Genomic DNA, 144,179 nt, shown 5'->3' with positions numbered 1-144,179 from the left:
AGGTCTCATCTTCCATCAGGCTTAGTATCAAGTGCTGTTACCTGCTGAGTCACCCTCTAGTCCGATGCTCTCAGTTTTGCATTTGATTTAGCATTTGGTTTGCTGTTGTACATTGTCATGTTAGTTTTCAAAATATATAAGCAATATTTGTCTTCTGTAAATTTTGCTTGTGTAAAAACTACTTTGTGCTCTCTTTACTTGTGACATAAAACTGTGGTTTCTGTAAAATCCTTTACTTTCAATCTTTCTCTTGAAAGTTTATGATTATTAAATATTGCTTGACTCATTATCATCCTGCACACATTCATTAGTGATCAGATTGTCAACATAGCTCTTAACCTGTTATTAATTGGCTGCTTCTGATGGCCTCACTGCTTCTGAAATGGAGTCATACTCTACTAGAATTGCTCAGGCATGCCTGAGAAGTTTCCTTGCAAGTCTTGTCTCAACATAGAAAACTCTCTCACTGGCCAACAGTAGCCCAGAATGTTTTTATCAAGTGCATCTGGGATTAGAGCTCTGGACAATGTTCTTGTCTGTTCCTCAGAGTATGTGGTTTTGAGATTGGCTTTCTCTTTTGACATCTCCTATTTATGATCTTTGTCTGCACCTGTTTTTTTTTTACTGTGCCCTTTGCTTTGTATTCTAAGAAAGCTACTCATTATTCACATTCACATTCTACTTTGGTAGGATTAAATCTTCTTTTACAGTATCCCATGTGAGTTCTGATCCAGATAATGAAATTTTTGTCCCCGAAATCCCCTTTTATTCTGTGAATCTCCTTTTCTATTTTACCCTCTTATCAATTCGGCAGCTACATCTCTCTGCCCCCTCTCCTCTCTGAAATCCAGTCCTTGGGCATTATATCAGATGCCATCATTTATTTCATAAAGTAGTATTCTTAGGACTACCTTCCCTCAATATTTCATAGTCACCATGATGAATTCTTGTCCAGGATGTGAACTCTTGTTGATATAGGCATTTGGTAAATGAATAAATTTATTTGACCTCTTGCCCTCAATCAATCTCTACAGTGAATAATCTACAGTGCTGTAGCTAGTAAATATGCCCTTAGCTCCACTCTAAATAACTAGTAGCTTTTAACCCACAAGTTTCCTCTGCACTCAAAAGAGACCTTCTACTATCACCTTCTCTCTGGCTCTTCAGTACATTTTTTTTATGCTGGAGCCGGGAAAAATGGAAGCCACAGAAAATCCTGATACCCTCAACTCTGGGAATCTCTATGCTCTTCAAGTGAGTGCCATAGTTTCCACATTTCATCGTGCCACTACCAATAAATAGACCACCATTCTCCTTCGACCTGATATCCTCCCAAATGCTATAACTTCTGTTCTCTCTCTCTCTCCTCCTCCTCCTCCTCCTTCTTCCTCTTTCTCTCTCTCTCTCTCTCTCTCTCTCTCTCTCTCTCTCTCTCTCTCTCTCTCTCTCTCTCCCCTCTCTCTCTCTCCTCCCTCCCCCTCTCCTCCTCCCTCTCTCTATCCCCTCTCTCTCCTCTGTGTGTGTGTGTGTGTGTGTGTGTGTGTGTGTGTGTACATACACCCACTTCACAGCAGGTGTTAAGGAGAAAATGTCAAAACAGCGCCCCGGTTTGCCCCACGTGGCTGTTAGTTAAGTCTCTCTGGGTTGTGCATGTCTGCAGGGTAAGGGCGACAGGGGGACCTGACATAGAAAGAAAACCATTTCTCTGTTCCTTTCAAGCACATAAAATAGCATAAGGTTAGGGGTCTATTTCCTATGCTTAGAAGCTCTTCCCATGGTCCTTTGAGGTAAGGATAATTCCTCTCAGATTTTAGCACCAGGTTAAATGTCGGCCTTGTATTGTGACAATTCCCCCTTCTTTGTCTGTTCGTATGAACAGAGAAGCCAGCAGAGGCTGCAGTGAACACTGGTTGGAGACCTTTTAGGCAAGAATCCACTAGATCAATCAAGGCTACGTGGCTGACATGGTGAAAGCGCTCCTGAAATTGAATGTAAAATACTTTTCACTTCACTTCGTGATTTCTGAGGTCTTTGAAGTTCAACAGAATAACAACTCACACTGCTTTTGATCTCTGGTGCTGCTGCACAGTGACTCTGAACACGCTGGGTGAGACACTTTGCATATCAGCCTAAATAGCTCCAAATATTCACATAGCACTTTGAGGGCTGTGCAGGAACAGGAACGCTGTCATCCAGTTCAGATCTGTGCTCGGTTTTGGCACCTCTGTTGAGTCACCTCATATGTAATTGGGTTATCTGAAAATCTTAGCAACAGGATTTGGTTCCCCTGGTGTTTTTAATAGGACAGTCAAATCGAACTACCCTCTGTATTAAAACACATTTCCCCTGTCACTATCAAGTTTGATCAAGTAAGATCAAAGCACTATGGACAAAGTCGTCCTATGCAGGCTGCTGCAGTCTTTATTTGCATTTATTTATATTAGTAGGAGAGGCATTGTCGTGACATTTCCATCGCCGCCATGACAAACCAAGCATTTGCATTAGCAATGTTACACATTTGGATTCAAAAACAAATCTCCTCCTGGGCTGTCATAATTGGAGGTTCAGTACTATAAACTACTGTTATTTACTTGACAATCTTACCTGCATCTGCAGGACTGTGTTTCTAATGGTTCTTTAACAGAAACTCCTCCTAAGAATCACATTCAGGCATGTGACTTTGAATGGCAAGGCACACTATTTAAAGACCTGTAATTCCCAAATCCATTGACATGTGAGATCCCCACACAAGGACAAGGCATGACATTGTCTCCCACTTACATTTTTGTGAACATTAAATTTCAATTAAATGCTTTGCCAGTGCCCCAGTCAATAACATGACGTATATCCATGGAAGAAAAAAAAAAAAAAAAAGAACTTAACTATCTTTTCTCTTAATTACACTGATTGGTACAAAGGAAAAAAAGAAAAGGGGTACCAGAAAGGCACTGATGCATTGTGGTCAGCAAAGCAGTGATCTTTCTTATGAACAAGCAGAGTAAAAAGTCAAATTTCTTTTGTAATGTATTTATTTACTGAAGGTCTTTTGTAAGTGAAATTATTGTGAACATTATAAGTTCTGGATTTTTCTAGCTACACTTTAGAAAACTGACAAGTTTTGTTTGTATAGTACGACACTAAACAGCCCAAGAGACTGAATAAATAAATTTTAAGCAGCATAGATGTTGTGGTTGTCTTTGAGTTTAGTTCAAAAACTTATTTGTTTCCAGCACTTCTCTGACTGTATCTCTAGCTGATAAGTCTCGTGATGTTTTATTTAGGAAAACTGAAAGACACAAGTAATGTCAAAATGCAAAATAAAGTCATTGAAGAGAGATAGCTTATACAAACTAGGAATTAATTAGGAAGAGTAAGACAATAAAAACAGCTCTCATTACATTAATGCCACCATTTCTCTTATTCGCACATTTTACTTTAATTATGAATATATACCGTTGGATCTGCGTAAAAAATTTACATCTTCCATTTGTCTTTTTAAAAAATATGTTTTAACACTCAGGAAAGCAGGTCCTGCACCCCAACTTAGCAGCACAATAGAGCCAAACCTATTGGCAAAGACGTGGGTGAACCAGCCCTGAAATTGTCTCCACTCCTTGTTTGTCATGCCAGGATGTGAGTGAGGGAGAGATGCACCCCCTTACCGCAAGCTGACACCCCCTCTTACCAGCTGCACCACTCAAGAAATTTGACCCTGCACCTCACCTGGGCAGCACAGTAGAGCTGACCTTGTTGGTGGAAGTGTGAGCAAGACAGCCCTGAAGTTGTGAGCATGGGAGAGCTGTCCCCATGACTCATCTGTCATGTGGGAGCCTAGGCAGGGGAGAGATGCACCCCCATCAATGTCTGAGGCAGGTGGAAGAGCTGACCCTGAGATCATAAAAGCAGAACTATCCCTGCCCCTCGTTAGTTTGCACCACTCGGGAAGAGTGGCCTGTACACTTCTCCTGGGCTACACAGTAGAGCTGGCCCTGAAGGTGTAGGTGTGGAAGAACCACCCCTGAGGATGTGAAAGCAGGAGAAACGGCCCCGCCCCCTTCCTCATTTCTGAAAGGAGTGAACTAGTCAGGGCGATACTGAACAGCTCACCCTGGTGGTGAAGACAGGGGAGAGCTTGGTAGGCTGACCAACCCTGCAACTACCCAGGCCCAGAACCAGGGTTATGTGTTGGCACACCCTAACATCCACCCCATCTGTGATCTGCTGGAGCACGGGGGGTGGGGGATGATGGGGTCAGTTCTGTGGACTCAGGACTGCAGGATCTCCATGACACAGGGCAGCAACAGGATGTCCAGGGAGAGTCCCAGTGAGAGCCCAGCTTTGATGGTGTAGCAAGACCAGGGGCCTTGAACCAGACCAATAATTCTTGTTGATGAACACCTGCACGCAAAAATGTACGGATAACGGGGTTTACTGCACAATTAACTGTGCCACACTGCAGCTTCCATGATGAGATTTTCCCTTTCTCCATTTTTTTTCTTTTTTCTCTTAAATTTTATTTTGTTTTATTTGGGGAAAGAGGGAGATAGGTGGGATCAGGATGCATGATGTGAAAGACACAAAGAATAAATATGAAGAAAGTTAAAAAATGTTTTAAAGTCTGTGGAGATGAAATGGAAGACATTTGTAACTTTCAGACAAACTTCCTCATCCTGTATGACCAGCTGCTGCCCAGCTGGTGGGTACTTAAGGAATAAAAGCTCACCTTGGAAAAACATCCTAGGGAGAAGAGAACTGCCAGGAAAATCACAATGTGCGTTCAACGCATTTTTGAATTGTGTACTGCTATTTTGAATTATACATTGTGGTTTGGGCAGAATATATATTATTCATATTATGAAACAGCTGTTGCATTATCAAGAGTCAGGCATAATATTTTGTGCTTAAGTGGTTCATTTTATCAGCAAATCAGGGGTATTTCCCCTACTAGACAATAAAAGAGAAGATATTTTACAGTTTGTCAAAGTCTCATCAAAACATTACAAACATCATTTTCCCAGTATGACATGCATGTTATCTAGAATGTGTCTGAACTTTATATTTGGCCTTTATGTTGTGAACTAACTTGTGTACTGTTCATACATATTGTATAAAAATGTTGGCAAAAGTACAAGAGTAATGAATTTTGTAATCATGGCTTTTTAATTTTCTGAGTTCCCAATAATTGGACCTGTGAGGTCGTGCTGACACCAGAAGAGCAATCGACTCACCAGACACGATCCTTGCATAGTTTCAGTGAACAGTCCCACCCCCAGCTGCCTCCTTCAGGTGGGCTTTCATCAGTTGGTTCTCTTCCACGTGTTGAAGCACCCAGACACCCGTAACTAGATCTATCCTTGACACTTCGGAGCTCAGGGAACGTGTGTGTGCACATTGGCACTTCTAAGCCAGCTTGCTCTGCCTTACCTGTTCTTTCCCAAACAGAGAACAAAAGAAGTTACTTCCTTCATATTCCCCTCATGCTAGCTTCCTTGCTAGCCCTGGCACCCTCTTCTTGTAGGAACTGTGAGTGATAAACAGTCATTTTGATGCCAACTAGCATCCAATCTGGGGTCTTCGTCACACTTGAGTAGTAATAAAATTATCATTTTAAAACATAATTCACCCAAGCACAATAAATTGTTGTTTGCAAAAATTCCCTTGTTGCTAAGAAGTATACAACATGAAGTTAGTAAAAGAATTTTAAGGAATCAAGCATTTCCCTGCTTATTCCACTACCACCCAAAAACCTCTGCCTTCACTGTCTGTCAAAATGAGGACGACTCTGCAGAGAGAGACTTGTGTGCCCCTGATGATTCAGATCTGTAGGCTGGAGTCCACAATTAACTTCAACAAATGGGCTGTGGTCGGAGCACACAATAGACACCTCTGCCAGTTCATGCCCTACAGAAGGGATGCTCTGGCCAGGACCTCTGTGCTGCAAAGGACTTCCTGAACCCATTGTTCTTTCTGTACAAACACTACTTTCTCAAAGTACTTTTGAGTGTCTTGAAAACAGCAAGAGCATTATGTTAATAATTCTTCATGTGTTTAGACTAAGCTCACCCCTCCCAAGTGATCCCAGAAATACATGACATGCAAGTGGACCCCAGAAGTTCCAGAACATTTCATGTTTTCAGTTTAATTCTTGACCTACAATGATGGTTACTTACCAAAACAAGAGCTCCACTAAATTTTCATATTTGACTTAAAGTTTCTCAAGATGTCTTTTCACATTCAACATAAATTGAAACTGATTGTCACAGCCCAAAGTGCCTTTTATGACACCCCTCCTGTGTGTCTTTTCCAGTGTCTACCAGCAGGTCTCAGCATCTATCCCTTAACTGACTCCGACTTTCCGTCATCCCAGGCTGCACCACAGTCAAGGATCTGTTTGTCTGGATCCTTTGGTTGGTGCTGCACATTATTGAATATCCTGTGCCCGCAAGTATCACTACACACACTCTCTTGCAAACCCAGTCCCACGTGCTATTCTGTACATTTTCTCACATCTTCATATTCCTAGGGAAGTTGGCTCACCCTTTTCTATGACCCTAGAGAAGCAGACACAAGCTGTACTGAAGAATCAGTTGATTGATCTGCGGTTGCCAGGGAAGGCAGATTGCTTCTGTGCAGCCTGGAGATCTGCAGGTGTCCTTCACTCTTTCTTCCTTCTTTTGGTTTTTGTCAAGGTTCTTGGCAAGCAATGGGTGCTCTCTCTTCCTATTTATCACCTACTTCCCTCCGTTCATTCAATGACTGTTCTTCCTGCGCTCTTCCCCTCTAACCCTCTCAGCTCCCATTTCTTTTCATTCTCCTGCTCTCCTCCTGCCCCTGCCATTTGCTATTCCTGTAGGTAAGTGGCTCCACACTGCCTTCCCATTCCTTTCCTAGAACAGCCACATGGAAGACGGGAGGCTTCTCCTCTACTTAAATTAGAAAGATATGATCCAGGAGGCTCCTGGGAGTCCTGGGTAAAACTGCAGCAATGATAGTTTATGGGGCTGAAGAGGTCGGTGGTGAAGCTTGTATGCACAGTCACAAGACCCTGGGTTCAAGTCACAATAACCCATAAAAATGACAGTTTTAGAAGATGGACCATTGTGGCTAAAGAAGAGGAGTCTCTCGTGGCACTCTAGATGCTGGTTGGGTTAGGCCAGTGCTATGGACAAACCCATTCTTGCTTAAGGTAACTCAAGTTAGAGTTCCGTCACTACCCAAATTTGCTTAATAGAGAAAGAAAGCAACCTATGAAAACAAAAACAAAGAAAACTCAAAACATTGAATGGCTCAGGAAATCCTTTATTTAAAAATTTTTATTAGCAAATATCAATTACACACAGTGAGTTGCCTTGTGACGTTTATGTCCATGTATATAATGTGTATTGACCATACCTATGTCTTTACTCTTCTTGTCCCTCGTCTCACTCCTGATCTCCTCTTCCCAATGATCTCCTCTTCTATACTCATTATCCTATATGACCCATGATTTTCATTAGGGCTGATTGCAGGAACATGGGTGAGAGCTTGTTTACAAGACCAGGGGCAACTTACCAGCGGCTGCAACACGGAAGAAAATGTCTCTCTTTCTTCCATCAGCCAATGGCTACATACAAATCCTCCAAGAGTAGTGGGGCTCTGTGAGTGCCTTCCACACAGTGACAAGATGCTGTGGAGCACACTCTTGTGCAGGTAACCTTGTTCTCTGAGTCCCAGGGGGAAACAGCCACAGCAGGCCCTGGAATCATCAGTATGGTCGAGCATTCTAGTCACTTTTTCTCAGCACTTGGGCCAGAGTTTCTGCAGTTACTATAGTATAAGGTATAGTAGGCCAGTATAAAGAAGCAGCTCAGGCCAAAGCTGACTGCAGCACTCATCTATGGCTATAAACATAGTTATCTAGAAGACAATTTAACCAGCACATCACGTCCCTTTAGCAAAACAATACAGGTAGCCTCCCCACAAGACCTCCCCAGCCATGGGCCTTTGGCCAGGTTTACAGTACAAGATGTGAATTCCCTCCTGTAAAGTCAGCCTCCAAACCCATCCTGAAAGCATTTGGTTACCCTCGCAGCATACCAACCATTGTTGCAACAGTGACCACATCCTGCCTGACCAGTCAGTATCCATGCACTGACTATTGCCATTGATGACAATTTCTCTTGCAGTCTGCCTAGCACCTCCTGGCACCATGAGAGCTAGCCAGTAGGCAGGAAGCTGCACTGCCATCTTGATTTCTCTATGTCCTGAGACCAGAGGACCTTACCAACTTGTTCTGGTGGACAGCCAACAGCAGTGCTAGCTGCCTGTAGGGTCTTAGGATCTCAATTCATAAGGTGATTGCCCACTCCTAGCATTGGGATTATTATAATAAACTGTACCATCTGTGAGCAGATTTATCTAGTACATAGAGTCCCTCTGCTAAAACTGGCTTTTTTATTAGCTTACCCAGTATCAGATTTTCTACTGTTTTTTTTTTTTCATTTGTTGTTAGTTTGGGTTGACTCTCTCCTTGCCCCCTCCTCTCCTCCATCCTGCCTTCCAGCTAAAATGTTTTTAGCCCCACTCTTCTCCCTTCTAACTTAGATCTTATGCCCTTAAGACTCTTTTCAGAAGGAACACCCTTTTAACACCACTAAACTTACGCAAGCACTCAGAACTTCAGAGATTTCTAATGAGACAATCCAATCGGTGTTAGCTGTCAGTGATTTCTAATGAGACGATCCAATCGGTGTTAGCTGTCAATCATGTGTCAGGGTTGCAGAATCACATTCAATTAAAAAAAATGCTTTGTCATGAGCACAAGGTTTTGCAATGTAAAACACAAAATAATAATTGGTAGATAATTTAAGGCTTCTTAGAAAAATAATCTCAAGATACACTATTAATAATTCTAGTCTTTTAGAACTTGAAAGAAAAGAAAGAAAAAGAAAGAAGCTGTGTTGACTTGGTCATTGCCTTCCAAAAAGTCTGTGAGAAGACAAGAAAATCAAGGAAAATTCAAATTTGGCTCTGAACTGACCAACAACTTAAATGGTAGAATGCTGATGTTAAAAAAAAAAAAAACTTAGAACCTAAGGATAATTGGCAATTCTGAAATCAATAACTAGTCTATATTGATTTTTGAAATTTTAAAGTCTAGCAAGTCCTGTCTAGATTTTTTCAAATCTATACAAGGAGTGAAAGTTGTCTGAAACTTGTGTTTTAAATTTGCATTCTTTACATGTTGCTCTTTCACGTTGACATCCCATTGCATATTTTTTTTCATTATGTAATGTGATCTAAGAGCCACAGACTAGGTGCTGCCTGGAAGCTGCAGATCCTATGTAATTTTTCAAATGGAAATTAATTCAGCAGTCTAGGGAAATACTATTGCAAACAATGCCCTCCTGAATCTCATTAAATCAATTTGGAAAGGCATATGGGCGGGGAGGTAAAAATAAATCAATAAGATTAAAAAGGAAGTATATTGCTTTACAGAGAATGGGGGGTTAGTTATAGTACATGGTTGCTAAGTGATGGGTTTTAAGCAGAAATTCTCTGTCTTCCTTGTAAGAGAAAGCAGCTTTGAGGACTGGAACTAAATGGTGTTTGCATATGGTTCAATTTTATACAAACTATATTTCCCCCAGCAAGACCTCACTCCATCTTTAAAGAGAGAGATGAGCTTTTGCAGAGGAGCCGTTGCCTAGCAACAAGATGCTAAGAAGGCTAGCAGCAAGCTGAGTCTTCTCTAGAAACAGCTCCCCCTCTCCCCACCGTGCTGCATGCCGCAATGACCTCCAGCACGCACAGATGCCCTTGAGAGAATCACCTTAACAACCAGAAAGCCTCGACTGAAGAGTTCTGCTAAGATCCCTGCAAGGTCTAGGTTGCATTTGTTTTGCAACAGATAACGCTGTGCTCACGCCCTGTACACTTAGCACTATACAAAACAGTTTCAACGTGCTTTTCTGTGTTTTAAGCCTCTGGCTCGAATCAGTTTTGAGTCCCATTGCTGACCCCCCCTACTAACCACAGACCCAAAATCTACCAGTCTTACCCAAGTCTCTGAGATGTGATATGTGTCCTAAGAGATCATCTTTGCTTTGATCTCAAATGTTTAACTCCCACCCCACCCTAAAACAGTCAAAGGGTAGCAAATCCTTTAACCTCTTCACAGGTTAAAAAAATAATAATAATAAATTATTTCCCTAATTCCTACTCTTTCACTTTGATAAAGATTCTAAGTACCAATTCTTTGTGTGTTATTTGGGTCTTTACTGAGTAGGTAGTATGAGGTGCTGCAGATAAAATCAGGAGCATCACTTCCGTAGAAGCCTAAAGAGAACTATGGCAGTAAATAAAAGAGTCGTGGAATGGCCAGAAAAACCTACAAGCATTGGGGAAGCCAGTGTGGAGGTGCTTCATCCAGTCAGAGATCAAGAATGGTTTCAGATATTCCTCATGCAAAACAGTAGATGTGGCTGCAAAGTGAGCAGGAGGCTGATGGGGAAAAGACTTGGGAGAGAGAGGCAGAACAAAAGGCCCCTCCAGAGACAGGAATGCCTGCAGCCTGAGAAACACATAGTCTCCAGCCTTTGCAGACCCATAATACATTGTGTTCACAATGTTCAAATTAACTCGGTAATTTTGATTACATCCTAAGATATAGCCAAAGACTGTTCACAAATGTAATGCAGAATTGAATGTTATTTCACCAATCTTTTATTCAAATTATGTTGAAGAAAAGCTTGATTCCTTCCTATGGATCAAATCTGAGCATGGTTACTTGGACTATGCCGGAAGTAATTGTTTTTAAGGCGCTAGGAAACGTGATAGAGTGATTCCTACGTTATCATTTGTCAAACTGTGACCTCAGAAGGAAAATCAGGAAACATGATCAGCCCAAAGCAGACAGCCCTGGCGGACTCCGTGTTGAAACGCATTTACCTATTCTTAGGTGTAGGTCTGGGCTTTCTTTTGAAGTACAATAGGCAAATGAACTGACCGGGCTTATTTTAAAAGGATACAATGTGATTTGATTTTCGAAGGGTGTTTTTGAAAACACAACGCCCAAAATTAAAGCTTTAGGCTCCTCTGATCTGCTTCTCGGGTCCTTCTCTGCCTCTCTGCTGCCCTCTTGTGCAAAGAGGGAGTATAACAGAGTATCACACCGCAGAAAATCCTGTCTGCTAACCCATTGAAAATGGAGGGGTAACGATGAGCTCTAGTCTTTCCTACAGATTCTGAATCCGGCTGTGCTGTGATTCAATCACCATGCAGACGAGTTTCCATTAAATAACATTTTCACGTCTTGTTACAAATAGAGGAGAGCTTGTTCAACCTCCAAAGACAGCTCAGGAATATTTTTAGAAATGAAAAAGACAAGGAAGCAAAATTTAATTGGCTAATTAAGGTTCCAAGTTGGATAGTTTAGAGAGCAGTAATTGCTCAGGCAAGGACGGAACCTTACAGTGGGCACTTGTCTTTCCATGTTAGCTGTGTTGACCATTCTTCACCTGTGGCATTGTGGGTATCAGGAACCCCTTCCTCCTACACAGGAACAACGTATGAATTGAAGAAATAAGTTCCTTTCCTCTCCAAGTTGTATAACATACAAAACGTGAAAGAAAATTTTTGGTTCAGAGACAGCTCTCCCAGTGTGCCCTTCGAATATGCTAATCTTTACTTTCCTATTTTGTTTTTTCTTTTTCATTCTATCCTGTGACTTGGGGCTTTTAGGTGGTCTCCTCCTCGTTCTGAGATCACACTTCTGCCAATGATTTACCCGTGGTTAGCCAGCTGTCTCCCACGTGAGGCACTGGCCTTTGAACAACCTAGCATAATCTCAGAGTAAGAAAGATTGCCCTCTGCCTGCAAACTTCCCTCCACCCTGACCTTTCCATCATGGACGATGGTCCCATCATTGTCTCTGACTTAGTACCCAAATAATTATTTTTCACCTCTTTCCTCCTGTCCTTGCATCCATTAGCCAGCTAGTTCATTTTAGAAACTAGGGAGTTATGAGCTGTTGGAGCTTCCTGGGGAAAAGCTGGTGCTTGATGAACATTTAACGGAATGGGAGAAGTGACGAACGGGTGGGTAGAAAGGGTAGGCATGCTGATGGAGAGGAAAGGATCTATACCGGACAATCAAGAAGATGAACAAGAGCTAAGTGGATACATGTGCCTTAGCAGGGAATAGAATCTACGTATGGCACGGGAACAGGTGGCAATCAGGTCAAAAAGCAAAAGCATGTTAGACACAGGGAATGTCTGCTCCTAACCCTGTGTAGGAAGAAGCTATGCATTTTCAGGAAGCCATTGCATGAGCAGGGAAGAGGGGGGGGGCGCAGAACCACAAAGAGAAGAAGTGGAGCAGTCTCAATCCCTCCTTCCTGTTTCCATATTTATGAAGTTTCCATATTATGAAGTATGAAGTATGTTTCATCTGTTTAAAGGTTGCAATTTTTTGTTTTCGTGTGTGTGTGCGTGTGTGTGTGTGTGTGTGTGTGTGTGTGTGTGTCTGTGTGTGTGTGTGTGTGTACCATGTGCTTGTGGAAGCCAAGGGAGGGCATCGGATCGCCTGGTGTTGGGGTTATAGGTAACTATTGAGTTGCCCAGTTTGGGTGCTGGGAACTGAACTCAGGTCCTCTGGAAAAGGAGCTCCTGTGCTTAGCCTGGGAACCACTTCTTTGCCTTTCAGAAGAAATACAAATGTCCCAAGCCACACAAAACGCTGCAGACCTTTGACCAAGTGGATTGATTATGCATTCAGGCCAACTGCCTGTTCTTCTAGGGTTTTGAGATTGGAACTGCATTTTACAGCCAACCTGATTAGAAATTGTATCCCAAGAGCAATAACAGTAGGAGGGTTCAACCAGTGGAGTGAGAGACACACGTACATATGTGTTTAGAACACACAGTAAAACTTTTTCATATCACAGTCTGGTCCAAAAGTTTCATTGTCATTATGTAGCATTTTGAACTAATGATGTTAACGAAGTCACCGGATAGACCTGCTGGGGCAGCAGGCTGTGAGCCATGTTGTGTTATCTTGAAGAGCTAGCCAACTCCTGTAAGTGGGGTCTAGGGTGTAGCTTCAGTCTAGCACTGCCCATCAGCAGTTATCCACAGGCCATTCTTGCACAGCAGGATGGTTCTGAGCACTGTAAGATCTCAAGAGGTGTGTTTTGGCTATCATTGAGGAACACTGGACTGGAGAACACGGTGGAAGAACTTAATCTTGCCCATCTGGACAGAGAAAGGAGTTACCGTAATTTGCCCATTTTGGGTCCCTTTAACAAAAGAACTTTAGCTTACTCCCACTTAAGATCAGAGGCCAACTGGAGAAGAGCAACCAATCCCAAATCATGTTATAGCTGAATCTCCTAATTACTGATGGTGTTCGTGCTATTAGGGTGGCACCCCAGCTGTCAGGTGGGAAATAGACTGTGGGTGGAAGATGCTGTTCAGATATTAGATCAGGAGGAAGGAGCTACTGCAATAATAGCTCAAATGAGAGAATAAGGTCACAGCAGCAGACAGGAAGGAGAGCAGGGGGATTGAAGGCAGGAAGAAAATCAGCTTCATCCAGTGATTGATGAGGTGACAGGAATACAGCAGGAAAGCACCAAAGAACAGGTGCTTAATGGGAAAAAATGGCCATCTGATGCCTCAGTTTGTTGAAATGCCTGAGAGGAAGCAGTTTTTGAGGAAAAGAACACGTTTAGTTTAAATGCATAGCGTTTGAAAGCCTATGAGACATGGGCATAGACTTGCCCAGAGCTAAAGCAAAGTGAACTAGCTGTAGGTTCAACTCCTGGAACCTCTGCCTATAGAGATGGCCAAGTGGGAGCTCAAGAAGAAGCTAACTTTAAAGTCTAAGAAAACAGTGGAATAAGAAGAAAGGGGGGATTGGGACTTACGAGTGAGGAGAATATGGTATGTAGACACCAAAGCTGTGCTGGAGTTTGTTTATAGCGCAAACCATTCAGGGTAAACAGTCATATGACTCACAGACCTGAGGAGCACGGAACCTCAGCAAAAATGAACGATGAGGAACAAGAAGAAGCGCACCCCACACCAGAATCACTGCTCGCCTTCTTTAAATAGCTAACCTTGTATCCTTGAAGAAATGTAAACAGAAATCCTAGATTCCTCTCTCAAAATGTCTATCAGTAAAGGCAAAAGGGGACTGGCCACTTATGCAGAGGAAATGTTGTTGCTTGAGATGGCCCAAAAGAGAGACGGAGGGATGAGAGAAGGCAGTGCATATGTAAAGTTCTTGAGAAACTGAGAAATGATGCCATTGAGAGAACACAGGAGAGGTTGGTGTTGATGGGGGGGGGGCTTCTGTTGTGAGAGGTGGGGAAGGCTCAGAAGCTGGGAGTTTCAGCTTTTGTGGCTCAGAGCACCCTGGTGAAATGGCTTGTGTTGACTACGCATTAAGTCTTTCCTCTCACTACTTCCAGCGTTCTGGGATTAGACAATTGTCTTCCCTCCTGTCTGGTCTCTGCCTCTGGACCACTGTCCTACTCTGTGACATCAGCACACTGATCTCATCCAGAAAGGCTTCAGAAACATGCATTACCGCTCTATGTGAGCATCCGAAGTCACTACAAAGAGGAACACCGAAGAAGTGAGAGAAGGAAGACATGAGTCAGAAGCCGGGCGTGGTGGCCCATGCCAGAAGAGAACAGTGAAGAGATTGGAACAGAATTTTCTCCGTTCAAGACCATCCTTGGCTACAGAGCAGGACACAAGTCTGTCTCACAAACAAGAGGAGAAGGAGGAGGAAATAAAAATAAGAGTTAGAAGGTGCGAACTCTAATCTCATGGTTGCTTATCAGTACTCAGGAGGTTGTGGCAGACGGACTGGCACCAGTCTGAGACAGGAGGCTAGGCTGGGCTACATATGAGCTTCATGTCAGCCTGTACTACGGGTCAAGACCCCTTCTCAAAAATCCAAAAAAGGAAGGAAGGAAGGGAGGGAGGAAGGAAGGAAGGAAGGAAGGAAGGAAGGAAGGAAGGAAGGAAAGAAGGAAGAAAGGATATGAGCTAGAAACAGGCAGAAATGGAGGCCCTGGCAGTGCATTCAACCAAATATCCTCACCCTCCTTCCCTGCCCAGCTAAACTTTATCACACATCCTGGGTTCTCCAAACTGTTGTCTCTATGTCATGGCATAGAATGTATAATCAAGATTCAGTTAGTGTCTTAGTTTCTTGTTGAGTTCCACTTATGACTCTTTGTGCATAGGGTAGCCCTGGAAGTCCCACCTGTCTCTTTCCAAACAGCAGCTCATACTTGAACTTCCCATTGCTTTAGCCAAAAGTTCAGATGACAGTCATCATGTTTTTACATGCTGTCACAGCTGGGTACCTTTTATAAAATACACACATGAGAATATATAGACTGTGTCCTAACAGTGATAGAGAAAAAGGGGAAAAGAAATCTTGAAGACATTCCTTGGACAAAGGCATTGTGCTGAGACGGTCCCTTTTCTGTAAGAAGTTCCACAGAATTCTCTTTAAACTCTTCAAACATCTTTAAGAATGATTGTGGATGATGGGCATTTTGTGGAAATGATTACCAGTGGATTATGATCTTGGAACACATAGTCTTTTCCTTACATTTACTCTAGAAGTAAGAGGAAAATATTCTAAAAGGACCTTTCATTGTCCACCTCCCTTGGGCCACCCTGTCTTTTTTGAGGAAAGCCCATGGTCCCCTTTATAATACTGAACACAAAGTGGTTTATTGAGGCCGGACCTCACTGTGTATCCCAGGCTGTCCTCAAACTCAGGACCCTGCTCCCTCCAAGTATGTGACAACAGGGTCCAGCTTGGTATTTAATCTTCCTACCCTTGAGTTGTCTTATCCACCTGATTCAGAAAGCAGAACCTGAACTTACAAAATGATCAATATTGCAAATCATTATAGTACTGTGAAGGCAAATGGTCTAAAGTTTTCCTTTAGTATGACAGGCTGCCAAGCAAGCATTCCCTCATTTGGGAAAGTTAGTCTGCACAGTAATAAATAAAAGACAGTAAGTGTCATTCCAAAGATTGTCATTTCTAGTCTTTTCTCTCTGACATAGGACTGTACTAAAGACACTTCGGAAAAAGTATTTCAAAACAAGCAATGTTCGAAGAGGTAAATATAACTTCAGAAAAGCTTTCATGTGCTTCTTAAAAGTAATCCTCAAAGCAGCTGGTATTAAAAGTTGCTACTTTCTGCCATCCAAGAGTGTTATTTCATAATCATTAATAATTAATCATAGGTCTCTGATTCACTCTTGAGCACTCTAAAAATAGGGTGCCATGAATAGGCTTAGATCCTTAGCAACAGAATATTGAATATCCCCAGCCTAACCTGGGCATCTCTTCACAGTCTGAAAACAGATCCATCTCAAGACTGTGAAACTGGAGCCAGACATGGTTCTCCTGTTTGCAGTTATTCAAAGAGGTCTCACTAAAAGCCTCAGTGGTGGCAGAAGACAAAAAAAAAAAAAAAAAAAAAAAAAAATCTGTGCAATCATAGCAAGGCCCCTGAGACAGACACCCTCAGGTATGAGACCAACAGGTCAGCAACAGCCTGGTTAACAGTTTGATGGGCCTCTCTGCTGTCCATCATTGGATAGGTATTTAAATGCATTCTGTGTGAGAAAGTGGCATTGATGCTGGTATTAACAGGGAGTTTTTAAACTCTTAATTTTCATTTAACATATCAACAGACAGCACAAAGCACTGTGGCGTGCACTGGGTAAACATGAGGTCATTTAAACTTTATAACAACACTAATTGGAAACTAATCTACAAGTATCTACCCACGAGTTCCACACCCGGTAAGTGGAGAATGTTGTAACAGGAATTGCTAAATGGTCTTATTAATAAAAATAAAAAATAAAAAATAAAAACCCTGAAGCCAGATATTGGGGTGAATGCTGAAACATCAGAGAAACAGAACAAGCCAGCCACCAGCTATTACCTCACCAACTCCATGAATCCTCAGCCTCTAGATTGTCTTAGTTGAACTGCCTAAAAGCCTCTAGTTCCTGGTCCTCGTGCCTTATATACCTTTCTGCTTCCTGCCATCACTTCCTGGGATTAAAGGCATGTGTCCTTCCCAAGAAAACGCATGAGATCTCAAGTTCTGGGATTAAAGGTGTGTGCCACCACACTTGGCTCTGTAGCTCCACACGGATCTCTGCCTCCCTAGTGATAGGATTAAGGATGTGTGCTACCACTGTCTGGCCTCTATGTCTAATGTAGTGGCTGGCTCTGTCCTCTGATACCCAGATAAGTTTTATTTATTAGAGCACAAATAAAATATCATCACAGAATGTGGGAATCAAACTTGGCATTCTGGGTCCTAGATCTTAACCTAAACTGTAGGCAACCCACCCCATCAGTGAACCACAGATATAACTAACAAGTCTATGCATAGCTTTTATTTTGTTTTGTTTTCTGAGAACAATAGGATTTATTGTGAACTGACCAGATACACAAAGAAAACGTCATCATCATCATCATCATCATCATCATCATCATCACCATCATCATCATCTATAGCAACAGTAGTTGATAATTGTACAGACTTAGGTAGCTCATCTCCCCTTTTAGAAGTTTTTAGGAGGTTGTTGCTAAATGTAAACATTGTGATTTACACTGTAGCAGCACAGCAGTGTTCCCAAATTACTGCTATATTCTTGGTTAGAGTAGAACCATCAGGCAAGAGGAAGCCACAGTGATTTTTGTGATTCAGTTCTGGCTGTTGTGGTAGGAGAACCTACCAGAACCATGACCTCTTCTTCCCTTTCTACTCCCCACCAGTGGTCAGCACTGTGAATCTTTTCTTTGTTCTGTTATCAGCCCCTGTAGCTAGCACTGGTCAAGCTCTGTTCCAGGTTTACAACCTCCTCTGTGCCGTAAATGCCAGTAAAGATGGCGTTCCTGTTGGCTTTGCAGTGCCTGAAGAGCTAGAAACCTGCTGGGTCCCTTTGCCCTGAAGGGAACACATTGCTCTCTCCATTGTCTTCTTGACTTGGGCCAAGGCAGCCTAAGCTGGGCTTGCTGCGCAGCAGAGGACCAGCTGTTAGCATTAATGAATCTCACTGTCTAATTGCACTGCCCCACAGGATCGTGTCTTTTGCTTAAAAACTTTCCTGAAGGCCTGGAAACAAGGCTAGATATTCCAACTGTTGTTTACAGAGATCGGGAACGTCTCTGATGTGTGGCGAGCAAACCAGTCAATTCAACCCTATTTTTGATATACCAGAACCAAAGAAAGCTTTCCTCCTCTCTGATTTGACTTGGACAAATAATTCTTTTATCCTGAAATGGCTGATGACTTTTTACTAGGCTGAGCATCCCTTATCTGAAGTACCTGGGATCAGAAATATATTTAGACTTTGGATTTGGTGTGGGAGTGAAAGTTACAATATTTGAATGTACATAATGAGCTATTTCAGGAATGGGACTCAAGCTTAAATGCAAGATTCTCTTATGTTTCATACACATGTGCTACCATAGTCTAGAGACAATTTCACACTGTAGTTTAAATAATTTTTATAGGAAATAAATTTTCATATTAAGGAATTTTCTACTTGTGATATTATGTAAGCATTCTAAAAGTTTTGTAAATTTTAACATTTTGGATTTCAGATTGTCAGGTGAGGGATCTCCAATCTGTGTTTTCAAATAAAACCCTGGCTCTTTCTTCCACTGCCCCCCCCCCGCCGTGTGTGTGTGTGTGTGTGTGTGTGTGTGTGTGTGTGTGTGTGTGTCTGTGTGTGTGTGTGTGTGTCTGTGTGTCTCTGTCTCTCTATCTCTATTTTGTGTGTGCGTGTCTGTTTCTGTCTCTATCTTTTGTGTGTGTGCGCGTGTGTCTGTCTGTCTCTCTATATATATCTTTATCTTTCTTGTGTGTGTGTGTGTGTGTGTGTGTGTGTGTGTGTGTGTGTATGTGTGCATGACTGAATTCAGAGCCTTATCCATCCTAGGCAAGTGTACCACTGAGGTACACCTCCAGATCACATTATTTCATTTAATAGCCTAATATATATATATATATATATATATATATATATTAACTTTCTTTTTTATTTATTCTTTGTGTCTTTCACACCATGCATATCCATCCCATTCATTTCCCTGTCCCTTTGTATCCGCCCTCTGCCCTTGCAACTCCCCCCAAAAAAATTAAATAAAATAAAATTTAAGAGAAAGAAAAAAAAAGAAAAACCAATCTCGTCATGGAAGCTGTAGTGTGACACAGTGGGTCACACAGTAAATGCTTTTATCCATATATCTTTACTTGCAAGTATTCATTGCAAAGAGTCATTGGTCTGGCTCAAATCTTCTGGTTTCTGCTACACTATTGATGCTGAGCCCTCATTAGAACTCCTTTTAGTTATCTTACTATTATCCTGTGTCATGGAGATCCTGCACCTTTGGATCTGCAGGACCATCCTCTTCACATAATGAAGCAGATCATACATGGGGTGGATGTTTGGGGACCAACACATAATCCTGGGTAGTTCCAGAGTTGGTCAACCTACCAGCTCTCTCTTGTCCTCACCACCAGGATGAGCTCTCCTGCATCGCCCTGACTAGTTCACCCCTTGCAGCAATGATCAAGGGGTGGGCCAGTTCTCCTGCTTTCACATCCTCAGGGTCAGTTCTTCCACACCTTCACCTTCAGGGCTCTACTGTGTTGCCCAGGCTTGGAGTAGGAGCCATTTTCCCAAGTGCTGCAGCTGATGAGGGGCAGGAACAACTCTCGTGCTCTTATGACCTCAGGGCCAGCTCTCCCACCTGCCTCAGGCATTGATGGGTAGGGGGGAGTCATCTCTTCCCCACCCATGCCAAAAGACAAATGAATAATGGGGACAGCTCTCCCATGTTCACAGCTTCGGGGCTGGCTAACCTACATCTCTGCCAACAGGGATGGCTCTATTGTGGTGCCCAGGCAAGATGCAGGGCCCACTATCCCGAGTGTTGCAGCTGGTGGGGGACAGCTCTACCATCTGCCTCAGACATTAATGGGGGGAGGGTGTCTCTCCCTTGCCCATACTACCATAAGGCAAATGAAGGGTGGGGCCAAGTCTCCCATGTTCACATTCTCAGGGTGGTTCACCTGCTCCGCATCAATAGAGTCAGCTCTACTGTGCTGCCCAGGCTAAATGCAAGGTCCACTTTGCCCAGTGCTGCAGCCGACAAGGGGGAGGGTCAGCTCACTCACCAACCACAGGTGGCAGGGGTAAGGGTGATGCATAGCTTTGACAAATATGAAGATGCACTATTATGACAATGGGGCCAAAGTGTGTTTCTAGGTATTCAAAATATTGATTTCACCAAGGGATGTTCCATGAATAAGTTTAACTAATATGAAGTGTTTATCAGGGAAGAGAGATGAAGGCAGATTTATATATCATATTTCTGTACGAAGTAACAGAGGCAACAAATGAAGGTCCTTTGTAGTTTGTAACAACTAGCCCTGGGCTTGCCAAAGAGTCAGAAGTGCTTCATTTCTTTTCCCAGTGGAAGAGTAGCCACTTCTTCCTTTCTTGTTTTTATAGAAGATGGATAGATAGATAGATAGATAGATAGATAGATAGATAGATAGATGAATAGATAAATGGATGATAGATAGATGGATGGAAGGGTGGATGGATGGGTGGGCAGATGGATGGATGGATAGATAGATAGATAGACAGATAGATGATAGATAGATGATAGATAGATATATAAATAGACAGATAGATGATAGATAGATAGATAGATAGATAGATAGATAGATAGATAGATAGACAGATGATAGATACATGATAGATAGATAGATAGATAGATAGATAGATAGATAGATAGATAGATAGATGATAGATGATAGCTTCTTTCACCTCTCCCTTTTCTCTCTCCTAAACTAGACTGCACAGATGTTTCTCTTGTGTCTAACACAATAGCCACGAATCACACTGACTATATAATTTAAATTAATTATTAAGTTAATTAAGTTTAAATGTGGTTCCTCAGTCTGTTCACCGTGTTTGGCTGATGGCTTTCCCTAGAAAGTGCAGACATGGAACGTGCCCATCACCACAGAAAGCGATGCTCTACAAAAAGATGGTGACCACTGCAAGCCGCACTTCCTAGAAGAGGTGCTGACTCATCTTTTCTGAGTTACTCTGGTTTTGTGTTACCGCATAGCTGCACAGTGAAGCACAAGTTAAGCATCTACTGTAAACATCGAAATGATTTGGCAAGTCTCCCTTTATCAGCTACACCCTTTACTCTGCCAGCTCTGCTCCAAGTCATTGGCATGAGCCTCCAGAGTTTTTCAAGTTTTTTCTTCTTCTTATGAGACATCCTTCTAAGTGGCTTCAAGAAGAAAGCTTAACATAGGTGATTTTTTTAAATTAAAATATAATTATGTAACTTATTCTTTTCTTTAACTATAATAAAAACAACCTAACTTCATATGTTATTAGGCTAAAAAAAATCTTTACCAAATTATTTTCTATATTAACATGGATTCATATAATTTTATCTTTCAGAATTTCACCCAAAGGAATAGAACAATTTATGTATTTAAGTTCACTAGTATATTATCAATGGCAGGAAGGTTATACCACTGAGTCAACAACTAAATAAATTTAAACCATTAAAAAAAAACCCTATTGATCCTGTATACTAAAATGGATCCTCCATGACCTCTGCCCATGAGCATATCTATTAGTGCTTTACAGGATGGGCCCTCTGTGTTCTGCAACACTACTAAAACGGAAGTGTGGTGTCTGTCACCCTCTGAGTTCACAGGCTGCTGGTGACTGCCTAAAATTAAATTTCTCCTCATATTCTTCAAAACCCATGTAGGTCCAAAAAGGCAGTGAATAAAATTACCCATAACCTGTGCTGACAGAACAACAGGAGATAGAGAATTCAAGAAATTTCACCTTTAAAACAAAACAAAACAAGACAAAATAGGAACTCCATATGATCCAGCAATGCCACCACTGGGTATCAAGTCAAAGAAAAAGAAATCGGTACGGGAAAGACATATCTACCCTTGAATGTTCATTTTATCACTGTTCACAATCACCAAAATAATGGAACAACCCAAGTATTTACCACTGGATACATGAATAAAGAAAACATAAGTTCTAGAATTCTACAGAAAATAGGGTAGTTATAGTTTGCAGTAATTCCTTGGATATTTCAGAATACCTAGAGGAAAAGATCTTAAATGTTCTTCAACAAAGAAATAATAAACATTCTATGTGATGGATATGTTAATTATTCTAACTTAATACTTGCAGCTGTATCTATATACCAAATACATGATAAATCAGTACAGTGGATCTACCAATTAAAAAGTTTAAAGTAAAATGAATAAATGTGGGAATGGAGGAGGGTATATCACTCCTAGAAAGGAAAAACTCCACCAGGAGTGGACCATGAGATTTATGAGATTTAGTGAGATAATGAGATTTAGTGACTCAGAGCGCCCGCTCCTGGAGAAGCTGAGGGCCAGTGCTGGGAACGGGCAGTAGGCTGGGGAAAGGGGATGGGCAACAGCAGCTGGGGCCAGGCCATACATCAGCAGAAAAGAAGACAGGTTAGAAATTTAGAAAGGAAAAGAAAGAAAATTAGAACCAGAAAATAAACCAGCCCCCTCTTCCAAGAGCACTATCCGTTTTAACAGCTGGACTTCAATGAGACATTCCATAACCCTGAAAACCACCCAGATGCCACCTGTGCAAACGGACTCAAGGAGATGGAAGATTGCTTCAGACCTACAACAGCCCTCAAGTGTGGGACAAATGGGCTTGTCCTTTGTTATATAATATTATGTTTGTGTTCTGACAATGCTTCCCTGGAGATCAGAGGGTGGAGCTAGCCACTAGTTAACCACAGAGGCCAGGTAGTAGTGGCACACACCTTTGATCCCAGCACTTGGGAGGAAGAAGCAGGAAGATGAGGAGTGCAAGGTCACTCTGGCTACAAGAGATTGAATCAGTCTAAAAGAGAATTAGAGGAGGCAGTAGTGGTGCACCCCTTTAATCCCAGCACTTGGGATGTGGAGGCAGGAATATAAGGTGGGCAAAGACAGGATCTCGATGCCCATTCAGTCTGAGGATTCGTAGACAGGAGTCCCTCCAATCCATCCACCCCTCCATTCTCCATTCAGTCTGAGATTTTGTAGAGGCAAGAAGTCTCTAGTGGCTGGCTGCTCTGCTTCTCTGATCTCCAGGCAAGCTTTATTTGTCAGAACACAAACAAAATATCATACAACAGTCCTCAGTGATGTATAGGGAATAACTTTTTCTGTCAGAGAGGAATGGAGACATTTCAGGCCAGGTGCTGAACAATAAAGACATATCTTTTCAATGAATTCATTATATGTAGTTATATACATATATGTATATGTTTCATTATATAAATACATAATTGTAGATCTGAAACTAAAGGGGGAAGATGAACAACTAATAAGAAGCTGATATAATTCTGACAAAATTAAAAATATACAACTAACAAATTGGAATGTAAAAGAAAAAGAAAAAACAATGAAATACACTCACTGAATATCGCAATGATAGAGGCCATGACTTTAAATTGACAGACTAAATGGTAGAGGCCTACATAAGAAGTAGAGGCATCGCTTTAAAGGTGATCACTAGAAAAATCACAAACATCCCATACATGCACCAAAAAATATGCTGCCCCTCAGTTCAAAGATTAAGGAAACAGACAAGATGAGAAAGTGCAGCTATGAGAATATATCCAATAAATATAAAATAACGTGGCACTGTGGAAGTCACCCATGTGATGCTCAGCAATATACAGACAAGCTTCATGCTTATAAAGAGATCCAACCCTAGTTGACATACGAAAGTATACTTAAAACAAAATTGGGAGTGATAAAAATGAAGGGATGGCCAATGCTCTCCCAGGATAAAGAGACGGGGTAGACATTTTTGAAATTGGACTAGCTGTAAATCAAGTCAAGAGGCATTTAGTGAAACAATAAAAAAGGTGGTTGTGGTGGTATTGTGTTCCCCAAAATATTGTGCACCCTAATAAACTTATCTGGGGTCAGAGACAGAACAGCCACTAGATACAAAGGCTAAAAAATGGTGGCACTCATACCTTTAATCCTAGCACTCCAGAGGTAGAAATCCCTCTGGATCTCTGTGAGTTCAAGGCCACATTGGAAACGGCCAGGTATGGTGACACACGCCTTTAATCCCAGGAAACGAGCCTTTAATCCCAGGGAGTGGTGGCAGAAAGCAGAAAGGTATATAAGGCACGAGGACCAGAAACTAGAACCATTTGGCTGGTTAAGCTTTCACAGTTCAGCTGAGACCCATTCTGGATGAGGACTCAGAGGCCTCCAGTCTGAGGAAACAAGACCAGCTGAGGATCCAGCGAGGTGAGGTAGCTGTGGCTTGTTCTGGTTCTCTGATCATCCAGTTCACCCTAACACCTGGCTCAGGTTTGATTTTATTAATAAGAACTTTTAAGATTCCTGCTACAGGTTGTGGATATAATGAATGATGGAAATGGTGTTTCTAAATAACATGAACAGAATTACCACAGAAACTCCAGAAAATGCCAGAAGAGAGGGTCAGAAAGACACTGATAATACAGTCCCTGGAAGAGCAGCCCCCGGCTGAGAAATGCAAGCAAAGAAAACTGAGAAAGGATATTAAACACATACTCCATGGCAAATAAGGAAGGGCCTGTGAGCATGCTGGAAATGTGTTATCAAAGCTTACACATCCTCGGGCTAGCGAGATGGCTCACTGGGTACAGGCGCTTGCTGCCAAGTCTGACAGCTTGAGTTGGATTCCCAAGTCCAGCATGGTAAAAGGAGAGAACCAACGCCCGCACAAATGCACTGTGATGTGCACACACACACACACACACACACACACACACACACACACACACACCACAAAGAGAGTAAGAGTAAACTGATAAAATAAAATGTGATTAAAAATATTTAATGAATAGGGTATATTTATATAAACTGACTCCACATTATATTAAATAGATATTCTCAATAGTATCTGTAGAGTAGAAATATTGCAAACAATATTCTCTGACTGTATAAGTAGAAAGTAATAAGGAAGATTACAAAGTGTCTTTTCCAGCTGAAAATGTAAAAACTCCCCACTAAAAACCTGGTGCAAAGGAAAACCCTACATGGAAGTTCAACATTTCTATGAAAATTTCTCTCCACATGTGAGAATGCTGTGTTCACAGGGAAAGTCAAAGCTGTGAGCATTTACATCAATATAAACGGAAGGACAAAATAAATAAATTAAAATATCAACCCCAAATCATAGAGAAATAAACATTGTAAGCCATGAGCGAGCACAAGAAAGAAAAATGGCCAACACAGAAATGGAAATGAATGACAGGAACAGGTTTGTCTCTAGGAAGCATGGCTGCTGCCTTCATCATCAGGATTTGGTGGCTCAAGGTCCTCTGCACTGACCAGTGACCCTCAGCACTGTTGCCATGGGTTAAGTATTCACAGACAATGGACTCAAAGCTGTGATCACAGTGACATCCTTCATCCTGACAGGCATCAAACTACAGCTGCAGAAGGACCAGCTGTTCAAGCGATGCTGGGATCTCAGAGGGTGGTGACTGAGATCCTGCCCAAGTCTGGCCGAGTTGTCGGCCTCACTGAGTTGGAGGTGTGAGTACGTCTTATCCAGAGCGTCGTGTCATCCTGCTGCTGAATTTCTCAGAGATCACACCCATGCACATTTCAGACCCTTGACCTCATGGGACTCTCAACCGGGCAGAACGGTTTCAGATGCTTGTAGCCTCTGAGGACCTAACCAGGTGGCCTGACTAACACCAGTGGAACCTGTTACCCATGTGTACAGGCTGCTGTGCTATGAGGGTGAGATCTGGAACTTGTCCAGAGTCTTCCTTGCTAACCATCCTGACCTAGAGAGATCTGACAGGTTAAGACATGAAGGGCATCCTCCTTGCAAAGACTTCTGCCTAACTTTGTTGAGTTCCACCTTGGAGACAGTGTAGTGGTATTTGCTCCGCCTATGACCTTGGGCTATGGGATCACATGCCCCTTCTCCCTGCTCCAGCCTGCAGGATTCATTACTGGTCAGATCAGAGGATGACTTCAGCTGTCTACTCCATTCTGTATTTGTGAGTGTATTTCCTAAATTTCCCTAATACTTCTTAAACAGACTCCTGTGGATTTTTTGCTTTATCTGGGTTCTTGTTGGGGAATCAAACCCCAGTCTCCCACATGACAGGCACGGATACTCACCACTATACTAAGGGAAATGTAGTTCAGTTACAATCTTCTCATATCTTAGAAGATTGTACTAGAGTTACAATCTTCAAGATAGGACAGCTATTGGAGTAATCTCGACAATTTGCCATTTACCTATGTTCTGGACATTTCTGGACATTTAGCATGTCTTTCTTGTTACTCTTATTGGTTGTAGTTCCATTTTTGTTTATGTTATTACCCTTTGTTTTCCCTGGAAAATACTTGATAATTATTCTTATTGTTTATAGTTTTCATTAAGTTTAGAACCTTCCTATTTAGACAAAAAGGGGAAATGTAGTGGTATTTGCTCCACCTGTGACCTTGAGCTATATGGCCCAAAGCAGGTGGTGCTTCCTGCTATTGTACATGACCTCTTAAAAGGAGAGGGAGAAGGGTCACATCCCCCTTCTTCCTGCTCCTGCCTGTGAGGTGGATTTGCTCCTGGTCAGATCAGAGGATGACTTCAGCTCTCTACTCCATTCTGTATTCGTGAGTGTATTTCCTCAATCTACTTTAATAAATATCCCTAATACTTTTAAACAGACTCCCATGGATTTATCGCTTTAAGACAGGGTTGAGTAACTACTGGCTGAGGCAGTGGAGTTGGGTCAAGTTTGACCCAAACTCCAACCCACCCACTGCCACAGAGGCTTCCCTACCTGTCACAAACCTCAGCTCTTTAAAGTCTTAAGCTTCCAACAGGACTGTACCAGGCTTCCTTGGACCACCAGCCCCAAATCATGACATAGACACTTATTACTAATTATGAAACCTCAGTCTTAGCTTAAGCCTGTTTCCAACTAGCTCTTACAACTTAAATTAGCCCACTTTTATTAATCTACATGCTGATGCATGGCTCGTGGCTTTTACCTCTCCTCCTGCATGTCCTACTTCTTCTCCATCTCCTCTGGCATCTCTCCCATGTCTAGATTCAGCTTCTCTTCTTTTTTCTCTGCCTGGAAGTTCTTCTTAACCTCTTCCTGCCCAGCTATTGGCTATTCAGTCCTTTATTAAACCAATCAAAAGGCACCTTGGCAAAGACACATCTTCACAGCGTACAAAAAGATTGTTCCACAGTACAAGACACAGGCTGCTCTCAGACTAGTGGCTCCAGGGAAGGCAGGTGGACTCACAAAAGATGACTGTCTATAATGGAGGGGCGTGTGAATAAATGTCTATTTTGATTGACAGGGAAATGCATACCCATGAGCATTTATATCAATAAATATAAAAACTCAGGAACTATTTGCCAACCCAAAATCCTAGGGAAAGGAAACAAAGTAAGCAACAGGGAAGGAAGGTGGAAGGGAGAGGAGAGAGAAACAGGGTGGGAGGGAGGAAAGGAATCATAGAGGAAATAGAAAAATAAATTAAAATGCTTTGTTTCAGGGGGAATCTCTAATTTACTTAGAGATAACTTGCCTAAACACGCACAATAAGAAATAACCACTAAAATATGTTTTAGAGACTATTTTAAGAGATAATTTTATACAACCCTGTAAAACAATGTAGAGATGAAATGATAGTAATTTCCTCGTAAATTTAATTGGTCAGATTTAATCCATTAAATGTAATTAGTTTAAGTCAACTAATTTCCATAGAAGGAAGTTACCTCATCTGTAAGTCAACTAGCCGGTTGACTTCGCATGACCTCCAATATCAGAAAACCCCAGTTCTGTGTGAATTATTTCAGAGTATAGAAGCTAAGGAAGACTTCTAGATTTTCTTACAAATTAGGTTTGACACAGGCAGCTAAATCTGATGAGGATGATATAAGAGAACCAATTAATTACTGCTCCCCGCAGAAATGGAAGAGGCCGAACACCCCGTTTCTGGAACATGGAGGAAATTCAGCCTGAAAAGCCCAAGGTCAGTTTCCAAACAGGAGGCAGGGTGCACTGTGCTAGGGACACTTGAGCTCGGTAATTCACAGCGTTGCAGTGGTGACGCCTGGTACCACAGTGTCCACAGGGATCAGAGAGACAAGGCTTCGATGTTGATTCCAACAAGGAAGCTTTGCTGCCTTTCCTCCAGACCAAGGCCACCGCCTTATTCAGACAGACTTGAAGCAGTGGCACCTTCTCAGCCACCCCCTTGTAAGTGTCCCCATTTCTTCCATTTTCTCCCCTTTCTTCTCTGGTGCATGTGGAATGCAATAAAGGAGCAGCTAGCAGCCGGCTGCCCTCACTCTGGGGAAACACCCTTCCACAGAGAAAAGCAATTGGACGGATTTTCACTTAAAAATACAGCATTATTAAAAGGGAGTCATAAAAAACAAGGTCAGAAAGTTATTATTTCAGATAAAGGACAGCCAATGGCTTGATTTAGGCCTTAAACTAGGCCTATGAGCTTCCAGATGGTTCCCTGCCAAGGAGAATCCTTAGGAGAGTAGTGTTATAGGAATCTCTCAGTGCGCAACTTCAGAAGCTGTTGTCCTGTGCTTCAGATGGTACCCACGGCACAAGAGCATCATTTGCTAGAAGCCCGTGAGAAGTCCCCACCTCAAGCCTGAGCACGCAGTTCTCCAGAGCCTGGGTGAGCACGTTCAAGAATGAGAAACAGTTCTCTAGATTCAAGACAGCATCTGAAAAGGAAACAGTGGAAAGGAGAAATCTGAGAGAAATTGGGTTTCAAAAGGGGAAAAGGGGGGATGGAGAGATGACAGTCGGTGATGGAAATGCTTCTTGCTCTGCTTGGGGAGGACGCAAGTTCAGTTCCTTACACCCACATCTAGCAGCTCCCAGCTGACTGCAGCTCCAGCTCAAGGCGACCTGACGCCTTCCTCAGGCCTTTTAGAATACCTACAAAATCTCTCTCTCTCTCTCTCTCTCTCTCTCTCTCTCTCTCTCTCTCTCTCTCTCTCTCTCTCTCTCTCTCCTCTCTGTGACACACACACACAAATATATATATATATATATACATAATATGCATAATTAAAAATAAAATCTTATAAAATCGGTAAATATCCAAGAGGACAATAGGTTTTAAGCCTGAATGACTTCAGGACGAGGAAAGCAGGCCAAAAAGCAGCTCGTGGTGACTGACTGCAGCTAATGCCTCGCAGCTGCATTGCTGCTTACTGCAGAATAGTTTAAATTGGAAAATCATAGTAATGTTTCAATTAGACAAAAAAATATCAATAGAAATCCTGCTATTATGCCTTGAACTCTCCAAGATTCTCTCTGGCTGATGCTTTTAAATAAAGCTGCCCATCTGAGTTCCCATTTTCTCTCTTACAGTGTGGTAGATTTAGAGTCTTTCCCCAAAGTTTCCTTTGTCTCTAACCTGGGCATTTCTCCAAGCCCAAAGATAGTAGGGAAATTATACACTCTTCCTACATGTTTTTCTTTTTCAGGCAACTAGATCTGGCTTTCATCTTAGCGAGTCTCAACCTTTTGCTATGTGTAGCATGTTTTTGTTGTTTTAAATACAAGCACCTCTGAGTCTTAATTAAAACAGAAAGCCTTCAGAAAAAAAATCTGAGCTCATCGTTGTACAATTAAGAGCATGTTTATATAATTTTCATACTGAACATAGTCAGAATCTTACTAATATATACTATATTGTCAGAATTATATAAATGTAAAAACACCTTAAACTCCAACCCCCTTGAAAGCTGGCAGTCACTAACACAGAGTACTTTTACCTTTGTCAATGATGTGGACATACAAACAGAAATAATAAAATAGGTATAGATACCATATGTGGAATGAAAAGAGAGCTTCTATGTGTAACACAAATATGCCAACATGACATGGTAAAAAATGAGAGAGTTCATTTAATGTCAGTAACTAGTCTGTTCCCTCTCAATAACAAAATAAGTGAGTTACAGACATGCCAAACATTTAAATATCTGACTAGAAACAGAATAGTAAAAGGTAATTGGGTTTGAGGTGTCTCTGAAAAATTTTAATGCCCCTTCAAAAACAGAAAACAATAGAACCTCATGGATCTTAAATTAAGATTTCAGTAATTCCCCATTCTTTTTGTGCTAACTATTGAGCCCAGGGCCTTGTGCGTGATAGACAAGCATCACACCACCGAGCTACATCCCCAGCCCAATAATTCCATATTCTTTTCATCTGGTTTATTTCCCTATTAAAATTTCTAGTGGTTTTTTTTCCTTCTGAAATGGATCTATCACCTCTAAATTTACCACAAATCCCCACCCACATTTTCCTTTATTCTGTGTTTGTGATCTACAAAAATATACCTCTGTGTATCTTTTCTATCTAAAGGACTAACTAATTTCCAATATTTTCAGTTTTAAAACCTCAACAAGTGTCTGAAGCACAGAGGAACTCTTCCTGTCTCTGCAAATGGCCCACACAACTGGTTTTGTCATGTGTCTGGATAAAGCAGGAAACACGCCCTGCCCTTTACTCCCTGCTGAGCTGAAATACTCGCTCTTCATCCATTGCTCATGCGTCCTTGTTAAAGACGTAAACGTGCTCATTCCTTTGGGACATGCTAACTCGGAGCTAATTCTGTCACACATAGAATAGCTACTTTATGCCAACTTTTCCAGAATATATGGTGCTTTGTGGACTACAGTGATCTTACTAAACAAAAGTCTTTGCTTCTTATGACACAGAAAGTGTTGATTTAAACAGCTGAACTCAGCATTAAATTTGAATGTAAACATTAGAACTAAAATATCTTTATGGGGTGATTAGAAATCTTGCACAAATTAGTTCTAAAATTTTTAGTTAAATACATATCACCAGAAGAGACCGCGCTCTCGGCTCATAACTGTATAATGTAAAAGTCTCAGTGGATTTGGAAACTATAATTGGCCAAAGCAAAGAAACTAAATATGGATGGCGTTAGCATTTCCTAGACTGGAGAGTTGGAATTGTTCTAAGACAATTAATTTTCAACTGAACAGAAGGCTAAGTTCCATTCAAATTAAATAAGGAAACTAAGGCAGGGAACCTAAGTATGCATTTATGCTTACGTAGGTTGCAGTCTGGAGCATGGCTCAATTATGAGTAGGTTATTTAATACAGTGAACAATGTAGATATTTCAACCAGACAAGGTGCCGCACACCTGTAGTCCCAGCACTTAGGACTGTGAGTTCTAGATCAGTGTGGGCTGCCTAGTGAGATGTTATCGTAATAGAGAAAGGAAAGTAAACCCAAACAGGTTGGGTTTTTGCATTCAGGGGCAAGACCTATGAGTGAAGCGGGTATTAAATCATCACATGCATTAAAAATTTCTAAGAAGATGTTGTGAAACTGGGTACTGGGAAAAGTAGCATTCATTCTATAGATTATGTGGACATTGCCTTCGACATATATAGGGAGACAAGTGGATCTGCTTCAGGACACTAGTTTTCATTAATACCCTGATTAGGCCCTGATGAACCAAGACATAAAGCAGGAAAACTGGACTAGCGACAGGGTGGCAGAGAAATAGGATGTCTGCATACGAAATTATAGTCCACGGAGGCCTTCAGAAAATTCACTAACATTGCAAATGGCCTGTCTCTGTGGTATTGTTTCCGACTTCATTGAGCATTTTTCCTGTCCCTTCTCTTGAATGCCATAGGAAACGGAGAAATGTAAAACATAGCCCCCAGTGTTTGCTGTATATGTTTGCTGTATTTGCCTTGGTCATGATGTCTCTTCAGAGCACCAGAGAAGGACCCAAGGCAGACTGTCGTGTCGCGACTCCAGACGGTGACACGACAGTCCAGAGAAGGAGTGTGCCTAGCATGTACTAAAGCAGAACTTCACCAGTGGCTCCAGGAGTCTAAAATTTCATCTCGATTTTCACTGTTCTGACAACTTCCCAGCCACAAAGACTAACAACTTGGTCACGCTAGCTGGTTTTCTGCCCAGAACATGGAAAGCTAATCACATAGAACACTTCCTTCCCCTCGCTGAAGAGCAAAGATTGGTGGGTTTCACAATTCCACAAAGGCCTGTCCACAATAGGCCAGCATCTTGCAAGAAGTGCAATCTCAAAAGAAGGAAAATGCTGCCATCTAGTGGCTGATGCACAAAACTGACGCAAACACCACTGTGAGATCTTAATACCCAGAGGTCACCAATGCCAAGGCCATGCGTGGTAACGCAGTTTTCCAGGGTCTGCAAACAGAACACCGTTACACTAGATTAAGATGTTTCTGTTTGTTTATTTGTTTGTATGTTTGGTTTTTTGTTTGTTTGTTGTTTGTTTTTCAAAACAAGTCTTCCCTGTGTAGCCCTGGATGTCCTCTGCTATCTCAGATCGGCTGGGCCAGCTGAGGTCTTGGAACTGCTCACTCCCCTTTCCATCTTAGAGCAGTTTCTCCAACAGAACTGACTGAAACACATGGAGAGACACACGGTAAAGACAGCCAGGGGTGGCCACCGCAAGAACTAAAACCGGGGGATCAGGTGGCATCTCGGGGGATCCCAGGCACTGGAGTTAGAGCCACATCCAGCTTTATCTAAGTATCCAATGCTGAAGGCACCATAAACAGACACACCTTCAGAGGAGACAGATCCAGGCAGCTTTCTATAGTTCCCCATTTCGGCCAGAGGCTTTGGGAGGCAGGAGAAATTCCTGGGGCCCTGGAATATCTCAAAATGTGCATCCCCTAGGAACAGTCTGTTCCTAGTGCTATCAGCCCAGAGGTGATCCAAGACCCTGGGTGTCCAGGCATCTTATTCTCTGAGAATCTCACTGGTAACTCCAAAATGTTGTAAGTTCACCAGAGAACACAGGGACACTCTTAGAGGTGAATCAAAAGACTGTGTTGCTGACTAGGGTGGTGGTGGGGGGGGGGGTGTGCAGAGGGAACTCGCCCAAATCATGCAGCCCCAAGCCTTATAAATCTTGGCCTTTCTGCACCAAAACCATAGCCTGGTTGGCACATTTCAGTTAGCAAGAAGCAGAGGATTTTCCCAGCTACATCCTGGGACCGTTGGCTTAGCCTTTGTTCCTGTCTTGGCCAAGTTGCTGCCTACATTCTGGGTTCTGAGGCCTGGAGGGGCTTCTGTCATGTTATCACTTGTGCTAAGGTCTGGGGGCTTGCAGATAGTCTGGGGGCCTGCTACACTGTCTCCAAGCAGATGTGCTCTCTTCTTGCTCTGAACCCCAGGAAGACTTGATGCTACACCTGTGCTTGATTCGACATCCATACACGTCTTTTTCCTTTGACAAATAATCTATGTAATCCTTTCCAGCCCATAGACCATGCTCAGTCCATGTGTGAATGAGCAAATAAATGAGTGGGGATGAAAGAAGAGAATGAGCAGGTGGATGTAGGAAGAGATGTTCCTTTCTCTCTTATTTATTTATCTCCACCTTGAGCACATATGCCTCCAAGGCTTGTTGCATTGGCCCCAAGGTCACTGATGAACACTTAAACAGGAAACGTCAGGAAGCCTTCACTGGCACTTACACACAAAAGCCCAGAGAATAAAGACAGAAGGCTGCGGCAGGTGGCTGAAATCCTTGTCCATGGATTGACATCCAAAACTGATGTCAGCTTCCTCCTGGAATCTTAGTATGGACTCTGTAAAGAACGGCCTTAGATAGCAACACAGAGCTAAATTGATCCCTGGCTTTTCTGTTTCTGTGCCTGGCCCTGTTCATGGGTCAGGTACTCCAAAAATTCTCCCCGTGATCTAATGATGCTGGCATTTGTGATTTAATGAGATTGTTATTAGTGTTTATTTTACTTTGTGTGTAAGGATATCTTGTCTGTCTGTATGTCTGTGCACCACATCTAGGTGCCTGATGTTCAGGGAAGCCAGAGAGGGAATCAGTTGCCCTGGAACTGGAAATTCAGACAGTTGGGAGCCACCATGTGGGTGCTGGAAGTCAATCCTGGATCCTCTGGACTATCAGCCAGTGCTCCTCACCTCTAAGACATCTCTCCATCCCCGTAATGACAGTGCTGGGTGCTTCATCCTTGGAACGACTCTGGTCTGCCCTAGCCCACCAAGATGAGAATGTCCTTCAGCAGCAGGTGTTTTTACGGGGCTCTAAGCTTTTCCCGACAAGCTTCCACTTGTTTTCCTCACTGCTGGTTGACTGGAGCTTCCTGCTCCTCAGCCCCATTTCCAAGCTCTGCAACGACAATGTTATTTTCTGAACAGCCTTTTTATGGGTAGCTTGATTTCATCATAGTGTGACAGACTGCAGGAGAATTCTCATGTATCTACCTCTCACTGTCAGCACCGTGGCATAAATAAAAAGAGACTCCTGCTGTCTGCTTGGGCACAGTGACAGCGGGAGGACAAGACTGTCAGCTAGAATTCCATTTCTCTAAAGAACACTAGGTATTGGAAGAAGTAGGACACAGGAGGAAAAAATACAGAATGGCATGCCTGCACACACACATGCACACATGCACACTCATGCATGCACAAACATACACACACCCAGTCAAATGTGAGCACACACACAGACACATACACATGCACACACACACATACACACTCATGCATGCACAAACACACACACACACACACACACACACACACACACACACACACTGTTCTAATTTTCAAACTTCTCTAGAGGTAGAAGAAATGTTTGGGCTCATTCCCCTTTCTTTGCATCTACTAACATCCTTGTCCTGCATCAGAATACTCATCCCTGCTCCCTGCATCTTACAGAGTTCCAGTAGCTTTTTTGCTGCATATTACATTTTTCCATTTTGTCTTTCTTTGGCCTCTTTTGACATCTGACATTTCTGACCTCCTCCACCCCACCCCCATTTCTAAAATAAGAACCTTTCTTCCCAAAGCTAAACTCTGGTCGTTAAGAAACCAAACAGCATACACTTTGGGCAGGATGTATGGATCCCATTAAACAACAACTCCTATCAGGAAAACTCTTTTGCCAAGAAGATGATCTTATAATGTAGAACTATCTACTGTGTTGCTGTGAACTTTATGGAGCACACGGCCTGCAAGATAAGCGCTTGTAGCAGATAATACCCCTGGCTGTGCCCCCTCCCCACTGCCGTTGGCCTCTGCCGGTAACACCTCCTTCTGCTGCAGGAGTCGCAAGTCCGCAGACTCGGCATCTCCACTACTTTTCCCTTGGTCTGTTGATTTCGCTGTCTACCCCCGATGGTCATTTGTATCCGATTGAAGACACAATGGGTGCCAAAAGTCCAACTCATTTCTGATCATCAGTTTTATACCGGCGTCGACTCAACTGATTTCTGAAGTTTCCCCTCTCGCCTCAGTCTGGATTCTTTTTTGTTGTTGTTGCCCGTAGAATGTCTAAACCTGTCATTTACAGACTAGGCACCTACCTCTCCCTCCGGGTACCTCATTTTGGAAGAATCTATGAAGCACATTTTAGTGATCTCATGGGGCTAGTCCCTTTGAACTAGAAAGATAAGCATTTCCGTTCTTGGGAATAATTTTATCCTATCCCTTCTCAGTTATTAATTTCTTCCATTCCTTTTAAAGTTATTTTATTTTTATGTGTATAAGCGTTTTGCCTGTCTGTCTGTCTGTACACCATTTGCATGCCTGGAGCCCAGGGAAGCCAGAAGAGGGCATTAGATCCTCTGGAACTGGAGCTGCATACAGTTGTGAGCTGCCATGTGGGTGCTAAGAATCAAACCTGGGTCCTCTGCAAAGGCAGTCAGTGTTCTTACCTGCTGAGCCATCTCTCCAGCCCCTCACTCCCCCTTCATATTGAATCTGTTTGGCGTAGTAAACACACTGAGTGCATATCTCACTTACGCATTCATCTGTCGCAGGCACTGGGGTTGCCCCCACCTTTTCGCTGCCATAAGTGATGCGACTGTGATACTGGTTAAAGCGTCTTTTCTGCTGAGATCTGCTCAAGGTCAATAACTGTCACAGGAAAGCATAGCATACACCTGAAGGCTTAGTGCAACCTCAGGGGTCAGGAGCACATAAGCAGGTGTCGCTCAGCACGGTAAGTGCACACGCCTTACCATAGCAAGACTCCTACAATTAGATTATATCAAAAGATAAACTCCACTACTGCTAATTACAAGAAACTTATATAAGGAAATTTGCAGACGTTCCAAATAAAAAGATTAAGGAGTTTCAGTTACAGAGTTAAGGAGTTAGAGTCAGCCAAGAACCACGCATGCTGGAAGAACACAGGAAGCAGGGTCCAGTGGTTTTCATGTAACTGCAAAAGTATAAAGTTCAATTTAAAAATGTCAATCACAAATAATCCACGTAGTATGAAAAGAGGTAAAATATTCCAAAAGCACAGTTTTATTCAGTATGCCTTGTTCATATTCCTCACAAATTCACGTTTGACTAGAAGTTAGAACTCAGGTAGTCAGGCTTGCATCACTGAACAGGAAATGTCCTTACTCACAGACCCATCTCACAGCCCCATTACATTAAAGTTTTAAGTACAAAATTACCTACCTGTAGTAATTCCGTACAATGCACTGTTATCACAACCATGCCCCGTTCCTCTCTCTCCTTGCCCTCTCTCTCCTGCTGGCTTCCTTCCGCTTCACACCTAGTCCCTCTTTTAGGAGTCACTTTTCTATTGCGGTGATAAAACACCATGACCAAGACAACTTATAGAAGGGAGAGTTTATTTGGGATTACAGTTCCAGAGGGATTGGAGTCCACTGTGGTATGGGAAGTGTGGCTGTAAGTGGCAGGCATGGTGGTCATTTGAATTTGAATACAAATTCCAAGTTCTTATCCTCAACTACAAAACATGAATGGTGTGTGTGTGTGTGTGTGTGTGTGTGTGTGTGTGTGTGTGTCTGTGTCTGTGTCTGTGTCTGTGTATCTGTGTGTGTCTATGTGTCTGTGTGTAATTATCAAATATTTTTAAATTAACTATAAAAATATTTTTATTCTGTAGAATGCAAACTCCAGGGAACATGTCCTAGATAATTCTGCCCTAAATCAAATCTTATAAATATTATGTAAACTAAAAGAGATCAGACATCACCAATACCTTTTGGAAGGTCATTTTTATGTCTTAAGCATCTAATAAACTTTTCCTAAAGAGTTTCCAAAGAAGAAAAGGAGGAGGAAAAAGAGGAGGCGGAAAATAAGTGCATTAGTGTAACAGGCACCCAGGCCTTAGCACAACTGGCACCATGGTGGAAGTACCCCTCAGGCCATGGAACCCCGCACACAGGCAGCCCCACTGGCCAAGATGAGAACAAGGACCTATTCCACCAAAGACCATAGTTCTAGGAAAGCTCCAAAATGTACTAACCTTGCTCTTTAGTTTCTGTAGTTCTGATTCTGGCTAACTGTTCTTGCTAAGTGAGGTGTGTCAACCAAGGATGTGGACTTTGTATTTACAAGCACACTTTCGGGCTGTGCTAGGATCCTGACAGCCAGTGTAGTCACCAACGGGCTAACAAAGACTTTCTATTGGCTTAAACCCCTGCCCAAGTAGTCTCCTCTGGTGAGTACCTCATAATGTTAGTGCATAGTTCTCATCCCAGAACTCAGGAAACTGAGGCAAAAGAATTATGAGTTCTAGACCAGCCTGGGTACCAAATAAGACTCTCTCAAAAATAAAATAAACAATTCAATAAAAGAAAGACATAGTTCACTCTATAGTCTTCTGGCCAAGTTTCCTAAGGGACTCTAATCATGAATACAGAAAGATTATAACTGAAAACAGTTCATGAAAAGGAATAGCCAAAAAGGCCCCGAAGAGGCGTGGCCAGTTTCTGAGCCTGGCTTTCCTAAAAGTGAACCCTGTGGCACCGAGCCACAACTTCCAAGCATTCCCTGGAGAAACAGGCCTGGAAATGAGCAGGTCTGCCTAAGAGCAAAAGTCAGCCAGGCTATGGCTTGTATGGGGCAGGCCACAGAGAGCTGCCTCAGTCCCCAGGGCCAATGGTGACCTCAAGTCATCCCATTAGCCGTTGCTGGGGAACAGTAGTTGCAGCCAATGCCACACTTCCTGCAGTCTGTGAATCCAACCAGCACAGCAGGCTCTGGCAGATGACATCATTCCCTGGTGGAGTAGAACAGACCTGTGCTCCCCAAGGAGGGGTCATCTCCGCAAACTGAATACAAGGCTTCATGTTTGATTGGATTAAGGACGTGAGGGGGGAAGCCATAGAGAAAGGGTATTGCCAGGACAATGGAAATATTGAGATGAGCCATACACTGAGTATAATTTCGTCACAGTTAAATGTTGAATGTTACAGTTTTCCTGACACAGAGAGTGTTCGCAGGCTTTATAAAATACTGATGGAAGAATTATGTCAAAAGTGTGATGACGTCTAAACTTTCTCACAAACAATTTCGTCACAAAGGTAATATTGATGTACATGTGCTCATGTAAATACCTGCACATACATGTCAGCTTGTAAACATATATGCCTACATGACTGTATACTAGTATATATGTGTATACAGAGAATGAGAGAGAAATACAGAGAAATGTAACAAGTCACGACACTAAGTAGAGAGGTAATTATGTATTCCTCACAGTATTCTTCCTCTCTTTCTACACTTTTGAAAGGTTGTTTGTGTTTGAGGTGGGGTCTCATGTAGCCTCAGCTGGCATCAGTCATCACTGTGTAGTCAAGGATGACCTTGAACTCCTGATTCTCAAGGGCTAGCATGATAGGCATGGACCACCATGTCTACCTGAGTTTGAAGTTTTACCAAATCAAAAGGTGGAGTAGGAAATAATTAGTACTTAAGGTAACTTTTTTCACGGAAAAAGAAAAATTCCCAGTATCATCACATGGCTAAAGTGACTTTTACGGAAAAAAAAAAAATCTAATAAGGTTTTGAAAGTAAATGAGATAAGATGGTGAAGCGGGGTGGGGTGGGTTTATTATCACTGTCAAGAAAGATCATTGTATCGGAAGGTACTTATGACTTGCTGCCTTCCTGACAGGACCCCCCCTGCCCCGCCCCCACTCCTTCTTGTTAGAGGATGGATCCTGACCCTTTTTAAGCAATTCCTTTTTTAACTTTGTGATTCTCAGCCCTCCCAGCTCCAATTTTAGTGACATTTTGAAAGAAAAGTGTCTTAAGATACCAAAATGTCACCGCTCAAGCAGAAAGCTGAGAAAGCACATCCTCAAACAAAAAGCAGGGAGACTGACCTGGAAGTAGTTATGAAGTTTATGAAGCCTTAAAGTCCTCTCCCGGTGAGGTACGTCCTCCAGGAGGCTCCACCCCACCTTCTAAAGGTTCTACAAACTCCCTAAACGGCACCACCGACTTAGAACTGGGTATTCAAATATGTGAGCCTGTGGGAGACATTTCTCATGTGAACCACCACCATTACAATTCAGACATGCCGGTATGATTTAGTCTCCTTATTTTTCTGTACTCCATACCCAACACAGCATTTACATGTGACATATAAATGCAAGAGGAATGTGGCTCAAGTTAAACAAGAGTACAGTATGGTCTAAAGAAGAAAGACAAAGCCGGGCGGTGGTGGGGCACGCCTTTAATCCCAGCACTTGGGAGGCAGAGCCAGGCGGATCTGTGTGAGTTCAAGGCCAGCCTGGTCTACAGAGCGAGATCCAGGACAGGCACAAAGCTACACAGAGAAACCCTGTCTCAAAAACCAGAAAAAAAGAAAAACAAAAAAACAAAACAAAAAAAAAAAAAAAAAAAAAAAAAAAAAAAAAACCACAGCAAATAAGGACAACAGACTTTTTTTTTTTTTTTCAAGACAGGTATCACTACATATCACTGGCTGTCCTTGGAACTATACAGTGGCCTGAACTCAAAGAGATCTGCCTGCCTCTGCCTCCCTGGAACTGGTGTGCACCACTATGTCTGAGGGAATGAGAAAAAAAAAATTTTTTTTTGGCCTGCCTCTGCCTCCCAAGTGCTGGGATTAAAGGCGTTCGCCACCACCGCCTGGCTGGAACGAGAAATTTTAACTTATCAAAAATCGTATTTGAAGTAAGTTGACTTTCTTGTTTTTTCCTGTGCTCAGAGTTGTTCGTGCTTTATAGAACATTTGTTAAATATTTGCAGTATTTTAAATAAATTATTATCTTTTAATTCTAGCTTTCCTTTTGGTTGCTTTGATATTGTGGATATCAGGGATGTTATCTCACGTGGAATGGTGAACCATAATTTTACAAAAGATTGGTCTTTAATGTCTGAATTATTATAGCCATTGGTTATGACTAATAATTTCATTTATCCTATTATTTTGGTATTACAGAAATCAGGTAATAATCAAGTATCATTTGAAAACACTACCTTTCCAATGTGTGAGTACTATTGGCAGGGATGGAAGTCTGGCATGGAGGAGAGCAGGGTTCCAGCACAGCTAACTTCTACATTATTCCACAATCAGAAGAGGAAATGGGACCCTTAACAGGTGCAGTTTTGCAATATTACTCACTAACTTTTCATTGGTAAAATATAAATACTGAGCAATCTTTTAACTCTCACCTAACTGTATTATAGGACACCTTAAATACTCATTTAATCAAAACACCATCAATGCTGTTGTTGGAGATCCATGCCTCTCGATTTGGAGAAAAAGTTTTAGCCTAAATCATCAGGTATCATTAACAAGATCCAGTGGAATTAAAATTACTTTATAAAGTAATCAGAAGCCTGAGCATGCCGAAGGGCTTCCCACAGCCTTCCTATTAGCACTTTTAATGTAAGTAATAGAACCAAGGCTGTACCAAGTCAACATTCTTCCCCTTGGTCTTAGTAAAAAAAGTTTCTGTGCCTTGGCTCTAAGAGTTTGTATTTAAAATGGATATGCTCCAAATGGAGCTCCTTTTGAAAAACTTAAAGTAAGTTTTTGCCAATTTAAACAGTGGACTTTTTCTTGATCCAAATAATATTGAATAATGAGGATCATTTTTATGGAAGCCATAAAAAATTTCGACCCTTGTAAACATAAAATCCTGTTTCAAGTGGGGTAGGCGGATTGTGAGCAAACAGTCGTAACGGCATAAAATCAACATTAGAACACAATCATACTCATTTGTTGTTTTACCAAAACCGAAATTAGTATTATTTCCATCAGTTATGAATATGCCAAAGGAAACTTCAAATAACCTCAGGCAGTGTTTGCAGTATCTAAATTGAAAAGAATTAAGAAATGCAACAAAGTGAGAATTGGTAGAAATGTTGTTGAATGGGTTCCGAGGGTTACTTGGGGCACTCACTCGTCAAAATAGCTGAAGATGAGTTTCACCCAGCTTTTCAGAAGTCAACAGGGAACTTTGGGTAAAGTCCCATGTGGTTTTCAGAAGTAGGCACAAAGGTGAAATGAGCAACATGAACATAGAAACTTATCTCCCTGCAGTTGTAGGCGAGGGAAACCTGAAAGACCTCGCACAGTCCTTTCTCTCCAGGCTGGAAGGAGTCTTTGATATGCATCTTTTGCCCAAGTGATGAAGTCACCTGGTTTGAACTCCTATTTTTCTAGTTATTCATCTCCTTTCATTGTTGAAAAACTCCGCATCTTATTTTTAGTTATCTATGAGTTTTAAAAAATCCATTATAATCGTATAAGGGTGTCTCCATTTATTATAGATGGCTTCTAAAGTCTGTTTTTTAGTGGGTATTCATTACTGATTTTATGAGTAGATTATGTTTTCCAAAAGGTATAGATCTTAAATGATAGGAACTAATGGGTAAGACTTGCATTAACAAATCCTAACATTCTAGCTAATTTGACAATTAGTGTCATTTGTTAATTTAATAAACCATCTAGAGAACCGAAGGTCACAGTCACAACAAAAATTTAATACAATAGGCCAAATTATACCGGAAGATTAAAAGATTTGCCTACTAAAATAAGTTTCACCATTACTATGTAATTTAGTGGAAATGTCACAAGGAGGAATAATGCTTTTTAAATTTTTTATTTATAATTATTGTGTGTGTGAATGATGTGTGGGGGGGTGGGTACATGAATGTTTTAATGCACAAATAGGAATCAGAGCATCTGTGTTTTCTATTTCTACATTTTAAAAAAGTTATTTTTAACGTGTATGAGTGTTTTTGTTTGCATGTATGTATCTGCACCAAATGTGTGATTGGTACCTTCAAAAACCAGACGAGGCCTTGGATCTCCCAGAACTTAAGATGTGATGATTGTGAGCCACAATGTGGTTACTGGGCTGGAACCCAGGTCCTCTATAAGAGTGGAAATGCACTTAATTGCTGAGCCATCTCACCAGCCCCTTTCTTTCTAATTTGATGTGGATTTGGGGGATTGTGTTGATAGGCTTGTGTTATAAGCCCCTGACCTGATGAACCATCTCATCAGCCCAGAATAATCCTTCTGAATAAAAATTTTCCTATTGCTATTTTGGTGGTTTGAAAGAAAATGGCCCCCTGCATTTTGGAATGGTAATATATAACCTGTCCCAGTATATATTGGAAGTATGTGATCTGCTTTCTGATTTTGACTTTTATAGGAGGACTGCCGTGCATCTCAGAAGAAACTTTGGACTTTGAAACAAGTTGGGGTTGTTATAGACTGGGTACTTTGGAAGTTGGACTGAATGCATTTTCTTTTTCATTATGATATGACCTTTGGGGGCCAAGGAGTGGAATGTGGTGGATTAAAAGAAAGTGGCCCCCCAAAGGGAGTGGTACTATTAGGTGTGGCCTTGTTGGAAGAAGTATGTCACTGTGGGGGGTGGACTTTGAGGTCTATTTTCTCAAGCTTCACTCAGTGTGACAGTCAGTTGACTTCCTGTTCCCTCTAAGTCAAGATGTAGGGCTCTCAGCTCCAGTACTACATCTGCCTGCACACCTTGCCATGATGACAATGGACTGAACTTCTGAAACTGTAAGCAAGCCGCCCCCAATTAATGTTTCTTTAAAAGAGTTTCCATGGCCATAGTATCTCTTCACAGCAATAAAAAAAAAAAAAAAAAACTAACTAAGGCAGCTATGATGGTAGATATTTGGCAAATAAAAGTTTTACTTAATAAGAAACATATAAACTTAGCATTGGGATAAAATATGATTGCCAGTGAGTAGTGGTCTTTCTTCCATCTTTTTCTTCTATTGTGGATACTGCCTTCTGCCCATTACACTTGGGGCTGTGGTCTTGAGAATGAGCACCAGACAGACGGTAAAACTGAAAGTAGAATTTCCAACAATGTGAAGGAGAGATAGAAGCTTGATTAGAAACTGCCAAGCAATCTGTGCCCATCAATACCATGTTTGGAAGATTCAGAAGCAGAGGCTGAAGGACATGATGATTATGTTCTTCTACTGCATGTTAACGCAGCAATACTAAAGAAGGTCATTCAGTAGTATACCCACCTCAGAGATGACCCTCCTCCTCCCAGGGAAGATAAGAATAAAGAGAAGAGGACAATTATGGCTGAAAGGCTCCTGATCTATGAGAAGTCTAAAAGATGAATGTTTAAATGTATGTGGGATCTTGGGGATAATTTGTTTTTCACCTATAATACATAAATGTTTAATCATGAAAGGGAAATGGGAAACATGTTATTTTTTTTCTTGTATTCATTGTAATCATTCACTTAAAAGTAGAATGTAACCATATTAGAATTTTTATATTGCTTGAAAGATTTTGCTGGGGTATATAAGCTGTAAGAAAAAATAGAGACACAGAAGGGAAGCATCAGGGTAGAAGAACAGAAAAGAAAAAGAATAGAGCAGAACAAGCAACAGAAAGAAGAATAAATTGAAGAACTAAGCTTTGGCCCTGAAGAGAGAGAGAGAGAGAGAGAGAGAGAGAGAGGAGAGAGAGAGAGAGAGAGAGAGAGAGAGAGAGAAGGACAGATGATATCTGTGTTTGGGACCAAGAAGGCTGAAAGTTAACTAAGAAACACTTTCTGAATGTATTCTGGCTGCAAACTACTCAGACTGATATCCAAGGTTTGCTTGGTGTCATATGCAAGGCTGTTACCAGTATGGCTAGGAGAAGGGAACCCCTGACGAGATCTGCAAATCCTTTAACATCAAAGATGGCTTTCCTAGAAGAGGAAGCCCAGGTGTGCGCAGAAGCAGTGGTGTGGAGACAAGTGCAATGGGAGCCATTCTCTCTCATTCACCCACCAGATTCCACTCCTTCCCTGGTCTGCACAAGCTTGTGGCCACACCATGTTGCAAAATGCATTTAGTACAGCTTGACAAGACCCCAGTCTTTTACTCTCTAGGCTGTTTTAAAGTCTAAAGTCCAAATTCTCTCTGAGACTCAAAGCAATCTCTTAGTTTCAACCCCTGCAAAATTAAAAAAAAAAAAAAAAGACAAGAAACAGATTACATCCTTCCAACACACAGTGGCACAGAATATACATGAACCATTCCAAAAGGGAGGAAAGGGGATACAGTAAGGAAATACCAGACAAAACCAAAACCCAGCAGGGAGAATGCCAGATTCTGAAGTTCCATGTCTCTTATTAAAAGGCTTAGACAGCTCTGCCCATCTATCTTTGCTGCCTGCGACATACTTATTTCTTTGGGGCAGTTCTCCTCTGTGTCTGAAGTTCTCCTTGGCAGCTAACCTATGATTCTGGAATGTTCTAGTTAGACTTTTTTAGTTGGACCTGATGTTTTTGTTTTTTTGTTTTGTCTCTCTTTTTCTCTCTCTCTTTTTTAAATCTTCTCAGCTTTGAATATGTTGCCTAGAGACTGAGCTCACTATTTAAGTGGTAGGTTTAGGGGAAAAATTTAAACTAAAAAACAATATAGTTGTTAGTCTTTCAACTAAAATACGTATATTTGTACACACAGACACACATACACACCAGGCATTAAGTGGCCCATTCATTTAAAAATGATAAAACATACAATCTTTAAGTCAGTTTTTTCTGTGTTACTAAAAGCAATTGAATGTTTAAAGAAAACCTTATTGCTGCAAACAAAGAATCAGCCCCCAGTTCTACACGGAGTATTGATTTCTGACTTTAGGAATCATTTTCACTAACTTATTATTTTGTGATTGGTTTAATAAATTGTTTCAGTGTTTTGTCTGCATGTACCATATGCACGCAATGCCCAGGGATGCTGCAGGAGGGCTTTGAATTCCTGCAACTGGAGTTACAGCCGCCATGTTCTTAACCCATGAGCCATCTTTCTAGTCCCGAGCCTTAAGAATCTTTACTAACTCTTGACTATAGTATCTTGGTTTCACCATGCCATCTTTCTTTAAATCTTAACTTTGTCGAAATTTTCCAAAGTACTTTAACTGTCTGGATTGTCCTTATTTATCTTTTCCCATTTTTAGCAATACCTTTAGGACAAAAATCTTATTTTATCATTTTTTTTAAAAAAAAAAAAAACCTTTCTCACTTGAAATCACATTTTCTACAACCTGCTTTATAAAAAAAAAAAAAATTACATCACCCTTTCTTATTTGATGGTTCCTTTATTTTTCCTTTGTAAAATTTAGAAAATGCTTCTCTCTTTATAAAATATCTGTCTTATTAAATGAAAACCCAGAAACCTCTCTGAGACCCTGAGCATGAAGGGTAGATTAAGTATCTCACAGTTACATGCAGAATGTGCTCCAGGAGGTTCTGTTTTCCTAACAAAATTCAAGTTAACCGTTTGCTAACATTCAGGTCCTTCCACAGCAGGCCTTTAGTGCCTTTGCTAATGACAGTCTCCTCTTTTGGTCACAGTGGAACTAAAAGCCAGAGGAAAGCCTGGCATGTCCATTCACCTTTACTTCGTTTTTATCTCTTTTACTTTTTGGGCCTCTGTTTACCTGTGTAGTAAGGATGTGTGAATCATTTCACTAGTTTGTCCCTACATTGCTTTATCCCATTCTAAGGCTCAAAGTGCAAATACATTGTAAAGAGAGTTGAGCATAGACGACACTTAAGAAGTAATGAAATGCACTGAGATGATTCACTTACATGTGCAAACTTGGAGATGGCTTTTGTAGAGCACTCATTAGCGACAGTTTGGCTTTAAAAAAAAAAATGACCATTTTTCCCCTTTAGTCACAGTTTTTCAGATTTCTAGTATACCAACGTTTGGCCAAGGCAAGGACCTTGAAAAATCTGTTTTTGTAAAAAGGCAGCAATATAGAGATAGAGGAAGAGAGTGAGGGGCCTCAGCAGCACCATAGCTAGGCTTCTCCTGGCCCCGGCCTCCGCTAGGCCTGAGTTTAACTTAGTTTCAGTTTCTGTTCCTGCACTGTTAGGGCTCAGTTTCTATACCCTCTTTTTTATTTTTATTTTTTCGAGGCAGGGTTTCCCTGTGTAGCTTTGGTGCCTGTCTTGGATCTCACTTTGTAGCCCACGCTGGCCTGGAACTCACAGAGATCCGCCTGCCTCTGCCTCCCGAGTGCTGGGATTAAAGGCATGCGCCACCATGCCCGGCTCGTTTCTGTACCCTCTTAAAGCAGGAAGAGAAGCCCCAGCCAATCATGTTCAGGATGACCTCATCCCCTCCTGGCTGCCTATAAAAGGAGCCTGCAAACTCCATTCCAGGTCACAGCCATTTCATTGTCTGGCCCACAGACCCCAGCATGCTAGAATAAACAACACTCTTGCTGTTTACATCTGTGAGTGGTGGTCTCTGTTTTGTGGTGTGTTCTGCACAGCCTAACAAGAGCACCCGCAGCCAGGAAGTAGCTTCTATATCAAACGTCATAACTGTATGTTTAGAGGTCATATTAGAATGTGAATACACACACACACACACACACACACACACACACACACACACGTACACGCGTGCGTATGTCTTACATTGGATATTACTGGAAAAGCAAATCCAGTTCCATCGATGAAAAATGAGGAATGAGGTGATCACAGATTTTATTATTCTCTTATCTGCAGGAATCTTAGGAGGAGGTTGAGTTTCCCCCCATGTTTTAGACTCAAACTAAAACACAGAAAACAGCTGAGTGGAAACAATTACCACATGAAAATATAATCGGATTGCAGTCAGTCAGGGTGTGCTTCCAGTACAAACAGAGTAGAACGGGTTTCCTGTGTATGGGACACTTAAGAAAGGCCCAGTGAAGTCACACAGCAAAGCTCGGTGTACAGACCGTGGTTGAGATCTTTCCCTGTTTAAAAACAAGCCGGCGGAGGAAGACACCTGTATTTGGCTTTTCCCATCAGAGTCCAGACCATGTGGCCCCAGATTTTCCGTGTCGTGTGTCTATCATTTCTTCTTCCTCTCGAGGCCCCATTTAGGATAATCCTAGGAGGAGTACCAGGAGGCAGCCAAGTGGCCCCGACTGTGGGTAGGGAACCTGCGTTGAGCAGAGGAGGAAGAGCTTCTGGGAGAAGCACGCAAATCAAAGTTGAATATATGGTACAGTTAAAGGAAAGGAGCAAGGTTCTAAGCACCAGATGTAAATCGTGGACAAGTGGAGCCTAGAGATGGGCAATTACATATGTCAGTGCTTTGGGAAACCACTACAGTGGTGTGACGGAGGCCTTGCTCCGTGAGCTCTTGGGCTGTGCTCTGGAGGGATGCCCTTGATTTCCAGGGAATATTGTAAATTGAAAATAGATAAATCAAGGGGTGAGGGCCTCCGGTGTGCTCCCAGCTTTTTTACTAAAAATGAGGGGTACACAGGTGACAATGGAGTGGGATGGGCAAGTGACCGGCCTGCCGACAGGGTACGGACACCTGGTGAGCTGGCCGTGTCCAGCAGTTTGTACTGGTAGCCAGCCAGCCCTGCCAGAGCACGCACTGTCTTAGCACCACCGGGGCTGGCTGCACCTTGATGGCTCCAGTGGCCAGTGGGGAGAAGGGGCCAGCAGCACCTGAAGCGGGGTAAGTCTGATAGAGGCGGATGTAGCCGAAGGGAAAGAAATCTTAGCTGCATTAGATGCTACCTGGCTTATTTTAACAACCCGACCCAAATAACCCAGAGACTATATTTCTGGTGTGTCTGGTAACTGTATCCATGCAGATAATCCCTGTCAGGGAAGAGGCCTACTGGGTCTACGATTTTCCATACAGTGGCTTGGCCACATCTTTCCATACTTGTTTATACTAATGACTCCCTCCGTTAGGGAGGAAGGTGGGGTACTATTCAAATTAGAGTCCTGGTGAGATCGATTAAAGTATTAAACTAGAGTCCTGCAATTTAGACAGGATTAATATATCACACAGACTACCAACACATCTGAGTGACGACAGGCTCCTTATGACATAGATATATTTGAGACCCACCTTCTAGGTGCTTGGACCCACAATAAAGATGACATGGATGTGGCCCATTTACTTTGGCATAGCTTTGAAAAAAGCAAAAGGCTTGCCAGCAGATTGATCTCCTACTAACAACAGAGACAATCCTTGCCGTATTCAAGGCTTTAACTGCTTAGACTTGTTAATGATTCCTTGTGTTTCGGTTGGGCACAGAGGCTGCTGGGATCTTTCCTCTTAGCATCCTTACAGCCTGGTGTTCAGCGTTGCAGTGAACTGCCTCTGGTCTAAGCCTGAGGATCCATCCTGAATATCAAATAAGAAAGGTGGCAATGTAGGGAGTAAGTGAAGTCCTGAGTTTAGTATGTGTTCAACATGGGCATGATCATGCCAAGGACTCTAATGCTCCAGACCCATGGGAAACAGGCAAAGCCTTCCTCTATAGGGTGAGGCTCTGAGAGGCAGCAAAACTCTCTTCTCGTGAGTGCAAATATTGACAGTGTGTGTGGTAGTTTGAATGTAATTGGCTCCTATAATCTCATAGGCAGTGGCACTATTACAAGGTGTGGCTTTCTTGGAGTGGGGTATGGCCTTGTTGGAGGAAGTGTGTCACTGTGGGGCAGGCTTTGAGGTTTCCTGTGCTCAGGATACTGCTCAGTGTCTCAGTTCATTTCTTGTTGCCTGGAAGGTATAGGACTCTCAGCTACTCCTCCAGCACCACATCTGCCTGCATGCCACCATGCTCCCTGCCGTGATAATAATGGGCTGAACCTCTGAAACTGTAAATGAGCCCCCTCAATTAAATGCTTTCTTCATAAAAGTTGCATGTCTATTCACAACAATAGAAACCCTAAGACAGTGTGTGAAGAAAATGTCATTCTTTGCTCTCAAAAGAGTGTTTCCCCACTAACAGACAGACATATATGCCAAAATTTTCCCATTTGATTCCCAAATATTTGTTGAATTGACATAATTACCAAGCTTAAAAACAGCCAGAGTTCCAAACTGTGATTTATTTCCAAATATGCCATCCTTTCTCGTATCTCTGTTTCCCATTTTCTCCTACAACTTGCAAGATTCTTCACGCTACGTAAGCAGAAGCGGTCACAGACAAATGCAGAAGTAGATACTGGAGGGGTGTTGGGATAAAGGGCTGAATGTCAGAAACAAACACTTTGAAAATAAAAATGAATCAAAAGCTCTGAACCCAAAGGCTCAGAATACAAACAAAATAGGATAAATAACCAAAATCGGACCCAAATAGCCAGTTCAGAATGAAACAATGGACTGTGGGAAAAAAAAAACAACCTTCAGAAAGAACTCACCAACATCTACCCAGAAGACAGGCATCAGAAAATGGAGGACAAGGTGCCGGTGCTGGGACCTGGCACCCATCTGGATGACTTTGGTCAAAGTGGATTGTCACAAGGGCCCCAAAACGAGCACCAAGAGCTGCCATCATCACAGCCCAACATTCACCTCTAAGAGAAGAAGAGTTTCTTCTGGAGTCAAATATTAGTGTCCATGGATCAGGTAACCTTAAATACCATGTTTCAATGTGGTAACAGTTTCATGATGTTTTTTACAGTTACAAAATAAGAAAGTCATAAATTAAGGCACTTTTCAAATACATTGGTAGAAACATTAGGGTTACAACACAGTGGGAAAATCTAAGATGTAGGCCTCAGATGCTATCTGATGACAATGTCAGTCTGAATATTGGTGGAAACTAGTGGCTTAGTAATACATTACAATAGGACTTGCCTATCGAAACGACTCAAATTCCACCTTACCCCTGTCAGAATGGTAAGATCAAAAACACAAATGACAGCTCATGCTGTTGAGGATGTGGAGCAAGGGGAACACTCCTCCACTGCTGGTGGGAGTGCAAACTTGTACAGGCACTTTGGAAGCCAGTGTAGTGGTTTCTCAAAAACCTGGGAATCGACCTACCTCAAGACCCAGCTGTACTGCTCTTGGGCATATATCCAAAGGACACTCCATCCTACCACAAGGACACTTGTTCAACTATGTTCTTAGCAGCTTCATTTGTAATAGCTAGAACCTGGAAACAACCTATATGTCCCTCAACTGAGGAATGAATAAAGAAATGTAGTACATTTATACAATGGAGCATTACTCAGCTGTTAAAAACAAGGACACTAGGAAATCCAAAGGCAAATGATGGAACTAGAACAAATCATCCTGAGTGAGGTAACACAGATTGAGAAAGACAAATATGATATGTACTCACTCATAAGTGGATATTAGCTGTAAAATAAAGGATAACCATGCTACAATCCATAGACCTAGAAAGACTAGGTAACAAAGAGGGTTCATGGGGGAACACCTAGATCTCCCTGGGAAGGGGAAACAGAAGAGATTTTGTGAGTGGACTAAAGGAGGGTATGGATGGGAACATAAGCGATCAGGTTGTTGGGGGTAGAGGGGGAAGAATACTGAAAGAGACTAATGGAAAGGGGGAGGCATTTCAGGGTCAGGTAAAAACCTCATGCAAGGGAATCTCCCAGGAATCTACAAGGATAACCCCAGCTACAAGTCCTAGCAATAAAGGATACTTAGCCTGAACTGGCCGTCTCCTGTGCCTAGCCCAATTGTTATCAGAGAGGCTTTATCTAGCAACTAATGCAAACAGACGTAGATCCACAGCCAAACATTAGGCAGAGTTCAGGGGATCCTGAAGAAGACAAGGAAAAAGGATTGTAGGAGCCAGAGGGGTCAAGGACAACACAAGAAAGTTCACAAAATCAACTAACCTGGGCTCACAGGGACTCACAGAGTCTGAACCAACAACCAGGGAGCCTGCATGGGACTGACCTAGGCACTCTGCATATGTTACAATTGTGTAGCTTGGTTCTCTTATGGGACTCCTAACAGTGGGAACAGGGGCTGTCTCTGACTCTTTTTAAGTGGGACCCTACTCCCCATACTGGGTCGCCTTGCCCAGCCCTAATACAGGGGGAGGTGCTTAGTCTTATTGCAACTTGATATGCCATGTTTTGTTGATATCCATAGGAGACCTGCCCTTTCCTAAACAGAAATGGAGAAGGAGTGGATTGAGGGGTGAGAACAGAGAGGGGAAGGGAGGGACTAAAAGAAGAGGAGGGTGGGGGAACTGCAGCCAGAATATAAAATAAAGAAAGAAACAAATTTATTCTAAAAAAAAAAAAAAAGGATTTATCCGATAGTAGCAAGGCTGTTAGACCAAGCACACAGACAATGAACAGCTATTAAGGAGAAAACAATAGCCCAAGATGCCACTCTTTGGCATCTTTAATATAGATGAGGCTTTTTATGTGGAAGCGTCAGCTCAGAATACAAGCAGTTTATATACAAGCAAAAATGTTAAAGTATCACTGATAATAAGCATATGTTAGTATAAGGTCGTTGACTTAAGTCAAATACATTTTTCCAAATAGATTTTAGTAGCCTAATCTGAACTGTTCAAAAATGGGACAAATATTTGAAAACTGTTTAAGTCTTTTGAAAAATATAGGATAACTAAAAATCTACTCTGCTTGTTGAATTTGAGCAGTTTCATAAAAATTGAATCATAAATTCATATTAATTGTCCAAATGTTAGTATCACTCTTGCATGGCATTGGGAACAGTGCAAACTTCAGAAAAGTCTAGCTCTGAGTTCCCTGACTCAAGTAGGCTTATGCTACTATATAACTATTCAAACTAAAGGGCTTCATTGTCAGCATGCAACTATAACCTTTGTAGGGCCATAGTAAAGGAGAAATGAGGCCATTCAATAACTCTTAGTGTGAACTGTGTCAACCACATACAGCTCACGACACACACTGTCAGATATAGGGCCAACCAGGTATCAAGTATCCAGTGAATTCATCCTTACTTCCTGATTCCTTCAACTAAACTACTCATAAATGAGAAAAGCAGGAACATTTTAAGGCATTTCTTTCAAGTAATACGTAGCAGGTCTTTCTTTGGACCGCCAGCTCCCAAATAACTATATGGAGACTTTTTATTAATTATGAAAGTGCGGCCTTAGCATAGACTTGTTCCCAACTAGCTCTTAAAACTTAAATTAACTCATTTATGTTATGTCTATGTTCTGCCACGTGACTTGTTACCTCTCCTCAGTACTCAGTACATCCTCCGCATCTGGCTGGTGAATCTCCTGCCTCAGATTCTTTCCCAGACCTATTTCTACCTAGAAGTCCTGCCTATCCTATCCTGCCTAGCTATTGGCCATTCAGCTTTTTGTTAAATTAATCAGAAGGTGCCTTAGGCAGGTGAGGTTAAATAGAGACACAACTTTACACAATGTACAAAAAGATTATCCCAACAGTAATATAAAGTCTCTTTGGCCATGCCCACCCATCTTTTTCAATGACAGTTCATTCCTTGGCTGTTTTTGTGACTAGGGATGCCACATTTAGACTTTACTTTTATCTCTAAATTTCAAGACAGTTGTCAAGAACTGTGATTAAACTACCAAAATAAAGGATCTTGGAGGAATAATGAACATTGACTATAAACTAAAGTGATTTTCACATAGTCTACCCAGTGATTGAAGAGGCCAGGGCTCATCACACGCTGTAATTTAATGAAAAACAGGTTATACAAAGAAGACTCCAGACTTTCAAATGCACTGCTGATGTAATGCACTTTGTTACTGTGTTAGAAATGAATAATGACCTAAACGTGCCTCAGGGGCTAAAAAGGACATTTGTTTTCCTTTTTATCCCATTTATATAACAGGAAAAGGTGTTTATGTTTTGTTTTAGTTTGGTTTATTAAAAAGTTAATGAAAATGGCCAGATGGAAGGATGTTTACAGAGGTTTCCTGTTTTCAACATCTGTGCCACAATATAATGCTTGGTTCCTGTATTTCTTTGTCTAAATAGAATTTTGCTGTAAGCAAACTTTATCTGAACGTTGAGAAACCAGGAACCTTCAAAAAATTGTGTTTCACTAGCTCCTTGATTCAAAAAAACATTTTAAATGGCACTGATGCCCCAGTCTTAGCTATCGAGTGTCCCAGTCCATCAATTAGTTACACGTGCACAGCTTATTGAGTCACAGCTAAGTGCAATCACAGGACTCAGAACCGATTTGAATTGTACTTTTTAAGAAGGCAACTCATCTCTGAATTGGTCAACCTCTCATTGATTATCAAGTAATAATAATGTAGACAACAAAAGATGCTACCTGATATGTAAGACTTCTGAAATGCGTAAGATTCATTTGTCAATCAGATATTTGGAAATTGTAATATGTTTTCGTGAAGGGACATAAGTTTTAGAGAATGGTTAGATTTTTTTTTTCCACAGAGCTAAGTTTGTTCTGCTGAATAGGAAGAGATAATCGTGGCAAAATGCAATCATACAAAACACAAATTCAATAAAATGACATCAAGAAATCAATGTTTTAAATTTGCCTAGAGTTAAGTATAAGGAGAATTCAATTAAGAATGAGGATATGTGGTTTCTTATCGTGTTCTACTTCCTGTGTTCCTTTAGGCAAATTGTCTGAAGTGCATTTGGTAGACAGAAGCAAACATACACAGTTCTCTTATTTTTAAGAATTGTCTTTAATTCTACCCATTGATAACTTGCTCAGTACTTTATAAGTGCCAGGGAATAATATATTTATTTATTTTAAAAATATTTTTATTCATTTTACATACCAACCGCAGATCACCCTCTCATCCCTCCTCCCACTCCCCCTCACACATTCCCCCCCCCGCCCCAACTCACCCCCATCCCCTCCTCCAAATGAGTAAGTTCTCCCATGAGAGAGACAGCAAAGCCTGGTACATTCAGCTGAGGCAGGACCAAACCCCTCCCCCCTGCATCAAAGGTGAGCAAGGTGTCTGACCATTGGTAATGGGATCCAGAAAGCCAGCTCATGCACCAGGGATAGATCCTGATCACACTGCCAGGAGCCCCTCAAACAGACCAAGCTACACAACTCTCTCCCATATGCAGAGGGCCTAGTCCAGTCCCATGCAGGTTCCACAGCTGTCGGTCTACATTTCGAGAGTTTCTATGAGCTTGGTTCAGTTGTCTCTGTAGACTTCCCCATCTTGGTTTTTACCCCCCTTACTCATATAATCCCTCTTCCCTCTTTTCGACTGGACTCCTGGAGCTCACCTTGGTGCTTGGTTGTGGATCTCAGGGAATAATTTAAACTCAACTCAATAAATGAACTGCATCTTCTGTGTTTAATTTGTATCAGTTCAATAAACATTTGTTGAGGGTCTTCTGTGTGTTAGGTACTGTGTCTAAAAGACACTTTCCAAGTGTGGATTTAGGCTGTTCTTATCATAACCCATTAGCAAAATACAAAATAAAATCAGAATTCCATATCACTGTATATCAGAGTTTCTGATATTTTACATCTGTCAACAACCAATCCTGAGAAAGACATACAGTAGGCTTGTGTTGTGCTAGTGAGTTGGGGAAGCGATGTAGTGCTTTATAGAGTTAAACAGGCATCTATCCTATTTCTCACAGGAGAAAAACAAATGTCTACATAAGAATTTGAACATAAATGTTCACAGCAGCTTTTTACATTGTGGCTGAAAACTCGAAACAACTCACACATATGAGTGAATTAATAAGTAATTATGACATATTAATTATGGTATATTGTTCAATAACAAAAGTAAATAATAAAATTATAATCCACGTGAGTGAATCATAAAATAATTAAATTAATGAAGCAAAACATAAATGATCATTTACCATATGATTTCATGTTCGTGAAGATGTGTAACAGGAGAAACTAATCCCCCATGGCAGATGGCCAGTTAGTGGTAACTTGTGCTCAGAGGTGGAGAAAGACTGCCTATAAAGCAATACAAAAGTCTGTACCCTCATGGACAGGAGGGTGACAAGTAGGTGTACCATTTCTAAATGCAATAGAAGATACAGTTGAGATGAGTCTTCCAGGCTCTTCTAAGAGATTGACCAGTCTTGGTAAAATGAATCTGAGTTGGAATTTGAGTTGAGTGACAATGAATGATGGCTGATGGTTTTTCAGAACCCATAGAAATCAACTTACGAAGGAAAGAGAAAACTTTCGACTTTGAAGACATCTGTCTACAATGGCATCAGTCATGTATGAACCTGAAAGAGAACACAAAAGAAGACTCTCACAGGCCAGGGTTTCCAAAATCCGAGTTTGATGGAACTTGGTGGGAGGTCAAGGAAGAGACAAGGCTACTGATCCCCCATTGTCCTCCTGGTCCACAAGCTTCAGCCTTCTCCCTGGGGGGTGTAATTACTAATGGGAGGTCCTACAAGCCTATTATCCGGGTGTTGGGGACTGTTGAAATTGTCGTTCAAAATGTTTTCCCATGAGTACATCTTAAGGGAGGAGGTGAGATCACAGAAATGTTGAGTCTCAATTACAGTATGTTTGTATGCCAATGGATCTTCCCTACTAATAAGGAGCCATGACCATCCAACTCACCTTTCTCATCTCTACTTCTGATCAGCTTGACTAGAAGAAAATCCAAAAGTTTCCACCACCTTAGTCAATTAGGATTGGGGACAGAGTTATTTCACAAAGAGAGCCATGCCTGTACTCCGTTCTATGAAGAATGTGTGTGGTAGAGACAATTGTGAACATTTTAAATAGTGTCATAAGCATACTTTGTTAGAAATGGAGATAGACAAATTGGTGTCTTTTAACATTAGAATTCATTTAGTAACAACCAGCTCATAAGCTATGCAGGTTTTGCTGGCTGGAACTTTCCAATTAATCCTGACTTCTTTCGATGCCTGGCTAAGTCTAACACAAGCTCTTTCATTCGACTCTTAACCACTAATAATAACCTTCACATCACACAGCAAAACATCTATATGCACAGGCATATGCACATACATAGGTCATGAAACGGGTCAAAGGGCTAAGAGGCCACAGCAGAGCTCCAGAAGTTCCAAACAGACCTAACTATTAATGATGTAAGAGATTGTGGGAATTAGATAGTTCATACCGTTAGAGGTCTGCTCGAGACACAGTGGCAGAGTCTAGCTACAGATTCAGAATTGAGTCTAGCCTCAGAGTGTGCCAAGCTACAAAAGTGGAGCATGGAGACCATAGAGACAGAGGGTAGCACTGGGTCCAGCTGGAAAAATGGGCAGATGGATGAATAGCTGGCCCAAACAGACAAATGTATAGATGGACAGATCACAGGTCCAGATGGACGAACAGCATTCTGGGTAAGCCATGCCAATAATGGGGGCCAAGCTAAACTGAAGTTTCTAGGGCAATTGGTACTTCTCTGCCTATGGGTCCCTTAATGAATACACTAGGTGGTCAGATGGAAGGTTTTTGAGGACTACAGGCACCCCAGTGTGAGGTGTCTGCCTCTTTACAGCATCCAAGTGAGAGTACTACATGTTTTCCTTGGTCAGGATTGTTCAGTAAATTCTTAGGCCCAGTTTTCTTTATATGATTTTAATATACTCATGTGTTCATATGGTCTGGTCCCAATTTACTTTGATAAATTTATAGGATGGCACAAATTCTACTTTTAGAATTAAGTTGCCAGTCTGTGCATCCTGGGTTGTACTGGACAGATGGTGATATTTATGTGCACAACAAGGTGCAGAGTCCTCCTGATTCTGGGTTTGCACTCTAAATGGGGCCAAGTGCTGCTTATGAAAGAGATCTTGGGGCAAGGACAGCCTGGAAAAACAACTCTTTTACAGAGTATTGAGTAGTTTAGAGCAGGACCACATTTGAGAAGAGTCTTGAGAAGGACAATTAAAAAGTGGTGTGTGTGTGTGTGTGTGTGTGTGTGTGTGTGTGTGTGTGTGTGTGTGTAAGAGAGAGAGAGAGAGAGAGAGAGAGAGAGAGAGAGAGAGAGAGAGAGAGAGAGAGAGAGAGAGAGAGCCTGATGCAGGAGTTAATAATGCTAAGAAGGGGCCAAGTATGGTGGCAATCAGTGGGAAGAGGAAGGGGGGATCTCTGTGAGTTCTAGGCCAGGCAGGGCTACAAAGCGAGACCCTGTCTCAAAAAAAGTGTCAGCCTTTTCTTCCATTGTTTACAGTGAAAATTCTCCTGAGAGGAAAGGGATTGGACACTGCCCCACCCAAAACGGGCATCAAGCCTCTAAGAAGAAAGAGAAATGAACAGGCCAAGAAAACTAGTGCAGGGGAGGGTACAAAAGAAGAATAAAACAGGAAATGGAGTTCTTAGGTTCTTGTCTAAGATAAACAGTGTTTGGGCTGGCTGAGAATGTAACCAACAAAAGAACAGAAAGAAATACCCGGATCACCACTGTCCAGGAATGCTGTGTAGTCAATGGCCCAGGCATGTGGTCCAATGTCATTGCAAAATTAATCCCAGGGCCTGGACCTCCTACTGTTTGGATGACCAGAGCACCAATAGTCAAAAACATGTTAGAAACCTCACGGTTAATCAAGATCAGATTCCCGACTGTGTGTAGTTTTCTTACCATGAACTCGGTGAGGGAGGTGAGTAGGTTTGCTTAAGTTACATCAGGTGACATGTTAGACACTGAAGAATCTGTCTGTCTCAGTGTACAAGAAAAAGTGAACACAGATCAAGTGAGGTAAGAGAATCTGTCATGAATAGACGGTGGGAAAATAATTTTAGAGCTTGTTGTGAAATAGGACATCATTGCAAAAGAAATGTCTAAGAGGGAAACACTTCTTCTGAGTAGGGCACATCAAAAAGGGCAGATGAGGGGCTGGAGAGATGGCTTAGTGGTTAAGAGCACTTGTTGCTTTTGCAAAAGACTCGGGTTCCCAGAACCCACTTGGTGGCTCGCAATTATCTATAATTCCAGTTCCGGAGGATCTGCCACCTTCTTATGACCTCCTTCTGTACAAACGTGCATTCAGGCAAAATGTCCTTACAGATAAAATAACTAAAAAGGGCAAATGGGAAAGGCATGTAATTGTTTGTCCCTCTGACTGTATCAATGAGGAGTTAAAACGCCTGATAGCCACTGGCTATCAAATTTCAAAGGGGAAAAGAAACCTAATTTGTTTTCACTGCCTACCAAAATATAAAAATGCTATGTGAGGGAGAAGGAAAAGTAGGCATTGAATTTATCAAATTGCTCTTGCATTACCCCCAAAGCTACCCAAAGATAAAATGCATAGGCTCTTTAGTACAACACCTCTTATGCCCCAAAACTGACAGAATTTCATAATTAAATGTTAAAAATACTTGTCTTCTTATGCTTTATTTTGTTTTCCTCTTAGTATTCAAGATGTCCAATCTTTAACTTCAATAACTTCTCTGGAAATTTATATTTTATTTCATTAGGTTTTTACATATTTCATGATAATCAAACTTAGCGTTTTCTTCCTTTGTAGTGCGGTCATTTGAAGCCAGGCCAGCATCAAGCATGGAGAGAGTTTTTTCCACCCTGTACTTCCCACCACATCTGGACAGGCTACTGGGAAGGAAGGTCGTGGGAATGTGGCTGAAATCTGGCCTGTTCCTTCTCAAGCCCATAGGGAATTGCAAATCCTTTTAATGGAGTCAAATGCTGCTTATAAAACAGGATAGGAATTAAAGGAGGTAGCAGCATTTATTAGAAATCTAAGTGGAGTCTTTTCTGTCCATACAGTTTTCTGGCCACGTTGCTTCTTCTTCAGGTCCGGTTGAGCTCCTGGCTGGCTGTGTGTCAAGTGATCCCTGTGATTCTGTCTTAGAAACACCTTGGAGTCTCTGACCAGCAGGAAATAGTTTGCAGTAGCTGTGATACAGGAATTCAGACAAGGGGGAAAAAATAAGATAAAATGGAAAATCAATACAAAAAAGGAAAAAATATCATGGAAAAAAAGCAATGCTTTCTTTTTTTCTAGCTTTCACTTCTTTTCCTTCATTTTTCTTAACGTGTGTGCACACATGCACAAACTTGCCACAATATGTGTGCCAATGTCAGAGGACAACTTGCTGGAAACTGTTTTCTCCTTCCACCATGTGGGGATCGAACTCAGGTCATTGGGCCTGGCAGCAAGCACCTTTACCTCTGAGTCATCTTGTTGGCCCCTTTTTTCTTCCTTTTCTTATATGGCTTTCAGTGTGGATGAATTAGGCACAAATAACAACAAAGCCACTTAGTACAGAATATTAATTTTAACTCATCAAATCAGTGCTTCCCATTCTCAAAGGTTCTATTTTTGCAAATTGGGAACCCACACTACATTTTTGTCTAGTTACATGCCCACTGGGCCTCCTAGGAATATATGGGCAGACAGCAGTATTGCAAAGTGACAATAATAATAATTAAAACTCATCAGGACTTACATTTATATGGTTCTAGCTGTCTCTTATTGTTAATTGCTTTGCCTGCTGCAACAATCTATGATTTTGCCTTGTTCTCAGGAATGGTCAGCTGTACTTCCTTATTTCATTGTTAGTCACTACATGCCAATTCAAACCCTAGACTAGAATTGGAGAATTATGAGGTGTGGATGAAATGCAAAGCTGTCCAGAATATCTGTTTACTACTTGTGATGTATCACTGACTGTTGGGGAATATTATTTTAAGGTGTATTACTTTTGTTTATGTTGCATTTGTTTAACTCTGTGAAGCTGTGTTACTGTGCCTGTCTAAAACACCTGATGGTCTAATAAAGATCTGAACGGTCAATAGTGAGGCAGGAGAGATGATAGGTAGGGCTGGCAGGCAAAGAAAATATATAGAAGGAGAAATCTGGGAGGAGAGATCTAGGAACAAGGAGAAGGAAGAGGACTTCAGGGACAACTGCCCAGCTACACTGCAAGCCACAGAGTAAGAGATTTACAGAAGTAAGAGAATGGGAAAAGCCCAGAGGCGAAAAGTAGACAGATACTTTAAGTTAAGGAAAACTGGCTAGAAACTAAGGCAACCTAAGACGGGCATTAATAATTAAGAATAAGCCCCCATGTATGATTAATTAGGGAGCTGGATGGCAGGCCCCCCAAAGAGTAAAAATCCCCAACAACAACTGACAACTCCCACCTCTCACTCAGGGAGTTCTCCTTCCACTCTGCCCCTGATTGGAGGGCAGCTTCAGTAGCTTCCTCAGCCCAGGGGTCCAGCCATCCCTTAAAGATGCTGAGCTCGAGCAATGATCACCCCTTGACTACTTTGAAATAATTAAGTACTCTCCTTTTCTTCTAGCTCTCCAATATACCAAGAAGAATGACAGGAAGGAGGAAGAGAATGGCTGCTGTTACTGAAATCCCAAAGGAGCAGGAGGACAAGAAGATGGTAACTGCCTTCCTTGAGAAGGAGACTGAGGCTCTTGGTACTTTCAAGATAGCCAGTTCATAAAGGACTTTATCTGCTTTGGACTCCATTGCATCCAGCAATCCATGGATAAGAGCTGCCCTCCACAGCGCTGAAAGTGCCTCCTGTGGCTACCTAGTTCACCAGGCCTTGAACCAACAGCTACCCACCGACTTAAGATGGCCCAAAGGTAGGGACCAAGGGGGATAAGAGCAAAGGCAAGACTTGGTTGACTACTGGGGACTGCACAAGTGTGAATCCCCACACTGGCTGTTTCACCCTGTGTCTTTTTGAGTGAAGAAGACATTTTACCAAATGCTGTAGGGAACTAGTGAAGTTCTAAGTGACTGTATATTGTTTGACGGGGGCATGGCCTCATCAAAGAGCAATGTCTCACCCCCATGGGAGTGGCAAAGCCTTCCCTGGGTGAAACTCGGAGGGATGGCAATGCTTTGCTCAGTCCAACCCTGAATGTTGACAGTGTAGGCAGAAAATTTCCACCATAGTTTCCTGCCTCTAGTGTTTACATCCTGAAGACGGCTCCCCTACAGAGACTGCTTCTAGAAAGATAAACTAAACCTGCCTTTGTGTTCAGCTGTATACAATAACACCACCTCCCCTCAGCTCTATATAATAAACACACTGAGCTTCTGCCATACTGTGACTTCTCTATCAGAGATCTACCCAACCCCTGCTTTTCTGTGTCTATGTGTTCAAATATCTGTCTGTCCATTCTTCATTCCCTGGACACCCCAGTTAGGTCCTTCTCTGGAGCCATGATGGTGCAGCAACATCCTCTCATTGCTGTCTCAAGAACAATGATACTCTATTATGCTTGGGGTTTAAAGGACAACATTAACCTATTAAATGGAAACATTTTAAATTGTATGGTGATTTTATGTTACCCTCCTTTTTTAGTGTTTTGAGATAGTCTCACTCTGTAGCTGTGGTGATTTGAATAAGCATGGTCCCCACGGGATCCTGTGTTTGAATGCTTAGTCCCCAGGGAGTGGAGGTTTCAAAAGTCCATGCCAGGCCTAGTCTCTGTCTCTCTCTCTCTCTCTCTCTCTCTCTCTCTCTCTCTCTCTCTCGCTCGCTCTCTCTCGCTCTCTTGCTCTCTCTCTCTCTCTCTCTCTCTCTCTCTCGCTCTCTCTCTCTCGCTCTCTCTCTCTCTCTCTTGCTCTCGCTCTCTCTCACTCTCTCTTGCTCTCTCTCGCTCTCTCTCTCACTCTCTCTCGCTCTCTCTCACTCTCTCTTGCTCTCTCTTGCTCTCTCTCACTCTCTCTCTCTCTCTCTCTCTCTCTCTCTCTCTCTCTCTCTCGCTCTCTCTCTCTCTCTCCCTCCCCCCTCTCTCTGCCTGAAGATCAGGATGAAAACCTCTCTGCTATGTCTCCAGTGTCATATGTGCCGCCATGTGATAATGGACTAACCTCTGAACCATAAACAAGCACTCAATTAAATGGTCTTTTTTAAATTTTTTTTTGTTTTAATGAGAGTTACCTTAGTCATGGTGTCTCTTCACAGCAATAGAACAGTGATTAAGACAGTAGCCTCGGATAACCTCAGATTCACAGCAATCCTTCTACCTCAGTCTCCTCCCAAGTGCTGGGATTAAAGAGGTGAGATACTGTGCCTAGCTCTGTATTACCTGTTTCTAAAATTCATTTTTTTGCTAGGCATAGTAGCACATACATACCTTTAATCCCAATACTTGTGAGGGAGAGGCAAGCAGACCTTTGTGAATCAAGGTGATCCTGGTCTACACAGGGTGTTCCAGGCCAGCCAGGGCTATATGGTGAGAACCTGCCCATCCCTTCCCTCCCTCCCAAAAAAGAGAAAACATAAACAAAAATAACAGTTACCTTTTAATACTTTGGTTATGTCAATAAACAGAAATAAGATGGGCATTTCTCAGCCTCTCAGAGACCCTAGAGGCATATGAGTGTCACGATTCCACAACTTAAGTGTTCTCCTGATGCTACTTAGTGCTGTCTACACTAAACTTACTGCCACTTAATGCCTGAGCTTTTTCCTAGATGACTCCTCTGAGAACATTCCATTTGATACATTTTTAAACTCATTTCTTAATTTTATCATTTCTAAAAGAGAATACACAAATCCAACTAAGAGTCACCAAGAAAAATTTCTACAGATAAAATTGCATTACTTTGAGATGGGTCACAGTGACACATGCCCTTTCTAAAAATAATTTTATTTTTCCGAGATTAAAACATAATTGTGTCATTTCTTCTCTTTTTTCCCCATGTATCCTCTTGCTCTCTTTCAAACTCATGGCTTCTTTTTCTTTAATTGTTGTTACATATAAACGTAGATATCCTAAATATATAAATACAACTCAGTCTGTAAAATGCTTCCTGTATGTATGTTTTTAGGGATGACCATTTGGTGTTGAATAACCAGTTGGTGTGCTCTTCCTTAGAGAAGACTATTTCTCCCACTCTCAGTATTGCATGGTTGCTTGTAGTTCTTTTTATAGGGTTGAGGCCTCCTGGTCTTCCCCCAGTTCACTTTGGCATGTCTACTGCTGTCCTTGTTCAGCTCATGTTTAAGCAGTCATCTTGATGAGATTTTATGGGTGATCCTTCTCTTATGTCTAGGAGACATATTCTCACAGCCACCTTCCTGTTACTCTAGCCCTTCAGCCTTTCTGCCCCGTCTTCTACAGTGATCCCTGAGCCTTACATGCAGGCACTGTGTTATAGGTGATCAGTTGGGACCGGGCTCCACAACTCTGAATTTTGATCAGTTGTAGTTTTTCTGTAATAGTCTCCATCTGCTGAAAAGAGAAATTTCCTTGATTAGTGGTGAAAATGACGCTTATCTGTGGGGATAAGGATAAATAGTTAGACTATAGTCAGGGATTGTGCTAGTTTAGTAAAGTAGTAGTTGAAGATTATCTTCCAAGATCTAAGTCCTTACTAGCCCTGTGTTGGCTAGGTTTCTAGAACTAGGCATGGTTTCCCTCTTGATGAATGTACCTAAGTCCATTAGAGACTGTTGGTTACCACCAATATATGCATGCCACTACTTCATCCTTAGGGTTATCCTTAGGCTCTTCTTTGTGGTTCACAGGTATCATGGCTGGGTAGGACTCTTGGTTGCATACCTCCTTTGGAAGCTTAAATGGCACCTTCTGGTACCATGGAAGCTAGTCCTCAGTGAGGAGGCTTTCAGGTCAAACCCATCTTGGGTCTTCTGGGGCCTGTGTCTGAAGTGCATGATATCTTCAGCATTGGGGACTTACCTTACACCTCTGGGAGTCAACATGGCAACAGCAATTGTCTATAATGTTTTGGGAGTCTCTTGGACATTCCTGACCAACAATTCAAAAGAGGCCTTCTCACTTCTGATGTTGGGGTTTTTGTTATATAGTCTATGGCCCTTGGGGTAAGGATAGAACTGTCAGCCAAGATAGGAAAATTTCATCTAAACTCTGTGTGTGTGTGTGTGTGTAGTGTGTGTGTGTGTGTGTGTGTGTGTGTGTGTGTGTACATTCACTGACACGTATTATGAGTATTTTGGATAGTTAATAGTATGCTTTTGTCTTAGTTGGGGTTTCTATTGCTGTGAAGAGACCATGACCACAGCAACTCTTATAAAGGAAAAACTTTTAATTGGGGTTGCTTACATTTTCAGAGGTTTAGTCCATCATCATCTTGGTGCAACATGGTGGCATGCAGGCAGACATGGTGCTGGAGAAGTAGCTGAGAGTCCTTCATCTTGACTTGCAGGCAAGAGAAAGTGGTTTGAGACACTGGGCATGGCTTGAGCATGCCTCCACAGTGACACAATTCCTCCAAGACCATACCTCCTAATAGTGCCATTCCCTTTGAAGGCCATTTTGTTTCAAAGCACCACAGCTTCATTGTGACCTTTCCAGATCTGCTACTGTTCACCTCTCCTCCTTCCTCCTTCTGCATTCAGATCCCTGCCCCGTCCCTAACTGCAGCCCACCTGTTTCCCCAATTCCTCCTTAAACTCATTAGTACTCTGATATTCCCTCTCTTTGCTCTCCCCAACTCCTCGCCCTGCATCGGTCCCCTTTACTTTCCTGGTTGCTTCAGTTTTTCCATATTATATATTCATATCTGAAGATTTGGAGCCAGGAACCTCAGATAGGAGAGCATGTGGCATTTATCTTTCTGGGTCTGGGTTACCTCACTTAATACGATGTTTTCTAGTTACATCCATTTATCTTAAATTTTCATGACTTCATTTTTCTTCACAGCTGAAAAGTATTCCATTGTGTAATGTACATTTGGTACATTTTTAATGAACAACAACAATGATATGAATCACCACCGCATGGATTGATGAAAGCAATTATAATCTATATTATAAATGTGATCCTTCCCTCAATAGAGTTACTATTCCCACAGACATGACCACGCATATTGTTAGTGTGAAGTAAAAAAATGAATTAGTATAGTTCAGGAGTAAACAAAATTACTCAAATTCAGAAAGAAGATTGTTTTAATTTGATTTTTATTCCTGTGATAAAACACTAGCCAAAGCAACTTGAAGAGTAAAGATTTATTTCGTTTTATACTTCCTGATAACAGTTCATTGTTGAGGGAAATACAGGCAGGAACTCAAGTCAGGAACTTTTAGGCAAGAACTATAGCAAAAGCCATGATGGAATGCGGCTTACTGGTTTGCTTCTCATGCCTTGCTCAAACTACCTTCCTTATACAAGCCAGGACCGTCTGTCCAAAGGTGGCAACACCCAGAGTAGTCTGTGCCCTCCCACACCAATCATTAATCAAAAAAAAAAAAAAAAAAAAAAAAAAAAGCTCTGCAAATGTTCCTCCAGGCCAGTCTGATGGAAGCAGAATTACTCAGTTGAAGTTCTCTCCTCCCAGATTCCAGTTCCTGTCAAGTTGACTAAAGCTAACCAGCACAGAGATATAAGTAAGATGTGGAGATATGGGGAAAGCTTGCCCCATATGTCTACTGTGGGGAAGATGTGGGTTATAGTCATGAGGTTCCCTTTGGCCTCTCTACTCACATCCTAGCTTTAGCCCCACCCCCACTTGCTCTTCTTTAAGACAAATGTGTTTCTGGCAAGCAGCATGTGTGAGAAGACAATGCTCTACTCAGAGAAGACGCGGCTGCCTTGTCCCTGCCGTTCTATTGAGTCCCATGCCAGTCTCTGCTTCATTTTTATACTTTTGCTGACATCAGCACAACTACTATATTGTGAATTCCGGCATCTTAACCAGCCCACCCTAAAGGAAAATAATATCGTTTCCTCTAATCTAATACTACTAGCATAAGACTGAAACGTGGCAAGTCAAACTTTACTAAATCGGAAGTAGAAGTCAGAGTAAAAGATAAGTGTGTGAGCTCTTAATTCTTTCAGTTTGACATCCATAGAGCCGTTTGACTAAGAGATGTTCAAGGGCACACAGCATCTAACTTCATTTCTTCAACCCTGTCACTTTGCGTATGCCTTGAAGAAATTATTCATGCAGAATAAAAGTTAATACTTTTAAAAACAAATGTCAGCTTCCTCACCTGACCATGAGCATCAAAGAACAGGTTGTCACCTCGACTTCTAGAGCCTGAGAAATGTTTCATGACCTCCCCAAGACAAAATTACAAATGACAGCAGGAAGGGTTAAGTTAGTTCAGATTCCCGGTAGCAATACCCTGCACGGAGTTTTCAAACTGTGATCTCCATCTCGGTGAGAGAGTCACAACATCACAGCAGCTGACACTGAGGACCCACTTGTCGAATCAGACTGAAGTTTCTCCAAGTCAGTCCTCACACCCATAATCTGGGGAATGCACTGAGAAATCTCAGTACATCTCAAAGCAAGATATGGCCAGTCACACTGATCACAAACATATCCAAGTATTTCAGAAAAAAAACCCACATATGATCTGCAGCGGGTGATTCATGAGAAACTGCAAAGAATATTCTCATGCCTTTGTAGGCCAGGAGTTCTTACCAGTTTGTTGAGGAGGCAAAACTACACACCCCAGAATCCCATAGTTTTTGGTTTATTACTGTTGCAGGTAGTGGTGAGCCATTTGTTTTTTATTAATGTGGACTTCAATAAAACAAAATGAACTCTCCTGTGACTTCCTAAAGGAATTCTACTAAAGAACCTTGTGGTGGTTTGAAAATGGCCCCCATAGACTCCTAGGGAGTGGCACTATTAGGAAGTGTAACCTTGTTGGAGTACATATGGCTTTGTTGGAGGGTCTGTGCCACTAGAGAGTGAGCTTTGAGGTCTCAGAACTCAAGCCAGGCTAGCGGCTTGCATTTCTCTTCCTGCTGCTTAGGAATCCAGATATAGATCCTCTCCAGCACCATATCTGCCTATGTGTCCACCATGCTTCCCACCATGACAATAATGGACCAAACCTCTGAACTAGTTGTAAGTCAGCCTCAATCAAATATTTTCCTTTATAAGAATTGCTGTTGGTCATGGTGTCTCTTCACAGCAATAGAACCCCTAACTAAGACAAACCTTTTCTGGTACTACCATGTAGAAATATCTAAATTGGATGAATCCTATCTGACTATTAGAATTACAATATAAATATCCTGTGACAGTATATTAATTAACATAATAAATGCAAATGATGTCTTAACACTGGTTAAGACAATGTTAAAATTTACTTCTTCCAAACCTTACATATATATTAAATATACTTATTATTTGCTGTGGGATGGGCTGTATGTCAAATGCTCTGATTGGTCAATAAATAAAACACTGATTGGCCAGTGTCCAGGAAGGAAGTATAGGCGGGACTAACAGAGGGGAGAATTGAGAGAACAGGAAGGGGGGAGGAGACACTGCCAGCCACCGCCATGACAAGCAGCATGTGAAGATGCCAGTAAGCCACGAGCCACGTGGCAAGGTATAGATTTATAGAAATGGATTAATTTAAGCTATAAGAACAGTTAGCAAGAAGCCTGCCACAGCCATACAGTTTGTAAGCAATATAAGTCTCTGTGTTCACTTGGTTGGGTCTGAGCGGCTGTGGGACTGGCGGTAGAGAGAGATTTGTCCTGACTGTGGGCAAAGCAGAAAAACTCTAGCTACATAATCTTTTAACTTTGGTATTTAATTCCCAGCTTCAGACTAGCACTCCCACGTTGGACATCAGTCATGTCTCTGACTTCATTTAAAATAAGCAAAGGACAGGGAAAGGTGCGAACATCCTTTCCTTTCCGGATTCCCCTTCCACCTGGATCTCCACATGCCCATAGCCAAATGAAGGTGAGGCTAGAAATTCCATCCTCTAAACAATCTAGAACACCTCAGAGGTGCTCTCATGGTGGAAGAAGAGGAAGCCAATTATGCTGATTGGTTTTAGTCAACTTGATACAAACATAGACATATCTGGGAAGAAGGACTCCTAACTGAGAATACTTCATAAGACTGGCCTGTAGCATGCCGATCTGGGTGGCTGGTGCTGCCACCTGGAGCCATGGAGACATTTGGGCATGGGTGCTGCCTAGAGCCATATCTGTGTCCACGGCCCTGCAGAGGCCAGGGTCTAGGGTGATGTCTGTGGCTCCAGATGACACCAAGGGCTCTGCAGATGCCCAGGGTCTGGCCAGCCACCTGAGACCATGTTGATACCCTGGGGCCCTGCCATGTTGCTACTGAGGCATGATGATCTGAGGGGCTTATGCTGCCACCGAGCCGTTATGATGTCAGGCGGAGCTGCTACTTAGGGCCATGTCTGGGTCCGTGGTCCTGCTGCAGCTGGTATATGAGGTGATGTCCATGGCCCCATGGCTCGTGTTAGCATGGAGGTCAATGGAACTGTGCTGTGCTGATCCAGCCCTGCCCTTCACTGGCCCTGAGATGGCTGGTCCTGCCCCTTGCTAGATATTGCAGCAGGTGAGCTGACTCTACCCCTCAGGGGAGAGCTCGCTCATGTACTTGGGAAAGACGGTCCCACCCCTTACCATAGGCATGCACCTCACCTGGGAAGCACACCAGAGCTGACCCTGCGGGTGGGGACTTAGTTGAGCCGACCCTGAGGGCATGAGAGCAGGAGAGCTGACCCCACCCTATCCCCATTTGCCATGTGATGGCATGGGTGAGGGAAAGATGCTCTTCCCTCCTTACCCATTACCACTTGTAGCAGGTGAGAGAGCTGGCCCTGGGGTCGCATGAGTGGGAAAGCTAGCCCTGACCCTCGCTGGCTCGAGTGCAGGGGAAAGCAGCCTCTATATCCCCTACCACCCCTACCATGGCAGCACACTAGACCTGACCGTGTTGTCAGGTCTCAGGCAAGCCAGCCCTGAGGGTGTGAGAGCAGGAGAGCTGACCCTGCCCCCCGCCCCAACTCCCGCCCCCGCCCCCGCTCCCGCTCCCATATGCCGTCCAGAGCAATCAGGAGAAGGGGCCCTGCACCTTGCCTAGGCAAAGCAGTAGAACTGGCCCTGGCAATATGAGTGAGGGGGACCCGGATCTGAGGGCCTAGAGCAGAACTGGCCATGCTCCTTGCTGTAGGCTGCACTGGGTGAGCTAGCCTGGGCAGTGCTGGAGAGGTCATCTGAGTAGTGACCATGAGGAGAAGCTAGCCAGCTGACCAAACCAGCTTCACCCAAGCCCAGAACCAGGCCTATGAGTTGGCCCACTCCAGCATCCACTGAGTCTATGAACTGTTGGAGCCTGTGAGGGGGACGAACCTACAGATCCAAAGCAGCAGGATCTCCATGACACAGGACAACAACAGGATATCCAAGAGGAGGCCCAATGAGAGCCCATTATTGGTGGTGTAGCAGAAACCCGAGGCCTTGAGCCAGAGCAAATGACTCGTGGCAATGAACACTTGCAAGTGAAGATGAGCGGACTAAAGCGCAGACTGTGTGTCTCAGCGGGCCACGCTACAGCTTCCACGACATGATTCTTCTTTTTTGTTTGTTTGGTTTTTGATTTTTCTTTTAAAATTGGTTTTGTTTTGGAGAGAGGCTGCAAGGGCATAGGGCTGATGCAAGGGGACAGAGAGATAAGTAGGATCAGAGTGTATGATGTAAAATCCACAGAGAATCAATAAAGGTTTAATAAAAAAGAAACAAAAGAAACAACAAAGGTTGGCCTATAGGAAAGTCTGTAGGGTATTTTCTTTATTAATGATGGAACTGTAAGGGCCCCACCTACTGTGGGCAGTGCCACACTGAACAGATGGTCCTAGATGGTACAAAAAAAGCAGGCTAAGGAAGTCATGAGAGAAGCCAGTAAGCAGCATTCCTCCTTTGCTTCTGCTTCAGTTCTTGTGTCGAGTTCTCAGCTTGAACTCCTGCCCTGACTTTCTTCAGTGAGAGACTGTTACTGGAAGTAAGACAAAATAAAGCCCTTTTCCCCACGCTGCCTTTGGTCATAGTGTTTTATATCACAGCAATGGAGCCCTAACGAAGTTAAGGAGTGATGGCATGCGCCTTTAATCCCAGCGCGTGGGAAGCCGAGGCAGGTGGGTCTCTGAGTTTGAGGCTAGCCTGGTTTACAGAGCGAGTTCCGGGACAGCCAGAGCTACACAGAGAAACTTTGTCTTGAAAAGTGAAAACAAGAAAGGAAGAAAGAAAGGAAGGAAGGCAGGAAGAAAAGAAGAAAGAGAAAAAGAAAGAAGGGAGGGAGGGAGAAAGGCAGGAAAGAAAGAGAAAGAAAAAGAAAGAAAGGAAGAAAGAAGGAAGGAAGGAAGGAAGGAAGGAAGGAAGGAAGGAAAGAAGGACAAGAAAGAAACCCTAACAAGACACTTAGAACTAGTTTCTACTGCAGTAATGAAACCTCCCTTGTCTTGGACAATTTTGACCCAACAAAGTATTTCCCTGTTTAGATACAACAGCTGCAAACATTTATGAAAACTTTATCATAGACCAATTTACTAAACTCCTTAGTTTCGTCCCAAATCAAACCTTAATACTGTCAGAAGGGGTACGCTTAACCATTCGGAAGAGCCTCCTAAATCTAGACTTCTGCCTGGATGGACCTTTGTCCATTAATTGTAGGACAGCTAGGGACTATCAGAAGTTAGCTAGTCTGGGTTATGAAGAAACAAATGGGAAAAACAATATCCTACATGAGCAAAGTATACACTTTATATAACTGTGTGAGTCTATAAAAAGCTCAAATTAAGGCTCTCAGTATTCCTGAAAGTCTGGTTTTCTGGCCTCAGTCTGATGCTACAACAGACAGACTCGATAATGTCAGTGAGCGTTTTTCCTTTTGCATGTGAATATCACTTATCCTAGAAAGCACTATGTAATCTGTCTAAACTGAAGGGTTCGAGCACATTAGCTATGTTTACCTCTGCAGGGGAGGACTGTCGCTGATTCTGTATTGGATTTTCTTTCTTCAGATTTTCTCACTAAGAATCCAGCACTTTTGAAGTTATACTAAAGGACAATAATTTTGAAATTATGTAAAGGTCCATTCAAGAAATATCATTAAATATGTATAGAAAAGTTGTTCAATTGTTTATACATACATAAATGTGTATATATACATGCACACGTTCTATCTTAGCTATCTACTTATGTGTAACAAACAACTACAAAATTAGTGGCCTACCTGGAAAATCAATAACACTTGCTATCTCACATTTTCCGTGTCTCAGGAATTTGAGAACAATTTGCTTGGACACCCTAGGTCAGGGTCTTTCATAAGGTTACAGCTAGGCTGAGGTTGAAGGACCTGTATGTCTCACTCACGTGACATTGTAGGGGTCTACAGTTCCTTACCATATGATCCTCTCCATATGCAATTAAAATTTTTCCTGATGTGACCAAAGAAATAGCAAACCAATGGCCACAGACATCTATACCTTGGTATCTGAAATGGAGCACATCACTTTTATCAAAAGCTGGATGTTGAAGATCTTGAAGATCAGAAGGAGATTGTGGAGCCTTGCCCAGTCACAAAAGAAGATAAACTAAATGGCTTCTGAAGGGAGTATCAGAGAGAGACTTCATAGACTTTTTAAAACTCACAGACACTAAGAGAAAATTTTTCTGCAACAGAAAAATAAATACACAGCCAGGCAGACATACTTTTCTTCATCTTAAAGTTATTTCTGGAGTAGAAATAAAACAATTTACAAAATATCTCTATTTTTTGTTTGTTTTCTGTTCTTTTTTATTTTTTATTTTAGTTATTAGCCGGGGGGAGGCAAACAAGCATGGACATCTCAGTGTTCATGGGAAGGTCAGAGAACATCTTTCTGGAGTCATTTCCCTCCTCACTCAACCACAGATTCCAGCAGTGGAACTCAGGGCACCTAGCTTGTATGGCAAGCACTCTTAGTGAATGAGATACCCTGCAGTCCCTCCACTCTTTTTTACAGGAATTTTTAAGTTAGCACACAAAGTAATGGGTGTAATGATGCCCTGTTCTTTCTTGCTTTTTTTTTACATCCCGACCACAGTTTCCCCTCCCTCCTCTCCTCTCAGTCCCTCCCACTTCTACTCTCCCCTCCACTCCTCCTCTGTATTAGAAAAGAGGAGACCTCCCATGGGTATCAACAAAGCAGGGCATGTCAACTTGCCTAGGACTAAGCACCTCCCTTGTATTAAGGCTAGGCAAGGCAAACCAGTATGAGGAGTAGGTTCCCAAGAGCCAAGCATTAGGGGCAGCCCCTGCTCCCCTTGTTAGGAGCCCACAAGTAGACCAAGAGACACAGCTGTCACTTACATGTAGAGGGCCTAGTTTGGTCCCATGCAGGCTCCCTGGTTGTTGGTTCAAACTCTGTGAGTTCCTATGATCCAAGGTTAGTTGTTTCTGTGAGTTTTCTTGTGATGTTCTTGACCCCTCTGGCTCTTACAATCAACCCTTCCTCCCTCTATTCATCAGGATTCCCTAGGATCGGCCTAATGTTTGGTTGTGGGTCTCTGCATCTGTTTCTATTGGTTACTGGATGAAGGCTCTCTGCTGACATTTGGGGTAGTCACCAGTCTACAAGTGCAGCAGAATATCGTTAGGCATCATTACATTGACATTTTTTCCTCTCTCCAGTAGTGTTTGGTTCTATTCTAGGCCTCTGGGCCATCCAGTCTCTAGGTCCTGGCTCTCCAGGCAGTGTCAGGGGTGGGATCCCTCTCCTGGTACGGGTGTGAGACTGGACCAGTCATTGGTTGGCCACTGCCACAGTCTCTACACCACCCTTATTCCCCCACCTCCGCTCATTCCATAGACAGGACTGGCTGTAGGTCAAAGGTTATGTGGCTGGGTTGGAGTCCCAATGCCTCCCCTGGAAGTCTTCCCTGATCATAGGGGATGGCCAGTTCAGGCTATGAATCCACTACTGCTAGGAGTCTTGGCTGGGGTCATCCTTGTAGATTCCTGGGAGTCTCCCCTGTATGAAGTTTCTACCTGACCCTGAAATGCTCCCCTCTTTCCAGTCATCTCTTTCAGTACTCTCTCCCTCCATCCACATGCCAATCGGATCTCTCATGTTCCCATCCCACCTACCCCTAGTCCACCCAGAAGACCGCTTCTATTTCCCCTTCCCAGGGAGATCCATGCATCCTTGCTTGGGCCCTCCTTGTTACTTGGCCTCTCTGGTCTGTGGATTGTAGCGGCATGGTTATCCTTTACTTTCCAGCTGATATCCACTTATGAGTGAATACATACCATGTGCATATCATGTACTTTCTAGGTCTGGGTTCCCTAACTCAGGATGACACTTTCTAGTTCCATCCATTTGCCTTCAAACTTCCTGATGTCATTGTTACTTTGTTTTCCTTCATCCTGCTCTTCCCTCCTTCCCATCCTTCCCCCCTTGCTATCCTTTCCCTCTTCCTAATAATCCCCCTGTATTTTATACTTTTTTTTTTTTTTTGGTTTTTTCGAGACAGGGTTTCTCTGTATAACTTTGTGCCTTTCCTGGAACTCACTCTATAGCCTAGGCTGACCTCGAACTCACAGAGATCCACTTGGCTCTGCCTCCCAAATGCTGGGATTAAAGGTGTGTGCCACCACCGCTGGCTTTATTTTATACTTTTTAAAAACTAATTTTTTCTTTTGATTAAGAAGTTAAGTTTTTACCAACATTTCAAGTTTATAGTCTCAAATATTCATTGCATTTCTTATAAAGAATTTGATATTCACTGGTAGTATTATATTCTTTCAAATTAAATTATATCTGGTTTTTATTAGTATATAGAAATTAGCATATGCTAATCTTAAATCTTGTCATCTCTCTATGTTCTCTCAATATAACAAATATTTTCTCTAATTCTTTTGGCGTTTTCTTTATAAATATCTCATCACTTGAAAACAAGGGCAGGGTTGTTTTGTCTTGTTTCTGTCTTTCTAATCCTCATACCTTCATTTTCTCCTTCATTTACTATCGTTTTGGGCTTGGAACTTCAATACCACTGTGTATTATGAGTTGCACATTTTTGTTTCATTATTAAAGAAATGGGAATGCTTCCGAAACTTCCTCATAATGGAAAACGTGTTGTTGGTTGTAAACTTAAGGAAGTTTTCAATTTACAAAAGGTTTAATCATGAATTCAAAATTATAGTCAGGCTTATCGAATGTTTTTCTGCATCTAGTGAAATAGCATAATAATCTCTTCTGTGAATGCTGTAAATTATATGTGGATATTTTAAAAACCAAACTCTCTCTTCAATCTTGAGTTTCAATGACCTATGTTAGATGCTGCTAACATATTACTATAACATTTTATCCAATTTGTTATCTCTTTAAGACTTTTAATCTATAAGTTTAATAAAATAGGGTTGTATTTCCTCTCAATTCATTTGTGTCTGGATTTAGGTTATTAATTTTAAGTATATCAAAATTACAAATGTTAATGAAGAAACATAATTTTTAAAGGAGCGAGGAGTTGTGTACAAAATACATGGCTGACATAGGTTTGGTGTCCCAGATGTATAACTAATCCTCACAATCAACAAGAAGACCAGCTAGATATGATGGCACAGTTAGAGTACTAGCACTCAGGAGGCTGAGGCAGGAGGATTGCTGGAAGTTCAAAGCCAGGCTGTTCTACATAGTAAGTTCTAGGCCCACCAAGGCTGCACAATGAGACACTGTCTCCAAATGAGAAAGAAAAAAAAAGAGGAATTGAGGGAGGGACGGAGGGAGGGAAGGAAGGAAGAAAGGAAGGTCAAATAACCAAAACCAAGTGTTCAAAGGTTGTAAAATTACGTTTATGAAAAGAACAAAACCAATAGGTATTGAGTATGTGCAAAGGTCCTTTACTTATAAGATATGGAAATTTAAGCATTCATCATGTCCCATTTAAAAACTCACAGGAACAGCAAAACGTTAAGCAAAATATGAAATAAATAAACCTTTCTTGATGTTTTAGTGTTGGCAATGCAGAAAACCAAGGATTTCACCCCTGCTGAGGGAGTGTAATAGGAATTATCAATATGTAGAGCAATTTGGAAGCACTTACTGAAGCTAAAATGTCCTTGTCTAGTACCCAGTGGCCAGTTCTCTGTGATACATGCTCCAGAAGATGGTAAAATGAGAAGTAAGCACAGTTCCTTTCCATCGAGAAATGCCCATGTAAACTGTTAGATGAAGGCATCTGCAGGTGTCTAATTAGTACATCATATTACATTTACTTACCTGTTTAGTGTGTGCCTGTAGGTGTGTGGGTGAATGTACCATGGCACAGATGTGGAGGTCAGAGGCGACCTTAGAAGTCTGTTCTCACCTCTTCCATGTGAGTTCCAGAAGTCAAATGCAGGTCCTCAGGCTCAGGGCTGAGCTATTTTACTCACTGAGCCATCTTGCTATACCATGAGTGTACTCTTCTTAAAACAGAATACCCAGTCAACAATTGAAGTGTCAGTCGGAAAATATCATATGTCCTGTGGTACCATTCCTGCAAAACTTGAAAAAAGATTGAAGTATATATGTGTGTGTGTGTGTGTGTGTGTGTGTGTGTGTGTGTGTGTAACTTATGGTTACAAACAAATACTTATGAATTATAGATGGAAAAAGTACTGGTAACTTCATGAGCCATTGTGCGGAGGAAGGACTAGGAAGCCGATGGGGTTTCTACTGCAGCATTAAGTGTTCATTTCTACAAACTAAAGAGCAAGGACAAATGTTAAAACTTCTTCAACCGATGGTCCAGAGTAGTGGATGATTTTTTATATAACTCCAGCTTTTCCATTTTTTTCTCTTTTCTTTTGCATGTTGTGTACATGTGTGTGGGTGCCTATGTGTGCATGTGTGGAGGTCCAGTTCTGAAGTGGAGCTCTCCTCCATGAATCTCCACTTCGTTCACTGGAGCAGTGTTTCTCAGTTTAACCTGAGGGTTGCCCATCAGCGAGTTTAGCTGTCCAGCTTGCTCTGGGAATCCTGTCTCCCCCACACTCACTTGGCAGTCAAGGGGTCCTGAGGATCCAAACTCTGGCCTTCGTGTCTTCATGCAAAGGGCTTTACCCACGGAGCTACCTTCCCACTCTCATTTTCCCTATCAAAAAAATTTCCCCCATAATTTTAAGTGTTCACGAAAAAGAGAACCTCTCTGTTTCGTCAGCGTCTATGTGTTATTGTTCTTATTGACCCAAAGTTCCCTCTCCATCTGCTCTGTATCTGTGGGGCTGAAAACTCCAGGCCTGTTTGATCCTGCTTAACACGAAAGGATAAATAGAAGTTCACGTAAGGTTCTTCCTAGCTCGAATATTCTAGGTGCCTTCCATTCTTCATCCCCTGTTCGCCCCTTTCCCTTTCAAAGGTTCATTACCTGAATCCAGTGTCAGTCTATCATGCCTTTCTCTTTATGTCTCTTCTTCCGAAAAGTTACCAGGACGCGTTTAATTGAGGCATGCAAAGCAAACAAGCTTCCTAAAATCCCAGGAACAGTGTTTCATGTTGTGTTGTGCTCTATTTATTTCTTTCTGGGGCCTTCAATTTCCACTTAATAGCTAAGTCCTAAAATTTCATCCGTCCTGTTCTGCCCAAAAGAGGTAGGTGTAAGGGTCGCAACGCCCTGCAGAGAAGTGACTCGGTGGAGCTGGGTGCTTCTGGGTTCTTAGCTGGCTGCAGACTCCAGGATAGGAACCAACAGCTGAGTAAGGAACAGAAGCAAGCTAGGGCGCTGTGGGAGGGACAGGTTGTACTTTTGCAGTTTCAGGGAAAGATATCCCTGCGCTCTGAGTGAGGGGAGATTGGGCTGCGGGTTGGAAATATCCTACAGCATCCACACCAGTAGCAGCCAGGGGAGAACCCGCCCCCGGCGAAGGCGGAGACCTGTGAGCTGCATCCTGGCGTCCAGGGTACCCAGACCCGCGGAACCGGCTCCCTCCATCTCTCTGGCAACCTTAACTGCAGGCAAAGCGGCAGGGGAGCCTGGCCAGGTGGGAGCCGGCTTTCCAGCCCCAGAACCTTCCCTTGTGCAGATATGAGCTACCAGCAGCCGCAGCTGAGGGACCCACGGCAGGTAAAACTGGCACCGGGGCAGGATCTGAACAGTTCCCAGGCTGGGGTCTTGGTTTGGCAAAAAGGAGGAGGGGGCTTTATTTGACTTCATCTGACCTACACCTTCTTAGTAAATACTTTTCTATAACCTCTTTAATTTCATGAAATCATGTGACTGACTCCCAACAGACCCCATACTCTGGAATTAGGTCAAGGGAGTTGGCAGCCAAAAGTGCAGACTTTCGGGTAAACTTTGTAAAGTTCTTTTGAGTGACTAGCCTTTCCTGTTTTCCCTTCTTATTGTCATATTATTAACGCCATAGGAATTACTTGATGTCATTTCTATGTTTGAATCATGCGTTGCTTATTTATCGGGTATTTTCCCTGTTTCAAGCTGGTAAACATTTAATCATTCTTTTATCTGTTAAAATAGAGAGAAACAGACCTGAGTGACAGAGAAAGCCTGGTCTCCGGGCATGGACGCCAAGGGAAATCGTGTCAGTCTACAGCTGTGTTCAACGTAGTCAATTCTGTTATAGGATCTGGGATAATAGGTAAGCCATCTGTGGCTGCTTGGTTCTGTTTGTGAAGTTAAAAAAAAAAGCAAGCTTTTAAAACTGTTAATATTCTGCTAGCAGTTGCTGGTTGTTTTTAAAGGAAAAAAAATCTTAAATGGATGACTGTGTTTCACTCGACAGCAGACAGCATCCTGGGGGAGGTGGGATGCACAGTGGACAGGGAAAATGGGCTTTTCATAGATTGCCTGGTCAAGTGATCATTTCATCTAATGCATTTCTTCCTTTTTTTCTGAAGTAGAATCCATGACTTAAATCACATTAGTATCTGTATGGAACTTCCAGATTCATGTATTCGTAACATGTACAAAAGTTTAAGAAAAGACTTTAACAGTCCTATGAAAAATTAAACTAGGCAGTATTTCCATCCCTACCTATATGATGTTAAACTTAAAATGTGAACTCATGAAATATTGGTTTTGCTCATCGAGTCATTAATATAGTTAATTTACAACAGTGCTTACAATTGCTAAGGAAAGAATAGTCCGTGTTTTTCCAATAAATTAGAAGCAAGGGACAGTTCCTTTAAAAAGTGAAAACTTTAAAAGGGTATGGCAGTGCAGTAATACAAGTAGGATTCTCCAGCGTTTGTTTTTTGTTGTTGTTGTTGTTGGAAAATATTCCATTTCTGAAAAGGCAGAGAAACCAAAACCCTGTCAACTGCAATGCTCGCCAAATATGTAACTTTTTGCCACAACATTTTCATATTTTTATCTGCTTAAAACTGTGAGTTTATCCAACGGGTTGCTTTTCTTTTCTTAATTTTTATCTATCTATCTATCTATCTATCTATCTATCTATCTATCTATCTATCTATCTATCTATTTATTATTTTATGTGCATATGTAAGTGTTTCGCCCGCATGCGTGTGCACCACCTGCACATCTGGTGTCCACAGAAGTCAGAAGACAGTGTCAGCTCTCCTGGAACTGGAGTTAAGGATGGTAGTGAGTCACCATGTGGGTGCTGGGAAATGGGTATTTGGCAAGATCAACAAGCGCTCTTAACTGCTGAGCCATCTCTCTAGCCCCTGAGTTCATTTTCTTATTTTTTTTTCTCACAAGTTTATGTGCTTTCTGGCTTTACATTAATCCATATACACATATTTTAAAATGAACAATAAATTGGAGATTCCCGAGGTGGAGCAGAAGTGAGCAGGGACAAAGGCTTGTTTAAAATCCTGTGTCCATGCATCATGGAGTCCGGACAGTTGAACTTGCCAGAATTCTAGGATTTATTCCCGGTATGAATACTTTTCAGGTTAATGCAGGTCAGTGGTGTTAAAATGTTCCACTTCACTGCACTCGGCAGCTTTGTTTTAAGGAGAAATCTTTTCTGAAAAAAAAATATATTCTGGATAGAAATGTTTAAATTATTTCATTTTGAATATTTTGTAGTCTATAATCTAAAATTATCCATATCAACGAAGCAGTAAAAAAAATAATTTTATGAACCCCATTTAGCTTGAAAAGAAGTAATTCTGCATTCCTGCTCTCCCTGTATTCTCTCACTTTCTACATGGTTCCCCCATTTTGGCTCCAGAATCGGTCTTCCCTAAGAGCCCACAACCATCCTGCTGCCTTCCACAGCAGCATGTGAGGAAGGGCTTGGTGTCTTTGCTCTCCATGGAGTCCGGGGCACTAACTGTCACACTGAAATAAGCATTGTTTGTGTAAACCGGAATCACCTTGTCATTCGCTGCTTTTGAATTCTTCTTCAGCCATCCCATGTGCTTTCTCTCTTGACGTGTCATTAATTTAACGGCATGCCATTCTGGAATAAGTGCCAATCTGCTAATAGTTGATTTAGGACTATTTTGTCCCATGTTACAACTTTTTATCACTTACCTACATAATTTCTTTTACTTCCTCCCTATGTAGGAATTGTGAGAGATGTTCACCTTTCCATTTGTCATCTTAATGTGAGGGTTGGGGCATTTTGTTTTTCCAGGATTGCCTTATTCAATGAAGCAAGCTGGATTTCCCTTGGGAGTACTGCTTTTATTCTGGGTCTCATATATTACAGGTAAATGGCTGCATATCCCTGTCATTTAAATTGTTCAATGACTTCTTTACCTACACAAATATACCCTGCAGTTGGATCTCCTAGTTAATTAAGAAGTCCATCAAAGGATCCTAAGGAATTTAAGCATCACATCTGAGGAGATTTGCTTTTTCTTCCTAATCCTTTAAACAGATTAGTAAAAGTAGCATGTTCTATCACCAAGCCTAAACCTGGTCATGTGCCTTTTTCACTTCATACAGAAAGCAGTGGATGAGAAAGTCATTTCCAAGGCTGGCAATGACTAAGAGGACGCTGCTCCACCGTGCACACGGCAGGGTCGGGCTGGCAGCTGCGCGCAGATGAGCAGCCGTAGTCAGCTGTTTGTGTAGGTGGTACTGAGGTCTTGGTGTTCATGTAGCAGGGCTGGCCCCTTCTCTCCTTGCCAGTTTTGCCAGCGCCTTCCTGAGCAATAGAAAGCTGCTTCTAAATTACCACCCACATGTGCCCCACTCCTCCTCATGGCAATTTAGGTTCAGCACTCGGGATCACCTCTCCTTCCCGTGATCTTCAACTCAGCCCTGCCATTCTACCAGGCCACTTCATGAAACAGTGCCTTGCCTCTGATTTAGGATCACTGTGAAGGAGGCAGTAGTCATTCACAAATGCAGGGGCCTCTGCTTTGGTGACAGCTAGGAGTGGTAACCTAGATAGATGCCTTGAACCAGCTAGTGCAGATGCCCCGAGCTGTCCCTCTTCTCAACCTGTGGCCTGGGCCTCAAGAAAGCCTCCTCCTGTGAATTTATACGATTTCCCCAACTCTTATTTTCACAAGGGATTCAGGCAATTACTGCTGAAAGTCTGAAAGCCCTCTTTGGCTCCACAGGGAGGGGGTAGGGCAATGTGAGATACAGGTGGGGCTCCCAAGATACACCACCAGTCCTAGGGTGTTGCTAGTCTACCTCCTGGCCACCTGTTTCCTCTGCCTTACGCTTTCATTCTAGGAAGCGTGTGTGTTTGTGAGTGTGTGTGTGTGTGTGTGTGTGTGGTGTGACCCATTGAGTTGAACTATAGCTGCTTGTATGAGTAGAGACAAGGGTTAATAGAATATGGACAACTTATCAGTGGCTATACCGTGGAAGAAAATGACACCCCCCTTGCCCAGCCACCGTTAACTGTCCATAGCTCCACAAGAAAGGGCGGGGTCTCATGAGCCTCTCCACCATGGGCATGATGGACTGTTGATGAAGCCCTATCTTGTGCAGGCTGTAAAGAGCTCATGAGTACGTGTTGTGTCCTGTCCAGAAGACACTGTTTCATAGCCCTTCTCCCCTTCCTCTGGTTCCTGCATTCTTGGGCTCCATTTCACCAATGTTCCCTGAGCTGTAGAGGCAGCAATAAAGATGTCCCACTTAGGGTCAAGCACTCATCATTCACTTAGTCTCTGCATTAGCTGTCTCCCACTGCAAAAAGAAGCTTCTCTGACCCCGACTGAGAGAAGCATAATCTATGCATATGAATACAAGTATCTTTAAAAGCCTTCCCATTTTTTTATTTGCCTGCTTCCTGGTCAGTGCTGGCAAATATTTAATTTCCAACCATGTATATTACCATTGCTTTAGGGCATTGTGAACACATAATTATAAATCAGCAGGCAGAGAAAATCAAACATCTCACCTGTGAATCATGATTGGAAGAAAACGAATAGTTAGTAAACTCACATCATATTACATGTAAATAAACGACACTGGAAATAGCATGCTCAATTGCTGGTGTACCCATGGTGTATAGTCTTGCCCAAGTCATGCATTGCAAGCTCAGTAGCAGTAGGAATGATTAACCCATTCCTTTACTAACATCACCGAACTCTTGAATAATTTTAATAAATAAAAGATTCCCCTCACAAAGGTCAAACAATTTATATCTTAATATTCATTTTCTTTTTTATGTTTTAAGAGCAAAATCTACAACTACAGTATATTAATTTTTTTCTTAATTAACACTACAATTATTTTTTTAATGGAATCAGTCTTTGCTACAAATTTCGCAAGTGCTACAGAATCTATCGTACAACAGAGGAATTAAAATCTTAAGCTTTGGAGTTAGGCTGGAATTTAAATCCTGTGTCCTGAAACCCGTGGTCGTTATTATCGATTTGACCCTATGGAAATTACTTAGTAACACCACAATTAAACAGTGGCTTGTCTCTAGATCTCTTTGAGACATAAGCTCCTATGCAGGCTGGCATCAAACGTGCTGTGAGGCAGAGGACGAGCTTCATCTTCCTCCTGCCTCCACCTCCAGACTGCTAAAATTATAGGCATGGGCCATCAGGCCTAGTCTTTATGTTGCTGGGGGTTGCACACAAGGTTTGAGATCTCCAGGTACAAGGCAGCTAGGTGTAGGAATCTGGAGTTTTGACAGTGGGAACTAAAAACACACGTTTATGTTTTACTAACGTCTGTGAAAACTAGAGCAAGGATCTCATACAAAATTGGAGCCCAGGCTGTGAGCACAATAAAACAAGTTGGCAACAGCTAGTGTAAGTACCCCAGACCTTAGGAAAACAACCAGAAGCCATGCTGTTAACAACCTTGGAAGATGGGTGAATCAAAGTGGAAACTAAAACAAACCGACAAAATAGCTTTTTAAGAGTTATGAGTCTGGAGAGATGGCTCAGTGCTTAAGAGCACTGGCTGCTATTCCAGAGGTCCCGAGTTCAATTCCCAGGTTCCACATGATAGCTCACAACCATCTGTAATGAGATCTGGCGCCCTCTTCTGGCCTGAAGGCATAGATGCAGACAGAGCACTGTATACATAATCAATAAATCTGAGAGCGAGAGAGAGCGAGAGAGAGCGAGAGAGAGAGCGAGAGCGAGAGCATGAGAGAGAGAGAGAGAGAGAGAGAGAGAGAGAGAGAGAGAGAGAGAGAGAGAGAGAGAGAGAGAGAGAGAGAGAGAGAAGGGGGCTGAAGAGATGGTTCAGTGGTTAAGAACAGTGGCTGCTCTTCCAGAGGACCCAGGTTCAGGGTTCAATTCCCAGAACCCACATGATAGCTCACAACTGTCTGTAACTCCAGTTCCAGTGGCTCTAAAACCCTCCTCACACAGATATACATGCAAGCAAAACACTAATGCACATGAAATAAAAAACAAATAATTTCTAAAAAGTTTACAAGAGTTAGGAGACAATGACTAGACTGGATTTTTCCCTTTTTATTTTAATGCATTTCCAATTCACTTAAAAATATGAAGAAATCAAGGTGAATGAGAATAAAAGGAGGAAGAAAAATAGGTACCAAACCTTGGAACATTTGTACCTAAGATAGCCACCAAGTCTTTTAATAATGTGACTTCAAGACAAATGATAAGTAAGAAAAAAAAGGATTTATCTTTTGATTTTTTGAGACAGGATTTCTCTGTGTAACAATTCTGACTGTCCTGGAACTTACTTTGTAGACCAGGATGGCCTTGAACTCAGAGAGATCTGCCTGCATCTGCCTTCCAACTACTGGGATTATAGACATGTGCTACCACTGGTGGGGGGGGAAATGATTTTTAATTACATAACTTCTGTATATTTATATCTTCAAATTTAATTCTAAATTTGAAATGAAATAATTACAATGTAAACATTTTTTAAAAAATCCACGAAGTGCACTCTTAGCCATAATAGCTTTAAAATGAAGTCACTGATTTTATTTTGTTCCAAACCAAATGCTCTGAGTCTTATCTATTTATGAATTCTAAAATACTCACATCCTTTCTCACCACAGTATTCACAGGTCGAGTACCTGTGTTATATCTCCTGGGGTGGAGTCACAGCCTCATAACAGTGGCCACATCTTTGGGTTAGAAAGTTACACGTAGCCCTGGTCTTGGGCTGTCATCCCTGCCTGCCCTGTGCAGGCCATCACCTGGACGTTCAAGGATATCTTCATTGTGATTGGAAAACATGTAACTAGAAGAGTATGGTTTCAAGATAAGTGATGTTTTATTGAAAGTTGTGAGCCTTGTTGTGGTAATACTGTACCGTTGAAGCTCTTCTCCTGGAATTCCCCTTTTCCCAGGCTGGGGATGAGGCACCATTGGTACCATGATTGTATGCATGAAGCCTTGGTTTCAATCTCCAGCACCGTCTGAAACCCGGCATCACTACTCTGGAGGCAGTGGGACCTGGGAGATAATAAATAATCAACGAGAGAACTCAAGTCTCATGCAACAGCAAACTTTATTCAGAGCATCAGACAATTTATACGCTGGGGGTTAAGAAAGGGCACATGAGAAAAGTTCTCCTGAGTTCAAGTTGCATATAATCACAAGGACAAGCTGCACGTGGCAAAAAACAGGTTTTTCTATAGAGGCATTACAACAGCTAGTTGTAATGAATAACCTGAAGTAAACTCACTCCTAGCCACTATGCTTGGGAGGGCCACAAAAGCACATTTCAAGAGCAAGTCCATGATTTTGAAGAAACTGAAGTCGCAAGACCCTTGTTTTGTTTTCTTACCCCTTCCAGGACTCCATTCTTGGATGGTGTTCCCACACCTCAGCCGGGTGGCACTTGCCTATAATCTCAGCACTCAGGAGATTGAGGCAGGAAGATTAGGAGTTCAGGGTCATCCTCGAATACACATCAAGTTTGAAGCCTGCCTTGGCCACATGAAACCTTGATTTAAAAATAATTCTCTTTTTCTCAAAGACAATTCAGTCAAAATATGCAAAACCTTTGTATCAAATGTTTTCTGACATGATTTGTGTTTTGTTTTGCTACAGACTTTTCCCTCATTTTATTGATAAAAGGAGGAGCTCTCTCTGGAACAGACTCCTACCAGTCTTTGGTTAACAAGACCTTCGGCTTTCCAGGATATCTGCTGCTCTCTGCCCTACAGTTTATGTACCCTTTTATAGGTAAGATAGCTGTGAAGACATGTGCTACAATGGTTGGTACCCACATAGTCCTTTCTGAGTAATTAGCAGCTTTCATAGGCATTTAAGAGTTATCAAAGATTATTAGCAGTTGAAGTGTTTCCCAAATTAAGTGTTTGCATCTCTAACAATTTTCTTTCCTATTTTCTAGTACATTTTACTGATTCTGTAAGCATTTTTTTCCTAAAATAAAATGGGGATTTGGCTAATGTTCTGGTTTTCCTTACGTGGTGTTCTCTCTCTCTCTCTCTCTCTCTCTCTCTCTCTCTCTCTCTCTCTCTCTCCTTTCTCAGATAAATGTGTATATGCATATATAGCATATATAAACACACAAATATCACACACTCACAAACACACATACACATGCATTCACAAACATATATACACCCATGTACAGACACACACACATATATACACACACAATACACATACACACACACATAGACATATATACAATGATTTGGGATTGAAAGTGAGTGAAAAAATTAATGTCTCTCTTAAGGTTTAATACAGTTGATTTTTGTTTTGTTTTGTTTTTTGGAAACCTAATGATTTGAGGGAGCCATGTACCAATATTTGTACCACAGTGATGAAAATGTCACCCACTTCTTAACTAGATAAAATGTTCAAATAAATTAATGACTAAAGACTTCACTTACAAAAGATCTTATTAATTCTTTGAGAATTTCAAACAATGTTGACTTCATATATTTTATTAAAATTAAAGAAGCTACCGTTGAAGTAAGTCCACCTGTTTCCACAGAAATCTATAAAGATATACTTCCTTCGAAAGTCTTGCATTTTCAAGTGGAGGCTTTGTGTGTGTGTGTGTGTGTGTGTGCGTGTGTGTGTGTGTATGTGTGTGTGTGTACCTTCAAATCTTACTATTGTTATAGGTTCTTAGGTTTAAGCAGCACATGTCTTCCCAAAAAGATGCTTGGAAACTAGGCCTCAATAACAAAATAAATCATATTTCAAATGAGTGTCAAAACTCAGTGTTCCTGAGCATTCTAGGATGAACCAATTTGTAAAGTGAAAATCTTCCTGAAGCTCAAGCTGACACTCTAGCATAAATCTATCATGTTCTCCTTACTCTGTACATACTAGAAATTATATGCAGTGTGTGTTAAAAATTATGTGGAGAAAGTAGTAACGGCCAGTGTTCAGAATATGTAAGATAAAAAATATGTGCAGACTTACTAATGACCATTCTTGTCACTGTTTTTTCAGCCATGATAAGTTACAACATAATAACTGGAGATACTTTGAGCAAAGTTTTTCAAAGAATCCCAGGAGGTGGGTAAAAATGAGAAATGTGATGAGTTTAAATAAACTTATTTTTCATAGTTAGAATGTAATTCATAATTTACAAATTAAATGTTTGAATGTGGAGTTGGACTAGCTCACAGATCTTGTAGTTCCCAGGATCCATGTTATTCCTAGAACACAGATTTAAACTAGTTTTTTAACTCATTTTTTAAAGTCGTTATTTTTTTCCAGGCATGGTGGTACATGCCTTTAATGATCCCAACACTCCAGAAGCAGAGGCAGACAGATCTCTGAGTTCTAGACTTGCATGGTCTACAGAGTGAATTCCAGGACAGCCAGGAATACACAGAGAAACCCTGTCTTGAAAAACCAAAAAGGGGGAAAAAAAGTTGCCATTTTCATAAACTTCTATTTGATTTCTCTCATTGGAGTTTTGCTTTTTTTTTTTTTTTTTCCAGAATACCATGCCAATGCCAATGGCAGGCTGTGTGTAGCAGAGATCTGTCACTCCCTGTGACTCTGTCAGGAGTCTGTCTGTTTATATTTCTATTGTTAGGAGAATTCCATACTATGGAAATCTGAAAAGCTAGTGCGTCAGTCAGCCAGGGGACATTTGTGTTGTTTCCCTTGTAGGGCAATAGGACAAAAGCTGCTGTGAATATCCATAGGTAACATTTCAGCATGTGACACATACCCACTTCCTGTTCAGCGTGCCACTGTGTCATGGCTACGGAAGCGATTCAGAAAGGATGAGCATGTTTGCTTGTAGTCTAGGAGCAGAGAAACTGATTACAAGGTTACTGGGGATGGAAAGATGGCTCAGTGGTTAAGAGCATGGGCTGCCCTTGCAGAGGGCCAGGGTTCAATTCCTAGCACCAACATCCTCTTCTGGCCTCCATGGGCACCATCCATTCAAAAGATTAACAGACATACATACAGCAAAACAGCCATGAACATCAAATAAATAAATAATTTTTAAAGAAGCTATTCATAGGATTGTAAAATTCTATGACATCATAAGAAGCATAGGTTCATTCTTGGGTTATTTTGTATTTATATTTTTGTGGTCTATTTCTATTTTAACATGATTCTTTTGTTTATTAACTCAAAATCATCTTTATGTATGATTTAGTTTTTTTTTTTTACCCCATTGTTCGTGATGAAATGTTTAGGTAGTTACTGTCACCAATGTGCTGTTTATATCTATGAACACTGAATAGTGTTTACTATATTTTAGTTGATCCTGGAAGTTTGTTTATTGGCCGGCACTTCATTATTGTGGTTTCAACAGTTACACTTACTCTGCCTTTGTCGCTGTACCGTGATATAGCAAAGCTTGGAAAGGTAACTTTTACATCTTAAAGATTTATTTACTTTTATTTTTATGAGTGTTCTGCTTGCTTGCATGTATGTATGTGCACCCTGTACCTGCAGGAGCCAGAAGAGGGCACGGAGCCTCTGGAACTGGAGCTACAGGGAGTTGTGAAATGACTCTCATGTAGGTGCTGGGAATCCCACTCGGGTCCTCTGTAGGAGCAGCCAATGCTCTCAACCCCTGAGCCATCTCTCCAGCCCCATTTTTACATTTTAAATAGCCATTAATTTTATGGACTTACAATCTGTCTCTTCAGCTGTCATCAAAATTATGCTTAGTAAACTGTGAATCTCTCATTTGGGGAAACTGATGGTTAAATGTGAATAAAATATGTTCTTCCTTTTTCTTTTCTAAAGGAGTTAATCTGATATCAGACAAATGGATTTTCAATTTAGAAAATATAGAAAGCTATATTTAAATAAGTCTACTTTATTAGAAAAGTATCCCATCTTTTTTGTAGAGAATTTTAACAACTGAATTAAACTAAGCATGACAAAGAAATAAGTGTTTGAAGAGATAAATGTTTAATCTTATTTAAGCACTGTATAATATATATATGTAACAAACTTTGTGTGGTACCTTAATCTATAAAACTGTTATGTTTTGTGTACCAGTTAAAATGAAAAGTAAATCGAATTACAAGTAGGGATGAATCACTTAAATGATGTCAAATGGTTTTATTTGTAAGTTACAATGTCTACTATACATGTTCCCACTCTGTGAATTTTTGTTTTGTTTTGTTTTTCAAGACTGGATTTCTCTATATAGCCCTGGCTGTCCTGGAACTAACTGTAGACCAGGCTGGCCTCGAACTCAGAGATCTGCCTGCCTCTGCCTCCCAAGTGATATCCACTCAGTGAATTTAAATATCAATTTGTTGATTGATCAGTTGTTGAGAATTTTGCCGATGGTACTGAGTTCTTTCTAATAAAATTAACTGAATAATTATTTGACCCACCACATAACCTTATTTACATAGACTATCCTTTATCTGCCTGTATTTTATTCTCTTACTGCCAAGAAAGGTTTCTATTTAACCCAAATATAATTGTACTAGGTCTACATAGTTAAACATTCTGATCATGTGTTTGTGAAAAGGGTCAGTCATGTGATGCTTTTATGGTCTGCTTCGATAACTGCAACCATCAACTGTGTTTTACTCCTGCCGTTGATGTTGGACGTAGTGCATCCCATGATGAGGTCCCTTCGTCCAGGCAGAGCTGCACACAAAGCCAGCGTTTGAGAGTGTTCTCACCAAAGGCCTTCCGTCCCTAGCAACCGTTCAGAGACCAGCAAGGATGTGCCAAAAGGGAGACCAGACTTGGCAGTGCGCACCTCTAATTCAGGAGCTGGAGAGAAAGGCAGGCAGAGCTCTGTGAGTTTGAAGCCAACCTTATCTATACATAACTCCAGGCCAGCCCAGCTTCGTAGTAAGATTTTTTTTTTTTTTCTTTTTCAAGACAGGGTTTCTCTGTGTAGCTTTGCGCCTTTCCTGGCTCTCGCTCTGTAGACCAGGCTGGCCTCGAACTCACAAAGATCCGCCTGCCTCTGCCTCCCGAGTGCTGGGATTAAAGGCGTGCGCCACTACCGCCCGGCCGTAGTAAGATTTTTGAGGGAGAGAGAGACAGACACAGAGACAGAGACAGAGACAGAGACAGAGAGAAAGGAAAGGGTAAGAAAAAGCAAATTTTTATGTGTCAGTTATCTGAATGATGGAGCATTTTTTTTCATTTCACTTCTGAGAGTAGAAAGCAAAACATTCATGAAAAAATGATAATCTTTAACATATTAAATCCCTATGTGTCTCTTGAAGGTGCCATACTGACACCCCAATTAACAAAGCCCAGGGCAGGCTCTCTCTGGAGCAGGCTGCTTGCATTTGAATTCCACCTGCCACCTTCCAGCTGTGTGGACTTCAACTGGCTAATCGTTCTCTCTGTTCCTCACAAGACCAGGGAACTTGTCATAGACATTTATTTCAAATTAAACATTAAAAACTTAGAACCCAATATTAATGATAATCACATGAAATAAAGGCAATTTGAGACATTTTTTTTTACTTATCCTAGAAACCATCTCAAATGTGCTTATAAATAAAGAATTGATTCACAAACCTAATGTAATGAGTGTCCAGAGCACACGCACATGCACAGCAGCTTGTGTTTTAGCCAGATGGAATAGGCACAGTGCTGAGAGGAAGACAAAGAACAGACCCAGGAACACAGAGCAAAGGGCAAACCACACAGAAAAAATAGACCAGTGGAGCTCGAGAGCGGAGAGGGAAAGGCAGACATTAAAACAGAATTGAGATGGGTGTATGCATGTTGTGTTGAAAGGAAAAGGGAGAGATGAGAATAGAAAAAGCAACGATAGATAGAAAGCAGCTTAATTCAACACTCAAATGAAAGCAGCTTAATTCAACACTCAAATGAAAGCAGTTTAATCCAACACTCAAACGGGGCCTGAAAAGAAAAGGTATTTTCACTCTAACTTCCATAAACTAAAAGGATTCACTTTGTATCCTGTGCAGGGAGTCATAGAAAGGGCTTACAGCTTTGTTGAAAAATCACAGTGGACACTGGATCCTCGGTTTAGGTCCCAGAGATGATTATAATCTGTTAAGTAGTTACATACCCGCCCAAGTGTAGAGGAAGATCTGTAAGGTTATAAACCACGTAGGGAACTGGATAAAAACAATCTATGAATAAATTTACCCAATTAATAAAAATTGTGTACTATTTTAAATAAATTATCTGCATCTTATCCTGATGATGTCTTCATGTTTCTTTTTGCAGATCTCTCTCATTTCTACAATTTTAACAATTCTAATTCTTGGAATTGTAATGACAAGGGCAGTTTCCTTGGGGCCAAACATGTAAGTGTTGTACTTTTGACTTTACATCAATATTTGCTGAAACATAGCATATTCGGGGACATAAGAAAAATACACAAATAAAAATATAGCCAGACATGGTGGCTCATGCCTATAATCCCAGGTCTCAAGAAGAGGGGGCAGCCAGATCAAGAGTTCAAAGTCGTTTTCAGCTGTGAAGCAATATCAAGGCGAGGCTGAGATACAGAGAGACTCAGTCTCAAAATAGAAAATAAGAAAGGAAAGAAGGAAGAAAGGAAGAAAGAGGTTATATATACACTAACAATGAGAAACACCACATAGTGAGTATTCGGAAAAATCAGAGAAAGCTTTACAGTCAGGAAATGCATCAAGGGACCTAAAATGTACTAAACAATAAAGAAATTAATTTAAGCTATGTCTTAACGAATGCAAGGAATACTGAATCTTCTAATGGTCTCTAAGAAGGGAGAGGGCGGGGAGACCTGGTGGATAGATCTGATTGGTAGCACAGTGCTCAAGGCAGTGTTTCCCTCTTAATTGTCTCTCTTTAAAGCCACTTCCTTTAATGCATATACTTATGAAAATCTTCTTAGCTTGCCAGAAAAAAAAAATGTGACTCAGGTATGTAGGGAGTCAGAACCAGGGTGCCAACATGCTTTGGTTTTAGTGGAGTCCCTCATCCCCTTGCTACCGGTCCCCACATGGCAGCCGGCTCTGCTTCTCTCGTCTGACTCTTACTACCTCCAAGAGGCCTTCTTGTCCGACACGATCATCCTGAAATACCAGGACTTTACCATAAGAATTGGGGCAGATGGCTGGGGAGCCCCTTGGAAGACAGCCTGACTAGAATGCAAGGGCCCCCCCAAAACTCCCAAGATCAACCACCAAAAAAGGAGGGAGGGGGAAGGAGGGAGGGAAGGAGAGAGAGAGACAGAGACAGAGACAGAGACAGAGACAGAGACAGAGAGAAGAGTCCAGCTCTAACCCACCCTTAGCAGCTTTGAAATGTATTTGGTTTGGTTCAGCTTCAGTGTGGCCGTTTATCCCTCCTTGCAGCGAGCACTCATTGAGCAGCTATTGTTTCTGGGGACTGTGCTGTGTCCTGGAAGAAAAGGGCAATATATTGTCTAGATCAGTGTCTGCTGCAAGATGTTCATCCGCTGGATGATTTAAAAACAGAAGAACAATAAATTCAATCCAATGTGGTCACTGTCAAGTGAAAACAGGAAAGGGGCAAAGGCATTGCCCAAACCAGGAAAGGCATTGCCCAAACCAGGGCTTCATGACCTGCTTGGATCAAGGAGAGCTTTTCAGAGATGGGGCGATGGGAGATCTTGGTATCTTGAAAGACGGACTGGAACTTTTTTAGATAGACAAGAGGAGAAAAGGCATTTTAGGTTCAGGAAATGCACACATGGTAACACAGAGGTGTATGGCCTGTTCTGTTGCTTCTTATTCAGTACTTATTGCACTGATACTAAATCCCATCCTGGTTTTCAAAAAACTGAGTTACAAGAACAGAAAGGTAAGCCATGCATTAAGTAATACAATAAGTAGTAATTTCGGCAAAATGGTGGTTATATGAGGCTTCACTACAATGACGGAAACATTTATAATGAAAAGTGATTCTAAGTAGCCATTTATAATAAAAGGTTTATACACTAGATGTATATAACACAATGAGGCGATATCAAAGGGGGGGAAGGTAGAGAGACAATTAGGAGACTTGAGAAGTCAATGAATCAGAACTCAGTTATCCTCCGGAAGGGGCAAACACTGATCCCCATCTCCAGGGCACGTTATACTAACCTGACTAGCTAGAATGCCTGGGGTGCCAGGGCCCCACCCACAGAGGTTCTGACTCACCTGTCCAGGAGCCAGGCAATCAGACTCCTTATGGAACAGTTAAAGCGTCCGTGAGCGAGGAGCCAGACAGCCTCTGACCCAGAGACTGGCCACAAGCACACCCCAGCTGCACCTCATTCCCCAAATGAAATCGGAGGCCTTTCTTTCTGGTTGATGCCATCTGGTAGATGAGTCATTCTTCATTTGTGTTTTCCAGGGGTTTGTTGTTGTTGTTGTTGTTGTTGTTTTTTAATATAGAAAGTGTGATGTGACAGATCATTATTAATACAAAAAGCAATGAAATGTCTTTGCTCTCAAGGGTCTTCCAGTTTAGTGGGGAAACTAACACTCTGTGGATAACTATGGGGGTGGGGTGGGGAGAAAGGGATGAGCACTTCCTGTCAGGCTGAATGAGCTGTGGTCGTAGCCACAGAGCTTAAAGAGCAATTTGTTTGTTTTGGTCCCAAACAAAATGTAGCCTTAATTTCCTCCACTGGTGATATAATATTTTATCTGAGACTGAGTCTTTACAATAACAGGGGGATAGTTACTTAACTCTACCAATATTTAGATGTCTAAGAAGTATGTTCTCTCATACGGTGCCGCCCTTTATTTCTGTTTGAATAGTTCTGCAAACAACTTTTGCTTGCCCTGTTTACAATCAGGCTAATGAAATCTGTGTCCAGGTTGGCACAGAAGCTAGTCAAGCAGGCTTCTTTCTGAGAATAAGACAGGCCTGGATGCTTATCATCCATAAAACATGAGGAATCCAATACACCATGTGTGCTTTTCTTCATTTTCAGTTCACGTGAGCGATCAGAAAAGCTGTAGATTTCTCTCCCCGTAGCTCTTCTAAAATGGTATTTGGAAAAAGATCTTTAAACCCACTATCAGAAGACAGGCAGGTCTGTAACGGCTGCTGGTATTGACCTTGTTACCATGGAAACACCTTTTTAGTGGTTGTGTTTAAAAATAAAACACAATTCAATTTCCTTTTCCATAACTCATAGGGCCATAAATTCTGCTTTCTGATATGATTTCAAATAGCCACAGCCTCACGACTCTCAGTTCTTCTTGGAAATTATGGTCAGTTTTATTGTATTTTCTAGGTCTTTGCTTTATAAAAACTGGGTTAACAAGGCAGTTTAATTGTTTTCCAGAAAGTACACAAGTATAAAAATGCAGTAACACACTTTTTTTTCTAACTTAAATAAGAGGCATTATTTTAAAAAAATCTTTACTTGGGATGTTATAGATATTCATATCATATAATCAATGTGGAAATGATAACATGGAATCAAATTTGAAACTATTTTCCTTCATATGACATCTCTGTTTTAGCATTTTAATCAATAACTTAGCATTCTAAACATAACTGTAGTACGAACATCTATGCTTTTTACAGACATTTAGACACACACACTACGCCCTAGAATCCAGCAAGCATTAATTTCGTTACTCTGTCCATTCTAAGCCCCAAATTCTACCATTTAATAAACTAGAAGGGATTCAAGAGAGAATCAGAAAAAAAAATGGGTAAAAATATGTAAAAGTACATATTTGAGGAAGAGAATGATTAGATTTGATGGGTGTCAATCACTGAACTTTTTAAATGGCATGTGGATTGTTGCTGCTCTTGTTGTAAATGACAGTCACCAAACTGTAACCTGACTGAAGTAAAAGACCATTTATTAACCCAGCTGTCAGGTTCAAGGTCCATTGCTGGGTATGGTTGTGGGTATGGTTGTATCCAGGAGCTCGGTTGTGAGTATGGTTGTATCCAGGAGCTCAGTTAACAGAGTCAGACACAGCTTTTCTTTTTATCTGTCTCTTTGTCCTTCTCCTTGTTTGAGCTCTAGTTTCTGAAATGCCTTCTCACTGTCACAAGGTAACAGCAGGCAGTCTCAACTTCTATCTATTCAGGTCTAAGTCTGCAGAAAGAGAAAGACTTTTCTGTTTCCGGGGATTCCAGTCCACTGCCAGGATTATTTCCAGTTGGCTCTGATGAGGATCTGTAAGGATTCCTACCCAGGATCTGTGTGGAGTTGCTTGAGATCAGGTCACCGGTGCCCACAGGGTGCCCCTTGGAGCTAAGAATAGGGTCACCGCCAGGAATGCATCCAGACTGAACAGGAAAATGAGTGGCCCCAAAAGACATCAAATGATTAGAAATGTGGAAGAGCCACTGTGCCCTGAAAATGACAGTATCCACTTAGATTACAGGGGTTTCAATTAAATGGTACGGGTAGAACTCACTCACAAAAAAATTCAAGATATAAGTGAATGACAAAAATTCTCATGGGAAAAATACTCCTATTGGAGCCTGGAGACATTGTTTAATGAAAATTTTAAAAATTAAAAAAATCCCACCATGTTTCTAACAAATGTATATACTTAAAAAGCATATGGCATAACAATGTTCAATAAATTACTTCAGTAGAAAACACTGAATCTGGAAAATCCCCCCTTCCCCTCTTGTGTCCTCCCAACCCCCTTATTTGAGAAAGGGTATAAATGAGGTGAAGTGGTATGGGAACAATGGCCTGAGAGAAAAAAAGAGAGCTAAAATGCCTTACTTTGTTTTAAACATAGGAATTATTGAGCAAGTTGTAGTTCAAGTCAAAAAATGAATCTAAAAGTGCTCCATGAATTCTTTTTTGGAGGTGGGGGATAAGGCAGGGGTCTCACTATGTAGCTCTGTCTGTCCTAGAACTCAGTATGTAGACCAGGCTGGTCTCAAACTCACAGAAACTTTCTGCTTCTATCTCCCAAATGCTGGGATTAAAGGCATGTGTCACCACATCCAGCTTCCAGGAACTCTTGAAGGCATTTGGGGCATTTGCATGGTCTGTGGAGAGAAGCTGGAAAGTGTGGCCTAAGGATACAGAGAGGAACATGTGGGTCCATTCTGAAGATCATAGTAGGCAATGTGGGTTTCATTCCAGGAGCTTATGCTGTCATTCCAGAATGGTGATGAGGAATGGGTTCAGAAGTTGAGTATTTGGGCTTTGTAAATGTGGAGCTATAGAGAAATAGAAGGATTCTCCATGTAGAAATAAAATGATCACGTTCCTTCTTGAATTGACTTTATTCATCTCTTAGGCATCTCCTTGCAGGGGGACTTTACGTCTTTCATCTTGCTACAAGCATGCTGAGCACAGAGGTCACATTATCTCTTTCACAGTCTATACTCATCTCTCAGCAGAGCATTCACCACAAACCTGGGGCTCAGTAAGGAATTGCCAGATAATCACCCGACAGCTAAGTGAATCTGTGTGCCTTCCTTGCCTTAGTCAGTTCATCCTGGGGATTGGCTGGACAAGAGAATAAGAATCGTCTTGAGGCAATGAAATTTTCATGGAAAAAGTATTTACTATCCAGGAAAACTTTCCTAGCGTTACTTTCAAAGCCAGTGATCACCCAGACCATGACAACTATTGACCCCCCCACTTTCCTATCACCCCCTCCTTACGCGCCACATCAATATTGTGTTTAGACATAACTAGAGTTTTGGTGATTCTAGGCCGAAAGTCTGTCCAAAGTATATAAAGAAGTCAGTATAGATGGTTTGGCAAAGAGCAAGATAAAGGGAAGACTCTGCTGCAGTGTAGAAATTTTGGCTTGTTCCTTAGCTGATGAACACTGACAGTTCTGAAGCAGAAGAGTGGCCAGATAAAGCTTCCATTTTAATTTAGGCTTTTCTTACAGCCCAGGTGAGGGCAATGCTTGGGAGCACAAAAGCTTGGGAAAAGACTGTCTATCCAAGAGTCTAGCACAGGACAACTGGTACAGTATTTACACATATATACAGTATATACTTCAAGTAGCAGACATGAAGGAAGGGGGAGGAACCTTTAAGCTGATAGTTAGACTTAGTGTCGTCTTGTATGTAAGTTCTAAGGGAGCAGGAGTTACTTAGGGTAGTGGTTGACATAAAGGTTTTCAGTCTAGACAATTAGATTCATAGGTAGCATAGAACTCACTACCAAAGGGAGAAATAGAAGAGTCTAGTGTCAATCAATGTATTAAATACCTATTGAGTTGGTTGTTCTAGGTTGTGAGGCTATAAAAGTAGGTATAACCCAGTCAGTACCCCTTTGTGGGTCTATTAAAGTTCATTGAGGGTAGAGTTGGACATATAAAGACCAGAAAACCAAATAACACTCATAATTCTAACAAATATTCATAATATTAAAAAATTAGGGGGCTGGAGAGATGATTCAGTCAGTAATGTGCCTGTAGCACAAGTATGGGGCCTGAGTTTGAATCTGCAGCAGCCCCATGAAAAGCCAAATCATTGGTATATGCCATGATCCTACTGCTAGGAAGATGGAGACAGGAAGGTTTCTGGGCTTGCTGGCCACCCAGCCTAAACCAGTCAGTGAGCTCCAGGTTCACTGAAAGGACCCATCTCAAATGATAAAGTGGAGAAGTGACTGAGGAAAACTCTAGTGTTGGCTCCTGACCTTTACACACACACATTCTTACACACCCCCATAATTATGTTCCCCTACAAATGCATACACAAAAACATATACACTAATAACAACAATGATAATAATAATAAATATTTTTAGAAGTAAAATCCTACTCTACTCCCTCCCACTTGCCTGTTTGTGCCAAACCAACCAACCCACACTTTGTGAAGAGTTGGCAGGGGAACCAAAGAATAGATGATAATAATAATCAAAGGAAGTTGGTATCTCCAGAGATAAAAACGTGTTCGTGATTACAATATTTTTCTCAGGGATCATTTTTGTAAGACCAAAACTAAATTTTGGCAAAAAAGAGTCAGCATTAAGTTTCCTGAAAAATTAAATCAACTTTTGAAAATTGTGTTTAACGTAAGTGAATCCATTTTGACACTGAGAATAATCACGAGGCAGCTTTGTCAAACACAGATCTGTATCACAGAGCCAGACTCAAATGAGCTGGGAAGGTGGACGGTGACTGAGGAGTCAGCTGATGCTGAGCTGGGGGGCGTGGTCAGATCTGCTGGTCCTTCTGAGCTTGACAGAAAACAGCAAACACTGAGCTGTGCCTAGGGCTGTCCAGAGCATTTAACTCTCAGCTGTGTCTGGTTGAAGCAGTTAATTTATAAAGCGTTCAACAAAAAATCAGGCTCTGCCCACACTGGATTATTTGGAAGCCTCCTCAGCTCAACTGAGGAGTTTGAGAGTGTGCTCCCAGAAAGCACAAGTGTTACAAGCCTCCTGACCCAGAGGTGCACTGTCTCAAGACCCAGGAGCAATACCCTGAAGCTTGGTTGTTGTTTTGTTGTTATTTATTTGAGGCAGGGACTCAATATATAGCCTAGGTTGGCCTGAAATGGGCTATGTGGACCACGCTAGCCCCAAACTTACAGACATCCACTTGCCTCTGCCTCCTGAGTGCTGAGATTTCAGGTGAGACACCCTGTCCAGCCTGAAGCTTGCTTTCATCACTCTATGAAGACAGGTTTATTTGGTAGGACATCCTTGCTGATCCCTCAGCTCTTATGAAGACAACAAATTTAAGCTTCCAATCAAGATAAGACAACTGAATCCAAGTATCCAAACCATCACCCACATCCAGCAGCTCACTCACAACCAGCTGTAACTCCAGATCCTGAGGATCTGATGTCTCCTTCTGGCCTCAATAGGCATGCCCACACATGGCATATACTCCCACAGACATACATATAAAGCAAAATGATTAAAAATAAACCTTTTCTTAAAAAGCATATAGGACTATGTGATTAGCATACAGGAAACCCTGACTTTGATCCCCCACCCCCACCAAAAAGACCAAACAAGAATTATATAAATTAACATCTGTTCACATTTTTATGTGAAGGAAGCAATCTTTCTTTTTGAACTGTTGCCTGTGCCAAGGCTGCACACTGCTCTTTGCCAGGCCCTAAATTATCTTTTCCTTCTTCACATATTGTAGTTCTCAGACACTAAAGCTTTTAAAATTAAGTACTTTTTCCTCTTTTACCCTTCCTCCCAACCCCCTTCTCCTTTTTCCCATGCTTGATTCCTGCCCTTGGGGTTTTGTTTTAACCAGTTTACTCTGTTTGACATTAGACAGGATCCCTTTTGTTAAGCTTCTCCCAAACACTCAGATAAGATAACGAATCAACCTGACAGGGAGTCCTGTCCTGCTGTACCTTCTAGACAGGCTGCCTCTCAGTTTGCTCCTGCACCACCACCCACCACCCTAGGACTCCTCTTCACCTCTTCCCTATTCTTTCTGAGCCTTGCATACTCCACACTCTTTCTCATGAGCACCTTCTATATGGCTCCCCACAGTTATGACATAAACATCCACTTTTCCTTTTTCTCCACTGATGTCTCTTCTGCCACTATCCTCTCCCTCATGAACCATTTAAATTCCTTTAATAACATTTTAGTGGGATCTCAGGATAGAAAGGAAGTCCATGTGGCCTATCTACTCTGGTTTAATTAGAAAGTCAAGTTTAAGTGTGTGTGTGTGTGTGTGTGTGTGTGTGTGTGTGTGTGTGGTGTGTACACATGAATGTTGATACCAGGGAGGCCAGAAGAGGACATCAGATTCCCTAGTGCTGGAGTTACAAATTGTTGTATCCAATATGGCTACTGGAAACAGAACGGGAATCCTCTGGAAGAGCAGGAAGTGCTTTCAACTCGATGCAATCTCTCTAGCCGCCAGGTTTAAACTTTTTTATTATTGACTTGCATGAAATTCTAAGTGCAAATTCAATAATCTATTTAAAAGACATTCTATGCATTAGAGAAGTTATTTACTTTTATGTGGAGTTTATACTCTGTTGTAAAGAATAGGAGGCTTGATCTAATGGAGAGGGATGGTGTATCAGTCAGGGTTCTCTAGAGTAACAGAGTATATAGAATGAATATAGATAGATAAATAGATGGATGGATGGATAGATAGAAAGAGATAGATAAATAGATAGATAGATAGATAGATAGATAGATAGATAGATAGATAGATAGATAGATATGATTTTTTAGAATGACTTACAGGCTGTGGTCCAGCTAATCCAACAATGACTGCCTATGAATGAACATTCCAAGAATCCAGTACTTACTCAGTCCTTGAGGCTGGATGTCTCAGCTGGTTCTCAATATATATGAAATCCCAAAGAAGTAGACTCTAATGCCAATGAAGGAATAGACTTGGTAGCAAGGGAAAGGAAGCAGGTGAAAAGCAAAAACTCCTTTTTCCATGTCCTTATATAGGCTTCCAGCAGAAGGTCTGGCCTAAGTTAGAGATAGGTCTTCCCATTTCAGAGGATCTGGATTAAAGGTGTGTCCTCCCACCTCAAAGATCCAGATTAGAAGTAGATCTTCCCACTTCAAATCAAGCCAAAATCCCTCATGGGTGTGCCCCATTTTGAGGCTTTAGTTAATTCCAGATTAGTCAGGTTGACAACCAATAATTGCCATCACAGATGGATAGGTAATTCTTTCTTAAAAATTACCTAATTACTTATTGCAACATTTTGATAATAATGAAGATAGAGAAGTAATCTAAGTGTCTACCCACTGATGAATAAGGAAAATGCAACAAATATATACAACATAATACTATCCTACCATAAAAAAAATAAAACAAAGTTGTGTCATTTGCCATAACATGGAACTGGAAATGTAAAATAAGTCACAAACAGAAAGACAAGTACCATATGATCTCACTCACTTGTGAAATATTTTAAAAGTTGATCTCAGGCAGGGCTTGGTGGTACATGCCTTTACTCCTAGCATGCAGGAGGCATAAATGGGCAGATCTGTAGGAATCCCAGGCCAGCTAAGGCTGTACAGTGAGACCCTGTCCCCAAAAAGCAAACAAACACAGTTGCTCTCCTAGAAGTTAAAGAGTTGAATGGTTGTCACTAGAGGCTGAGGAGGGGGTATACAAAGATACAATTAAGTAACAGAAATAAGTTCTATGTTTTATATACAGTAGAATAATTACATGTGATAATGTACAGTTAATGGTTTAAAAGCTAGAAGAAAGTATTTTAAATATTTTTATGATAAATAATAAATGTGTGTGTTGTGTGTTTGCCCTGATCTAAAAATTACCTGGCACATATATGTATTACAAAAACACTACATGGTACCCCATACATATGTAGAATTTTATGCACATGAGAAACATAATACATTTTCTACCTGCTGGATTTCTTTACCTGTTGGTTTCTAGTCTCTGTTACTCTATATGTGATCCAAAGATTAAAGGAGAAAAAGGAAGAACCATTGTTAGTGCTTAGATGAAAACTGTGGGAAGAGATCTATGAGAGTCAACCCTTAAAAATATTCCCTCACAGAAAATGCAAAATTGGGTGGTAAGTACACATGCCTGTTTATATATCCAGTAACAGTCTAATTTGGTAAAATCATGGAAAACTAATTTCCCATCACTTGCAAAGCATTTGAAATGAAAACATTCATACTCACACATATCTCCCAAGCTACTTTACCTTATGAAAAACATATCCAGGGCCTCTAACGCTTCTGAAGTAAAACTGTAAGTTCCAGCCGGGCGGTGGTGGCGCACGCCTTTAATCCCAGCACTCGGGAGGCAGAGCCAGGCGGATCTCTGTGAGTTTAAGGCCAGCCTGGGCTACCAAGTGAGTTCCAGGAAAGGCGCAAAGCTACACAGAGAAACCCTGTCTCGAAAAGCCAAAACAACAACAACAAAAAAAAAAAAAAAAAAAAAAAAACCTGTAAGTTCCCCAATCAGGTTGATGGACTGTGGATCTTAACAAAAGCAGTCCCAGTTGTTCATGAAATTTGCTCAAATGTTTGTCAATGACAACATACAAATGTGATGGGAACCAATCAGTCTCCTTGGTCTTTAAAGGTTACTATCCTGTGTGTCAGAGTAGATGTTACTGAAGTCACCTTAGTTTGTTAGGTTTCTTCAATGTTTATTTTCATGATATTTAAGCTTACTATAAAATCTAGGAGTTTTCAGCCATTCTAACATTATTTGTTTCTTCTCTCTCTCTCTCTCTCTCTCTCTCTCTCTCTCTCTCTCTCTCTCTCTCTCTCTCTCTCTGACAATGGCTGACTAGGTGGTGTCCCAGAAGTCCCTTTTCTCTGTTCATTTTTCTTAATCTATTAATCCTTCAATCTTTTCTGTTTCCATCCCTCAAACTTCAAAATGCCCATGGTATTTCCTCTGTCTTCACAAGTATATATTTGATTTCCCCTGCACTGTTTTCATTTGATGAGCCTGTGAATATAGGTCAGCTGGTAGAGTACTTGCCTGGCAAGTAGGAAACTCTGGGTTTGATCTCCAGCACCACATCAAACTGGGCATATTGGTGCATGCCTGTTATCCCCACATTCAGAAGGAACGAAGATCAAGATTCAAGGTGAACCTTGTGATCCCTTGGCCAGACTGGGATACAGGCCACAAAAAAAGAAAGGTTAAACTAAGGAAACCTAATGTAACAGGTTACAGTGGCCACACTTGTCCATCGCTTCTGTTTTGATACATTTAGCACTTAACAGCTGAAGCAACTAGCATGGCGGGACATACCTTTCAGTCCAGCTACTAGAGAAGCTTAATCAGACAGATGGCAAATTCAAGCACTGCCTGGGCTACAGATGGAGTTGAAGGCCTGGCTGGCCAGTTTAAACTTAGTAAGATCCTATCTCAAAAAAGTGAAAATATCTAGGGATATAGCTCAGTGGTAGGATGCTTGCCTAGCATGCAGAAGGCCATTTACCTGATATCTGACAGACACAAAATTAAGGTTAATATTTATTAGCTTGCTCTTGATTCCTTTCCTACCAATTGGTTCACCCATTGCTCATCATGTTTTATTTTTCTTATTGAGTTGTAGAGTATTTACTATAAACTAGATAATAATCATTTCCCTGATTTTATGTGTGGTCAATCTCTTTTTCCAGTTAAACATTTATATTCTTAATTTTGCATATGGATTATATCATTTACAAATGTTTTATACTACCTTTGATTTTGTCATCTACCACTCTTTGCCTTAAGATTCCAATATCTGTTTTCAAAATTTGTTCTTCCCTATGCTTTATCCTTTGATTACTAATTTGGGAGGAATTGGCATATACATAATATTGAGTCTTCCTGTGCAGAAATGAAGACGTGGTATGTCTCTACATCTCTTTGTTATTTAATAGAAATATAACAAAATGTTAAAATGTCCTTCAAAACAGGGCTCTGTTGCCATTGCCTCTCTTTAAAATGTGTCAGTTGTCAACATCTACTCTACTGGGGTGTGTGTGTGTGTGTGTGTGTGTGTGTGTGTGTGTGTGTGTGAACTGAATTTATATTCATCCCTCTGTTAGATACCCTATGAACTCCAAAGACTGGTCACAAGAGCCCTTGAATTTTCTATGTTTACAACCATGGTGTGCATAAATAAGCTACGCTTTTTTTTGTGATTAGGCATCTTCTCATTGACTTCTTGAACTAAGTAAGAACCAGCAATTGGATATGAAAGAGTCTTCTCTGGCTTCTTCCTTAGTTGTAACATTTCTACCTTTTCAGTTCCACATTTATTACACATACATTTTATTGTAGATGTTCTTCCTTGGGATAAGGGAATTCTTAACAGCTTGCTTGGTATGTCTATGAAAATAAACACTGAATCATATGCTTTTGTGTATGTACTAAAATCCGTATGCTTTCCCACACTAATCTAGTAATGTGGTAAACGCATTAACAGATGTTTCTATGAGACTACCCGGGCAATGATTAGGAAGGCCATTTCTGGTGACATTTTAATTATACACATTGCTTGGACACATTGTTAATATTTTTGGAGTTGATATCTATAGTCTGAAGGTAGAAGAACCATAACTTCATTTGTTTTCATTCAAATTGGGTATCAAAATGTATCTCATTTCATAAATTATACCAGGGAGAAATGTCCATTCCTTCTCTTCTCTCTTTCTCCTCTCCTTCCCTGGTCCCTCTCTCTTTCTCTTCCTCTCTCTGGAACTAATTGTTTCTGAACTCACTCCTTTGTTGCAAATGATTGGAAAGCCACACCCCAATACCTCTTCCCTTTTCCTAGATTTGGAACACACTGCTCACTCAGAGCATATCAGAAAGTCAGACAATCTTCCGTTAGCACTGCCCAATGTGAATCATTTTTATAGGAATATTAAGTACGTGTGCACACTGCACACTAAGGCTGGAATTTGCCAGGCTGACTGGAGAGAGAAGCAGTGGAGGCAGCAGGTGGCAGTAGTTCCCACTCTAAGAGCAGAGATTCCCAGCAGCTCCGGGAACAGTGGGAGGCCTCCACTCAGACTGGCTTTTCTCTCTGTCTTGTTTCCCCTGAGAGCTGCTCCTTTCATTTATAGAAAGATGATAGGCTGAACACATTCCACAAACTTTGACAAAGCAAATAGAATTCGTTTGTGTCCTCTTCACACAGACAATGAGTAACAAACATGAAAGTTGAGTTTTCATCTTGAGAATTCCCCTTTTTATTCAGCCCTCCAGGACCCTCATGTTCTCTGGTAGGCTTCTGGTCTATCTCCCTGCACTCTTTTGGGTCTCATTCAAACCTGTCTATAGAAGTATGTGATAAAAGTATGTGGACTTTTATCTACCTTTGAATACGTAAAAAAAGGATAGTAATCAAATATTAATAAATAGTACTGATAAAACTAATGACTATATATTGAACACATGCTGTCTTACAATCCCTCTTTCAGAAAATTTGCATGCTTAATCTCATTTATCTGTAAAATAACTCAGGAAATTAGGTACTATGGTTACTTTCATTTCACAGATGAAGATATGGAAACATGGATCAATTAACTTGGCTAAAGGAATACCTTAGCCGACAAATAGCAGAGGCCAGAAGAACAGACTCAAGCTTGTAATAGTCATTATTACTGGAGATAGAGGCAAGAGTATTTATTAGGCAGGTCAATCCATGGTGACACTGGATATTTTAATTCCACTAGGATACATGCTGCTTGAGAATTTAAGTGAGTGACTAACTAGACATGATGAAGCCACACTTTTAATCCCAGAAAGATAAAGGCTGAAACAGGAGGATCGCAAGTTTGAGACCAGCTTGGCTAGACAGTGAGACTCTGTCTCAGAACAAGTAAATGAGCGAAAAATAATTTTTAAAATGTGTGTACGTTCAAAACCCCTTTTGAGAAGTACACGAACAGGTGGAAACTTGAGGCCAATGTCTGAAAAGATTTTGGATGAAACACACCAAGAAACTAAGCAAACTAGACGATAATGCAGAGACTATCTTAATGTTAGATGAAAATAATTCTTTTGGTTTGGGTTTTGGTTTGGCACAGGGTCTCACTGTGTGGCCCTGGCTGGCCTGGAACTCACTTGGTAGACCAGGCTGGCCTTGAGTTCATAGAGATCCACCTGCCTCTGCCTCCTGAGTGCACCACTATGTCTGACTTAAATGATGATAATTCTTGAATGTACCTGCAAAAGAACAAATGAGATAAGAGTCTGTTTCTCCAGAAATAGTCAGGACACCCTCAGTCAGCCTCAACTCACACCTACCTTTCTTAATAAATTCCAGCTCCCATTAAATTTCTTGCAGGTCGCTCAAACCAGAAAAACTGAAGAGGTAAAGAGCAGTTATAGGATATTAGTAATTTAATATCTCCCTCAGGATCTTGTGTGATGACTCCATAATAACTTTGTTGTTAAAATGATTGAGCAAATCAATTACCCAAATCACACAGTCAGTGAATATTTTACATGTGTAAACACAGAATCTTTCCAAGCATTCAACAGGCATTTTAGAGTATTGGGGTTGAGGACACGCTGATGTCCCTCAGAAATGAATGTTGATGAGATGAGTGGAAGTACTTTATTAACTTATTTTATATGTATAGATAGTTCACCTGCATGGTGTGTGTGTCTATATGTCTGTGTGTCTGTGTGTATCACAGGTATCTTGTGCTGAAGGGGTTCATAAGAGGGCATTAGATCCCCGGGGATTGGAGTTACAGGTGGCTCTTACCTGGGTCCTCTGCAAGAGCAACAAATGCTTTTAAACTCTGAGCCATCTCTCCAGCCCCCCATTGAAAGATACTCAACTTTTATGTGTGATACTATTTCTTATTCTCCAATAAATATATTATTTCACTTGTTTAATAATGTGTCTAATTAACTGATTTTCTTCTAGACCAAAGACAGAAGATGCTTGGGTGCTTGCAAAGCCCAATGCCATCCAGGCTATTGGGGTGATGTCTTTTGGTGAGTTCCTGGCTTTCAAACCCCTTTCTCAGTATGACTCCACCTGCTCTGTGAAGAGGTACTGTTCCCTGTATGTCTATAGCAGGTCTTCTGAGTTTAGACTCCCCCTTAGCAGCATGCACTCTAGTTTGTGTTAATATAAAATTAGACTCAACCCTTTCTTGTCCATTACTAACCTTCCTCGTCTGTTACTAAAATTTGCTTCTAATTGGAGAAAAGTGTTTCCAAGCTAGACATCCATTACGGTTAGTGTGTTTCCTAACTTGGAAGTCTAGCAAATGTCATAGACTTCTTCAAAGTCTTTGCAGAAAGGATTAAGTTTTGGCTAGATATCTATAGCTCCCATATGTCCCAGATGCCAAGGAAACTCATGTGCAGATTTTCCTTAAGATAGGAAGGGCCATTAGGAAGAGGAGAAAATGGGAGAGAAGTCGGACAGGCCTGGTTCCTGTCGACAGTGACGTGAAGAAACTAGGTAGGCCTTCTGTGTAGTTTCTTATTTGTAGGCTTATTAGAAATCTTACTTTCTGGCTTATTTGGTGTTGCAGAATAAATATATTTTCAATTTAGAGACTTGAAATTCTAAGGCAGTGTGCCTCTCTTTGCAGAGTAGAAATCGCGGTCCTGCTGCTTCCCTGGTAATTGTTTTTCTTTTGTATTCCAGCTTTCATTTGCCACCATAACTGCTTCCTAGTCTACGGTTCTCTCCAAGAGCCCACGGTAGCTAAGTGGTGCCGGGTCATCCACACGTCCATCTTGGTTTCTGTATTTATTTGTGTGCTCTTTGCTACATGTGGGTACTTGACTTTTACCGGCTTCACTCAAGGTAAAACGAGAGACTAAACCACATCCTATCTTGGTGCACATGTGGACTGGTACCAGGATACCAGTGTTCTACTCATTTCTGGAACAGTTTTCTAGGGAGTCTGTCTGATACCTTTCCCTTCCACCCACCCTCTGCTCTACCGTCCTGCCTCTCTATGCTCCGCTTCATAATTTCTCTCTTCTTCACGTCTGAGATGTAGTTCTGTGACCCCAATGCTCTCTGCTTCCAGACACATTTGTTTGTTTGCAAACACGAACTCTGGCTCCCTCTCCACTGCCACTCTGTACCTTTCCTTTCCTGGGCACTAATAGCCTCCCAGTGTTGACGCTGATAACCTTTCTGGTTCTGGTCCTTTTGAACCATTGTGAGTCACTTAGCTATACCGAACTGCCTCCCACTTGAGGAAAGAATGGCTGTACTATCATGGCTTTTCTTTTTCTCTCTCTCTCTCTCTCTCTCTCTCTGTGTGTGTGTGTGTGTGTGTGTGTGTGTGTGTGTGTGTGTGTGTGTATTTGCTTCCTTCCTAACTTTCTAATCCCCATCCCCCCCAGAGATTGGGGTCCTGCTTTTCTGTTGACAAATAGTCTAGGTGATTTCCTCATTTTCCTTCCAGCCCAGGCCTTCTTTTTCATCTCCAGCCTGCAGGATATTTCTGCTTAATTGTCTCATTCTGGATTAAATCACAGACATCATCTTTCCCATAAAGCCAGTCCTCTCTCTCGCTGACTTCCAAGTGACTTCTCTTTTCTTGTTGCTCTCAGGCCTGGTACTAAGTGGTGGTCTTCCCTTTACTGCTGTTGACCCTTTCATCCAATCATTCAGGGTATAATACTCAGGCTGGCCTGACAGCAGGCCAAACGCTGATTCATATATTCCACAGCTTTTCCCGGTCTAGTATCTCACTTGACCTTCCCACAACCCTTTGAAGGTAAGTGGAATAACTAGTTCTACTTCCTGCTTACACAGAGAGCAAAGTAACTTGCCCCAGCTGGCTGGTAACAACCAGAATGCACGTGGTCCTCTGAAGCCCAAGCTCAGGTATCCCCCCCTTCCCTGTCTGCCTCCCCGGTTTTGATCAACACAGAGCCTCCAATAATCTCTTAGAATCCAGCTCCTCTTGGATTAGTTTTCTGTGACATGTGACACTGTGGTACTCTTGAGATGCCTTGATCTGCACAGAGATCATAGGTCACTGTGATTATGTGCATGTATTTCTCAGAAAAAAAGAAAATCTTTCTTAAAATAAGAAAGATTTTAAAAAAACTAGTGATATAATAACAATGCAGTAACATATATATTATATATGTATATATACACATACTACACATATATATTTGTGATATATGTTATATATGGGATATATTCCCACATATTCCAGGATAGTGCAATTAAAAGCAACCTTGAAAGTCCATGTAAGAACTGTTTCAAGCACTGCCATGTACCAATCACAATTACTGCATAGTATGCCAAGTTGAACACCCTAAAGGCTCCTGCATGCAAGGAACCTTGTTTTATAGAAGTCTCTTTTTGCTAGTGATATCTTCCTAGTGATTTTAGCAGTGGTAATTGCCCTGCTGTAATTGAATATTTATGACAGCTGTGCATGACCACTAAAAATCCATAATCCCAACACAACACATGGGAGGCTAAGGCAAGAGGATGGCTAGCCTGTGCTATATAGCAACACTCTAAAAGAGGCATGTGATGGGGGCTCTTTAAGCTGAGTGTGGCCTCATGTGCTTGTTCTGGGGTATGGGGCAGACACAGTAAGATCACATGGGCTTCCTGGCTGACAGCCTATCTTCGGTGAGAGATTCTGTCTCAAAAATAATAAGGCAGAACATGATGAAACAGGGTACCTGATGTCCTCCACTGGCCTCCACACAAGCCCATGCACAGGTGCAAATACCCACACACCTATGTGCATACACTACGTACATCGCACACACACATTCACATACGTTCTGTCTCTTACACACATCCTTATATAGCAAAGCTGACAGGTATTGGATGTCATTGTTCTTGCCCTTGTGTTTCCCCTTAGCTGTAACTCCCTGACACACAGAATTCAGCTGGAATGAGCTGGTGCTGATTCTTTAGCTCATTTCTCTTTAAGCTGATCTGGTCTTGTTTGTGCAAAATCCGTGTGCCTCTGTTCATCAGGTAAAGTCAAGCCAATAAGGCAGTGGAAAGTCTCACGTCCCATGGCTATTCCCTGTGACTTCAAAGCAGACACAGGGCCTGGTTACCAGGGAGGACAGCAATGGGAACCTCCATTCTCGGGTTTCTCAGTGTTGAACCCTCGTCAATGTTGAGGTTGTTTTCTGCCACTACTGCTTTGTGTTGTCATCTTCTTCTGCCCAGAAGGGACACCAGAAAAGTCACACGCATCTGGTGTTGTTGGTAGAGGGAAGGGACACGGCAACTTAAAGCATGTCTTGGAAAGAGGAAGTGCAAGTAGGTTGCCGCCTCACTTTTTAATACAAACAAGCTCAGAGGATTACTTTCTTCTTCTGAAATAGCGTCGTAAAATATGTGGCTTTCATCTAATTTTCTAATTGGTTTAATTGGAAAAAGGCAACTGCTGTGTCCAAACTTAACCATGTTATGTTCAGGAAGTACAGAGGCCTGAAGGCTGCCTTCTGTGAGCTGGCCAGAGCCCTGCCTTTTTTCATAGACTCCTGAAAATATATGAGTCTCACTGAGAACCAGCCTAAGGTATATATGGTCTGTCGCTTGATTTAGAAGTAATTAAATTCAGTGTCCTTTCCTGGAATCGGTCCTATTTTCAGTTTCGAACCAGTGAAATCTGCGTTTACACTTGGGTGCATCAAATGCCGTGAAAGACAGTGTATCTTTGGAATTCCTTGGTGTGGTTCTGAGCCTGTGATCAAAACCTATACCTCAAGTGCAGGAAACTTGGCTCCCCACATGCCCTGGTCCTACTTTTCCTTGTGGGATTGTCTTCCATCTAAATATAGCATTTCAAAGAGAAATTTGTTTATTTTAATAGACATTTGTTTAAAATAATACAATCCCCAGAAACAAAGACCAGAAGCCATTTATAAAGGCAGTGCATAAGAATTTAGGGAGTTGATTCTGTTATATATATATAAAAAAACCAACCCACAATGGACAAAGTAGTTTTTAAAAAACTGGCACAACTTTAAGGCAAACTTAACAGAAACAAATAAGAACTCTACCAGTGATGAGCACCTTCAAGTGGAACATGTACTAGTTTCAATGGCAGTGAATAAATGCAGGACTACTGGAGGCAGCATGTTATACTCAGACCTGGTAATCTATTTTTTTAATTATAGGAAATGAAGAATATAGGCTACCACTTTTATACAAAATATCTCATTTGTTAGGTACCCCCAATACTTTGCAAATAAATACATTTTTCTTGTTCTCCAGGAGACTTATTTGAAAATTACTGCAGAAGTGATGACCTGGTGACCTTTGGGAGGTTTTGTTATGGTATCACTGTCATTTTAACTTACCCGATTGAATGCTTTGTGACTAGAGAGGTAAGCAGAGGCTCTTTTCCTTTTTTCAAGATTTATTTATTGTGTATACAGTGTTCTGTCTGCATGTATGCCTGTATGCCGCAAGAGGGCACCTGATCTCATTATAGATGGTTGTGAGTCACCATGTGGTTGCTGGGAATTGAACTTAAGACCTCTGGAAGAGCAGCCAATGTGCTCCTAACCTCTGAGCCATGACTCCAGCCCACAAAGGCTCTTTTCAACCCTTTGCCTGGGTAGCTTGCTCTACTACATTTATTTAGGAAGACACAGACAATTCAATATGTAAATTCCCTAAAGGCATGATGACATGTGACAGATTCATACAACCTTCTCTTGAAGCTATAAAGTTTCAGAATCTACAGATGAATGTTGTTAGGTCCCAAAGAAACCAGGGACAAATGACTAACTGAGGTGCCAATCAACATAGCAAAGCAGACACTGGCTGCCAGGCTACCTCAGTGCTTCTCACCCCCATCCCCTACCCTAAACCTCTCCAGCCCCTGACCTTCCCTCCCCTTCACCCAGCTTCGGATTCCTGTATAATCCAGCCATTTTGGGCCCCATGCTCTCTTGACCTCTTGGTCTTCGGGTCCTCTCTTGGCTAGCTTGCTCTCTCCTCTTTCTCTCTCATGCTCCCCCTTCCCCTTCTTTCTCTCCCTGCTATGAATTCTTCCAGATGCCTCTCTGGCTATTTTCTCCCTCATATCTACCATTAAAAACGTTCTTCCCAACCATACCTAGGAGTGGTCATGTCCTCATTTTCATTTAAATATATATTCAAATATTTACAAAAAAATGTTTCAGACATTGTGACTATATGTAATCATGCTCCAGGGTTGAGTGTAGATGATCATAAACACAAACACATCACTTGGTTCCCAAGTGAATAGCAGCCTTTAGAACAGCCAAACCAAAGTGGTCACCTCTATTTTTAAAGGAATGACAAAAAAAATTAAGGATGAAAATGTAAAGAAATCATTCCCAAAATTATATTTTTGTCACAGTTTTTCATAAGTCATTATTTATTTACCATGGGCCAGAGTAATTGGTTTTATTTTAAAAAATAATATATTATATTCCATGAGGAATCAAACCTCAACTTAAACCTATAGGTCTACAGATATGTTTTGATGCATATATTTATATAAATGTCTTATATAAATATTGTATGTTTACAATACAGGCAGTTATGTAGACAAAAGAGAATCTGTTCTTATGTAATTCTGGGAAACATGGCTTATCAGGCATCTCTTATGCTGTTGGCTAGATATCCACTGTGCTGTGTAGCAGCACCCACAGCACTGTGGAAAGGGCTTAGTCAGGATCTATCCCCACGGGCTGTTTACGCAGTACACTGTGTGACTGCATGTAATGTATGTAGTGAACCACCAACAGAGCCTTAAATCCCCCGTCTAATCCGCAGGCTTCTCAAGGCAGCTGCTTTCTCACTGTAGGCCATTTCTGGCAATGAACCTGCGCTGGGACTCAAAGAGGGGAGGGTGGTCCGTGCTGTGCATACTTTCTAATCGCACTCCTGTTCACAAGCGGCATGACCCAAGGCTAGTGCCCTTCCTTCACAGAAGAGAGGGGTAGAGTAAACTTCCTGCAGGTTTTAAGCTGCAGGATTTTTCAAAGCTCTACTATTGATCGGGAAAGGCTTTTCTTTCGGCATCTGCCTAGTACTTCAGGTTCAGATTGAATCTCCAGATCAACATGAGTGGATGGTGCAGGCTTGGATGCCTCCTGGTCATCTGTGTGTGGATGATTTGAGTCCCTCCACCTGCAGCTTCTGTCTTCCCTATGTGGAAATGAGTTTCCATTTGAGCTGCCATAACAGGAAAGCAGAATGAAACCAAGATCTTTGCCCTGGGAGCATGTCCCTTGCAGAGGGATGCGGTATGAGCCTCACTGGATACTGTTGTTGTCTGCATACATATACACACAGAGCCAATATGAACGCAATCATGTCTCTCCATAGGTAAAATAGCCAGGCACATATAAAGAGGATGAAAAAGACTGTATACCACTGATCCTGCCCATATGGTCATTTCATCCTCATAATGCCATCTCAGAGATGTACAACACAGTTGTATTTAAAGGAGATAAATCTGGGAAAATTTACATCATCTAAGTTATTAGTATCACCATTAGGTCTCTACCAGAAGCATTGGAGCAGCTGATCTGTGGGGATATCTTCTGTCTAGGTAATTTTTCAACTTCTGCCATCATCACAGCCCCTGGTACATGATGCTCTCTCTCCACTGACAGTTCCTGTTTCACTGGTATTTTGCAAATGGCCATCACTCTATTCAGAGTCTTCCTTCTGTCCTCCACAGATAATGGTCTTATTCTTTCTGCTTTGCTCTTCTTTACACTGTGGCCTCAGCTTGTAATTCTGCTCTAAATTTATCCCCTCCTCAAGCTTGGATAGGCACTCATGTTTTAGAAATGGCAAAAAGAAGAGGACTTTAAGGGAGACTGCCAAGTCTTGTGTGCCATGGTCCTAGAATCCAGACTAGGGTGACACGGGAATGAAGAAACACAGACACACATACAGAAATGCTTGCATTGGGTAGGGTGTGATTGCCCTGATGGAGAGCACCTGTTATGACAGTCCAGAAACTATCGTGTTTATTATATACAGGAGAATAAGGAGGGGGTAGCTAGTCCTGGTGGGATATCTCAGGCTGTAAACATCTAGGAGGGAGAACCCGCGACAGAGTATACTTTCTGTCAACATTTGCATATGGACCTGGGGAAGTTTTGCCAAGCACATTAGTCTGAGGCATTGGGGTCCTTCACATGGCTGTGCTTATGTCAACATTACAGATTCACTCAAGTCTTCACCTGCTCCTTACACATTCATCCAGGGCTTCCTCTACTCCCTACAGGAGACCATTCTAGACAACTGAAGGGCCCTCTAAATTCTACTTGGTTTATTTCATCCTGCCCCAAACTACTCTCTATTTGTTTCTTTATACGAGTTATGTGTCTTCTATTGGGATGTCAATTCTTGAGAACAGGAGTCATTCCTTTGACATCCTCTTATTGTAAACTTATCAGAGTAGGATGCATTCAATAGATGACTATAGATTAGCTTTCTGATCTGTATATTCATGGAAAATAGTGATAAACTATCCTTAATTTGCCTTTCCTCTTTGTGGGTTGCATTTGTATAAAATTGATTTCCTTTTAATAAAGGACAGCACTCATCCAGTATTATTAAGAGAGTAAGTCCTAACACTTTCCTTAGAGGCCATTAAATAACCAATTAGTATTTGTAGTTTGTTTTTGTGGCAATCTTCCCAGCTCAAGAAGGATAAGGCAACTTTCAGAGCTTTCTTATCCTTAAAAAATGTGTGCATTACAACACTGGTATGCCATGCTCTGGGTCTACAGCATAGGACACTGGCTGACAACATTCACAGCAAAGAATATTCATTATTGCTATAATGTGTAATTTCTTTGAAAAGACAGAAACATTCCTAGTGATCTAAGGTTTGATAAGTTGCCTTATTGTTGGTGATTTATATAGTCATAGTGCTAGTGTGAAAGTCTCTTACTGATTCTAGGAAGCCTCAAGAACACCTCTCAACCTGTCCTGTTTATTTGCTAGGTAATTGCCAATGTGTTTTTTGGTGGGAATCCGTCATCAGTGTTCCACATCATCTTAACCATGGTTATCATTACTGCAGCCACACTGGTATCACTGCTGATCGATTGCCTTGGAATAGTTTTAGAACTCAATGTAAGTACATTGAAAGATTTGCTCCATCCTTTCTGAAAATCTCATTTAAGATGTTTCCATCTAATACCAAATGTGCTTTCCTTTTTTTTAAAGTATCACATTCTGAAGTATAATGGGAATCTGTTTGCAACATAATAACAAATATTGATAACGATGACACTCTGCTGTTTATGGAAGCATATGTTTTTTGACAGTGCCTCTCAAAGGGGGTGATTTTACTCCCCACTCAGGAGGGTGGCATTTGTAATGTCCAGAGACATCTTTGGTTGTCTAACAGGGTGGCAATGCTATGTGATTATAGTGAGAAGAAGCCAGGGACACCCAAAATATCTCATGATGTTCAGAACAATCCCTCACACACACAAAAAAAAAAATGTGTCTGACTAAAGGTGTCAAAAATTCCTTGGCTGCAAATCTTGTCCCTGTACTATCCAGATATTTCTCAAGTTGACTACACCCTTTACTGTATGTGAAATTAAAATGTCTAGTGGACTTGTTGATGTAAACAGAGGTGAACTTTTTTTTTGTCCTGACACAAAAGTTTGTATTAATTACAATGTTAGATCAATAGCTCAGGCTTATTATTAACTAGCTCTTACTTTTAAATTAACCCCTTTCTATTAATCTATGTATTGCCACATGGCCCATGGCTTTACCAGTCCCTGGCATCTTGCTTCTTGGAGTAGCTGACTTGTGTCTCTCCCAACTCTGCCCTTCTTTATCCAAGACCTCAGTTTTATTGTCCTGCCTAACTTTGTCTTACCTTGCTATAGGCCAAACAGCTTTATTATTAATCAATGAGAATAATACATATTCACAGTGAACAGAAGGATCATCCCATAGCATCTCCCCCTTTCTGTCTAATTAAAAAGGAAGGTTTTAGCTTGCACATAGTAAAATTACATACAACAAAACAGTTATCAAGCAAGAATTATAGTTACAATATCTAGTCTATTTGTATTTGACAAAATTAGAGAAAACAATTATCCATCTTATCTTGGTGAGTCTAAAGTTTCATATCTAATTTACCTTTTATCATAGCTAAGGAAAATTATAATTATAACTGTATAGTCTTCAACTCCTTCAAAGTCCTGAGAATGAAATATTACCTGAGTAAGTAGGAAATACAGGCAAGAGACTTCCAAAAAATGTTAGAAATGACAGAAACAGCTGGCTAGCTGGACAGTCACCCAAGGTTTCTCTGTAATGCTGGGGCATCCTTTTCTGGCCTACAAGCCTAGCATATCTGACAGACTTTCCTGTGAAGCAGGGAATTCTAAAGGACTGTCCTATCTTGTATTGGCAAAGTTGGCAGTCATCTTTCTTGCATTCTGCTGCCCAGTTTGGTAAGTAACTGTCAGCAATTGAGGCAAGGGCAGTTTCTTTGCCCACATGGCTAGCTTTTCCCATAAAGAAAACAAACTCCATATGGAGTTTCTATGATGTCCATCATCTTTCCTGGAGCTTATTAGTGCCAGCAGATATGTCTCATTGTCATGAAAAGTCTAAGTTCTTAAAACAGTTTAAATGCCATATTCTGTAGATCTTTAAAGTGTTTGAAGATTACATATCTATCTGAAATTATCTTTGTATACCTAAAAAACCTAACTAACATGACTATAAGTTTGACTATTATAGATGACTATTAATTTGTATTTCTTAATTATACATTACATTTTTAATTAAGCTGCATAAACATAATACAAGTGTAGAAATATACATACAGTATAATGAAATTAACTTTAAATTTGTATCAATAAACTAGAATCCATACCAATGTAAAATATTTTGAGATTAACAGTTGTTTTTTGGATTAAAGTAGATTCAATAATCTACCCTTTCCCCTCATCATTTCTATTTCATATCCCCCTTTCTTCTTTTAGAAAGAGATTAACTATGACCAATAACAATTTTACCAACCCCCTTTAAATGAAGACAAATATTTATAATCAATATTTTGGGAATGTGGGCATAGTTTTCTAGACCACTTTCTGTTGATTGGGGGGCACTGGTATTCTTTGAGGAACCCTGAGAAAAATCAGGATAATTGTTAAGTCTTGACTAGAGTATTTTTTGAGGCTAGATCATCTCAGTCAGTAGCCTTGAAGCTGTTTTGGATACTGGATCACCTGGGCTGTTTTTATTGGTGTCTGGTCCCCTTGTTCTGTCCTATAGTTGTTTTTAAGTTTATTACTTTATGCCTATAGAGAGGATTTCAGGGAGTCTTCTTTTCTCAAACCTGATTTTCCTTAACCTGGAATTAATCCATAGCTTCTCATTTCTTGTGGAAATAAAAACAGAAACTGTCCCCCAAATTAACATATCTTTTGACTTAAATTTTGAAGTCCAGATATTTTTAAAATAAACAAGTTGGTTTAATATAATAGTTCCTTAATCCAAGATCTCTTAGTAGTTATTATTTGCTCATTAACAGTCAAAAAATATAAAGACAACACAATAAAATATAGAATCCAGACTCTGTGTATTTTCCATCTTTACATGACTTTTTATAGTTTTTTTATTACTCTATTTCTTTTTTAAGGATTTTATTTTATTATTTTTAAATTATTTTTTAAAATCTATTACTGTCTCTACCCTTTTTCTTCTCTCTTCCAAGCCTACTCTTAAACACACTGTAACCCATTTAGAGGTTTTTGTTGTTGTTTTTGTTGTTGTTGTTGTTTGTCTGAATCTGTTTTTACTGTGCATCTGTGATCTTCTCTGTCTGGATGAACAAAAACCTTAAACCTACCATGCAGTGCACAGCTGGGCGATGCCTCTCTATACAGCAGCCTATGTGAGACTGCGGGAATCTGCCATGTTGTAGCTCAAGTCTGTACACTGTGGCCAGGGGATGTGTCTTTGTACCTCAGTCTGCATGAGAGACAGGAACTATGAAGTTGTTCTTGGCTCCATTTCTGTGTTCTAGAACACCGCCCCCCCAGTTTTTTTAAGCTTTCTTAGGCTTTCTGTGGATGTACGTGCCCCACATTGGGCTGCCCTATGTAAACAGGCATTTCCTGCCCTGAGTGCTCATTCCCAAATAACCAATTCAGAGGCTTAAAATTACTTATAAATGTTCAGCCGATAGCTCAGGCTTGTTACTAGCTAACTCTTACACTTAAATTAACCGATGTTTCTATTTATGCTTTGCCATGTGGCTCATGGCTTGTTACCTAGTCTTTATACCCCCTGCTTACTTGGCAGCTGGCTGGCATCTCTCCTGACTCCCCTGACTCTACCCTTCCTCCTCCCATCATTCTTTCTGTGTCAGGCTCTTTGGCTAATCTCTTCTTGCCTTGCTATCAGCCAATCAGTTTTTTATTAACAATGAGCATAATCCACAGCATGTTGAAATTATAGAAAGAATAAAAGTCTATCCTAATTACATAATCACTTTGGGTGACCCAAACTTTCTTTTCCTTTAAATATGTTTTTTCTCTCCCCAGACTTTTGTCTCTCTCACCACACAGATGTAGGTCTCTATTGTGTCACGTCTGAACTGATCTTTTGCTTTCAAAGCAATTGGAAATACTGTTGTTCTGTAACTCAGCCCTTGCCTTTATTGAAACTTATTTCCAATGTACTTTTCCAAAGGCTCCCTTAGCTGCCAGATTTATTTTCAGTCTATGACTGTGCCATATCATTTTTTCCTCTTCTCCTTTACCCTATCTGTTTTTCCATTCATTCCTTTTCCTACATTGATTACTGTTCTATGTCTGTCTAAATCCTATGAAGACTATTGTCAACTATAACTTCTAACTCATTTATTCAATGACCATATAGTCACTGAGCAATTACTCTGTATTACACAGTAGAAATAGAGTGATGGAAGGAAATTTGAAAGAATCTAACCTTTCTCACTAACATGACTGTTCAGCTGCTGTATGGATGATGAAGAACACACAAAAATTAACACACTTTTGGTGACAGATTCCATTGGGAACACAGAGGGAGAAAGAAGAACATCAAGAATGAGTGGAATCAGGAATGATTACACTCTATTTTGTGAAGCTAGGTAATGGTGCCATTTGATGAGATAGCAATGGAATGAAATCCACTAATGCAGAATTATTATTCTTCCCTCTCCCACAAGCATTACAGGATTTCTAATCAGTATGAAACCAGTTAGTATCTGCTGGTCATGCACCACAGGGAGGCCAGAGTTATGCAGGAGAAACTCCAGTTCATTATGCACTCCTGACTATGAGAATTGCAGGATAAAGGAGGGTTTATCATTCATACTCACCTCACTATTCTTTCCAATGCCAGTGTGACTTGAAGTTCCAGACAAAGGCAGGAAGATAGCCTGCTGAGGAGCAAATAATTTGGACTTTTCTTATATCAAATGGAAAAGGGATAGTGTCCATCTTCCCCAAATGCCAGACACTAGGGACACTGGGGAATTTTCCATTGCATCAACAACAGGAAAAAGGCTCCCTTTGGTATGTTGATGCAGACATGTAGTTCCAGCAAGTTAACTTATCAGGAGACTAAGCAAGGGGATCACTTGAACCCAGTCTGAGCAGTATAGCAAGACCTCATCTCTAAAATAAATGGAGAGGGGGGATAAACCAGAAATCAAATCATATAATAGTCTTGATTTCTGTAAATAGTCCCTGTTTAACTTAATGAAATAACTTTTATATAAGATCTTAGAACATGTGATATTTGAACTGTCCATGAATTATCTTTTCTTACCAAATGGTAAGCTCTTTGAAGACACACATATTTAATGATTTTCTCAATGGTCTACCAAAGTGGGCAGTGTGCTGAGAACACTGGGCTCAAATTATTACATGAATGATTATGCCTTGTGACCACAGTTTAGGACCTGTTTCTATAAATATTCATGAACACAAGAGTATTCAGTAGAATAGAAGCAGGAAATAAATTAAGGAATCTCTCTCTCTCTCTCTCTCTCTCACACACACACACACACACACACACACACACACCCCACAGTGTTGTCAGTAGTGATAACATTTCAGCTATGCTGTATCGATGTCTGAAATCATGAGCCCCTAGAGCGGTTCCTTTTCTGTTGCTGTGATAAAATATCCTGACAAAGCAACTTAAGAAAGAAAAGGCTTATTCTGGCTCACAGCTCATCATGACTGAGAAGTCACAGCAGTAGAAGGGTGAAGCCAGCCTGACATTCAGGAAGCAGACTGGTCATATTTCATCCATACCCACAGGAAATACCCTCACACACAACCAAGGAACAAAATGCTGGCAGACTGGTAAGCCACAGAACATGTGGCAAAATATAATTTAATAGAAATGGGTTAATTTAAATTATAAGAGGTAGCTCTCAAGAAGCCTGCCATGTGCTATGCAACTGGTAATTAATATAAGTCTCTGAGTAGGTATTTTATAAGTGGCTGTGGGACTGTGGGTCTGGCGGGTCCAGAGAAACCTTCAGACTACATGTCTATGTGGGTGCTTAGAACTGAACCTGGGGCAGTTCTTCAAGAGCAACAAGTACTCTTCCCACCAAACCATCTCTCTGTCCTCAATCGCTAGTCAGCCTAGCTGAAACAGCAATTTCAGACTCAATGAGAGTTCCTGTCTCAAGGAAATAAGGCAGAGATCCATGTAACAGGACACCCAAAGTTGTCTTCTAGCCTCCACACTCATGAACACACTGACATACATGTGAATACACTACATTCATTGCACATACAAAACCTGGGGATATATCTCAGTGATGGATTGCTTGTCCAATTTATGCAAGAGTCTGCATCCTATCCATAGCACAGAAAAATGATTTTGTGTGTGTGTGCGTGTGTGTGTGTGTGTGTGTGTGTGTGTGTGTGTGTGTGTGTATTTGTGTGGGGGGAGAATGAGTGATAAAGTTTATCTTTAAATAAGTTTTAAGAATAATCCATACTACATATGAAATGATTTTTTAAATGGACTAAAATAAATACCAGGCTGTAAGCAAATAGGAACTAAAGATTTTTCCTTCATTTTTTGTTCGTAGCTTTCACATTAGTTAATAGAATTTCTGTGTGGAGATGTAAATGACAACCCAGGGCCTTGTCACGGTTGCTAATCGTGTTAGAAATACTTCTCTATTGTGGCTTTTCAGATATCACAGTCACCCACAAAGATGAGACGTGTGTTAGAATCAGAACTTGCAAAATCAGAGAAATGCTGTTATTGCTAAAACTAAATAAATACATGCTAAATTGTTTGGGTTACCTGGTAAGATTCAGAGCCCGTTTAGAATTTCACCTTTGTTTCTTTGTTTTCATAGCAGAGGACAGCAATGAAATATTCTCAGTCAGAGGCATTCTCCATTTTAAATCGTCCATTTTAAAAGCAAAGGAAGTAAGTCCTTGACCTGTTCTGTTGCAAGACTCCAGCATCTTGGCTGGATGTTGCTGTTAGGGAAGAGAGGTATCTGCAGTAATTGGGCCCTATGGGTTTCTATTTGGGGAACAAAGAGGGAAAAAATAATGAAACAGCTGGTGCTGTGGCCACAAGAACCAACCCCCAAAGCACTGTGTGCTGCTTGTTTGGCAGAAAGAACGCAGGCCAACGAGAACCCAGACAGAGAGACATGATCATCGGGCGAGCAAACCAGAGCCCAAGTTGGCATACTTCCTAGGATAGAGCCTTTTGTTTTTTCCTAAGATATAGGAATAACTTTCATGAGTATCAAATGATTATAAAGAAGAAATTTAAAAGATAGATTTTTGTCCTTTTTTTTCATTCCTGCTTTGAAACATTAGCAGTGGTGAGGGGCAGGGGTAAGAGGAGGACCGAGGAAGGGCTCAGGGAGATCAAGACCTGCTCCTCAGCACAGCCAAGGGAACCAGGAACTACTGAAATGTGGCCACATGGGTGGGGGTTGGAGGGGTTAGGGAATAGTGACTCTGCCCTGCAGGAAGTTGTGCTTTATCAGGAGTCGCCCCAAGGAAGGGGGTCATTAGGTATACTCTGGAGGCTGAAGGGCAGAAGGTTTGCTAGGGAGGCAAGGACCAATAGCAACGAGAAAGGAGCTTCCCAGAAAGCTCCACCTTTAAACCACCAGCTCTCACTCCCTGTGTACCCCAGGCCTGAGTTTTCTCTCTGAGGAACATGAATCCTGTCCATCTTCCTGTGGCCCCTTCTGGCTGCTAGAGAGGAGCCGCTGGCAGGCTGGTCCCTTGCAGGGCCTTTGACAATCTCAGAAGCTGTGTCTCTATGCCCAGGGGAGCCAAATCTTCACTTCCTTCAGGGGTATGAGCAGGGACAGAGGCACGAGCTATCAGAAGTGGGTCACACTTGTCACCCTCATCACGTCCAAGGGCCTGGGGGGCTTCTCCTCACTACGGTCACCCAGATAGGATTGATGCATGTGACTAAGGAAACCCTGTCTACCAACCCTGGCACCTGTGGTCCATGCCAGTGGCACCAGCCCTCCTGGCTGATTCTTCTACTGGACAGCAGCAGCAAGGGCCCCAGTGAGATCCTGCCCTCATCCCTAGCAATGGATCCTATCCCCCAGTCTACTACACCTCACTTCTGGAGGCCCTGGAGGCCTGGGACCTCCAACAGTGTGCAGCAGCAGTTCAGACATAAGTTCTACTTGGCAACCCCCAGCCTTAAGGAGCCAGAATACCATGGTGATGGGCAGATGCAGCTGATCACCAATCTCTGAGGCATCTCATGGACTAAGGGTGTGACCATGCCAGGGAAGGATCCCAGAAGGAGTTCTAGTGGGAGTGGTTCCTGATGGACCCGGAAGCTGATGGAAAACTCTCTCTTCACCATGGCTCCACTGTCCTATCAGGATTAATTTTTTTTTTCTATTTAGTTTGTAGCTTCTTGCATCATTTAACAGGTTCTATTTGGGCAACAAAACACAGTTTTATGATCTGTATTGTTTGTAAATGTCCTACAGACCTTTTGTTCTTTCCATGATGCAAAATATCCTGGCATCAGCAATGGATGGAATTGACCTGCCTTTATGAATAAGATGAAATTTGTACCACATCCTTAATTAGCAGTTATGGTTTTATGACCTGCCAAGCAATTTCCAAAGCTGGTGGTGTGTCAACAGACAGTTCCACATTAAATAGATTAACATTCTGGACTCCTTTACATAGAGTAGATTGAAAAGGAAGTGGACTCTCATTTTCTTGTTGGTCTTGAGTTCCCATCATGACTTCTAGCAAAACCAAGCTTTCACACCATCTAGAAAGTAGGTATATATGGACAAGAGAGTCAACTGGGTTTCTTCCAGTGCAAATATCAGCTGTTACATTTGCTCTGTAATTGTCACTTTCCCAAATTTGTTATTAATTTCTATGGTATGACAAGATGCCATGCCAAAGGCAACTTATAAAAGAAATTATTTAATTAGTTCTCATGGTTCCAGAGAGTTAGCATCTAAGACTATCACGGCAGAGAGCATATTGGCAGGCAGGCAGGCATGGTGCTGGAGCAGTAGCTGAGAGCTCACATCTTGAGACACAAGCACCAGGTGAGGATTTAAGTGGGAATGGTGTGGACTTTTGAAACCTCAAAGCCTGCCCCTGTGACACAGTTCCTCCCACAAGGCAACACCTCCTAATCCTTCTCAAACAGTTCCACCAAACTGGGGACCATGCAGTCAAGTGTATGAACCTGAGGGGGCCATACTCATTCAAGTCACCACAGCAACTCATAAGAATCATAACACTACCATAATACCCACTGCCTTGCCTGCCCAGCAAGTTGGATTTGGAAGAGTCCCAAAAAGCCTGGCTGATGACAACATCTGAGCAGCAGCAGGTGGCAGTTTCCTTCCTGGCAGCAGCTTCACACTCTCTATTCTAGATGAGTTAGCCTCACACATGGCTCCTACAAAAAGCAGAGTCTATACACACAAACCAGTGTGTAGAGGTTTGAATAACTTTCACTACCCAATTTCTTACTTCAAAGAAGTTAGAGGCTTATACTTTTTACAAACACAGATTCATTTCCATAATATTTTTCATAACTTAATTCAAAGTATTATGTTGTCCATTTAATTTCAGCCATTTGATAATTTATTTTTTTATTTGCTATGTACCTTTCATAGATACTTATGTCTATTCAAGGGCTATATGGCAAAACAACACTATGGATATTTATTTTTATTTTTCTATCTTTGTGTGTGTGTGTGTGTGTGGCATGCATGTGTATATATACATGTTTGCATGTATATGAGCTCATATGTGTTGAGTATGTATGCACATTCACATGAGGCCCGAGGTGATGTAGGGAATCATCTCCAACCACTCTTCTTCCTTGTTTGTTGAGGCTGGGTCTCTCAACCAAACACCAGTATCACAAGTCTCTAACCACCTTGCTCTGAGGTCCTGTCTCCATCCTGTCTTCGGAGGCTAGAACTAATTACAAGTAGGTCACCACATCTACCTGGTGTTTCCATGGGTTCTGGGGACCAGAACTCTGGTCCTCACACTTGCATGGTGAGAACTTTAATGACTGAGCCCTCTCCTTAGCCCTATATATTTTAAATTAGAATGCAATATCAGTACCTCCTAGTATTTTGTCATTCTTGTACCTCTTACTATAGAAATATTTTTTAGGCATTCTTCCTCGAAATTTTAGATACTACCTTGGATAGTCTGAGTCTACAAAGTTATTTATCTGTAACTTAGAAAAAATACTAAAAAAGAAAGTATACAATTGAAAGTTTCTAGTATGGAGATGACATTTAGTATGAGATATATAATTTTATTGGAACTGAGAAACTCATTCTTTAATAAAGATATTAAAGGTATAATCTGTAATTTTACATCACCCAATTTCAAATTCAGTTTGCACTGGTTGTTCCTGGAGGGTACATTTAAAAATACTGTGTGACAAGCTGGGTAGTGGTGGCACACGCCTTTAATCCCAGCACTCGGGAGGCAGAGGCAGGCGGATCTCTGTGAGTTCAAGGCCAGCCTGGTCTACAGAGTGAGTTCCAGGAAAGGCGCAAAGCTACACAGAGAAACCCTGTCTCAAAAAAAAAAAAAAAAAAAATACTGTGCGACTAATGAGACCCTGTCTCAGAAGTAAGAAAATAATAAATAAATAATTAAACAAACAAACAAATAAGGCATGGTGGCACATGTCTTTAATTTAAGCACTCATTCAGAAAGAAGAGGCAGGAAGATCTCTGTGTTAGAGGCTAGACCAGTCTACATAATGAGTATAGGCTAGCCAGGGCTACATAGTAGGAACTTGTCTTTAAAAAAAATAAATAAGTAAAAGGCAAATAACCTGAACAGTCCATTTTCAAAGAAAACATAAAAATAGATGGCAGATATAATCAAGTACAATAAAGTCCTCAGAAAACTACAGGGTAAAACCACCATGGACAAATCATTTCACACCTATTAAGATGCTACCATCAAAAGGCAAGAGAAAACAAGTATTAGCCAAGGTAACCCTTGGTAGGAATGTAGATTGTCATTTATTATGGAAAAATTATAGAGGTTTTTAAATCTGTTCAAAAAAACGACTACCACAGAGCCAGCAGTCCCTATCCAAGGTTTGTACCCAAAGGAGACGGACTGACCATCTCATACCCATATCTGCACACCGCGTTCACTGCAGCATTATCTGCATTAGCCGAGATAAGGAAACAACCTCCCTGTCTATGCACAACAAATGAGTAAAGAAAACAGAGCTTGTATATACAATGGAATGTAACTCAGCATTAAAAAGAAGGAAACCCTGCCTTTTGACACTGTGCGAATGAGCATTATGCTAAGTGAAACAAGCTAGACACAGAATGAAAAAACAACTGCATGATCTTGCTAAGTATGTGGGATTTATTTTTTAAATACAAATAGATTCAGAGACTGGAAATGTGGTCATTGGGGGGAAGGTAGGGAGAAAAAGCAGAGGTGTGGGATGAGGATGCAGAATAGGAGACTAAGGGTCTTAACAAGGCAAGAGGTGGAAGGTGAAACAAGAAAGACTAATTAGCAACAGTGTCCTGTATTGGAGAATTGGGTTAAATAATAGAGATTCCGAAGTTCTTTTCACATACTCAAAAGTAATTGAGTTTTGTTCTAAATGTGTCCCATCATAATAACATGGTATCCACATGTGTTCCACAGCTCCATGTTGTAAACTTCGAATATACACAATGAGCTTTACTTAAAAAGAAAACTTTTATGATGTATGACAAATGTTTGTCATAAAATTTTAATGTTTTAGTTAGCATTTAGCACTTGACATGATGAGGAAAATGTGACAGTGAATTTTAACATTTACAACAGTTGTAAAGTTTCTAGTGAGAATTAGTTCTACTGAAGGGGAAAATCTCTTCCCTTTTGAAGTCAGCCCATGTCCCTGTTTTTACAATAAACAACTCCACTATCCATAATTTTCAATCTGATATTTGCCCCTAGGTTGGATTTACTGGCAACGAGTTGGGGGAGTGTAGCAAGCCACAGTCATTTGGTTCTGCTGTCAATTTTCTGGGGTAATTAATGCAGTTAGCTTTACTTGAAAGAAGACTTAGAAATGGGATTTCATGCTAAGCCTGGGGGTTAAACTTCTTTCTGACACACACAGGCACTACTTTCAAACAGATGTGGGCGAAGAGGAAAGAGAAATGCCCATCCCATTTCCCAGGGTCCCTCTCTGTACACAAACAGCAGATAAGCCGCTCAGATTTGAAAGGCCTTGTAGGAATACAGGAATTTCTAGATAGCATTGGGGAAGACAATGTGACTGGAAAAGTGGGTTTCAAGTTTTCCAGAAGTTCATTTTGTCGTCCGCTTTACTGTCTATTAATCTGCCCCTGCGCTCCCTAAACGTTACTCTATTTTACTCTTTTTTCATTTGTAACTACTCCGTTCAAAAGGGAAAAACCTACATCTAAGTCTTTCTTTACCATGTTGTTTTCTTTGTTTGTCTTCACTGAACCTATATGTATGTATAGGTTTTAATATGTATAATGGAAAATACTTAAAACATTGGACTACTTTAAATATTTTACTTATTATTAGCGTGTATATGCATGTGTGATAGGGAGGTGGGAGAGCAGACGTGCCATGGCCTATGTGTGGAAGACAGGACAACTTTGTACTGTCAGTTCTCATCTTCTGTCTTTGTGTCTGTTCCTGAGATGGAAATTAGGCCAACAGGCTTGCAATATAGGGTGGCAAGTGCCTTTATCTACTGAGCCATCCCCCCCCAATAAATGTTTCTGTAATGCTTTTTAAAAACTATGTGAGGGGCTGGTAGGTGTGGCACACAATTTTAATACCAGCACTCGGGAGGCAGAGGCAGGTGGACCTCTGTGAGTTTGAGGTCAGCCTGGGCTACAGAGCAAGTTCCAGCATAGGCATCAAAACTACACAGAGACACCTGGTCTTGAAAAACCAAAAAAATAAAAAATAAAAATAAAAAAATTCACAACTATATGAGGATGCATGGGTGGTCATGTCTGTAAATCCTAGCACTTGGGAGGGCAAGGCAGGAGAATTACTACCAATTAGATGCCAGCCTTGAATACATAGTGAAACCCTGTCTCAGAAAAACAAAGCAATATAAAAAACAAAACCAAAGAATTCAGTCCTCTAACATTAATTTGTGTCTTGTCTTCAACACACAGGGTGCACTCTGTGCGGCTCCTTTGATTTTTATCATCCCCTCAGCGTGTTATCTGAAATTATCCGAAGAACCAAGGACACACGCAGATAAGATAATGGCCTGTGTCATGCTTCCAGTTGGTGTGGTGGTGATGGTCGTGGGATTCGTCATGGCCATTACAAATCCTCAAGACTGTACCCATGGGCAGGAAATGTTCTATTGCTTGACATCGCCTGACAACATCTCCCTCACAAACATCTCCCGTTCTCATCTTCAACTGACAACACAGCCTTCCCTTTTGAACCGCAGCATCTTTCACTGAGTTGGCTGCTTTAAACAATATGTGTGTTGTCAGAGACGCCGATGCCACCTCCTAATATCCACGTACGTCAGTCTCTTGGTCACTTGTGATCACTGACTTGTATCAAGACTTGCGTGTCCTTACTCTTTACAGTAATATGAAAAATAAAGAAATTTGAATATATATTTTACCTTAAACTGTGACAGACGTGTTTTCTTGTGACTGCACTAATCTAGTTGAGAAGGACCAGTGAAACCATTAGTATCCGCTTTCAGTCCCCCAATCATTATTTTCTCGTATGTGAGCCACTGTATTGTGCTTTCAAATAAGTAAGTGATTGTACATTAGAACTGGGGATGGCTTCCTTCAGGACAAACCAAGTGTTTAAAGAGTGTGGAGAACTGAAGAGAGAAGGAAACACAACTCTTAAGTAGGACAGCTATCTCAGCAGCAAAGAGAAAGCTCTCTGTTGTAACCTGGGGAGCATCCCTTGTTTACAGGGAAGTGGGTCCCTGGATGAATAAGCAACAAGCCCCCTCTGTTAAGAAACACAAATAATAAAGTGGATGGGCAGAACAAGCCTGTGTAGGATATCAAAATTATCTCCAGGCTTTCCCACGCTGTAAGAATTTGACAAATATGCTATTTTAAAACAGAAACACACACTCTGATTGTTCTGAGGCAGTAGCCTAACATGTCAGTTACATTTCAGATTTCAACCTGCTGAGGCTGCAGCATGGCAGGAATATATAAGACCACCAGAAGCTGAACCAAGAGACTAGAAGCTTACCCTAAATCTGGGATTTAGGACAAAGCAGACATCCTTGCTGTTCCGGGACCTCAAGGAACAGTTGGGAGTTCTTATTGACCTGGTTTGGTTTTCTGTTGCTTTGTTTAGGAGATGTTTGTTTGGTTTGTTTGGTTTTTTGAGACAGGTCCTCACTATGCTTTCCTGGCTGGCTTGGAACTGGCTCTGTAGAGCAGGCTAGCTTCGAACTCACGGAGACCTATCTGCCTCTTCCTCCTGAGAGTGCTGGGATTAAAGGCGTGTGCAGTGACAGGAAGCAGGTGCTGCCACGGAGGGTGTCATGCAGGGTATTTACAGGGAATCCTAAGCAGTGGTGAAGGGGCAGTGAAGCAGAGCTGGTGATGAAAAGCAGAACTCTGATACAAGCTGATGGCCTTGTTCTGAGTACCCAAGTAAACAGCCCTGCAGCTGCCTCCACGAGTCATTGCATATGGGTTTCAAGGGAAGAATGGGCCCCTGGGTTAGACAGCTATTTACCACAGAGCAAACCGAAAGGAACAGAGAGCTGGAGGCTTGGCATCTATAGCATTCATCCTTAGGGATACCTGGGAGGAACTGCTGTGTCTGCGACAGGCAACCTCTATTTTTAGTAAGGATTTCATGTCTTCATATCTTTAAAAATATGTAATAGGTAGAAGAAAATCAGGATCATCTCTATGGCTTCCTTACATCCAGTGCCACCAAGAGGGTAATTTTTACCCTTGTATCTATATTTCAATCAGTTTTGGCCATCCTGCTGCTAAATTATGAGATGATATCACAAGCAGATTTAAAACACAGGCCACATATCCCCCAAGATATATATATATATATATATATATATATATATATATATATATATATATATATATATATGGTTCTACAGTAGTTTCAATCAAGTGCTGAGCCTTGAGTCATCGAACAGCAGAGTAAGAAAGGCCTGAAGCACTGGTTCTCAACCTTCCTAATGCTGCAACCCTTTATATTGCACCTCATGTTGTGGTGACCCCAACCATAAACCTGGTTGCCACTTCATAACTGTAATTGTTCTACTTTTATGAATCATAATGTAAAAACCTGATGATGCAGGGTATCTGATAGGTAAACCCCGAGAAACAGTCATTTGCCACTGCCCCACCCCACCCCATCCCTGTTGAGAACCGCTGGCCTATAGGGAGTTGGATAGATGGCTTAGCATTGAGAGCACTTGCTGCTCTTCCACAGGACTGGAGTTCAATTCCCAACACCCACATCATGCTTCTCATACCTATCTGCAGCTATATTCCAGGAGATCCAACACCTGGCCTCCTTGGGTATTTATGCTCATATGTACTTACCTGTAGCTGGAGTTATCTCCAGTCCCACCCAGGCCCGCAGCCACTCAGACCCAAATAAACACACAGATGCTTATATTATTTAAACTGTTTGGCCTAACGGCTCAGGCTTCTTGCTATCTAGTTCTTATATTTTAAATTAACCCATTTCTATTAATCTATAAGTTGCCATGTGGCTTGTGGGTTACCAGTACTTTACATCTTACTTCTCATGGTGGCAGCAGCTGGATAATGGAATATTTTCCCTGAGTTTGTCAAATGCAAATGGACTAGACATTGTTGAGGTATTTATTGCTTGTACATATTGTATATAGTTATTATACTTATTGTATATAGTTTTTCTTATATTAGTTATAGCTTTTTTCTTTTTATTAGAATAAAAGGGGGAAATGTGGTGATATTTTAATTGTGCTGAAATGTGATTTTATTTGTGTGTTAATAAATAAAGTTTGCCTGGAGATCAGAGGTTACATAGTGAGGTCACATATCGAGCCATAAGCAGAGTCAGGCAGTGGTAGCCAACACCCTTAATCCAATCACATGGCAGGCAGAGTCTCTGTGTGGTCAAGGACACAGCCAAGCGTGGTGACACGCGCCTTTAATCCCAGTACCAACCATAAGGACCTGGAGGTCTGTATAGACAGGCAGTGACAAGGAAGTCATCTGGCTGGGCTTAGAGCCAATGAGAAGGCAGAACAGAAAAGCAATAAAAGCGCAGGTTAGGCAGGAAGAAACTCTCTCGTGTGGAAAACTATGGCGTGGTAGTAAGCTAAAGAGTAGTCAGTGGCTCTTCACTAATTCTCTGATCTCTTCAGCTATTACCCCTGTATTTGGCTATATTTCTTATTTACTAAGACTGTTTAGAATTTCGTCTACACTTGCCCACACTTACACATATTAAAAAAAAAAATACAAATGAGTCCTCAATAAAGAAAGACCCAAAGAAACCCCAGGGATGTACTTTAACAGGCCCGGAGACTGGTAGTGAGTTTTCTTCAGTAAAGCATCATCTACAGGAATACAAGCTCTGTTGTCTGTATGGTTTTCCAATATTTAATTTATACATTTTTACAGTCCCATTAAGAGCCATACATCTAAACCAATATGCCATTTTTACAATAAGTACACACTTTTAGAATGGTGCCTCTTAAAATAGTTATGAGGATACTCTCATCCCACGCTAATAAAACATATAAGATGTTTGTAGCAGTTAATCCATAGATTACTAAAGACTGGGAACCACTGACCTGCCCACTCACTTATTAGAAAATGTCATCAGAGATGGGTGAGACTACCAAGAATGAATGAACTACATCAAGGATAATGCAATTTAATGCCTAACAATCTTGTACTTTGGGTATTACTTCAGACATGTTAACCTTAAATCTGCAGCTAGATGAAAGTCCCCTGGTAGGAACCAAATACATCTTTAATATCCAATAAATAGGTGTTTATTTGTTATTAAACAAATGAAGAACAGAAGCACCTTTGACCCAGTTATTGGGAGCATGTATTGCCAACATCTTTCACATTATGATAGGATAAAGCTTAGGGATTCACAGCTATTCTGGAGGAATGCAGAGCAGCAGGATGGCAAAATAAAGCCTAACCTCCCATCCCCAAGAGTCCTGCCTTCATTTAGTAAGAGATCTCTACCAAAGCTCACTCCTTCCATGATGCTGACAAGGCAGCTCACAGGCTGTCATCCAATTCGTTAAGATGCCTTTAAACTTCTAAAGTGCTTCCTAAAGTTTAAAGAGGTGTTGATGAGAATGGTGTTTGGACACACTAAAGCACACATCTAGCAGCACATTTCCGTGAAGTATGTATACTTCAGACCACATCTGTGTCCTTTAGGAATTGTGTTCCTAGCCAGCTCGCTGAGAATCTTTCATTTTAGTCCTGCCTGGAATCATATTCAGAACTCAGAGCAGGTAATGTTCCTCGATTCTGGACCATTTCCATTTCCAGTGACAGCAGCACAGGTGACAAGCAGCACTCGTCACCTCTTTTTTACCTACAAGGAGTCTGAGTCCCGGTTATCCAAGACAATCCCAACTAGTCTTCTGCTAAAGTCACATATTCACTTAAAGGCAAGTATGGAGCTGCAGTTTGATGTGCTAATGCCCACCAAAGAAAGTGGCCCGTGGGCCAGATGTGCTGGTGTGCTGGTGCTTCTCTCTAGTTCCAGGAGCCAGAGGCCAGTGCCTCTCGGGACTTGTAGTTAACTACAACCATTAGACACCCTCCTTCAGGAATGTGTGTGTGTGTGTGTGTGTGTGTGTGTGTGTGTGTGTGTGTGTGTATGTGTATCTCAGTATCTCACCAGGCTAAATTTTATGTGTATATATATATATATATATATATATATATATATATACATATATATATATATATATATATATATATATATATATATAAAATCACCAGGCTAAATGACATGAATATATAATCCTAGCTACTCAGGAGTTGAGATGAGGAGGATTACAAGTTCAAAGCCACCCTGGGCTACAGGGTAAAATCAAGCCAGTCTGGGCAACTTAGTAAGACCCTGTCTCAAAAGAAAAAATAAAAAAGAGGGCTAGGAATGCAGTTCCACTGTAAGCGAGCATGTGTGAGGCCCAAGGTACAACACCCAAGACAGAAGAAAAGAAAAAGAATTTATATATGCTAGAGAGTACATACAGAATTTACCAGAAAAACAGAGCAAACATACAGAATGGACGAGAGACACCATCAGCAGGAGAACATACTCACTAGACAAATGCCCACTAGAGCAGTGGCTTTCAAACTTCAGCATCTGCCAGAATCACTGGGAAACCTCAGTTCAATAGAGAGTCAGGCTTCTCCCCAGGGTTTACTTCTCTCTAGTGGGGCTTGAAAATTCACATGTCTGAAAAGTGGCCAGGTGATGTCCAGTAATGTTGGTAAAGGACCACATTTTTATAAGCTCAGGGTTTGGGCAAAGAAAATGCTAGATGAAGACATTTGCTCACAGGCACAGAATGCCAGATAGACATCTGTGGAGGAGTTAGGACGAAATACCAGCATGATGTAGGGAGGGGCAGGGGACTTAGGAACAAAGGGGAAAGGGAGGCTGTAGCCTAAAGTCATCACAGCTGTAGTGGCGCAGCTGGAAGCCTGTGTCCCAGCTTGCCAGCCTCAGGGAGTCTGGGCTTCATAGCCCTCACTGGGAGATGGGAGAAAACACACCAGTTCCTCAAAAATATAGAATGTTAGGTTCTAAGGCCTTAAATTCTCAGTGGAGTGTCCTGCTTCAAATATTATACAAACCGTGTGAGTAAAACTGGTTTGTTCTTGATGAAATCATGCACATAAAGAATTCATGCCACTCTAATTTATAATTATTCTTCCAGGAATGTTTGTTCTTCTACCATATAGATTATCATTACGCATTTTCATTGTATTATTATTCATTTGTAGCAATGTGTAAGTGTCCCATTAAAGCAAAACTATACTGGCCAGCAAGCACCGGGTTTGATCTGTCCTTCATTCTGAATTCTAACTTGATTCCAATCTTCACCAAATTACAACCAGACACATGAAAGACACCTAATCTGAACATTTTGTCTTCAGACTCTTTGTTCTCCAAAATAGTGTGTGTCTCCCCTTAAGAACCGCCTCATTAAACTTGCATTTTGGCAACATCATTTGGTTGTTCAAAATCTTTCCTTGAGACTCTCCTAGGATAAAGTACAAACTCCACAGGAACTATTCAGATTTTGCACTGCATGGCCACAATACTCCTGTCTGGCCCACTGGCTATGACTGCAAGAGAAGGATCCCTTTATTCCAACACCAGTGAGCATTTCTTGCACTGAAACTATTCTGACTACCTTTCAGACTTGCCCCTCGATTCTGACACTTCTCCCATCTGAAATGCCCAACCCCACCACCACCAAAATCCCATCAACCTGTCAGTCTCCTCCAAACGCCCTCTCCTGCAGCCCTAACTGGTCCCTCCTCCTTTGTAATTCTGTAATGTTTGTCATTGTGATAACAGGAAGGAACCTGGTCTAGCCAACCAGGCCAAAAAGTCCTTGGGAACAGACTGTGTCTTTGTTGTTGTTGCTGCTGTTGTTAACTTTTTATTCATTTTACATAACAACCACAGTTCTCCCCCCCATCCCTCCTCCCACTCTCCCCCAACCTTCCCTCTCACCCCTCTCTCCCCATCCACTCCTTCAAAAGGGTAAGGCCTCCCATGGGGAGTCAATAAAGCCTGGTACATTCAGTTGAGGCAGGACCAAGCCCCTCCCCTGCATTAAAGCTGTGCAAGGCATCCCACCACAGGTCATGGGCTTCAAAAAGCCAGCTCGAGCATGAGAGTTAGATCCTGATCTCACTGCCAGGGATCCCTCAAACAGACCAAGCTACATAACTCTCTCCCATAAGCAGAGGGTCTAGTTCAGCCCCATGCAGGCTCCACAGCTGTCAGTCTAGAGTTCGTGAGTTCCCCTCAACCGAAGAATGGATGAAGAAAATGTGGTACATTTACACAATGGAGTATTACTCAGCTGTAAAAAACAATGACATCATGAAATTTGTAGGCAAATGGATGGAACTAGAAAATATCATCCTGAGTGAGGTAACCCAGACTCAGAAAGACAAACGTGATATGTACTCACTTATAAGTGGATGCTAGATGCAATGTGAAGGATGACCAGACTACAACCCACAGTTCCAGAGAAGCTAGCTAACAAGGAGGACCCTAAGAGAATCACCCTGGGAAGGGGAAATAGATGTGACTGTGTTTTAAAAGCAGGTTCTCTGTAACCTGTAGTACTATGCCTTATAATAATTACTAGGTAATTATTTGGCATGAATCTTATAGTATGAAAGAGAAACTGGTTAAAAGTATCAATAGCATCAAAATATTTTTATTAGATTTTCCTAACTATAATAACTGTCATTCAATAAATTTTATGTAAAATAGACATTTATCCAAAGAGCTGGTTGAGATAATTAAAGTGGGCTTCTTGTTTTGCCTTACAATGTATAGAACTGTCAAAAAAATTACATGTAATTGTCTTTGACTGTCACAAGCACACACATCCTAACCTGTGCTGATCTCTTCAGTTATTTCTACTGATGTGACACTAAGAAGTAAAGCTTTGCAACAAAGGACGTGATGTAAGAAAACTCCTCAAGTGATAGCTCAGTGGAGAGTTTAAAATTTGAAAGACTTTGAAATTTCTTATTTCTAAGGCTACGTATTTATCATTTCTTAAATTTGGTTTTGCCCAAGGATAAGAAGACTAATTCCGGAAGAAGAAATTCAACTCAGGCTCCTTAGATCAACTCCCATCATTGCTGACCTGGTTAGGTTCTGGGGAAGAAAAGAGTAGAGTACCCTTTGAGAAAAAAATACAAACTATTTTATCCCAGAAAAGCAGACTTTGGAAAATTTCTGACTCATCTCATATCATTTAAAAAAGAAGTTCCTAAACTCTACGTTTTAACTACGGTTCTCTCTATGAACAGCAATGTGAACTAAAGGTTGAGTTCATGTCCTTGGGTTTGATGTTCTCTGCTGTCTCAAAACTTAGCAAAATGAGTTCAGTCCCCACCCCTTTCGTTTGTGTTTTGTTTTGTCTTTGGTTTGTTTTGAGACAGGGTCTCACTTAGCCCAGGCTGGCTTCAAATCTGCTATGCAGCTGAAGATGACCTTTAACTTTTCTGATCTTTCTGCCTCCACCATTTGAGTGATGATGGGATCATGGGCCACTGTCCTGGGGACACTATCCCAGAATCATAAATGAACATTTATTTGTTTTTCCACAAAATCAGAATTTATTGAACAACTGTTATTCAATAAATTTGTAAGGCTTAGCAGCTTCAATGACAGTGAATTCTTAGCTGTGCAAGGCAAGTGCCAGCTCTTTTATTCCAATCTTAATTACTAATAACCCTCATATCACACAGCACACGGTAAATACATTTATATGTCTATATGCATATATATATGATTTACAAGATGAATCCAGGTTAAAGAGCCTTTAGTGGAATTCAAGAGGATTCAGAAGTGAGAAACAGTCTGTAATGGTGAGATTCTAGACAGACAAACCAGTGCCATGAGGGACCTGCCATAAGAGCTGCTGGAATCAGCTTTGAGAAGGAGGCTGCAGAGTTCAGCTGCCAGAGGGGAAGCAGGAAGCAGAGCAGCAGGAAACTGGAGGTCAGGTCTGGGTCTAGATGGGCAAACAGTGAACAGGTGAACAGGCAGGCAGGTGGGTGGACTACATTAACAACAGGGGCCAGAGCTAAGCTGAAGCTCCAGGAACAGTTGGGGAGTCCTTGGTACTCGACACATAACACGTGGCAGATGATAGGTTGGTGTAAGGCCACATCATCACACAGTGAGGTGTCCACCACTTTATGAGGCCCAGGTGAGAGGGTACAGGCCCTTTCCTAGGTCAAGCATGTCTGATAAGTTCTGGGGCCTGGTTTCCTTGATACGATTTCAATATACCCATGTGCCCCCAAAGTCTCAGTTCACCCCATTATACTTATAGGGTAGCTACCTTTCTAGTTCCAGGAATAAGTCACATATCGGGCTATGCTGAATGGGTGGTGAGTCATCCTTCTCCCTCAAAATGGAGCCAAAATTGCTTATAAATGGAATCTTCTAGAGTAAAGCAGAGCCTAAAAAAAAAAAAAAAAAACCACTGTTTTATACAACATGGAGTAAATTAGAACGGGGTATAGCATGATTTCAACTGTCATTATGTCAAGTTTTTTAGTTTAGGGTTTTTTTTTTTTTCAAGCTTAAAAATAGACAAGAGGAAAAAAAAAAGTAGGTTTAAACATTGAGGAAAATTGGGCTTATGAAACCTCAGGGTTTATTGAAGGGGCTGTTTGATTGCAGACACACAGCAGGAGATGTTCCCTCAGAGACAACATGACCTTTCAAAGTACACTTTAAAAAGAAAAGAAGCAATTAAAAATGTTAGATCCATGTAAAAAGTTTCCTAGGAATAAATAATTTGCTGTGTGAACCTTAAATGTCATCTGAGAATGCCCAGTTCCCAGATGATTTATTTAAGCTGCATCTTAAACCCCATCCTACAGTTCAGAGGGGCCTGCACTGTATTTTCTGCAAAGTCTCTGGCTTTCTTTCTCATGCTTTCTTTGCTGCCGTAGACCATAGCTGCTCTCTCTCTTGCATAATAGTCTCCACAATACTCTAGACCGGTGGTTCTCAACCTTCCTAATGCTGCAACCCTTTAATACAAGTTCCTCAAGTTGTGGTGATCCCTAACCACAAAATTATTGTTGTTGCTACTTCCTAACTGTAATTTTGCTGCTGTTATGAATCGTGATGTAAATATCTAATATGCAGGATCTCTGATATGTGATACCTGTGAAAGGGTCATTTGACCCACAGCTTGAGAACCAGTGCTTTAGACAAAGAACACACAACTCTCCCATTGTTTCCATAAGAATGCACTCACTTCAAGAAGTGTGTCCATTTCTATTTGCTGTCGCCTCTTTCAAAGCTTGAATCCTTTTGAAGGTCCTTCCACTGAAATCAGACTTTGCCATCCAAGCCTCACCTCTACTCTTTCCAGTTTTCAGTTTCTGAAATGAACAAGGAAATATTTTCTCTTAGCTTCCTTGAGGAGTTCCCAGTACTTGCAGCCTCCAGAAGCTCCCTGCCTCTCAACACACCCATTCTTTACTTCACACCTTATCATTTTCACTTTCCAACACAAATGGTATTTATTCTCCTTTTAGGAATGATTCAGATATAAGCTGTCAATAGAACTGTTTTTCATTCCTTGATATACATATACTTGGTCATTTCTGAATTGGTCATACATATTCTGAATTACATTCCAAAAAAATGAGAAACCCAGGAGGCTTTCAGTTTACATAGAACCAAAGCCTGGGCTCATAGCTTTAAGTGCAAGCTGCTCCTTCCAGACAGTAATGGGGCTGAGTAGCTCCCGTGACATTGATCCAATGCACTGACCCACGTAGTCTAAACCATGCTCTCCCAGGCCCCAATAGCTTTTCTTCAGCTATGGTATTGTTTCACCTAACACTGTCCATTCTTTAAACACCAGCTGGATGTCTGCACGCTTTGTCCCCTGGATAAAAATAGCCTCTTAGAATTAGATTAGTACATGCCCAGCATGGATCATCATCATTATATCGGTGACTGCACTCTCTAAATTCATCTACTTTTCAAAATTAGCATCTGTAGAAGGCTAGTATGATATCAGACATACTGTTGATTTCCTTGTGTAAAGCAGACACTTCTGGGCTGTGGCTGTGGATGTAGCTCCGTGATACAGAACTTGTCTAGTAACCACAAGGCCCGGGGGTTCAATCCCCAACACAGCAGGATAAAAAATGGAAATTATTAAGAAAACATGAAATACGTACCTTCATTAACATTGGAGAATAATTTAGAGGATCAAAAGTAACGCTTAGGAAATCCGATTCTAAGACAATAACACTGCTGCTGCCCTCTCCCCATGACTCCAAACTCCAAGAGAATATTACATTGGTGCCCACCTCCTCCTCTCTGAGTGCTCCCTAGCCTTTGCAGCAGAGATAACATTTCTTCCTCTGCAATCCCTGGATCTGACAGGAAATGGAACAACCCAGTGTGAATAAACATTGCGGGGCTTTATGGCTGACCACAGTTAACATGAGATGCTCCTTAAGTTAGTGAACCTTCTGTCCTGGGTAACTTAAACAGAGGTTTGACGGGTGTGATATACAAGTAATGAGTGTAACACTCTGAAAGAAGGTCTTCCCGGTGTTAAACATCAAGCTTCTGCCTAGTGTGTCTGTTGAGATTAAACACAGCTGTTACTCCTGGTTGCACGACCTTTGAAAAGTACGTGGTTAAACAAGAAGTCCATGGCGATTAAATCACTAAAGAGTGTGAACCATGGCCACCCACTTCTTCCTTCCTTTCTTCCTTTTATATGTATATGTATGTATGTATGTATGTATGTATGTATGTTTTTATGTACAAACAGATGTGTATGTATGTGTGTGTGCATGTATGTGCAGGTCAGGGGTTAATACTGAGTATTTTTCCTTTGGACAACTATCTACTTTTTAAGAACATATGTTTATTTGTTTAATTTTTATTTTATTTTGTTTTCAAGACAAAGTCTCTCAATGGAACCTGGAGTTTTCAGGATTAGATGAGGCTGGCCAGCCAGTGAACCCTAACTATTCTCCTATCTCTACGTTCTCAGTATAAGGATTGTAAGCACACACCACTCTCTCTGGCCTGCCTCCCTCCATGTCTGTCTGCTTGTCTGTCTGTCTGTCTGTCTATCTCTCCCTCTTATCCCCTCTTTTCCTTCCTTCCTTTCTTCCAACAGCATCTTATTAAGTAGCCCAGGCTGATTTTAAAATTCTGACCCTCCCGCCTCAGCCCCCAAAGTACTATTTTCATTCTTATGCAACCAGAACTCGGCCCAACTCACTTCTTTCTAGAACTCAGACCACCTCATACAAAATAAGAATTAGGAATATATGGATTGGACCATGACAGATGATTTTAATGAATAAGAAAGGAAAGAGGATAAACCATGGGGTAGATTTGAACAGACTAGGAACAACCAGATTCCTGTGGTTCAGTTCTTAAAGTTGTAATCCACAGGGAACTCTTGGACAACTTCCTCTACCACTCGTCCATGTACAGGAATTGTTGAGGCTCCGGTGTGCAAAATCAGCTCTCACTCTTTTCCTTCTAGTAATCTTTCTTTCCTGCTTTTCTACTCAATGGTGCAGTCATTTGCAAGAAACATTAAATTGCTTAATAGTTATAATAAATAGGCAAATAAATTACATAGTTGATCTTCTTCAATAAAAGGGAATTCCCTAAAGCAGAAAGGAGCCTAAGCTCAGCTAAGAATGTAAATACACAGAGCCAACGATTGGGTTCACAGGTTTGCAGCATCACCTATTGGATTAAGATCTGGGTGTTGGGGCTTAGCTAGATGGTTAAGAGCACTAACTACTCTTCCAAAAGACCTGGGTTCAACTCCCAGCACTCATATGTTCACTAACAACCATCTGTAATGCCAGTTGCAGAGGATCTGATGCTCTCTTCTAGCCTCTTTGGACGCTGTATGTATGTGGTGCACAAACATCCATGCAAGCAAAACCACCGACACATATAAAGATCTGGGAGCTGTCTGTCTATCTGGAACTCACAAAGTACGGTCTGGACCAACAGCTCTAGCATCACCCGGATGCTCTTCAGAAATGCCATGCACTTTAAATAGACATTTAAAGTCTTATTTGCCAATTTACCTACATAAAGCTGAGGAGACCAGGGCTTGAACCGCAAAGGAGTCAGACTGAGATGGCCACTGAGGTTTCCTCGGTCCTCTGTGTACACAGTCTGAGAACAAGTTCACAAAGTGTGCTGGTTTGAATGAGCAATATCCCTCATGGATTCCTGGATTCTCAAGTCTCACACTTGGTTCCCAGCTGGGGGTGCTGTTTGGGGACGTTATAGAATGTTTAGGTGGTGGAGCCTTGCTGGTGGAGGTATGTCATAAAAAGCAGGGTTTGAGAGTTCAGAGTCTCACCCACTTCCTGCTCTTGCCCTTTCTTTCCTGTGTATGGATGGAAACATGATTGACACCCAGCGTTTTGTTCTTGTCTCCACACTGTGCCTTCCAAGCTAGGGGGACTCTGTCCCTCTGGAACCATAATGTAAAAAAAAAAAAAAAAAAAAGGCCTCTGTTCTTTAAATTGCTTTGGCCATGGTATTTTATCACAGCAACAGAAAAATAACTAAGACACAAGGGTACGTCTCAACCTTGCCACTATTTGTTTGGTTTTGAACTTTCAAAAAATGTTTAGGGGTGTGTGTGTGTGTGTGTGTGTGTGTGTGTGTGTGTGTGTGTGTGCAGGCATGAATATGCCATGGCATGCAGAGGACAACTTGTAGAGTTGATTCTCTCCTTTGACCTTTATATGTGTTCCAGGGATCAAACTGATAAATTTTTTGCACCCTGATAGGCCTCTCCGCTGACGCAGCAAACCAAATCAGACCGAATTGGAAAAGCCCAGGTTTAATGGGTAAAGTGTTCCCAGGTGATTCCCTTTACCCCTAAAATTGAATTGGAAATATCTGCACAAATATAAAATTATTTCATCATCAAAATCTTTAAAACATGTTTTCTAGTTATGTTTATTGCAATGACCTAGGAACTATAATAAACGCATAACTCACTGAACACAGCACCAACATTTTAGTTTACAAATATCTTTCTCTAGAATACTTTGGAGAAATTACAGGCACTGGTGCAGAAAAGTATGATATGAGAATCTGTCATCATTTACTGAAAGAAAACAAAGATGCACAACTCCTGATAACATGGTCAGTCAACCAGAAGAGCTTGCTTTCGTTAGCCAATGATGGGATGACATGGAGTGTCAGTCAGAATAATAAGTGTTTTAAAACATAACCTAGACAGTTTTAAAGCAAAACTCATTATCTTTGAGGATTGGAGCAGTGGTTCTCAACCTTCCCAACACTAAGACCCTTTAATAGAGTTCCTCATGTTGTGATGACCCACAACCCTAGTTATTTTCATTGCTACTTCATAACTGTCATTTTGCTACTGTTACGAATAATAATGTGCATATCTGATATACAGGATATCTGATATGTGACCTTGTGAAAGGATTGGTTGACCCCCACGTGGGTCATGACCCACACTTGAGAACTTCTGGATTAGAAGCCCATGTGTTACTGGAAAACTGATTTTTTGTTGTTTTTTTGTTTTTTTGTTTGTTTGTTTGTTTGTTTGTTTGTTTGGTTTTTCGAGACAGGGTTTCTCTGTGTAGCTTTGCGCCTTTCCTGGATCTCACTTGGTAGCCCAGGCTGGCCTCGAACTCACAGAGATCCGCCTGGCTCTGCCTCCCGAGTGCTGGGATTAAAGGCGTGCGCCACCACCGCCCGGCTGTTTGTTTGTTTTTTGAGACAGGGTATCTCTATGTAGTTTTGGTGCCTGTTCTGGATCTCACTCTGTAGACCAGGCTTGTCTCAAACTCACAGAGATCTGCCTGGCTCTGCCTCCCAAGTGCTGGGATTAAAGGTGTGTACCCACCACTGCCTGGCTGGAAAACTGATTTTAAGAGAGAGAATCAAGCACAGTCTTTCCTCTACAAACTATTTGAAGTAGGTATACAAATAATTGATAGAAAATTCTTTTCTATTCAAATACCAGTGATATTTGAAATATAAGTAAAAAGAAAATGAGAGAATTAAAATGCCAATATTTTGTGGTTCTTTAATTAATAGACCTAAACGTAGATCATCAATAATATCAAAAAAGAACAGCCTGATATCATCACCAACAGAAGATAGCAACTCCACTTATATAGTAGTCTTGAAAAAAAGAATCAAATTTTAATCTAATTTAGTCTTTAGATCTAACTTCCAGTGTAAGTGTGTGTGAGAGACAGTGATTGAGAAAGTGGAAGTGGAGGTGAACCTGAAGATTAAAGAGTCAAAAGTCATGCTGAATAACCACAGCATACTATTAATCTTATCTAGCTCCTAATTAAAACAATCAGTTGTAAAAGGGGGAAGAGAGCATATGAAGATCTCATCAAATGTTCAGTGCTACTAAAGGTAAGTTTCAGTTTCTGTGTATGAAAGTGATACTGTGTTTCTGTTTAGTGAAGGAGCTCATCTTTCCATATACACAATGGCCTATTTATGGGTGCAATGATACCTGAGATTGATTTTAAGTAATCCAGTGCAATGAAGTAGAAGAGGGCATAAATGTAACAAAAGTGTCCATAAGCTGAAGAGTTATGAAATGGAGTGACAATGACATGGGGGTTTATTACACTGTGCTCTTTTGTAGATGTCTGACATTTTCATCAATACTTAACAAAAAAATCAAAACACTTTGGGAACATGGCTCAGGAAGGTATAGTGTAATCATAGCCACACTTTAGGACTATAGGGAAGAAGTTGCATTTAAGGCACAGAGAAAAGAGTGACTCTTTTGCAGACATGAAAAATGTGTTAGCTCTTTGCTCAGCTATGCCATAGCAGCTTTATTTGCAATAGCCAGAACCTGGAAACAACCTAGATGCCCCTCAACTGAAGAATGGATAATGAAACTGTGGTATGTTTACACAATGGAATATTACTCAGCTGTTAAAAATGACATCAGGATATTTGAAGACAAATGGATGGAACTAGAAAAAAAATCATCCTGAATGATATAACCCAGCCCCACAAGAAAAACTATAAAGTAAATCATAACCATGCTACAATCCACAGACTCAGAGAGGCTAGGTAACAAGGAGGGACCAAGGGGGGGAATACCTGGATCTTTCTGGGAAGGGGAAACAGAAGAGATCTTTGAGGTGGATTGGGGGTGTGTTGGATGGGAACTTGAGGGATTGGATCAGCTTAAGGGATAGATGGAGAGGGAGAGTAATGAAATAGATGACTGGAAAGGGAGGGCATTTGGGGGTCAGGTAAAAACCTGATATAAGGGAAACTCCCACAAATCTACAAGGATGACCCCAGCTAAGATTCCTAACAATAGTGCATAAGTAGCCTGAACTGGCCTTCTCCTGTGATAAGACTGATGACTACCCCAATTGTCATCAGAGAGCCTTCATCCAGTAACTGATGGAAATAAGCAGAGACCCACAGCCTGAGCTGAGGAATCCTGCTGAAAAGAGGGAAGGATTGTAGGAGCCAGAGGGGTCAAGGACCTCACAAGAAACCCCACAGAAACAACTAACCTGGCTCATAGGAACTCACAAAGTCTGAACCAACAACCAGGGAGCCTGCATGGGACCTACCTAATCCCTCTACATATATGTTACAGTTGTGTAGCTTGGTCTATTTGTGGGACTCCTAACAATGGGATCAGGGGCTGTGCCTAATGCTTTGGCTGGCTCTTGGGAACCTATTCCTCATACTGGATTGTTTTACCTAACCTTAATACAAGGTGATGTACTTAGTCTTACTCGTTTATGTTATACTTTGTTGATACTCATGGGAGGCCTGCCCTTTTATGAACAGAAACAAAGGAGGAGTGGATTGGGGAGGGGGTAGAGAAGGAGGGGGGAGGAAATGGGAGGAAATGGGAGGGGAAGAGGGAGGGGAAAATGTGTTAGCTCATAATCTTGGTCACTCTAAAAGCAATGTTCTCATTCATGGAATAGCTCTGCTCTACTTAATAAAGAATAGTATATTATGATTGGATGGTGATGGCTCTTGGAACATATGTGATATTTTCTCAGCTACAAAAATGAAATCAATGCAATTTTTATTAAGTTTTGGTTACCACAAAAGGAATGGGTTTCACAGTAATATAATCATACCTAATACATAATTATGCATTGTTTTTACTTGCTCACCCCATCTTCTTCTGCCCCTCTCCTCAACTTCTTGCTGATTCTCATCCTCCTCACAAATAGTTGCCTCCTCTACTTTCATGACACATATTACCCTCTCGATGTTCCTCTTTCCTCTCCCTGTAGACCTCTTCTCCCCATGGTCCCCTTTCTGGTTTCGTGTGCTACCCATAGATACATACATACACTCAACATATATCTAGATATCATATGAGAGAAGCATGCTATTTGTCTTTCTGTGCCTGGATTATTTTCTTTAAAACTTGATTATACAAGCAAACAAACAAAACAGCTTTTTTTCCATTGTCTGTATCAAAATAAAACCACCTCCTTCCTTGTAGGTGTAACCGTCTTATCAAATAACACAGAGCCAATGCAAAGATGAAAGCCCAAGAGGTCAGAGCTATAGCTAAGAGCTAAAAACCTTACCCTTCACTGCCGCTGCTGTCCTTCTTAGCAAGAGACCTACTTCCTGTCTGTTTGTCCTTTTTATAGACTTTCTCTTCTGCCTTCTCATTGGTTGAAAACCCAACCACATGACCTTCTCGTCACTGCCTGTCTGTACAGACCTCCAGGTCTTCTATGGTTGGTGTTGAGATTAAAGGTGTGTGTCTCCATGCTGACTGTATCCTTGAACACACAGATCCACCTAGCTCTGCCTCCCAAGAGCTGGGATTAAAGGCTGCACCACCACCACCCAGTTTCTGCTATGGCTTGCTATTAGCTCTGACCCCCAGGCAACTTTATTTATTAGCATACAAATAAAATCACATTTCAGTACAATTAAAATATCACCATACTTCCTAGCCACTAGCTGTCAGAAACTCACTAAAGTGAACAATGGAGGCAAGCTTTGTACCTTCTGTGAGAAGCACATGGCCACAGAAGTAGCTGCTGATGCTCTGGGTGAAGAGTGGAAGGGTTATGTGGTCTGAATAAATGGTAGGAAGGACAAACTCAGTGTTCCCAACAAGTACAGTGTCTTGACCCATGGCAGAGTGCAGGGGTCTCTGCAGCCACCACGGCCAACAGAGAGTAACAGTCCATAGGAGGCAAAAAGGAAGTTTGCCTCAACACGACTAAGTAGCCAGTGCTAGTTCAAACTTTCAGAGTCTGATTCTGAGTAGTTTATTTCAGGCATATTTAAACACAGCACAATTTGGTGAAAATTTTCCTGATGACAATTAACTCAGTCAATCCTGTTAGAACAATAAAGCTTAAAACGTGACGACATCGAAACTCTTTGTAAAGTACAAATGACACTTTCCATAAAGATGGGTTCTATAGATTGACAAGCTCATGGTAAAAGTCTGGAGGAGGATCAGATGTAGTGTGGTCTCTATCGGACAGATAACACAAAGGTCACTAGGCTATTAATCACGTCAGCCCCTAGCCTTCTAGGTGGAAAAACAGGTTATGCATCCCTCCCTTTGAAGAATAAAGCTGGGTGTTTAACATTCCTGATTCCTTTAGTGCTTATCTGTAAGCTCAAGAACCCACAGCAGAGTGTCCCTGCTGTTGTGTAAGGACCATTCTTGTCATAGATCAAGAACTGGAGAAAGGAAGACCAAGTCTGTTCGAGGATGCAGAGTAACTGTTCTCAATCT

At 41.4% G+C, this 144,179-nt stretch overlaps 1 protein-coding gene across 1 annotated transcript; it reads left to right on the top strand.

Annotated features, from left to right (window-relative positions):
* Positions 1-77,442: 77,442 nt before the first annotated feature.
* Slc38a11 (solute carrier family 38 member 11) lies at positions 77,443-126,129 on the top strand. Its single transcript, XM_059259162.1, has 11 exons — positions 77,443-77,548; positions 79,520-79,594; positions 84,348-84,482; positions 85,731-85,796; positions 87,007-87,113; positions 89,940-90,019; positions 105,003-105,073; positions 105,738-105,899; positions 109,317-109,429; positions 113,046-113,177; positions 125,773-126,129. Exons 2-11 carry the CDS (start codon positions 79,534-79,536, stop codon positions 126,070-126,072), a joined length of 1,227 nt encoding a protein of 408 aa, XP_059115145.1. The 5' UTR covers positions 77,443-77,548; positions 79,520-79,533; the 3' UTR covers positions 126,073-126,129.
* The last annotated feature ends 18,050 nt before the right edge of the window (positions 126,130-144,179 follow it).

The sequence above is a fragment of the Peromyscus eremicus genome, chromosome 4, assembly GCF_949786415.1.
Source record: "Peromyscus eremicus chromosome 4, PerEre_H2_v1, whole genome shotgun sequence".
Classification (NCBI taxonomy): domain Eukaryota; kingdom Metazoa; phylum Chordata; class Mammalia; order Rodentia; family Cricetidae; genus Peromyscus; species Peromyscus eremicus.
Note: the sequence above shows the minus strand (reverse complement) of the source record. Positions and strands in the feature narration are given on the sequence as shown.

Excerpts from the sequence above, each read along its gene's own strand:
- Slc38a11 (XM_059259162.1), top strand. The coding sequence starts at position 79,534 with ATGAAGCAAGCTGGATTTCCCTTGGGAGTACTGCTTTTATTCTGGGTC. Across the intron at positions 84,483-85,730 it reads GTTTATGTACCCTTTTATAG|CCATGATAAGTTACAACATA; the intron begins GTAAGATAGCTG and ends CTGTTTTTTCAG. Across the intron at positions 87,114-89,939 it reads ATATAGCAAAGCTTGGAAAG|ATCTCTCTCATTTCTACAAT; the intron begins GTAACTTTTACA and ends TTCTTTTTGCAG.